Source organism: Malus domestica, chromosome 01 (genome assembly GCF_042453785.1).
Source record: "Malus domestica chromosome 01, GDT2T_hap1".
Classification (NCBI taxonomy): domain Eukaryota; kingdom Viridiplantae; phylum Streptophyta; class Magnoliopsida; order Rosales; family Rosaceae; genus Malus; species Malus domestica.
The window spans coordinates 21,176,781-21,294,062 of record NC_091661.1 but is presented as its reverse complement, the minus strand read 5'-3'; the positions used below and the strand labels follow the sequence as shown (position 1 = coordinate 21,294,062).

The window sequence follows — 117,282 nt, the reverse complement described above, 5'->3', positions numbered from 1 at the left end:
TTGGAGGATTTCAAGGTGATATGTATAAATACCAAAGAGCTTGGCAAATCTCCCCTCAACCCTAGAAACTTTGAGAGATTTTGAGCGTGTTGCTCTTTCCTCCAGAGACCGTCTTCTCCTCTCCAGAAACATTGGGCTCCAAGGTAAAAAATTTCTCACCTTGTACATGTTATCTTTTTTTCTCTCCTTCAAGCTTCATGATTTTTCTTGTTTTGATAGTGTTGTTCTAGGGTTAGGGTTTTTTTGGTTACTTTGGAGTTAAGGTTTTTCTTGTTAGGGTTAGGGTTTTTCTGACCATCAAACTTTTTGAAATTCATGTATTTTGTGAAGATACAAGTATTGATTTTACTGTTTTGATCGAAAAGTAATTGAGTTTCTGGTTTGATTACTTTGGAATACAAGTATAGACGTTACTTTTGGGTTAGGGGTTTGATTTTATTGTTTGGAATTCAAGTTTGTATAGGTTGTCTCCCTTCTGCATCCCATGCCAAAACAATTTTCTACTTGTGCAGCATACTTTTTGCAGTCAGAATCTTGATTTACTAGAAGGGTCTTGCAATCACTAATCTTTTTCTTTTCAAGTGCAACACTTTTGCAACCTCATTTTTTTTCTTTTTATATTAAATAATAAAAAATTATTTCATGCCTCAAAGTATTTATTTTTTTTAGCCGAAACATGGTAGGGTGAAGTTGTTTCCTTGATTTTTCAACCTTTGTATCTAGTCCATTCCTGATCAGCTTGTACTTGGGCTCGTTCTTCTTGGCATTCTTTACGGTATCATAAACATGGACCAAAATATCGCCGATAATATTGTTTTTGTGAGAGGGTGATATTTTCACGAGTATCCACTTAATTATCGTCAATAGATCGCGATATTATCAATAATATCGATAATATCGCGATATTATCGGAGGAATTTGTCGTTGTCGTCTGGAACCTTACTCCCCCATTAACGACGACCTCTTCGATCGCCTCCTGGACTCCCTCATCCTCCTCGTCTTCAACAAGATCGGTGACTTGAAGACCCTCAGCCGTCGCTGCGTCGTTCTCTGTGGCGGTGAACGACTCCCGACGATGTGGTAGTCATCAGATCCCATTCATTCGACGGCGGGACCTACTCGAACCATTTTTGTTTGCCGTGAAACGACCTGTGGTGGTCGGAACACCTCTAGACACCCACGCCTCGCCGGAGATAGGTGTGCCGAATCCCAAGCCGATTTCGTCCCAAAAACCTTGGAAAAACACGAGATAGAACTTAAAAATTCACATCTAAGCTTCAATCTAGAACAGAAAGAGGTAAACCCGAAGCTTACCTAACCGGAGAAGATTAAGAAGCTTGCCGGAGAGTTCCTGTGTTAGCCGAGTTGCAGAGACGAGAAGGAGAGGGAGAAAGACGAGGTTTGATGACGATGATGATGATGGTAATGATGTTTGCACGATGGTGCTGCCGTGTGTGTGTCTCGGCGACAGAGAGGGAAGAGATAGAGGGTTTCGAGAGAGAGAGATAGAGTGCAGAGAAAGAAGAAGAAGAAAGAGAAAGGAAAGAGGGTCACGGGGTAGGGGACGGAAAGAGAAAAGAGTGAGGAGTGATATGGTGCTACCACGTGGTAGTTTGGGAATGTTTAGGAATCTAGATAAAGGGTCCAGATTTAATCAAAATTGGGGGGGGGGGAAATGAAATCTCAATAAAACTTTATGGGACTTACGAAATTATACATATAATTGGGGGTTGGGGTGTTACACGCCGCACCCACTACCTGCAACCTAGAAAAAAATAAATAAACAAATAAATAAAACCCTAATAGTTGAGGTAGTTTTGTGTAATTTACCCTAATATTTATTATCTAGGATAAATTTCTATATTTAAAAAAACACCAAGGGATTTGAACCCCTCCCATTTTACTCCTTCAACACCTTGACCACCATATCACTTATGTTTTTGTGAAAATATGCTAAAATATTTATATATATGGTTTTGTTTTGAATTCTTTTTGCAAGAAACAAATCTACACATAGAGATGATGAAGATAGTGAAATTTTTGAACCTCATAGGAACTCTATGTGGTACTAAGTCACTCATGTATCTTACCATGCAATGTATAAAGTGTAAAATATTGTACTAATTCATTATATATAAATGATTATGGTGTGTTTAAACTTCTTTAATTAATTACTACATATATTTTACACTCACAATGTTTGCCAGCTCGCTATATAATCAACTTAAATTAGTTAAATCCATCATGCAATGCATTTCCTTCCATTTTTTGTGATAAACTAATAGATAATTGACTAAATAAATATCATGCAAAGTTTCAATAAAAATTTCCGAGTTTTTCTTACAATTTCCGTGGTTTTTATTCATTTTTTATCGATATCGATAATATCCCGATATTTCCATCGAAATTTCCGTGTTTTTGGACTACCGATATTTCCGATATCATCGATATTTTATACCTTGATCATAAATCAAATCGAAACCAATGGACTTCCCCCTCCAAAATGGGTGCGGAACTTGAATACGAAGATGGAATTTGGGTCCCTCACCTCTGAAAACATTGTTTATACAATTAATTTGTCACTCCAAAAGTTGTTGAGTTTCTGCTTTCTCTACTCTTTTAAAATGTTTCTTGCTCACTTATATGACTAATTAATCTTTTATTATCTTATAGGGAGTTCTTAGTAGGGAATGCCGTTTTGATGAATTTCCAATTGAACTAGAAGATAAATCTGAAGATGAAAAAAATGATGATGAACTAGGTAATCAAACTCAAGAGCTACAACGACAGATTGCTAATGCATGGAGAGCTGACATAGCTACAAATATGTGGATAGATGTTGTGAGTGATAGCAATCAAAGATGAGAAATAGAATTAATTGTTTTTATGGATTGGAGTATGCAATTTGTGTTTGAAAAACTTTGATAGCTAGTTTATTTTGTAAGCCTTTAACTTTCAAGATTTTGGATGCCAATGTTTAATTTCACTTTGATAGCTACTTAACATTGCATGTGAACTTGGTATTGTGATTTGTATTAGTAGGATGAAACTGATTTTGGCTTCTAAAGGGAAGGAAATTGTTGATCAAATTCTCTGAAATTCTCTAACCCCATATAAAAAATTCTCTCACAATTCATGTGAATTCTCTGGAAGTTATAATTTAATTCACTCAAAATCTCTGGGAATTCATTTTTTTTCTTCTCAAACTCTCTTAAATTCCGTAGATTTAAATTCCCTGAAACTCTCTCAAAATCTGTTAAGTTTTGGTGTTAAAGGAGCTATTTAATAATAGCCACATGTTTTGTTCAAAGAAAAAAAAATAGCCACATGTCATGGGGTGGTATTTTTCTGGTACCAATGTTTAGGTACAGAAGATTTGAACTACAACAAACCTTGATATATGATGATAAAACACCACATTTTTTCTTTTTAAAATTTTATTATTATTATTAGAGAAGAGAAAGAGTTCGAAACTATTACAATAATTTAGAAGATGAGTAGTTTCGAATTGAAGATGCATAGGTAGAAATGCAACATCTTTTAACTCTTTTTTCAAATAAAAAGTTAAGAAAATAAACTTGTGATGAAGAAATAAAAAGTTGAGAAAATAAACTTGTAAATATCTTCAGGCTAGTTGTCACGTAGTATAATATGTTTAACGAAAATAGCAAAATTGTAAAGTTTAATTGAAATTCAATCATCTTCAACAGAAGTCCAACTAAATCAGATCTCCCTCTCCAATTAGAAGTCAAATAAAAAGAAATACCTAGTCCACGATTTCCTAAAGTGCTGAGAAAAACAAGGAAACTGATCTTATTCTTATTTAATTTCAAACGTGTCTCTCCAATTTTTTTCATCTTTTTCCTTGGCCTTTTGTGTTTACACCTGATCAAAAGTGCCGTAGATATCGTATTTTACGTTCTTTCCGCAGGCGTTTATGATAACTATGCTATTAACTTAACGATTATATAATTAATTAGTAGCTAATTAGCCTTTATTTACGTGAACACAAGGAGGAGGACAGTTTACTGCAGGCTTTGCATACGAAGGAGTTAAAGTCCATGCAATATGGCATGGCCTAGTGTTGATCGTCGTCCATGGCTGATCATTGTTCCTGCAACTCTTTTCATATTCTTTGCGCTAGCTGTTTCTGCTGAGGATATTTTTCTTGACTGGCACGTCACTCTTGACACAAGTATCAAACCGGCATCCGTCGACCAACCGGTATGAACAAAATCATAGATTACTAAAAACATTTTTTTTTTATGTGTTTGATTTGTTTGATTTATTTTATCTTCTTTGTTTTCCTGAGATATTCTACACTTGGTAAATTCAGGTTATCGCCATCAACGGGCAGTTTCCGGGGCCGCTAATCAATGGCACAACCAATGATATGTTTCATGTCAACGTGTTTAATGAAATGGATGAACCGCTTCTCATAACTTGGTAGGGCCAAATATCTTTGTTTATATCGTATTTATTGATCAATACTCTCGTCAAGTTTTCTTTGAGAGTGCTTTATTTTATGGGATTCACTTTTTTAAAGATCAGGCTAGAGATTTGAGAGGCCTAGAGCCTAAAGATTAAGGGTTGTAATGGTGCAGGAATGGCATACAACAAAGACTAAACTCTTGGCAAGATGGAGTATCAGGCACAAACTGTCCTATTCTTCCTGGCAACAACTGGACTTATATGTTCCAGTTCAAAGATCAAATTGGCACTTTTTCCTACTTCCCTTCCCTCAGCTTCCAGAAAGCCGGAGGAGCTTTTGGTGCGATTCGTGTCAATAATCGTCCAGTTATCCAAGTACCATTTCGGAAACCAGAAGCAGAATTTGATCTTCTCATTGGTGACTGGTACGAAAGAAGCTACAAGGTACGTAATTGACAACCGATCAACATGTTATTGATCGACAAATGTGAACTGTGACCAAAATATGTACATTTGTTATGTAACAGGAAGTTAGGTCCTTGATGAGCACCAAGTCCATGGCATACAACAGCACTCCTGATAAAATTTTAATGAATGGAAAAGGTGCATATTTGGTACCTCCTACAGAAATCCATGAGTCCTTAAATGTTACAAAAGGTACATACAAAGATGCATATACATTTATCAAGTTTTTCCACAATGTGGTTAACCGCATTTGGACATGTCGTATATTATTCACTGTTCACTTACATTTGTCGATTTTGTGGTTGATATGGCATGACTGATCTATATAAAAATATGATTAAATATGCTATTGTATATATGCAGGGAAGACTTACAGAATTAGGATATCGAATGTTGGGACTGCATGGAGCTTCAATTTTAGGATTCAAAATCACAGAATGGTTTTGGTTGAAACAGAAGGATCCTATACAAATCAAATTACATTGGACTCTCTTGATGTTCATGTTGGGCAGTCCTACTCTGTGCTTGTCACAGCTGACCAAACTGTTTCGGACTATTACATGGTGGCAAGTCCTAAAATGTTCAATGCCACAGATGTGAACAAATTTGGCATTGGTGTACTGCACTATGATAACTCTACCACACCTGCCAGTGGGTCTCTTCCAACTGGTCCTGATCCGTTTGATCGAGAATTCTCCATCAATCAAGCTAAGTCCATCAGGTAATCCTCGAGACTTCTCCATTTATTACCAATTAATTTTGGGTTAGATGTTCTGAACCGGTCGTCTTGTCTTGTGATAAATGCATTATATCACCATTTTATGATTGAAATTTTTTGCCTTGTGAAGGTGGAACTTGACCACAGGGGCTGCAAGGCCTAATCCACAAGGATCCTTCAATGTTCATAACGTTACACTGTCACAAACATTCATCCTTCATGCATCCATAGCAGAGATTTTTGGTTTAGCTCAGTTTACAGTCAATAATGTGTCTTACTTGGCCCCAGACACACCACTAAAGTTGGCTGATCAGTTTCTCAATGGGTCGGGAATTTACGATCTTGATAAATTTTCTACCAATTCTTCGAATGTTGAATCCGTACGTGGAGTTTTTGTTGCCACGGGGACACATAAAGGGTGGATAGAACTTGTTTTCCAGAATGATTTGGAGGATATGGATGCTTGGCATTTGGACGGATTTGGATTCTTTGTTGTTGGGTAAGTACAAGTCTAACATACTTAGGGCAACGTTTCTTGCCATGCAAGTACTTGTGCGAGTGATTAAACCCAACAACATAATATATCACTCTCACATTTCATACTAATATTGTATCTTGAAATTTATTTCTCAGCTTTGGAACTGGAAAATGGAAGCCTGAGTCGCGCTCTAGTTACAACCTCTATGATCCGGTCGTGCGATCTACTGTGCAAGTGTACCCGGGCGGATGGAGTGCAGTTTATGCATACCTTGATAACCCAGGAATGTGGAATTTGAGGTCACAACGCTTGAAAAATTGGTATTTGGGGGAAGAGCTTTATGTGAGAGTGTATGATGCCGATCCAAACCCTGCCAAGGAAAGGCCTCCTCCATCTAACCTCCTCCTATGTGGTCAGTCGTAGTGTTGTTAATTGAACCCCATCACCTTAATTAATTTCTCGGTCTTATTATTAAGTTGATAATCCTCTTCTTAAATGATATGCTAGATTTATTTACTTTATTTTATTTTCATTTTTGCAGGAGCGTTTGCTCCTTTTGCCCCAGGTGCTCCACTTGCTCCTTCTCCGCCTGCAGGTCCGCCACCGAAGCCATCTAAGGCACCATCTTTGCAAACAGCAGCAGGGTAATTAACCACTACTGATTATTATTGTTTTAGTTTGAAAAATTTTAATCCAATAATTTGAAGCTATCCTATCTTTCTTTCTTGTTTGCATGTTTGTAGGTTTCACATTGCTTTGATCTGCATTGTTGCAACACTCCTTCAAATTTCACGAGGATTATCAATTTTTTGGTAGGGGTAGCAAAATGGCCTTAAAAGTTAAGAAACTAAATTGTTTTTATTAGAATATTCGTTGGACAAAATCCTACATTATTGTATTATATTTTTTGGTTATTCGATTTACTATAATTGGCTTAAATTTAATCTGTAGTCTTGAGCAAAGAAAAGTTTCACACGTTCTGGTCTACCTTAACATGTTGTAGTAGAATTATATGGCTGAATTACGTACTTCATATTATTCATAAGATTAAGAATATATACACAATTCTTGTTTCACAAGGAAACATAAAGGGACACAAAATATATCCTTCCTAATAAAGGACTCCTAAAATATTTACATAAACTTTACATCCTTAATTAAGACTCACGTTAACACTTCCACTCAAGTTGGTGAAAAGATATTATACATGCCCAACTTGATGAGTGAGTCATCAAACTTCCTACTAAGAACATCTGCCAATTGCTCTTCAGAGTTCACAAATGGTATTGACACAATCTTTTTCTCAAGTTCCTCCTTAATAAAATGCCTATCAACCTCCACATGCTTCGTCCTATCATGTTGCATTGGATTGTCTGCTATATCCCTTGCAGACTTATTATAACAATATAGTTTCATAGTCTCATTCGATTTGAACCCAAGTCCCCAAAGAAGCTTTACTAACCACAGAATCTCACATATCCCTTGTGCCTTACCTCAATACTCAGCCTCAGCAGACGACCGCGATACCACTTTCTGTTTCTTACTACAACAAGTGACTAAATTTCCTCCAACAAAAGTGAAATAGCGAGATGTAGAACGCTTGTCGGTTACATCACTTGCCCAATCCGCATCGGTAAATCCTTCAATTCTTAGATGTCCATGTCTTCCATACAAAATCCCTTTACTGGGCGCACACTTCAAATATGCTAAAATATGCATGACAGCTGTCATGTGATCTATACTTGGTAAGTGCATAAACTGACTCTCAACACTTACCACATAAGCAATATCAGGACGAGTATGAGCCAAATAAATCAGTCTCCCTACAAGTCTTTGATATCACCCATTATCAACCGGTTTCTGATCCGGATACACGCCCAAATGATGTTTTTCCACAATAGGAGTATCCACAGGCTTACACCCTAACATACTTGTTTCCTTTAACAAATCCAAAACATATTTACGCTGATATAAGAAATACCTTTAGTTGAACGAGCAACTTCAACCCCAAGGAAATACTTTAAATCACCCAAGTTCTTCATCTCAAATTCTACCACAAGCTTCTCTTGCAATTTCACAATTTCGTCGGAGTCATCGCCAGTGATAATCATGTCATCTACATAGATAATTAGAGTAGTTACTTTATTCAGTCTCCACTTCACAAATAACGTGTGATCGGAATGGCTATGATGATATCCATTCCTTTGCATGACTTGAGTAAGCCTATCAAACCATGCACATGGTGACTGTTTGAGCCCATACAATGATTTCCGCAATCTACATACTTCTATTTTTCCACCAGCATCATACCTAGGAGGAAAATCCATGTATACTTCTTCCTCTAGATTTCTATGAAGGAAAACATTTTTCACATCGAACTGTTTTAGTGGCCAGTCCATATTTGTAGCTAAAGAAACAAGAACACGTACCGTATTCATTTTGGCTACGGGAGAAAACTTTTCTTGCTAATCCATGCCATACGTCTGAGTATATCCTTTCGCCACCAATCTTGCTTTGTATTTATTAATCGATCCATCAGCTTTGTATTTAATTGTGCACACCCAACGACATCCAACAGGCTTTTTTCTATTGGGCAACTTCATTACCTCCTAGGTCTTATTTTTCTGTAATGTTAACATCTCCTCATCCATCGCTTTCACCCACTTTGGATCTTTCAAGGCTTTCTCCACTCGGGTAGGGATTTCAATGGACTCCATATTATTAACCAAGGCTTGACATTCAAGTGCAAGATTCATGCATGATATGTAGTTAGCTATTGAATACTTCACTTTCCCTTTTAGAGAAAACTTGTTCGGAGGCACATCTCGATTTTGTCTTGGTGGCAACTTATACGTACTTACAATATTATTTGGATTAGTTGCATAATCATCTACAATACTTACCTCAAGTATATTAAGAGAAGATGTATTAGATGACATTGTGGAGTTAGAGAGAGGGTAATACATTGCTAAGCTCAGTATTAGATTTAGTTGCAGCAAACTATTCAGGACTACTCTTGGTATGAATTTGTTGAACCAAACCACCACTGTTGGCAGTTTCTTGCTATTGCTGGGCATCACTGCTTTCGGCAGCTGCTTGACGAAACTCCCTTATTCTATTCTCAGCAGAAACCTGCTGGAACTCCTCCATATTGCTCTTAGCAGCAGCTCCATTTACTTTCACTGGATCCATGGCTCCCCTATATTCAACCAACAAAGATCACCTATAGTATAACTCTCCCCCTGGTGATTTAAAGTCAAGTGGAATGGGGCATAAAAACATTTGGATTTTGAAAATGTAATATCCGTAGTCACATACATATGGCAGGTGTTAGGATGATAACCCTTATATCCTTTCTGATGAGTGGAAAAACCAACAAATACACACCTAAGTGCACACGGATCAAGTTTACTTCGATGAATCTTTTGAATATGAACATACGTTACACACCCAAACACTTGAGGAGTGAGAGTATTCGTCGAGCCTACCGGAGCATGTTGGGTGAGTACTTGAAGAGGTGTTTGAAAACCAACAACTCGGGATGACATATGGTTGATTACATAAATGGCATAAATGACTGCTTCAGGCAAAAAACGCTTAGGAACGGAAGCACCAATGAGCAAGGCACGAGCATTTTCAAGAATATGGCGATTTTTCCTCTCCGCCACCCTATTTTGTTGTGGAGTGTGAGGACAAGTTGTTTCATGAATAGTTCCTTGATTACGAAGAAATTCGGACACCTCAAAATTAATACATTCACCTCCATTATCAGAGTGAAGAACTTTAATAACAAAGGAATATTGGGTCTAAATCATCTGAGAAAAAGACCGAACCACCATACTAACATCACTTTTATTTTTCAACACATACAATCAAGTCATACAAGTGCAATCATTAACGAATGTAACAAACCATTTAATTCCAGAAGAAATATAACAGGGTTAGTCCCCAAACATCAGAATGCATGAGATCAAACGGAAACAATCTTTTATTCATACTTAGAGGAAATGAAGCACGATGGCTTTTAGCAAGAATACATACTTCACACTATAACTCTGATTCATTTATTTCATGAAATAAACTAGGCAACATACGCTTTAAATAACCAAAAGACACATTGCCCAACCGACAATGCATTAACCAAACTTTTTGCAAATTACTAGCATGAGATGCTCGAACAACATTAGCTCTTATAAGAACGATGTCATCCACATAATACAACCATTCTCTCTTAGTGCCACGCCCAATTATCACCTTGATTTAAATATCTTGAAGTAGACAAAAGGACAAATAAATTAGTACAACACAATGCAACTGCTTAGTAACTTGTGGTATAGATAATAGATGATGAGATAAGGACGAAACGAGTAAACAATGATGCAACAAAAGAGATGACACACCCCAATCCCAATGTTCGTCGGATATTAGGATGGTCACGTGCTGGCCAACATCCAAGGGTGACGAAAGCCATTTATTGAAAATATGAGAACTAAAATATGAATAAGATAAAAGAAATTTAAATATAATTAATAAGCAAATGAGGAATATGTTCAAAGCTGACAACTAACTAGAACACTAAAAGAAATAATATAAAATTGAATGAATAAAAGAATGGGTCATACACCGAGAGGACTTGAAGATGCCGATACGGAAGTGCCTTGACACCGAGATCGTACACCTCAAATCTAAATCCTGAGGGGGCACAGAATAAACATGAGTGGATTAAGTTGATATATATATATATATATATATATATATATATATATATATAATACTGAAACAGTTATCAACATACTAACCCCCAAAGTTTTATGAAAACTCATAGCATAATATGTAGTAGGTTTTTCGAAAACCCTAGCATGCCATAAAACATCTCATAAAACACATATCATATAGTGTGCTAAATAGTGGTATCCAATAATAATATCTCCCGGCCCGCAGCCAACACCATGTCTCTCGACCTGAAGCCAGAGATTATTTTCTCCCAGCCCAATGCCAGCTTCATGTCCCTCAGTCCAAAGCCAGGGATTATTTCTCCAGGCCCGCATCCAACACCTAATCTTCACCCCTGGCAGAATAGTGACCACTAGATACGTACAAAACATTGAGCATAATCTTTCCAAATATAGGTACATATATCTAAAAAACATCTTCATATTATAAGGTCATCCATCATCTATATTATAAAGAAGTGTGTAAAAACATGTTATAAATAGTATATCGTCGTCCATCAGATATCCTACAAAGAACATGGGCTTGATAGAAAATATGATATTCCAAAATATTCTAAGTAAGCATAATATCTCATAAAATGTAATCATTAAATCATGTTTTTCATGTATGCATTTCTACCATTAAAACATGCATTTTAGAAAAAAGTCTACTCATAGATACTTCGCTGTTGAAAACTAGCGAAGGCGGAATCGCCACAATATATGCACCTAAGCACATAAAGGGTCCAATTAATAAAACTATATTACAACAATTGAATTTGGGGAAATGGACGTAAAAAATAGATCCATGACATCAAAATTAGCCTAGGAGGGGTCCCAGATGAAAACCTGAAAAAGTAAACAAAAGTCACCGTTGATTGTTGACCGTTGACCAAGTCAAAGTCAACAGGTCAACCGGGTCAGGTCAAACTAGGTTTAGGCTTGGTTCGGTTTGGACATAGGACCTGGGCTTAGGTCCATGAGTCGAATGGTTTAAGGTTTAGTGTCAATAGGCCGAAGGCCCTGGTTCTCACAGCCCAAAAGCCTGGGTCCAAGGGTTTAAAAGGCTGAAAGCCCTAGGTTGCATAAAAGGGCTTGGGCTTGAAAGCCCGACCCAAGTCTTTGGGGTTTTGACTAACTAAAAATCAAAAAGGTTCGGGCTGTGGGTTTTGCGGGCCAAGCGCCCGAGGTTGGTCACGGCCCGAAAGGCCTAAAATCAAAGGGGTTTGGGTTTTAGGGGGTAACAGGCCTAAGGCTCGAGTTTCATATGGCCTGAAGGTCTAATAAGGCAAGGGTTTGGGTTTAAATGGCTAACGGGCCTAAAGCCCAAGTCCTAAATGGCCCAAATGGCCTGAGTTGTTTGTTCTCGCTAGTGAAGGAGGCCGGAGCCACCCGTGCTCCAGTCAACGGCCAACTACCACCCTAGGGTACGATCTATGTACGAAAAAGAAGTGCAAGGTGAGTGAAAGTGTTTTCTCACATTCGATTCACCGTGGAAGGGTCGGAGATCGTCGGAATCTTGTTCGAAACCCACGAAGGAAGAAGAAGGTCCAAGCGAATGTGATGATGGCGTCTGGGTTATATGGGTGTAAAGATGGTGTCCGTGGGTGTGTGAGTCGATCAGAAAAGGAAGAGTGCAAGATAGAGGGGGTACGGAGCTGAGAGAGAGAGAGATAGCTGAAAGTGAGAGAAAGAAAAGGGTTGACTCATGGTGAAGGGAAGAGAGGGTGAGTTTAGGGTGGTGCCACGTGGCAAACAGAGAAAGAAAGAGAATCTAAAAGGGAGGGTCCGGATTAGCTAAGGATAATGGGACCAAATTGTACATTTCAAAAAATGTTATGGATAAAGTGAAATTACAATTTAAAAGTGGGGGTGGGGTTTCACAAGAGAAGGTGTGAAACACATTGTTCCCGCTCTAACAACTGGAACAATTGTTAAACCCCACCCCTAAAAGATAGTGTAATTCCACAAATTTTAAACAAAAATAATGAAATTACCTTTTTGTCCCTAACCTTACCCAATCCGGATCCCTTATTTTTGGATTCCCTCTCCAGTTCTCCTCATCTCTTTGCTTGCCACGTGGCAAACACCCACCTTATCTCTCATTCTTTCTCTTTCCCCCAAGCACTCACTCTCAGCTCTTTCTCTCTCTCATCTCTCTCAGACAAACTCTCCATCTCTCTCTGATCTACACTCGCGCACCCAGTCACATACCTACACCCATCAGCAACCTTACTATCACCACAAACCCATCCTCATGGACCCTCTCGCTAGGGTTGGGTTCGGTTGGCAAACTGTGCCAAATTCCTTGTGCCACTTGCCAGCCACATATACATAATTACCGAAAATAAGTTACCGCTAGCCAACCATCTTCTTGCGGTTGCCAAAAATCAGTTCAGCTAAAATTATTGGCTGGTTCAGTTGGTAAATGGCACAACTGATGGTTTTCACTTTTTCCTCGTTATCTTACAGTTCCAAGGGCTCAATTTGATTTTCAAATTAGGGTGCTTGTTCGGTTGCATTATGTGGTTCATTTTGGGTTAATCCATGTTGTGCATTAACCGTTGATTGGCTAGACTCCATCATCCTAAACATAAGCAACACATATACATTATACATTCAAAATCATATATATGTACGTGTATATATAGTATCAGTAATCATCATGCTATCAATTTTGTTAACAATATTTTCTATATTTGTTATTGCATGAATCATATACATATACACATATTTTTTAAACCCTAAAACTAAGGAGTTATTTATTTTCTAAACCCTAAAACTAAGGAGTCAAGCATGTTAAAAATACCTAAAATATCTAAATAGAAAAAAAAAATTTATATATATATTGGTAGGTATGGCATACGGTCGACATACAAAATCAATTACCAAAGCCATGCCATTAATTGTTGGTTCGGTAAAATGCCAACCAATTATGAAAAAATGCCAAAACCATACCATATCATTATGAGCCGACATGTATGGTTCAGTTGGTAAATCGGTTTATGGCAAAATTTCCCACCCCTACCTCTCGCACTCTTCCTCGTCGCTGTGAAGCACAGTGAAACATAGAGAACCTTCGGCGAACACCCAATACTTTCGAGCAAGAATATGCCACCTCCGACCACAATTCGACGTGTTCAAGGTATGAAATCCCTTTCCATCGTCCTTATCTTAAATTTCGTACCTAGATCGTAGTCTAGGGTGGAGTTTCGGGCGACCGGAGCTCGGGAGGCTCCGACCTCCTTCCCCGACGAAAAACCAACCCAGGCCCTTCAGGCCGGGTATATTTAGGCCCTCAGGCTGTTGCATCCGAGCCCAAACCCTTTCGTAACCCAAAACCAAAACCCTTGTTAGTAAGCCCTTGGGCTGTATAGAGCTTGGGCCTTAGGCCCTTTAACCCTAAACCCAAATCCATTTAGTTTTATTTATTTTAATTTATTTTCTTTTTAAAACCCAAAGGTACTTGGGCCGGGCTTTCAAGCCTAGGCCCTTTGACCCAAAACCCTTGGATCCTAGGCCCTTGGGCCTTAGAACCCAGCCTAGTAGCGAAGCCTAGGCCCAACGAACCCAAGCCCAAGAACCTAGGCCCAAACCCTAAGCTTAGTCGCGTGTGAGCATGGGCGTGGCTGGCATGTGAGTGTCTGTCGGTGCCAGCGCATGGAGCACATGCACCACCATCCACGACGACACCGGTGAATCTTTAACGACCCATGGCAACGAGTGACAGCTGGAGCCGCCACCTTATGGCAGTGCATAAGCGCACGTGGGGTGGTGCGTGACTATACCCGAGGTCCCTTTTTATGTTTTTCGACATCCCAAATTCGTTTATGACGTCCGTTTTCTGAAATTCAATCGTTTGAGTATAGTTTTGTTAATTGTACTCTTTATGTGCTTAGGTGCAATTATTAGCGGCGATTCCCTCATTCCTATTTTGTACGACTCTACGATGATGGAGTATCTGTGAGTGGACTCCTTCTAAAATGCATTTTTTAATAGTAGAAATGCATACATGAAAAGCATGATTTAATGATTACATTTTGTGAAATGTTTTATAAGTAAATTGGAGTTACACTTATTGATCATCATGCTATACTGAGAATATTTTGGAATACCATATTTTATCGAACTAATGTTCTTTCTAGTATATATGATGGATGACTATATACTATTTATGAACATGTTTTCTTCACACTTCTTTATAGTATATATGATGGATGACTATATGCTATGAAGATGATTTTGAGATATATGTACTTATGTTTGGAAATAGTATACTCAATGGTTTTGTGCGTATCTAGTGGTCACTGCTATGCCTACGGGCGATTATACTTATATTGGCCTACGGGTCGGGTGATGTAAGGGCATACATGTCGATTAAAGATTTATATATTGGCCTACGGGCCAGGAGATGTAGGGGCCTACGGGTCGATTATGATAACACTAGTTAGCACACTATATACGACATATGATTTATGAAAGGTTTTATGGCATGCTAGGGTTTTCAGAAAAACCTATTATATATTATGCTATTGAATTTTCATAAAACTTTTGGGGGTTAGTATGTTGATAACTATTTCAATAATATATATATATATATATATATATATATATATATCAACTTGGTCCACTCATGTTTGTTTTGCGCCCCCTTGAACATAGGAATGGGAATTACGACCCGCGCTATGAGGCTTTCCCCTACCAGTGATATTGTGCCATCATCTCTGCTTTGACATCATTGTAATAACACATTCCATTGTATTTTGAATTAGATGTATGCTCTGAACATGTCATGCATGATCACTATCTTCATGCAGAAATGAATAGTCACATTCTATTATCTTGCTACAATTCATAAACATCATACCGTACCCTAGTAGTTCTTTTCCAACGATGTGGGTTGAATATTAGTATTTTATTTTATGCAGTTTGAATGAAATTTATACGCATTATTTACATGTTCCCAACATATGCATTCATTAAATGGCTTGCGTCACCCTCAGGGCGTGTCAGCAATAGTACCATTGGTAGTAGCTATGCACTTTATATGAGATGTCATATATTGAAACAAAGTCTTATCATAAGTCATATGATCTATTGCACCAGAGTCGAGAATCCAACCTGTATGATGATCAGTATCGGAGGCTAAGAGAACACGTCCTGCAATACTTGTATTAGTTGATGATTCACCAGTACGAGTCAACAGAGACTGACTCAGATCATTAAAGGGTAGCTTGGCTTCCTTAGTATTGCTCGGTGTGGCAGCAACCAAGGATGCACATCATCTGCTTGTTCTAATATTTGCACGCTTATTTGCTCGCAAGCGTTTCTTCAACTCCGAAAACATTCGAGTACTCCATGCTTCGCAAAACATGTATCCTCAGTGTGGCTGGTTTAACCATTCAAACCATCTTTGTTTTCTCTAGTAAAAGGACGAAATTCATAGATGAATTTGAAGACCCATTAGAACGAAAACCCTTAGATGGTCGAGAAACCATAGCCATCGCAGGTACCCATCCTTGGCTGATTGTGTTACTCCCACCCATCATGGTGGCATGGCGTTGTGCCTCATGCCTAACCATAGAGAACACTTCTTCAACGGATCGTAAAGGTTAAGTTCGTAGAACATCACTATGAACCTTATCAAAGATATCATCTAGACTTGCTAAAAAAGCATGAACTCGATCCAGTTGGATCTTTTCTCGAAGTGTCTTCAAATCATGAGCACACTTCACCTTAATTGGCATGCGTTGATCTAACTCTTGCCACACGAACTTGAGATCAGTGTAGCAAACACCAACATGATGTTCTTCCTTACGAAGTCGAAATGACTTAACCTTCAGTTCATAAATTTGGGAGATGTCAAGGCCATCGTATTATGTTCGAGCAACCTCTTCCCATACTTCTTTGGTTGCGCGAAGGTGAACGAAAAATCCTATGATAATAGGATCCATAGATTTAATCAACCACCTTTTCATAATTGCATTCCCCGTCTCCCAAATCTCATACTCAGTATTGCCTTCATTTTGCTCTTTGATACTTCCTGTCACGAACCCTTTCTTACCGTGTCCAGCGATATGCATCTCCAACATTTTGGACTAAAAGGGATAGTTCGATCCATTGATTTTGACAGCACTCGACACAACAAAAGCATCATTTTGAATTACCACAAAGTTAAGGACAGACTGACTGGTTGAACCAGCAATTCCACCCCAAGTTTTTGTTCTGAGCCTCATTCCTTATCGTTCACCATTGTTGTATTGTAGCAAACTCACAGCAACACACGCACGACAACACAACAAGAACAACGAGCACAGTTCTTGCAGACACAGCAGCGGCATGATGAAAAAGTTTACAGTTAGGGTTACGGCAAACCAGGCTCGGATGTCAAATAGAACTATATGGCTGAATTACTTACTTCATATTATTCACAAGATTAAGAATATATATACACAATCCTTGTTTCACAAGGAAACATAAAAGGACACAAAATATATCCTTCCTACTAAAGGACTCCTAAAATATTTACATAAACTTAACATCCTTAATTAAGACTCACGTTAACAGTTGTGACAACCCAAGTGAATTTCGGAGGGGCAAAGAGGGATTTGCGAACACTTTCAAGGGCATATTACTGTAAATAAGCTTTTTTTTGCTATTAGTATTGAGATTGGTTTCTTCCTCACCTTGTCGATGAAGAGAAAGAACATTTTTTTAGTCAATTGAGCTAAATATTGATTGCTTGAACTTCTCTAGATATATAACTGTGTTTACACAACAAACAAAAAAAGAAAGAGAGCATTTTTGCTCACCATCATAATTATGACTATACTCACTATACATTTAATTATTGTTTGTATTGGCTTAAAAAAATTGGACATGCATCAAGTTTTCATGCGGCGCCCTCCTGACATTCAAATAAGAAAGAAGGGATCCATTCGGCCCAAGTCAGCATGTTGGATCAAATTTTCTGACATAGATACATGGGGGAAGAATAATTGAGTCCATATAATTATAATACATGAATTAGTAAAACTACATGATCATATTCGCGTGGACCGAATATAAACGTATTCAAACTTCTCAAAAGTCTAAAGCCCCATTGGCTCAAATTTCTCTACTTTGATAACTATGTTCAGACAGAAAAAAAAAGGATTAAGGAAAGGACTTCGACTTTGGCAAGAATACATAAAACACGCGTACATTAAACTCATTTGACAAAACGATGTCTAAAATTTCTACAAAAGTCATGACTTACCAAATTATCTTTCTTAGAATATTCAGCACAACAAACATTGTCTTAAGGTTGACGTACTGCAGATTGTGCATGCATGCATGCATAGAGTAGAGAGTTTAAAACCTCGTTAATTTGGTGTCTAGGATTATATTTAATAAAAAGAAAATTAGGTTCACATCCTTTTTTTTGTTACTCTATTGATTAAAATCCTATTCATTTTCAATTTTTGATTAAGATCCTTGGGTATTAATAACATCATTAATTATTTGAATAATAAAATATTTTTATTTTAAATATATTCATTTAGTGTTAAAAATGTTACAATTAGTATATTTATATTTATGGCTAAATTTTTTATCATATATTTTTATTTTTAATTTGTACTTATTTTTAATTTGCAAATATTTTTTAATTTGTACCAATTTTCTTTTCATTTTTAATTTGTACCCATATATTAGTTTCTTTTTGTGCCCAATTTTTTAAAATTTTATTTGTATTTGTACCCATGTGTATACCGTCATGTGACATTGTATATTTAATCAACGATAGAAAAATTACATATGGTATATTTATGTTTTATGCCTAAACTTTGTATCATATATCATATATGTATATTTTTAGTTCGTACCCACTTTTAATTTGCAACATTTTTTAAAAAATTTGTAGTATTTTCTTTTTAGTTTTATTTTGTACCCATGTATTAATTTCTTTTAGCACCTATATTTTTTTAAAATTCATTTGTACTCATAATGTTTTAATCTTTTATCTGTACCCTAAAAATTCATTTGTAGCATTTTCTTTTTAGTTTTATAATGTACCCATTCTTCTTTATTAATGTACCACTTTGTTATATGTGAAATGTACCTATTTTTTGTAAAATGTACCAATTTTTTTAACACTATGGATACATTCTTTTGCCATTTATTATTTCTTATTTTTACATAGTTTTTATCCATTTATTAAATCAAAATGTTTTGAATTTTTTTATTATAATCGTTTATAATAGTATTATAATGAGGAATTTTAAATTTATAAGATTATAAATCTCATAAAATATCAAACAATTAATGTCAAAGTTATAAAAATAAAAATAGTAATAGTAATATAATGAGGTGTACAAAGTCAATGGACTTCAATCAAACTTTGAATATTATTAAGGTTTTAATAAAAGAATGTTAAGGATTAGGGACCAAATCCAAAGTATCCCTTTAATAAACAACACACACACACACATATATATGTAAGCTATATTGAAAGTAGAACTGAATGACTCAGTCCATCAACGGACCAAATTAATTAATTCTAGCAGTCTTGGCCTAAAGACAATGACGAGCAAAAAGACCGTATCACACCAATAAAAGTCTAAATATTGACTCCGTTTAACAAAATTTCCAAGTCCCATAACGTGTAATAGGCACAAAGTTTTTTTATATGCTGCAATGCTCATCTACAAATAGAGGCAAAGGGAGCTCATAATAACACAACAAACCCTTCATTCATCTCTTTATCTAGCTAACAAAATGCCAGCAATGGCCTCGAAAACCGCCTCGGTTTGCGTAGTCTTTTGCTTCTTGATCTTTGTGTTGCTGTCTCAGAGAACTCTTGCAAAACCTACTGATCCCCATGGTCATCAGCATGATTCCTTCAAGTTCATCCAACACTTGGAGGGATGCCACAAGGGTCAAAACGTCAGTGGGTTGCAAGAGCTCAAAAAATACTTCACCAAATTCGGCTACTTGAATTATGATCACTCAAAACACGCCAACGACGATGAGTTTGATGACCTTCTAGAGTCCGCCATCAAGTCATACCAAAAAAGCTTCCACTTAAATGTAACCGGAAGTCTAGACACTACCACGGTGAAACGAATGATGGTGCCAAGATGTGGTGTGCCAGATGTTGTCAATGGCACGCGAAAGGGAACCAAAAAGCACAACCGCAAGCTCAAGTCCATCCATGGAGTTTCTCATTATGAGTTCTTCTTCCCTGGTCCGCTAAGATGGCCACCTACGAAAACCCATTTGAGATATCGCTTTGCTTCGAGTGCAAGCCAAGTCCCCGGCACAGAGAATGTGAGGTCTATATGTGCACAAGCATTTCAGAGATGGGCACAAGTGACCAGTTTCACATTTGAGGAAGTGCCTGCTACTTCATCAGCTGACATTACCATTGGCTTTCACCGGGGCGCCCATGGAGATACGGCCCCATTTGACGGCTTCAAAGGGGTTTTAGCACACGCGAATCCGCCTACAGGTGGTAATTTCCATTTTGATGCAGATGAGAAGTGGAGTGCCAATCCAGGACCCGATGAGCTAGACTTGGAATCCGTCGCTGTGCACGAAATCGGTCATCTTCTAGGACTTGATCACGATCTTGACCTCCCCGATGCGATCATGTATCCCGAATTTTCTTATGGGATTGTAAAACGTGATTTGACTAGGGATGACATTGATGGAATACGTGCTTTGTATGGTTTACAGTAGCAAACTTATCATTGATAAAAAGAGCAAGGAATAAGTTGACTGCATTCAAGTCCCTTTAATCAAAGAAAATAATGTAGGCTAGGATTGATACAACAAGTACGGTTTTTTTATTATTTTAAAGATGATGTATTATTTTTCTTTCGTGTTCGTGTTTTCGTTTTTTGGTTGTAGATGATATAATAAAAGTCCTTATGAGACTTATGCTATTTCTTCAGTTCTTTCCGCACCGTCTGGTTTCATATCCTCTTTATTGTACTTCTTTTTGCACCTAATAAGTTTTTACTTTGACAAGTGCATTTAGCTGATGCGCTCGAAGTCTAATTAGTTTGATCTCCCCTCCCCCAATATCGATTACATGAAAGGAAAAAGCATGGCTAGCATAGATGTTTGGAGGGATCATGAGGCGTTCTCTATGAGGGGCTAGGTTTGTGTATTCGCTTTGTGAATGGTAGGCAACTGCAGTTGTCCAATGAGCAAGCCCAGGTTGTTAGTGTTCTTGATTTATCTGAGTTATGCGATATGGAGATAGAGAGAGGATTGAAGGATGCAAAAGGAATGAATGTTCTTCTCTCTTGCAAAAATTGCAGAGAGCAATATATTTCTCTTAATGGAAAAATGAGCACAACACACATGCATTTCATGACTGTTAGCCTTAGTTGGATCCATACACATCACATTTGATCTCAGCCACACATCTAGCTAATTTATAGGATCACTACACATGGCTATTTTAGCCTTGCATATTGGAACCTCACACTTGTCATTCTAAAAGACTAAGTGCATACACAATTAACATTCAAGGCTTCTTATTTACTAATCAGCTCTTTACTTACAATTCTACACTCCCCTTTAAGTTTTGAGTTTTGAGCTGATTTCACTCCAAGTTTATCCCTGAGATAGTAGAATCGATCCTTAGCCAATGACTTTGTGAAGATATCTGTCAGTTGCTCATTTGTAGGGCAGTATACCAGATCGATGATTCCTTCTTGTAGAGCATCCTTGATGAAGTGATATCTTCGATCGATATGCTTAGTTTTCTTGTCAAACACAGGGTTCTTTGTGATGGCAATTGCAGCAGTATTGTCACACTGAAGTGGAGTAGCCTCAATTTGAAATTCACCAAAATCTTCCAAAACAAACCTGAGCCAAATGGCTTGTGTAGTTGCCTTTGATGCACTAATATACTATGCTTCTGCAGTTGAAAGTGCAACACAATTCTGTTTAACTGGGGCCCAAGAAAAAACTCCACTACCAAAGGAGAAAGCATACCTTGAGGTACTTATACTATCATCAATTGAACCACTCCAGTCACTATCATAGTAACCAATTAGAATTGCATTTCTTCCTTTCACATACTCCAAACCATAGTTAAGTGTTCCTTTGATATACCTGAGAACTCATTTAGCAGTTCCATAATGTTTGTTGGTGGGGCAGTGTATGAACCTTGTAAGTAAACTAGCTGCATACATCACATCGGGCCTTGTGGCTGTGAGATACAATAGACTTCCCATGATCTTCCTATATTGTTCTTCATTTGCTGGACCACTGCCATCATCTTTGCTAAGCTTCTCAGTTGTAACCAAAGGTGTAGCAACAGATTTACACTCACTCAAGCCAAATTTGTTCAACAAAGATGCATCATACTTTCTTTAATGACTAAAAATACTTGAATGAGCTTGAATGACTCTCATTCCCAGAAAGTGATGCAAGAGTCCCAAATCTGTCGTTTCGTACTTTGTCATCATGTCTCTCTTGAACTCCTCTAGCATTGATTGACTATTCCATGTGTACACAATATCGTCTACATATATAGACACAATCAGGATTTCTTCTTCTTCTCTAGTTTTGGTATAAAGAGTGGCCTCACTTTGGCTCTTTTCAAATCCACATTGAGCAAAGTAAGTGTCTATTTCACTATACCAGGCCCTTGGTGCCTGTTTCAAACCATACAAAGCTTTATGAAGCTTGTACACTTTGTCTTCACTCCCCTTGACCACAAAACCATATAGCTGATCTACATAAACCTCCTCTTCTAATACTCTGTTTAGGAAAGAAAACTTAACATCGAGTTTCTACAATTTCCAACTCTTCTGTGTTGCCACTGCAACTAGTGTTCGAATTGTATCCAATATAGCCACATGTGCAAAGGTCTTATTATAATCAACACCTGGTTTCTGAGCATAGCCCTTGGTTACCAGCCTTACTTTATTCTTCTGCACTGATCCATCAAGATTAAGCTTGGTCTTGAACACCCACTTAACCCCCAATTATAGGTTTATCAATTGGTATGTCCACTAGCTCCCATGTTGCATTCTTTTCAATCATTGACAATTCATTATTCATAGCCTTCATCCATGATTCATCTTTCGATGCCTCATTAAACTTTTCAAGTTCTATAATGCAGAGATTGCATTGAGCTAGAACATCATCTAGGTTCCTCAACCTCAATGGAGTATGATCAAATGCTTGAGATTTTCTCATGCTGCTACTTACATCACTTGTTGATTCATGACGAGATGACAAACTTAGTGACTGAGCATAGTCATGACTTCCAAGAGTTGTCTCTAGTGATGTAGCTTTAGGCAGCTCAGATAACTTATCATGATTGATCACAGTTGCATAATTCTCAAAGACCTGCGTCCAATCCCAAGTTGCATTTTCATCAAACACAATATCCCTCGAGAGTATAAGCTTCTTAGTGATAGGATCATACACCCTATACCCATTTTCACAGGTTGCATAACCTACAAATATGCCCTTGATACTCTTTGCATCTAGTTTCTATCTCAATTCACTTGATATGTGCACATAACACAAGCAACCAAAGATTTTAAGATGTGCAATCCCTGGTTTTCTTCCACTGAATGCTTCAAATGGAGTTATATCTTCGAGAGCTCTTGTAGGACACCTATTCAGTATGTAGACAGTTGTGTGTACAGATTATGCCCACAAATAGTAAGGTAATCCTTTATCATGAAGCATGGCTTTTGCCATTTCAACTACAATTCTGTTCTTTCTCTCTACCACTCCATTTCATTGTAGAGTATAGGCCATAGAGAGTTGTCTTTGAATACCTTCACCTTCACACAACTTGTTAAACTCACAGGATGTGAATTTACACCATCTGTCACTTCTTAGGCATTTTACTCTAAAACCACTATGTAGCTCTACCATAGATTTGAATTTTTTAAAACAATTCAATGCATCTAACTTGTATCTAAGAAAGTAAACCCACATCATTCTTGTGCAGTCTTCTACAAGAAGCATAAAATACTTGTTACCAGCAATGGACTCATTTTGCATAGGCCCACATAAGTCCACATGAACTAACTACAGGGGATTGCTTGCTCTCCATGCCTGATTCTTTAGAAACCACTCTTTATGCTGCTTTCCAAGTTGACAACCTTCACAGACTTCATCAACTTCTTCTAAGTATAGAAGTCCATGCACCATTTCCTTCTCTTTGAATTGTTTTAACCCCCTTAGATGCAAATGGCCTAGCCTTTTGTGCCTGGTCCAAGTAGAGTGAGACATACTTGCTTTCAGAGCTATATGATCATTAGCTAATAGTGCTAAATGATAGCATTTATTCCTCTTCATTTCTACTTTAATTACTAGGCATTCCAGTGAAGGACCATAAAAATGCTACACATTTTACCTCCAAACAACAAGTAATACCCATGCTCATCCATCTATCCCACACTTAGCAAGTTCTCCTTCAACCCAGGTAGATACATTACTTCTTTGATGTACTTTATACCTTTGCTAGTATCAATTACTATAGTGCCCATTTTAGCTACATTCATAAGCTCACCAGTTGACATTTGTACTTTGCCTATCACATTTGTCCTTATACCAACCAATAGCTTCTCATTTCCAGTCATGCGGTTGCTACAACCACTGTCAATATACCATTCACTATTGACAACTGATCCAGAGATAGTGCTATTGGCATAAAATAAGTTCCCTGTCACCTCTACTTGATTAGCACTGTTTTCCTTTTGCACTGGTTTGCCTACAAGGCATTATCTAGCCCAGTGTCCAAACTTTTCAAAGTTGTAGCATTTAGGCTTCCCCTTATATCTACACTTACCAAAGTGAAATTTAGAGCATACTCTACACTGTGGTTTTGTAACTGCCTAACCCATTGACTGTGATGAATATGCATTTTGTGCAAGACTACCAAGAAATTTCTGTTGAAACTTGGGTTTTGAATCCCATTTCTTTCCCTTAGAATTTCAATTCTTCTGGAACTGAGATGGACCAGATTGAGCTCCACTTCTATTTTGCCCTTTTGGACTCACTGAGATTGCAATTACCTCCTGCAATTCTAAAGTCTCCAAACATTTTGTATTTTCTATAACTAAATAGATAGATCATATGATTTAGGGTAAAGTACAAAAAACTACCTCAACTATTGGTGTCATGACACTTTCATACCTCATCTTTTAAAATTGACAATGTCATACCTCATCTTACGAATTTGTGCCAATGTCATACATCCATCAATTTTTCTGTTAATTTCTCTGTTAAGTGCTGACGTGGCTACATACGGGGGCCATTCACTAATCCATCTGGATTAAAAAATAATTAAATATATTTTTAATAATTAAATATTATAAAATTAAAAATATGGGGGATCCACCCCTATATTTCTCTGTCAGTTTTCCTCTCTCTTTCTTGCCTTTCTCTTTTCTCTCTTTCTTCTCTCTCTGGGCAAGTATGGGGGATCCACCCCTGACCCACCCCCCGACCCACACCCTAACCCACCCGAAGTCTACTTCCTCCCTACTTCTCTCTCTCGACGTGCCCAGAACCCCTCAAAGCCACCTGAATTTTTTCATCCGCCCTCATTTCTCGGATCTACCTGCAAACTTCGACCTGCTTCCCTCTCCCTCTCACACCCCTCTCATCACTGCCATTTGTTGCAGCAGCTCCTACAACACTTGCTGCTGCACCCAAACCCACCACCTCTACCCGGCACCGCCACCAACCACAGACCCACTTCTCCAAGCTCTCGCTATAGAACTCTACCTCAGCGCCTCGCTCGACCAGGTCTCGACCCCATTCGTCGACCACCCGCCTGTTTCAAACTCGCTCATGGCCGCCCGAGAATCACCACCTCTACCATCAGCTCTCGCAGCAGTCCTCGATCTCCACCATTAAAGTAGAGTTCCAGCACCAGATTCTATCGATTCTCGATGACCCGGTCGTTAGTCGAGTCTTCGCCGAACCTGGTTTTCGAAGCTCCAAAATAAATCTTGCAATTTTGTCCCCTTTTCCTCAGAGAAAGAGAGATGTGAGATAGAGGGTGGTGGAGGAAGGTTGGGGGGACAGGCGAGGAAGGTTGGGGTTTTCTGTTTGAAAATGGGGAATTAGGGTTAGGGTTTGGGTTCGAAATAGACGAGAAGAGGTAGGGGAAGAGGTAGGGGAAGGGAAGAGGTGGGGGATAGGGGTGGGTCAGGGAAGGTTGGGGGGACAGGGAAGGGTTTGGTGGTTGTCGAAGAGAAGAATAATTTGGTGCGGGTGGAGGAAAGGGTGTGGGGATAAGGGTGCGCAGAGAGGGAAAAGAGAGAGAGGCGAGAGAGAAAGAGGAGAGAGATGGGTCCCATAATTTTATATAAAAAATAATTTTATTTTAATTTTATAATATATAATTATTAAAAATATATTTAATTATTTTTTAATCCAGCTGGATTAGTGAGTGGCCCCCGTATGTAGCCACGTCAGCACTTAACAGAGAAATTAACAGAAAATTGACGGAGGTATGACATTGGCACAAATTCGTAAGATGAGGTATGACATTGTCAATTTTAAAAGATGAGGTATGAAAGTGTCATGACACCAATAGTTGAGGTAGTTTTTTGTACTTTACCCTATGATTTAATTAGACTAATCAGAACCTTTTGCACAAGTCTCTCATTAGACAGAGATTCACCAAATGTTTTCATCTGATTAATCAATTCATTCAACCTTGTAAGATAACTAGATAGAGATTCATCATCTCGCATCCTAGCATATTCAAATTCTCGTCTAAGATTTTGAAGTTTTACCGATCTAACTTGATCACCACCATGGTATTCTCCACACAACATATGCCATGCTATCTTAGCTAAATCAGCGTTGGAAATCTGAGGGAAGATCTGGTCAAAGACTACATTTTGTATGATTCCTAGAGCCTTTGCATCCTTCATGAACACATCGGTCATTTCTTCATCAACTTCATCTTCCGATGACCCTTTAACTTTCTTCTTCTTCTTCGAATCAGGGGTTGTAATCCCCTTTTCTACCAGATTCCATAACCCAAGAGATTTGAATATCATTACCATCTTAATCCTCCAGAACTCATAGTTCTCACTAGAGAAAATTGGAGTTCTCACCTCCGAACTTCCAGATCCAGACATCTTGGTCCAAATGTTGATTTCTCTTCTCAGATGATAACGAGACTCCGACAACCTTCACCGAGCTTCGAGTGAGCTTTGATTTAGCTCGGTGACTTCACAGGTTTACTCCCAGACTTAGATGATCGAACTTGGCTTTGAGGCCATGTTAGTGATCTTGATTTATCTGATTATGCGATATGAAGATAGACAGAGGATTGAAAGATGCAAAAGGAATGAATGTTCTTCTTCTCTCTTGCAGAAATTGCAGAGAGGAATATACTTCTCTTAATGGAAAAATGAGCACAACACACGTGCATTTTATGACTGTTAGCCTTAGATGGATCCACACACATCACATTTGATCTCAGCCACACATCTAGCTAATTTCTAGGATCACTACACATGGCTATTTTAGCCCTACATATTGGAACCTCACACTAGTCATTCTAAAAGACTAAGTGCATACACAATTAACAGTTAAGGTTTCTTATTTACTAATCAGCTCATTACGTACAATTCTACACAGGTGTGTAGGGTTTAGGGTTTTGTTGTATGAAGACCAAGCCCTGCTTGTCTAATCCTTCGCTACCCTCGCAGCTGTCGTAAGGGGGGAAAAAGTCCTTACAGTTGTGTACATATGCATATAAGTTTTTGTATTAATTTCATCAAGCTTGGTACAAACCTTAGAGGGGAGCAACCCACAAGTGATATTAGCCAGGGGGAGACTTGAGCTCATATAGACCTCGGGTACATGGGTGAATAATATTACCATTTGGCTACAAAGCCATTGCAACACTGGATATTTCTTCTTATTGCATATATCAGATGGAAAATTACCACAATCTTGGTTTGAAGCAAACAAGTTTGGCAAGAACTTCATGATTTAATTTCCTCCGGAAATTCCTCGATAAACTTTATGACTACTTTGCAAGCGTTTATAGCTGCAAGAGGCCCAAAGGTGTCAACTGAGTTATGTCCTGTTTGCCCTCCTGCTATATCCCACAGCCCGATGATGACAATCACCGGAAAGCCATTCGACAAGCCTGTCTGCCAAAACCTCACAGTACGTTAACCATTTTGTAGATAAATTCAAGCTTAATTATTTTTCAGAATTTTAAATGAATCGTGCAGATGTATGAAATGCTTACCACAGCTGAACTTTACATGTCCACAGATGAAACCCGAAAAGTTTGAAAAAGGAAGTCCCTGTAAGCGGCATTGTCCACAAAAATGTTGGATGTTGAGCCTCTAAGGCCAACAACTAGCTTCGGCTTCTGTGGCAAACACACTTGAATTTACGCCTTGGTTCAGATTGATCCCCTATAGTAGTAGCATGACAGAAGCTAAAATTAGTTTTGGGAAATTGATTTCCGCACAAATCCTTTCTCCCTCTGCACTATCCTCGATTCTCATTTGATTTATCTAGTCCAAAGCAAATAAATAAACACAGCTGCAAAAATCACATCCCTTAGTTTTCAGGAAAAAAAAATACGGATTTCAACTTATAGCTGCTACGCTACAAAGGTTTTGGTATCAATCCCTTTCATTTCTAGTTCTCCAAGATTATTGCAGCACAAAAATGAGGTGATGTGGATGACTGACCTTCAGGTTGGCTGCAACATGAAGCCACTGGCGAGTAGTATTTGCCCAAAAAATTGGTCGAGCGGTGTTGGCCTTTCCGGACTCGGAGAATAATTCATAACTAAATCCAATGTGTCCCAACAGGTTCCTTCTGGTGTTGTGCTAGGATAGCACCAAACCTTATGGAACCAACTCTTGATAACCCACAAGAAATATATCAAGAAATGCAAGAACAAAGTATTAAAGACACCAAGATTTTAACGAGGTTCCTCAACAGTCAGTGTAACTGGAGTACGTCCTCGGAGCAGTAGGAGCTCACCGAATAATCCACTATCAACCAAATGGGAGTTTACAAAGTGTTGGCAATCTCACAACCCAAATAACCCAATACACCCAATAGCTCTCACACACCACAGAAACAAATAGAGAAAGAAATATAATGAATAATTTCTTCTCTATACATGTAACTCAAAGCTATTACAACAATAACTATGATGGATGATTGCTAACCAAAAAGAAGAGCACCTTCTTCTTCTTTTCTGCTCTCAGTTTTCTGCTCTTTGCAGCTCTCTTTGCTCTCTCAAAGATGGACTACTAAAACAGAAAATGGTGCACTCTCCTTCCTCTCTCTTTCTCACTTCCGTATGCTAACATTCATCCATCCTAAAACAACTAATAAACAAAACCAAAGTAAAGACATAATGATTACTTTACAAACATCATCATGACTTTCCTTTTTTTTCTTTTCAACAAACATAATCATGATGCCTTTCACTTTTTTTTCTTTTGGTTTGTTTATTAGGAAAGGTGATGGCCACTTGGCCACAATTCAACAATCTCCACCTTGGCCAAGTTCCGAAAACGCCATGGTAAGTCAACCAACACAATTGACCCAAAAAATCACTCCCAAACACTAGCAAGAGAACAATTCATGCCAAGCCAAATGCTTCAAAAAAAAAAACTCCTACTGCTCAACGCCTTCTTTATATAGGCATAATGTGAGCCAAGTTCAAACAATGAACAAACTTGGCTACACCAACAACCTTAGTCAACATATCAGCGGGGTTGTCTTTAGTTGGAATCTTCTGGAGAATGATTTCCCCTTCACCAACAATTTCACGAACAAAGTGATAACGCACATCTATGTGTTTGGTCCTCGCATGATGAACCTGATACTTAGCCAAATAAATGGCACTCTGACTATCACAATGTACCTCCACCTACTTCTGATCAACCCCCAAATCTCTAATCAGCCCATGTATCCAAATGGCCTCCTTTATAGCTTCAGCAACTGCCATATATTCAGCCTCTGTAGTAGACAAGGCAACAGACGACTGCAAAATGGACCTCTAACAAACTGGCCCTTTAGCCATAGTAAACACATAGCCTGTAGTAGATTTCCTTCCATCCAGATCACCTGCATAATCTGAATCAACATAACCAACTGCAAAATGACCAATACCAGAGTCATCTCTCTCAAAACATAAACCAACATCTCGAGTACCATGGAGATGCCTCAATATCCACTTAGCTGTTTGCCAATGCTCTTTACCTGGATTATGCATATATCGACTCACCATGCCAACTGCATGAGCAATATCCAGTCTAGAGCATACCATTGCATACATCAAACTACCAACCAAATTTGCATATGGTATATTTTTCATTTGCAGATTCTCTTTATCAGTTTTAGGACATTATAGAGAACTCAATTTAAAATGAGAAGCCAAAGGGGTACTAACCGGTTTGGTTGAATCATGAACTCCAAACTTCCGAATCAACTTCTCAAGGTATTGTCTTTGATTCAAACTGACGAAACCCTTTGCTCTATCTCTAGTGATCTCCATGCCAAGGATCTTCTTCACTTCACCAAGATCCTTCATCTCAAACTCATTCTTCATTTGCTTCTTCAATTTCTCAATCTCTTCGACATTCTTTGAGGCAATCAACATATCATCAACATATATCAATAAATAAATGAAAGACCCATCTTGCAACTTCTTGAAGTACACACAATGATCATATTGACTTCTAGAATAATTTTGGCCTCTCATAAATTTATCAAACCTCAAATACCATTGCCTTGGAGATTGCTTCAAGCCATAAAGTGATTTCTTCAATTTGCAAAACAAATTTTCCTTCCCTTTCACTATATACCCATCCGGTTGACACATATAGATCTCTTCATTCAAATCACCATGTAGGAAAGCCGTCTTCACATCGAGTTGCACAAGCTCAAGATCATATTGTGCAACAAGAGCTAACATAATACGAATTGAGGAGTGCTTCACAACCGGAGAAAAGATTTCATTGTAGTCAATGCCCTCCTTTTGTGCATACCCTTTAGCAACTAATCTTGCTTTGAATCTCACATTGCTTTTCTCATCAGCATCTTCCTTCTTGGCATACACCCATTTGCAACCGATAGCTTTCTTGCCCTTAGGCAATTTAGCTAACTCCCAAGTCTTGTTCTTCAAGAGAGAATTCATTTCATCACCCATGGCATTGCACCACCTCTTCTTCTCCTCACTCTCAATAGCTTCCTCAAAATTGGATGGAATCTCTTCAGTGATAATAGGAAGAGCAAAAGCAACATAGTCACTATACCGAGCTGGCTTGGTAATTTGTCTATTTCCTCTGTTCTTGGCACTAGACTCTTGAGGTGAAACTTCCTCTTCAACTTGAATAGAATCTTCAAGTTCAACTTCTTCAACATCTTCATGGTCTCCAACTTCTTCACTTGTAGTGGCATCGACATCAGCGGAAATAGGATTTGAAGTACTAGAGGCAACTTTCTCAAGCTCCACCTATTGGACATCTTTCACATTCTTCTAAGAGACTTTGTACATACTTTCTTCATCAAATGTCACATCTCTACTAATTACCAGTTTCTTCATCTCTGGACACCACAACCTGTAACCTTTGACACCACTACTAAAACCAAGAAAGATAGCCTTTTTGGCTATAGGATCAAGTTTATTTTCAGTCACATGAAAATAAGCAGGTGAACCAAAAATACAGATATAGTCATAATCAAAAGAAGGTTTTCCAGTCCATACCTCCATTGGTGTCTTACCCTGAATAACAGCTTAGGGTAACCGGTTGATGATGTGACATGCATAAGTAATTGCCTCTGCCCAAAACGACTTGCTCAAACCCGACTGAGACAACATACATCTAACCTTCTCAAGCAAGGTTCGATTCAATCTTTCTGCAACTCCATTTTGTTGTGGAGTTCCCCGAACACTGAAATGTCTCACAATTCCTTCTTCTTTGCAAACTTTAAAGAAAGGATCAGATGTGTATTCACCACCATTATCCGATCTCAAAATCTTAATCTTTCTCCTAGTCTGGTTCTCAACCATTTTCTTCCAACCCAAGAAAATGCTTAACACCTCACTCTTGTGCTTCATAGTGTAGACCCAAGACCTTCTTGAATAATCATCAACAAAGGTCACGAACCAATGTCTACCACTCAAAGAGGAAGTCTTTGTAGGACCCCAAACATCCGAATGCACATAATCAAGAATGCCCTTTGTCTGATGTACAGCAGTACCAAACTTCACTCTAGTTTGCTTCCCCAAGACACAATGCTCGCAGAAATCAAGCTTACAAGGCGTGGCACCTTTTAGAAGACCTTTTTTCACAAGCCCTTGTAGAGCTTTCTCACCGGCATGGCCTAATCTCATATGCCACAGTCTAGTAGTATCTGAATCAGATGTGCCCATATTTTCTGAGACTACAGATGCTTCACCTGTCACAGTGCTTCCTTGCAATAAATACAAATGGCCACATCTAGGAGCTTTCATCACAACAAATGCATCATAAGTAACTTTCAATGTCTGTCCATCTGAATGAAACCTGAAACCCTTAGATTCCAAAGTACCCAAAGAAATAAGATTTTTCTTCAAATTCGGTACATACCGAACACCTGTCAACTCTTTAACCATGCCATCATGCAACTTCAAACGAACTGTACCAATCCCTTTTGTTGTGCAAGGATTGTCATCTCCCATGAACACAACGCCACCATCAAACTCTTTCAAGCTTGAAAACCAATCCTTGTGAGGAGTCATATGATGAGTACAACCCGTATCCAACACCCACTTAGTAGCACAATCAAATGATGAGGAAGTGGTTAAAGCAAAATCAGAAAAATTTGTTTCAACCTCAGCAACATTAGCTTCAGAACTTTCTTTGCCTTTGGTCTTCAATTTAGGACAATCTTTCTTCCAATGGCCCTTATTACGACAAAAAGCACATTCATCCCTTTCCAAAGGTTTTCTACCTTTAGAGTTTCCTCTAGGTCGAGACTGTGATTTTTTCCTACTAGAATATGACTTCCTCTCTGATGATCTACCTCTAACAAATAAAGCTTCAGAGGTACTATCATGATTTTTATCTCTATACCTCATTTCATAATTCATCAAGGCATTTGATACATCTTCAAATTTCACAGTTTCTTTACCATGCATAATAGTGGTAACAAAATGCTCATAAGAGTTCGGCAAGGAATTCAACAATATTAAGGCCTTATCTTCATCCTTAATATCCTCATCTAAATTTAACAAGTCGGCAATCAACTTATTAAAAACATCAAGGTGTCTAATCATTTTTGTACCTTCTTTGTATTGAAAGCGGTAGAGCTTTTTCTTCAAGTGTAGCCGGTTCTCTGCACTCTTCGTCATATACTTGTCTTCCAATTTTTGCCATAACACACTTGCTACCGTCTCCCGCATCACAAAATACTTCTGAGTTTTTGCAAGGCACAACCGAATTGAAGAGCAAGCCCACAAATTTAATTTCTCCCATTCCGGCTTCGACATAGCTTCTGGCTTCTCTCCCAAAGCGGTAAGTAGATCTTGTTGAGCCAACACATCTTTGACCTCACATTGCCACATCCCGAAGTTGTTTGTGCCATCAAACTTTTCCACTTCGAACTTTGCATTTTGCACCGTAGTTCTTGCAAACCCGGAGCTGCTTCCAAAAGGATTTTCATCTTGCCCGTCTGACATCTTTGGCAATTAGACAGTACCCAAGAGCAACCAGTGCTCTGATACCAATTGTTGTGCTAGGATAGCACCAAACCTTATGGAACCAACTCTTGATAACCCACAGGAAATATATCAAGAAATGCAAGAACAAAATATTAAAGACACCAAGATTTTAACGAGGTTCCTCAACAGTCAGTGTAACTGGAGTACGTCCTCGGAGCAGTAGGAGCTCATCTAATAATCCATTATCAACCAAATGGGAGTTTACAAAGTGTTGGCAATCTCACAACCCAAATAACCCAATACACCCAATAGCTGTCACACATCACAGAAACAAATAGAGAAAGAAATATAATGAATAATTTTTTTCTCTATACATGTAGCTCAAAGCTGTTACAACAATAACTATGATGGATGATTGCTAACCAAAAAGAAGAGCACCTTCTTCTTCTTTTCTGCTCTCAGTTTTCTGCTCTTTGCAGCTCTCTTTGCTCTCTCAAAGATAGACTACTAAAACAGAAAATGGTGCACTCTCCTTCCTCTCTCTTTCTCACTTCCGTATGCTAACATTCATCCATCCTAAAACAACTAATAAACAAAACCAAAGTAAAGACATAATGATTACTTTACAAACATCATCATGACTTTCCTTTTTTTCTTTTCAACAAACATAATCATGATGCCTTTCACTTTTTTTTATTGGGAACTTTAACGAAAAGCACCCGGTACTGTTCACTTTAACGAAAAACCACATTTTTACACTAAAAAGTCAATCCAGGTACTATTCATTTTACCCTTTATTTTGTCCTTATCATTAAAACTCAAAGTTTTCAAGCCATTTTCATTAGTTTTCTTTTTTTTTCTTTTGGTTTGTTTATTAGGAAAGGTGATGGCCACTTGGCCACAATTCAACATCTGGTACATTGTATCCTTTGAAGTCCAAGCCAGCGACGTCATTGTAATTCACAGTTCCACTTGGGTTCTGTCCGTAATTAAAACCAATATTGCAATTTTTAGGACATAGAAAGATGAAAAAAGATTAAGAATGTACTAAACTTACCAGCCAATCCCAAATGCCAGTGTGAGCAAACTGTTGAGGAATGGTAACATCACCAATTGACATGGAATTATTGGCGTTTCCGGCGATGCCAAAATGGACAATTCCTACAATGTCAAACAGATCCACCATTTGCTGTGTTGCTGCAGCAGCATTCACCTGATTCAGAAGCGTTTCGAGTTTCTATGTGTGCTAAGATTCCGACAGCTGTGTGATAGTAACTAACTTTTCGTGCATTAAGTAGTTTCACTCTGAGAAGCTCTTCGATGTGGTTATGTATTCTGAAAACTATAGTTCCAATTCCTAAACAGAGTCGGCCATGAGATTTTGAGGGCTATGTGCGAAACTTAAACTAAGCCCTAACATGATTTAACACGATAATACATGAGAAATTTTTTTGCGTGAATCAGTGCCATAAATTAAGCAGCCAGCGTTTACCTGACAGATTGAACATTACTAACTTTTTGGTGCATTAGCAGACAGTAAGCATGGCTCACCATTACAATGTTTCAACTGTGATAAGACCAATATACGGTCCTTTGCGGTTAACTTCTTTGATCAGATTCAAAGATTTCCTGTTTAATGGTAAAGAAAACGAAGAAACAGCTAGCAGGGAGAACAAAACCAGCATAGTGAAGCATTCCGACACCTGTTTTGCAGTAATGGTCGCGGCGTTGAAAAGAAATTGTTGAAAAAATATGAACTTGCTGATCAGAATTACTAGCCATTGAAGCCACTCGTATAAGCTTACATTCCATTGACCACAAAAGTCTGTGTGCCACTGTGCATAACTTCCTGATCCTAGGTGGAATGCCACTGTGCATATTTGACATCAAAAGTTTCTTCAACCGAAGTGTTATTTGCTAACTCGATTTGAAGACTTGGTGATTTGGAGTCAAATTTGATAGTAATGTTAAATTTATTTTTAATTCATTTTAATGGTGGACCTCTTATTCCACTAACATTTCAACTAATAAAAATTTGGTTTTAACATTTTTTTTAATAACTACAACCATTTAAAGCTTTATTTAAATAATAAAATAACATTTGACAATTCGATAAATTTGACATGAAACTTCAGATTGTCATCTTCAGATTGTCACATCAGCCATCAATTGTAATTTGACTCTTATAATTTGACATTTCCTATGAAGATGATCTAAAAAAGCATAGAGAATGATATATTCACAGTAGTGAGTATTATATCATTGTCTAAGTGTATAAAAATCAGGATTAGTTGAACATTAGGCATTTGGGATATTAATATATGGTTACGAAGATAATGACATCGATAATCATCTACGTAACATTTTGACCACTTCAACATTTACTGATAGAACAATAATTCGACGAGGGATGAATAATGGCACCGATAATCATCTGTAGCGGGTCACCTATGAACAGGGTTCTGTGGCCATGGATTTCCGCTGCGTACACTTATTTTCGTCGCCAATGATGCGGCGCAGGCACTTCTAAGGGTTAGTTGCAACAGCATCCATCTCAAGAGTTGGGAACAAAATGCAACAATTTCACATCTCACTTTGTTTATTTAGAGAAACATCATATCTTTCAATGTAAAGATATTTAAAAATTTCGTTCACTGGATTGTAACTTTAGATACAATAAACAAGTAATGATCCCAGCCCCTTTACAGACCCTACAACTTAGGAGCTCGCAAGTACAAAATTATGCCACACAAAGCATGAAACGGGCGAAAAACCATCGACACATGTTTAGTTCTGGGCATCGAGAGGGGTGGAAGCTTTGCACCTTGAAAAAGATGAATCCGCAGACACCAACCTCGTTCATTAGATAATAATTGCCCGGGGCACATCTTGATCTTGGTTCCTCCACACTATGATATCCAAAAAAAAAATATGTATGAAGACCACGCACGGATTTCACCTATTTTGAAGCCCCTCAATTGCCTTCTTCCATTGCCAAGCTCTTTGTTTTGCATCCTCAAATTGCAATACCTTTTTCGGCTGGAAAAATTACATGGTATCAGAAAAGGAAATGCAACTACGTAAAACTTGAGAAGCAATTTCATCAACTCAAGGCTATAACAGCATCGCATTTCATGGCACTCCATAGTTCAATGTCATATTATCGTAAATACACTGTAAAGCATTTTCTCAGTAATAGAGCCATGATGCAAAATCTTAGGGGAAAACTCACTGAAAATGATGTAACAGAGAGAACAGGAAGTAAGGGCATACCGTACAAATCTTGAACTGTGATGGACTAGTGACTTGGATGCTGAAGTCATTAGAGTTGTCCGACCAGATTATATTTCCCTTCACTATTAGCTTTGCAGGATCCACATAAATCAATTTTGGCTTGTTGGTGAGGATAAGCTGCACCTTCTTGCTTGTCAGTTTTTGAATTTTCTTCACCATTGAGATCATAAGAACTGACTCTCCAGGCTCCAGGAATTGTTGCCTATTAGCATGGTAAAACATAGATTAAAACATCGACTTGGATTTCATATAAGAAAGAAGCAAAGATAATTGCTAAAGTAATTAGAAATAAAACGTTTAACCTTCAAATCAAGTGTCAGTTAAGCATATTTAGATCCGAGATTCTTTCCAAGAAACAGGAATAACATTACACTAAAACACACAAGTTCACAAAAAACTTCGTAAGCAAAATAATCTAGGTCTTACAAGTAAAACAAGTGATGATAAACACAAAGCACGGGTGTAGAGATTACCATTTGGAATCAAAGGAATCAATTGAAGCAAGCCTAGTTACATGACCAGATCCTTCAGAAGAAGATGTGGCACCACTGTTACCCTCATTTTGTTTTGCTGCACCATCTCCAATGTGCAAGGGGTTCCATGAGTTATCGCGGCTATCACCCTTATCTGACTGAACACCAAAAGCATATAAACACAATGTTTTAATAAACAATCTAAAAATGTCCATGCAAGAATGGAATAATATAAGCAAGAGTTGAATTTCTCCATAAAAATATTTCCAAAACAAAATTGAAATCCATACCCCTGTCTCCAAAGCCAGTTTTGGAGGAGTTTGTGTTCGCAAATTTTTCCAGTCAACTCCCTTAAAGAATGGATGCATCTTCAGTGCAGCATAACCATCCGGCCTGGCACCTGGTCTTCTGCTAGGATCTAAATCCTGAAACAGTTACATTCCCAAGAACATAAGTGGTGTATAACTCCATATAATTTTTAAGAAAAAGAATCCCATAAATTTTTTTGAGAATATGGATGTTGTCTTCCCAGTTCACCAAAAAAAACATTTTTTGTTCCATAGTGGGTGGAGGGCTATTTACTTGGTCTAACTGGCTGTCACCCTAAGGGAAGGCTAGATATCACTAGCACAATTACTAATAGAAGCTAATTGCAATAAGTATAAGTTGATAGCTTACCAATAACCGGTTGATAAGGTCTTTAGCTTCCTCTGAAAAATTATTTGGAAACCTAAGATCTCTTGCTATAATTCTTTGAAAAATAAGCCACTCACTTGCATCTTTGAAAGGAGAAGTTCCTGAAAGCATTTGGTACAAGGTGCAGCCAAGTGCCCAGAGGTCATTTCTGTTTTGATATTTTCAAAAAAAGCAAAAAAATATATGTTATCCTACATAGTTCATATATTTTTAAGAACAGACAAACTACTAGTCAGAAGCAGTCAAAAACATAAAAGCCCTAGTCACTCAACACAAGTGCCTTACCCGAAAGTTGCAGGCGAAGAATTCAGGACTTCGGGAGGGACATAAGCAGCTGTCCCCACAAATGTGCAGGCCTTATCATCTACACAGTCATCCAGAAAAGAATTTTATCATATTAATCAAATTTCAAACTTGGAACCATGGAGCCTTCTCATGACTAAAATTATAAGATACCTGATGCTGCATTCGGAAGAACTGTAATTCGGCTATCCTGCATGGGCTTTACACTCCCAAAATCAGCAATCTTGATGTTACCCTCTGATGTAAGAAGCAAGTTCTCTGGCTGCCATTTGAAAATCTATTAGCATTTTCAAATGATTAAGTTGCACATAAGTACAGCCTTGAGAGAATACCTTTATATCTCTGTGAATCAATCCCATACTATGTATGTATTCAAGTGCGTCTACAACTTCTGCTGCATAGAAGCGAGCTTCATCCTCAGAGAGACGACCTTTCTGTGCACAATTCAAGAACAAAATATAATATTTACATAATCCTTGATGTGCAATTAAGCATGAAAATCACATCATCAAGGGGATTCTCTCATTGAAAAGGTAAAGGCAGAGGTAATTTCAGAATAACATGGAAAACACATGTTTTTAAGCTTAAAGCTTACCCTAGTTATTTGATCAAAAAGTTCTCCACCTTCACAGGATTCAAGTGCCATGTCTTCAAACAAAATTAGAGAGGCCAGTGTCACATATATTCCGGAATGGGAATACAACAACCAATAAATAACAAAAAATACAAAGACACTGAACCAGAAAGAATACGTGAATCTGAAACAAGTACAGAAGATATGGAGATTTCTAAAAGGTTACAACCAGAATACCTACACAATGAAAAGGAATCTTGAAAGGTAAAGAATAGCCGCACAATTCCTGGATGATCCAGCTGATCAAGAACAATACGTTCCAACTTCACATAAGCTGTTTTATTTTCTTTGGTGATGAATTTTTTGTCCATGATCTTTAATGCATAGACAGTTCCAGTGTCCTTCTTCTTAGCTCTCACAACCTGAAATTTATTGGTGATAAGAGACAAATAAGAACACAGCAAACTTTAAGCATCACAAACAGGTCAGCAACCATATGTATATTTTATTCTTTCATCGATTAAAAGTTTTGAAACATGTTCGTTATGACAGCAATCACATAGCCAGCAACATCTTTATAAGAACACCAGCAACATCCTTTCTCTCTTGAAGAATAGCGCAACTTTCAAATATAAAAGAATATCAGGAAGTGAAATAACTTTAATTCCTGTTGAAACTGAAGCCTATAGAGAACCCAAAAATCTGATATTTTCACGACTCTCCTTGTAACCTCAAAACTTCTTCTACCAGCGAGATAACATATTAGCAAACTCAAAATCCGATGTCCTTAATCCCAAGATTTCCAACTAAAAATCCTATGTCCTTAATCCCAACTAAAAATCCTAGGTCCTTGAATTTACTCTAAGCTCACACCAATCAAATGCAGGTTTGAAACTCTGAAAGTCCCGAGTAAAACAAAATGCACATAAGCATCCCAACTTATAAAACTGATCAACCCATGTAACAGTTATTTTTCTCCTTCCATTACATTGTAAAATTTTAGCAATTTTTCGACTAGTTTATGCAAAGTTGCGAAAATATAGCAAAAGCAGGACTTCCTTCAAACCACAGGGTATGTTCTTTTGCAACAATTGATATTTTCCACAACCTATAAGCAATTATTATAAATTTGCAATAAATTTATAGCATTTACAAATGAATTGCATCATTCAATCTACAAGAAAAATCCAGATGACAAAACACCAATTTAACAAAATCAAAACAACAAATAAAACAATAAATTAAAAAAAAAGATTAAAAATGAGACCTTGGAGTAGGAACCAACGCCATAGATCTTGCCCAATTCAAAGTCTTGAATGGTGAAATGCTCCTGGGGAGCCCTGAAAGCGAAGCTCTTGGATCTCGGAACATTGCTGTTGGCGGCATTAGAAGAATTCCCCTGAATCTTCAACTTAGTATCAAAATCTTTCTCCATTGCCAACATATCTCTTCTCTCCCAATACCCCTCTACATGTTAAGCACTCTCTCTCTCTCTCTCTCTCTCTCTCTCTAGAAACCCAATTTCTCTCTCTACAGGAAAAGCCTTGTGAGGAGAGCAAAGACCATCACTTGGATAGGAAGAGAGTTCCTTTGTCCCCCTTTCTCTGATATTCTCCTCTGTACAAAAGAAAAGGTGAGGGGGGGTTGGACTGGACTGGATGGGATTGGATTCCTGATTGTTTGAAATGTGGGTATGTGTGTATTCAGAGGAGGGTGAGCAGCTTTAGCTTTGGTTCCAATTTCAAAACCCTAGAAAGTAGAGAGATTGAATTATTATGGAATTGGGTAATGGGGAGGGGAGAGAGAGAGAGAGAGAGAGTGGAGTAATATTAGTTATTGGATGGAGGAGAGGAGAGGGAGGTATAGGGATGGAAGAAGAGAGGAGAGAGAGGGCACATATGCCACATGGGATTCAATGATGGATGGATGGATGGATGGATGGCTTCCCAACCCCTAAAGCCCTAAAAATGGAAAATTGGAGGGAGTGGCAATGAAATTTGCTCATGCATTTGCCATTGCTGCCTTTTTGTGGATATGGAGAAGAGAGCATTGCAATGTCTATTGGGCTTCTCTCTAACGGATCGAAATCTTGAGCAATGTTTTCTAGTGAAACTTATCTAACACAAAACTGTTTATATTATTAATCTGTGAATCTGAACCGCACATTAAAAAAAAAGCTACCCAATAATGAGTCTAGATTTCTATATCTATAATACCTTATGTTGTCGGATTGTGTGATAAGAGAACATTTCCAAAAGATAATCAATTTCAGCTCTTTTGGATGAGCAAAGTGATGACATAGAAATGGAAGTGCAAATGGTGAAAACAAGTGCAATGGCATAAATGGTATTTAGATTCAGTGGAAGGTTCAATTGGTCCTGTTAGGTAGCCAAATACACAAAAGATAATAACATAACAGAAAATTTGCAAAACTTTCCGGTCGCTGGCAACAACGGAACACGGTTGTGTCATTCAACATGAGTTTGCTTTTCGTAAAACTTCCTATATCGTTTTCTTCCATTTCAATTCGAAACTAGCCATTGCCTGGACCATGTCCATTTTGTTGATTTTCGTTCTCAACACCGTCTCTATCTCCATAATAAGCCCATGGTAGAAATGACTCCAATAATACTTCAAGTGCATTTCGATCTGCAACATCGCGTGGAGCACGGCCAAACTCCACCGGATTGCCAGCATTTGCAACATTACCGGGAGCATGGCCGCCCTCCGTTGGATCACCCAAAAATTGTTGCAAAACTTCTGGCGGGGCAGTTGGCACTGACAAAGAGAAATCTGAAACTAACAAGTGGGCGTACCTATAGCAAACAAGCAAGCAGTCGGTCATTCTACCAAATTCAGGCTTAACATAAGCAGATATAACTTTTTAAGTTTACGCAACAGTGATAAACAAAATACTAGGAAAAAAGTAGCTGAAATGCAAAACTGTTACCGCACACTTACTCGTTTTTCTCAGATGAGAATGTTTCTTTTCTCACGCATGACCAATCGTCCTTATCGCTACTATTATGTCTCAGTGTCTCTATCACAAGCTGTGCAGCATCCCTCAGCAAATCATGCAGATCTGGGAGCCTCCATAGAAGAAAATTCCGCTCAACATATATGTTTATTAGGTGATCCAAGGATGGGATTCCTACTTGATCTGCTTGAAAATATGGATTTTTTAGTATCTGCGCCCACACCTTGTCCTTCAAAGGTACCTTTTCCACTAATTTTTTCAAGACTGACGGGTGAAGTATCAATGCCTGTTTCATAAGATCAGCTGAAGTAGACTTGGCATTTTCCAGTGCACCTTTCGAAGATTCTTCTTTCTCAAGATAGAAATGGCAAATGGCAAGGGAATATGAAAAATTTGGAAACAACCATAAGGAGTTATCACTTTTATATTCTTCAGAGAACCGTTCTAGCCATGCATACTCCTCTGCCCTCAACGAAAAATAGTCAATGCAGAACATGGCCCCCATTGGATCATCAAAATCTAGTGAAAGTAACAACTTGCAGACTTCTAAAGCAGATCGATGGCAACCACGCCTATCCATATTTCTCATGTGAGTAAAAAGTACCGTGAACAGAGGCTTGTTTGTTTCATGGCTGTATTTTAGTTGGCAATTGCCCTGCAAGGGTGTGAACATTGGATTCCATGCACATTCCAAAGCATATAAGCACTTCGAGATAAGTTCTGCTGATATTTGATGTTCACCCGAAAACTTATAGTACTCTGCCATGGTTATAAGCGAATCCAAATGATAAGGATTGTATAACAAAATACTTGCAATTCCATTGATATCATGTATTGCTTTGGCAGCTTCAAATGCCCTCTGAGCTTGAAGGTAGGATGAGGAATGTACGTATCTGCACGTAAGATCAAAATCCAGATTATGATGCATGATAAAACCAAGCCAGAAGCAAGCGGGATCACATATCATAAATCCTAGTCTGACACTCTAAGCTATGAGCATAAATAATGTAAAAATAGGAGAAATTAAAATTTGAAAAAGAAAAGCAAACAAGAATAGTGAAGATTTGACTCAAAAAGACAGTTACCATTGCTTAAAGAGCAGGATACCAGCTATGAAAAAAGCCGGATGATTGATGACGAATTTATGACCATTTGGTACCCATGGCATTTTAGTAAAGAGTGTACTTCTATATAATTTCATGCGGTCGTCAACCAGTTTGTCATGTACAAGGTGCTACAATTGAGTGTTACCAAACTTAAGTGAACCAGTTTCAAACTTTCAGTCACATAAGAAATTTATATTTGAACAATTTTGGCTTACAGAACAAAATCCCCATGAATCCAATTTGCAAACACAATTCAACCACATTACAACATTCATACTTGCATGGACTGCGGTTGTCTATGACACCCGTTAATTATAGGTCTGCCGAAGTATGAGTCATTACATATTTGAGAACTACTTTCTTGACAACGGTTAACAATTCTCTACATTGAACTCAAGCCCATCAGTAGCACCAGCTTTCTTATAATCCAGAAAAAATTGATAGCACTAGCAGTTTTTGTACTCATTTCAAAATACAACAAGAAGCAAAGAGAATGATCTTACCGAAAGTGGTGATATCCATCAATCACTTCAAGAAATTCCATGGACAAAGAACCATCCCAGCGATGCCAATGCTCTGATGCAGTGACAAGTATAGTTTTTCTAGGAATATGAGCAGCACGTCTTCCACCACGCACCAGTCTAGAACTGCCACCACTCCGCTCATGTTTCTCAAAGGACTTTACCACCTTAGAGCCAAAGATTCTCCGCAGCTCATTGTCAGCATTTAAATACTTGGGATCCACTTGCAGCACAGAGGGTGCACACGGCTTAGCCAAATTCTCACAACCTTTTCCGCTGGCTGCTTTTTCCGGGGCATCCAAAGAAATTGATTCAAGAATCCCATCCAAGGGCTTTTCGACATTGGAAGCAGCCGAAGAAGAGGAAGAAGCCTCTTTGCTTTTCTTCTTTTTCTTCTTCTTTGATTTTTGATCGTTGGTTGAAGCTACACCAGCCTTCGTTTTCAGCTGAGGCAAAACAACCACGGGTTCATCAACAGTTTCTGATTCATCCTCCTGCAACCACCCAAGAACCCCACAAAAAAATTAGAAAAAACACCCTGACAACTTTAAGTTCTATACAAAAACTCTTCAAGAGCTCAATCGGAGAAAAAGACAGCCCCATATCTATGCACTTGTCATGCTCAAACTGATTCTTACTCTCCCATTTCCAATTCATTTCGGTTTTTTTCTAAAGTTTCGAGTTTGAAGTGCTTTTCTCTAAAGTGTAACGTTATCGAGGGCTTACCCTACAAAAAACATCCAAAGTAAAACCCTTTTACAGAATCCAACACCAACCCATCACAGCTCGTTGATCACTCAGCACATTGAACGCAAAAATCAATAAAATTTCACCATTTTAAACTATAATTCGTTTCATTTTCTTAAATCCACTGAAAAAAAAGCGAAAAATTAAATTTAAAAAGTGAACCTGATCGTCGTCGTCGCCGTCGCCGCCGCCGCCGGTGAGGAGGTCGAAGGGATTGATTTTAGCTTTTCCATTGAGCTGCTGGATTTCTTCTTCACCTTCTGATTCGGATTCTATTAGGTGTCGGTCTTCTTCTTCTTGTTCCTTCAAAACTTTCTTCAGCATTCGACCCGACATCACCGCAGTAATCCGAAGCTCGATTCCCTCAAATTCTCAATCTTTTCTATTCAAATCAGCTTCAGCGATTCACCAACCAACAAATAAAACCCAAATTGCCAAAAAACTAGAGCTCGAGTCCGAATTCGATAACTGGATTCTGGACATCCCAATAGGAAACAGGATGACTAAACGACATCACTTCGGTGCTCCTTTGCTCAATTTGCCACGATAGCAATAGTATTATCATTTATATTTGGGCAAAAGACTGTTTACTACTCTCAAGTTTCATGGTTTTCAACATTTAGTACATCAATTTTTTTTCATCCCAGAGTCATACCTAAAGTGTAAATTTTGGGACAGTATCATACATCCGTTAGTCAAACGGTTAACTTTGCTATTAAATGATGATGTGGCACCCACGTGGACAATGACTGAGTGCCACGTGTCATTAAAAAAATTAAAAATAATTAAACTATTAAAATAATTAATAAAATGAAAGTAAAAATTAAAAAAATTAAAAAAATAAAACCCCAGATCCCCATTGTCTTCCCCACCCCGACCCCTCATCCCTTCTCCCTCTACACATCCATCCTTCCCCTCCCCCTTCTCCCCAGATTCCCTTTCATTTTTTCTCTCGTTCCCTCTGCATAGGCCTAGTCCCGTCCACTCCCTCTGCACATCCAAGAACTCAGTCGTCCACTCCGTCGAGGTCCAGGAACCCGACAAGTCCCTTGTCCTCGGATGGAAGCACGGCGACCCTCTCTTCCACAGAAATCTCGCCTAGCTGTAGAGATTCAAGAACAACAACCAACCAACCAAATCTCAATCAAACAACCAATCAGTCAATCAATCAATCCAAATCCAAAAATTCAAATTGTAGAGAGAGAAAAAGATAGGGGGCATACAGAGATGGCTCTGGGGGTAGCGTAGGGAGGGCGGAGCTCCGGTGAAGAAATCAGAGAGAGAGGACGGGAAGGAGGGAGGGTGGTTGGTGTGGGTTGTAGAGGAGAGAAGAGAGGGAGGGAGAGTGGGTGGTTGCAGAGGAGAAAAGAGAGGGTGGGGGTTGCAGCAAGTGCCAGAGGGAGGAGTGGATGGAGAAAGGGTGGCTCGGGTAAGCAAGGGGTGGGTGATGGGGGTGCTTGAATGGAGAAGATGAAGGGGTGGATGGGATGAAGGGGCGGAGGGGACGGGGGAAGGATGGATGTGCAGATGGAGAAGGGAAGGGGTCGAGGTGGGGAAGACAAAGGGATCTAGGGAATTTTTTTTTTTTTTAACTTTTAATTAATTAAATATTTTAATAGTTTATTATATTTTTAAATTTTTGAATGACACGTGGCACCCAGTCATTGTCCACGTGGGTGCCACATCATCATTTAACAGCAAAGTTAACAGTTTGACTAACGGATGTATGAGACTGTCCCAAAATTTACACTTTAGGTATGACTCTGGGATGAAAAAAAATTGATGTACTAAATGTTGAAAACCATAAAACTTGAGGGTAGTAAACAGTCTTTTGCCCTTTATATTTATAAAAGGTGATGCTATTCTCACACCCAAGGTATAAAATATCAATGATATCGGAAATATCAGTAGTCTAAAAACACGGAAATTTCGATGGAAATATCGGAATATTATCGATATCGATAAAAATTGAATAAAAACCACCAAAATTGTACGAAAAACTTGGGAAATTTTTATTGAAATTTTGCAGAATATTTATTTAGTCAATTATCTATTAGTTTATCACAAAAAATTGGAAGGAAATGCATTGCATGATGGATTTAACTGATTTAAGTTGATTATATAGCGAGCTAGCAAACATTGTGAGTGTAGAAAATATGTAGTAATAAGAAAAGAAGTTTAAACACACCATAATCATTATATATAATGAATTAGTACAATATTTTACACTTTATACATTGCATGGTAAGATACATGAGTGACTTAGTACCATATAGAGTTCCTATCAAGGTCTAAAATATCGATGATATCGGAAATATTAGTAGTCAAAAAACACGGAAATTTCGATTGAGATATTGGGATAATATCGATATTTTAGACCTTGCTCACACCTATATCTTATATTCTCATCTACCTTTTAATAAAAAATTTAATTTCAAATTTGTCCATTTACAAAAAGACTGATAAGGGCATTAATGATCTTGTTTTGCTTCAATGAAAGTAAAAAAATAGAAATGGACTTAGAAGATGATTTTTTCATTGAACATGTAGAAGACAATGGGGTGGGTCTATTAGCTCTCTTTGTAAATTACATTTCACTTGCTCAGATTTAAGTATAACTATAACCTCATACATCTTTAAAATATTTCAATCTCATAGACAAACTTCTATTTGTTGCAATTTCATACATCTGTTAAGTGATGACGTGACAAATGTACGACCCACATATTTGATGACGTGGCGTATAAAAAATAATTGGTTATCCAAAAACAATTTAAACAAAAAATTAAGTGTTTTTTTAACAAACGATATTAGAATACAACGCTCTAAGTGTTTTTTGAACAGACGATATTATTTATACTATGAAATGGAAGTGGGCTTAAGCCTCACAATAGGCTAACCATAATAATGTGGTTCAAATTTGTTTTTGAAGAAATATATAACTAGACCGTAGTACTAATTGCTTGCAAATGTAATTTTAATATAAAAAAAAGTTAAATTTAGTCCAATTTTGATAGTGCATTTAGTAAAAACTCAAAAATTGTGTATCTTCAAATTAAACTCTTTGATCAACTTGCTACATAAGCAAACTTTGAGTGCATGTTTCATTCCTGTTTTACCCCCAATGAGAAGTAGGCACACTCATTAATTATTGAGTAATGTTATTCATACTATGTTTTTATATCACATTTCTATATCACCTTAGGTGATACTTGATGTGAACAACCACGTCATTTGAAAAAATTGCAAAACTTGAGGAAAGGAAGGAGAAAGACTTCTCGTATACCACAATCATCATTTAATTAATTAGTTTTTTCTTAATTATTAGTTTATTCAATAATGAACTAAATTAAAAAATCTGATTAATTCAAATGATGTGGTTGTCCACATCAAATGCCACCTAAGGTGGTATGAAAATATAGTACAAAACATGGTATGTATAGCATTATTCTTAATTATTAACTTATTATATGTATTTAATGTTCTGTCTAAAACGTTTTATGAGTAATATTAGGTAGATTAATTTTTTGAACCACATTTACAAATCATATAATATGTTACAAATTAAAATAAACACATTAATCAACATTTAAGTCATATGATTTACAAAATATAAGTTAAAAATAATTTTCCGCGCATTACCCCTTTTTTTTTAGTGTAGTTCACACACATGTTGGCGTGTCAGCTGTTACCACATATTGTTAAAGATGTGTGTTATCCATACATTTTTTTTTTAAACGTCTATTATTACTTTTTGTCTTTTGATCTTTTTCATTTCATCCGATTCGACTGTCGAAAATTAGAAAAATGTGTGAAAAGTGAAAAGGCATATTGTACACGTGGACAAACAAGAGTTTACTTCAAACCAACATGATCCTCTCCTGATCCTTTTGGTGAAGATCTTAAGAATTCGTAAATCATATCCGTTCATCGTATGTAATAGCCCTTATCCCAAAATAGCATAACTCTCACTGGGCCCAGCCCCTTTGTGTTAACTTAAGGCCCGGGATTCTTTTTAAATTTGTTTAGGCCTAAACCCGGCCTAAGGTTAGGTTGAATTAACCACTTGTGAACCTGTCTTCTTTCTTTCTTATTAGTCTGAAAACTGAATCTCTTCTCTCTCAGCTCACACTCTCTCTTTGACTCCGAGAAGAAGACACCCCAATTCCTCTTGATTCCGAAATTCTCAAAAACTTGAAGTTTGGACCTTTAGGACCTAGAGGAGATACCTACAGAGTTGAATGTTACATCTGGGCAGCTCTGCTTAGTCTGCCATTAGCACCGAGGGCTTCAAGCTCTAAATTCCAGTCTCAGGTGAGGTTTTTCCTTTCTCTTTCGAATTGCTGGGACTGCGTGTTGGTTGTAGTCGATTTGTGACGAATACTTACCTTGAATTCCTAGTTCTAAAACCTACATGTATACTGTTTCATATTTCCAGAATTCCGACGACAATTTCCGTCGAATTTCGTACACATTTCGGCCAGTCTCGACCACGGTCGAGTCTCAAAGGGGTATATTCTTGTTCTTTTCTTCTTGGGTTTCAGTTTTAGTTTAAACAGCTTTGATTTGGTTGAGTTTTAAGTTAAATCAGAATCGGGGAGGAATTCTGGCAAATATTTCGGTGTTCTCCCTCGAGGGGCCCGATTACCCATGACTTAATTCGGGTCGACTCGACCTATATGTAATTCGGCCCAAGTCTCTCTAACCCAACCCATTTAGCCCAATTTATTTTATTAAAACTTAAGCCCAATAATCCTTTAAGACCCAATCCCATTTTCTAACCCTAACCCAAACCCAATACTCACGAACCCAAAACCCCAGACCCAACAAGCTAGATCAGAGCCCAGACCCGACCCAGACTCAGGCCTGAACCCAGATCCACGGCCTGCTCGTGGGGGCTGGCGCGTGGAGCACACACGACTCCGGCGGAGGCGACGGCGTCAACGATTTTTCTGGCCAACTTTCCAACGACTCAACTCAGCGTGTGGCGGTGCATGCGGCGGCGTGTGGGGACTTATGGAATATTTTGAATATATTAGATTTACTTTACGTTGATGCATAAAATCAATGAGGACTTTGGGACAACAGAAAGTGTTAAGTTTGTGATCTTCGCTAGATGGCTCCGGTCACTAGTGTGGATAAGTGTGTAAATGGATAGGGACAAGGAAGCAAACACAAGATGTACGTGGTTCACCCAGATTGGCTACGTCCACGGAGTAGGGGAGTTCTCATTAATTGCGAAGGGTTTACACAAGTACATAGGTTCAAGCTCTCAAATAGTGAGTACTAGTGAATGATTTAGTACAAATGACATTATGAAATATTGTGAGAGAATGATATCTATTTATAGAAGAGAGTTTCTAGTTTCATTCTGACATTGACACGTGTCGTGTTGTGATTGACTTCTGATGTTAACACGTGTCGCACTATGATTGGCTTCTGATGTCGACACGTGTCGCGCTATGATTGGCCTCCTGGTTTGAGAGAAACTCTTATGGGTCATTGACGGTATAACGTTGATCGATGCTCAGTAGTTTCAAGATTGGTCAAGTATGGTACAAACACTTTATATTAAAGGTTATAAATTATGAGTTTATACATACGAGTTTCAGTAAATTTATGGTGTTTTAGTTCTATGAATTATTGTATGAGGTTTAAGCGTTTGACGTTTGAGTTTTTGACTTGAGCTTTGAGAGTTGAGTTGTGTTTTGGGTTTATATATCTAATGGGTTAACATACAACACATCCACACACCACGGGTATTAGATGTCTATGGCCATAGGACACGGTGATAAGGATGAATGATATATATGTTATACCTCCAGCTTCACTGCCGAAAGCAGTGTCGGACAGCTTCACTAGTCACGGCTAGTGTCGGTGTGAGATGTTATAAAGTTTCTTCTCTATCGTAACCCTGAGTCGTACAACTTCACCTTCGGGTGATGGGACCTACCATGTTTCTTCATTGGTGTAACCTAATGTCGTACAGCTTCACCTTCGGGTGATGGACAAGTATTGCCTGCAGGCGAATATGATACCCCTAGAGAGTATGGTTTTATTGAGAGTTATGGTTTTGTCTTCGGGCGGTGCTAGTACAGTTTTGATGCCTAAGGTTTTACGGAGATTTTTCATGGCATATTAGAGTTTTCAAAAACTTATTGCGTAGTAGTATATATATGTTTTCAAACCAGGGGGTTAGTACGTTCATAAAGGAAATGATTTTCATATTATTAGTATTATAAATTATGGTTCACTCACATTTTCTGTTTTGCGCTCCCTTCAGGACCTAGTGACGAGGATTACGACCCGAGTATCGAGGCTTTTCCCTATCAATAATTATGCGGTCTTCCAGTTGTGTATGGCTTTCTTATGTTATTGTAATTAGATTTCATATTCATACTCGTATGTTCGTGTACTTATGTGCTCTGGACATATTGTGCACTTTGCTTCTTAAATTTGTAACCGTTGAACTTCCGTTGCCTTGATGTTCTAGTCATAATTATATTATCATTGTCTTCTAGTATTTGTTTATTCTTACATAGTTGTAGGTATTTTATGACTTTCGTCATTCTTAAGTGTTGGCCAACACGTGCCATTTAGGTATCAATAGGATATTTGGATTGGAGCGTATCAAAGTACATCGTGCGGTCAGTTTTTATCAAGTACTGTTTGTATTTAATTTAAAAAAAAAATATTTAAAATAATTTTTGACCGTACGATATACAATGAATGGATGTGATTCATGAATTTTTGGATCTCACAAACAGGATCCGGATTCTACTTCAAACTCTGTTGCCATAACAAAACTAAGTGTGAGGTTACAAATAGCAAAGCTGTACTGATGACGCTGCAGCTTGTATGATTGTATCTAATCAGTGGGGGAATATACTTACAGGGATTCTAATTCTGTCAATTTTTTTGTAATTATTGCTTAATTAATTACACAGCTAGACAGACTGAGATATTTAACAAAGAGTCAAGTAACACAGTGGAACGATTATAGAGGCATAGAGATTGAAAGGGAGTATAATTCTCCTCTCTCTCTCTCAGTCTCTCTCTTTTTATTTCTTTTTTATTTAAACGATTACGATTAATCCATGTGAATATTAACTTGTGTGGCAGACTGAGACTGACTTTTTGTTTGGTTGCCGACAAAAAGTTAAAAACTGAGTTTTCGCTTGGTGCAACTGGTGAGTTTATAATGGAGTTCAGAGTCTCTGGTTTGGGAGATGAGTGGTACAGTGACAGTGAGGATGAAGAGGGACATGGAGGTGCTAAGGAGTCCATTTTTAGTGGCGGCGGTGGTGGCGCTGCTTCCTATATGGGGTATGGCCGCCGCAGAACAACAGCACCACCACCAAGGTAAAGGTGGGGAGAAGAAGCTGCGGTTTGGGACAGATGGGCAGTTTAAGATTCTGCAAGTGGCGGATATGCACTATGCCGATGGCAAGACCACGCCCTGTTTGGATGTGCTGCCGTCCCAGTTTCCAACTTGCTCTGACCTCAACACCACCGCCTTTGTCCTCCGCATGATCGAGGCGGAGAAGCCGAATCTCATCGTCTTCACCGGTATTTGTTTCCCCCTCTCATCGTTGTTGTTGATGCCTATACATTGTTCTTGGGATAGGATTAATCTTCTGTCCACTATTTAGCTGATGATCATTGGTTTAGGTTTAGCATAGTACATCGTTTTAGCTGATGAGCATTGTATTTTGTTTAGCAAAGTTTTGATTTAGGCATGATACTCGGCTTTCTGATTGGTTCTCCAATCTGAACTTTGTGTAACAGGAGATAACATATTCGGGTTTGATGCCACGAATGGTGCTAAATCTTTGAACGAGGCATACGCCCCAGCAATCGCGTCCAACATCCCGTGGGCAGCTGTGCTGGGGAACCATGATCAGGAATCCGACCTCTCGAGGGAAGGGGTAATGAAACACATAGTTGGGTTGAAGAACACTCTGGCTCAAGTTAATCCTTTAGACAAAGATGTTATTGATGGTTTTGGGAACTATAACCTGGAGGTCGCCGGAGTTGAGGGCTCTGGTTTTGAAAACAAATCGGTTCTCAATCTTTACTTCCTTGACAGCGGAGATTACTCCACGGTTCCCTCCATCGGTGGTTATGGTTGGATCAAACCCTCCCAACAATATTGGTTTGAACAAACTTCTGCAAAGCTTCAGGTACTAACCTCGTTATTTTGCTCACCGTTTTTTTTATGGATCACATATACCTAAACTAGTCATTTCCATCAACCCTTGCACAAGATCGATATGTGATGATTAAGATCCATATTGAGCATGTAACTTATTTCTACTTAGTTCTGATGACACCATTTTTTCCCCTGCAGAAAGCATACATAAGCAAGCCACTGCCCCAGAAAGCACCTGCGCCAGGGCTCGCATACTTTCACATACCATTGCCGGAATTTGCTAGTTTTGACTCATCAAACTTTACCGGAGTGAGGCAAGAAGACATCAGCTCTGCTTCTGTGAACTCGGGCTTCTTCACAACCATGGTTGCAGCTGGAGATGTCAAGGCAGTGTTCACAGGTCACGATCACCTCAATGACTTCTGCGGGGAGCTAACTGGCATAAACCTTTGTTATGCTGGGGGATTTGGATACCATGCTTATGGGAAGGCTGGATGGGATCGGAGAGCAAGGGTTGTGGTAGCAAACTTAGAGAAAACGCAAAAGGGAGGATGGGGAGCGGTCAAGTCAATCAAAACATGGAAGCGCCTTGATGACGAGCACCTCACTGCTATTGATGGTCAGGCTCTTTGGAGCAAGAGCTCTGTAGGTACGTATTCCTTAAAGGAGCCCGAAAACTTTACTGCTATTGATGGTCAGGCTCTTTCTAGACATTGATAAGTGGTCTTCTAGGAACGTATTAAGTGGTCTTTGTTCCGTTTACGCATAAAATAACAATTTAACTAGCTTGTGATTGACTAAATAATCATTTGCATCCATGTAGGCTTTTTACTTGATTTCATTCCATGGATAATTCTTATATGCTCATCAATGTGGAGATGTTTTATTGTTCAAAACTTCTGCCTGTTCACTAAAAGTTGTAGTTTTCTGAACAACTTGTTAAGTTGTTCGATCCCATGCTTATGTGATACTGGATCTAGAGTTGTGTTTTTATCTGTCCAGCTTGTTAGAATTAATATAACAGCTTTGCCACAATAATACGACAGTAAAATTCTTTCTTCCGCCTCTCAACTTTCTTCATTGTGTTGGTCGCAAGTCATCGTTGCTTGCTGCTAAAGGAATGCCTTATACACTGAGACTCTAGTTTCCTCATACACTTCTAGACCATCTTAGCCAAACACCTTCTCCCCATTTCTCACTCAAAATCCGAAAAGAGAAGCTGGAAACATCTGATCTTGATCTATGATAATGATGATTTGTGTTAAATATTGTATCCGCTGCTTCAACTGTCATGATGGTTTAATATTATATCAAAGGTCAAAATTCATTTGTATTTCTCACATACCATCGCCTGCTTCATCTCATTTTCTTGTTTCATCTATATTGAGCAGGTATTCGTAGAAAACCTGTTGGCGGTAATTGAGTAACGAGCACAAGCCAGAAAGTATGTAGGGAGAGTTCATAGGCAAGAAACTAGGCATAAGAAAGTTGTTGAAATCCCGGCGAGGAAATTGTCATTTGTTTCTTTGTAATTTAAAAGACAATAAATAAAATCTATCAAAAAAGGGAGTAATGTAAAGTTTGTATGCTATGTAAGTGCATTCTGAAATATGGTAAGCAGGACCCAGACAAATGATGTAACATGGTTGATTGTCATTATACTATAGACTGGTTATCTACAATTGGTGACGATGGCGTGTGTTGATCTACGATTGGTGACGATGGCGTGTGTTGATCGCGCAAGCCATCGTCGCTGCAGCAAATTCTCAACGCGGGACATCTTCTGAAATCGTCAAACCATTTGTAGACCAACTATGAGCACTTGTTTGATGTCGGTGAGCAGTAGATCTTCCGGCAAAGAAGGCCGGTTGCTAGGGTTCGGAAAAACTAATAGTTTCAGTTTTCAACATTAGAGCAACTGATGACATGGTTGGCCTATGGTTGGCATCTTGTTGAACACATAATAATCCGATATGGATGTATCTCGAAAATTCGTCTGTGCTGCATGAATCTTTCTACAACGGATCCATCAGCTCCAACACTTTCCCTTCATTCCACAACTGCCAAGCCTGCATGCGGTCGAGGATGTAAAAGTAACACGTCTAATTAAGTTGATAGATAGGTAATTAATCATGCTTACATGTACTGAAAGAGTAGCTGCAGTATCTGTGAGATGAAAGCCTAAAAAGTTCCTTCCCCCGGTTACGATCTCAAGCAAGAGTATGCCGAAGCTAAAAACATCTGATTTTATGGAGTAAAACCTGCCCATAGCATATTTGGGAGTCATGTAACCACTAATTACGTCCAAAATAGTTGCAATCAGAGATAGTTATCAAAGTCAATATATAGGTATATAAATAAGTTGTTTGAGATTAAGCATAGAGGTATAATTAAGTTAAAGAAACTTACTATGTACCGACAATTCCTCTCGTGTTTCCTTCAGTTTGATCGTCAACTCCAAACATTCTCTCCATCCCAAAGTCTGATATTTTTGGTTTCATATTAACATCTAATAAGATATTGCTCGGTTTCAAATCGCGATGTATAACTCTAAGCCTTGAATCTTCATGAAGATATAGAATTCCTCGAGCTATTCCTCCAATTATCATGCAATGTCTTGACCAATTCAATTGTTCTCGTTTTTTCGATTCTATACTCACATTAATCGACAAACAAAGAGTAGTAATCAGTAATATATGTAAGAAATAACAGACAGTTAACAAACAAACCACACACATATATATAGATCAATTCAAGTGATATATGCATTATTGTATTTATATACCATTTAGAAAATAATCAAAACTTTTGTTAGGCACATATTCATAGACAAGTATGGTTTCTTCTCCTTCCAAGCAAAATCCCAGAAGCTTCACTAGATTTCTGTGCTGAAGCTTGGCTATCAATAGAACTTCATTCTTAAGCTCTTGTACACCTTGCACCGAGCTTTTCTACAACCTCTTTACTGCTATTTCTTGTCCATTAACACCAAGAGTTCGCTGAAAAATATATATACATGTCACGTATATGTAGGAATTATGCTACGCCCACCTATGTGTGTGTGTGTGTGTGTGTCTATATATATATATATATGTGTATATAAAGTTCCATACCTTGAAAACTTCACCAAATCCGCCTTGATCAAACTTATTACTATCAGAAAACTTGTTTGTGCAGTTTCAATAGTTTCCAAGTCAAGTTGCAAGGACTCAACAGCTGCTATATCATTTCTAGCTATTAAGAAATTAAATTAAGCAGTGATTATAATGAGTTCATCAGAAGATTACACGTAATTGACATCGGAAAACATAAAAGAACAAGTGATCGACTGAATTTAATTGTTTGCTTCTTCTTTTTACCATTCTTTTCTTCTCCCTGGACTTTATGCTTGTTTTGTGGTGATCTCCTCTTGCCTGGGAAGTAGCAGCCAATAGCTACAAGCACCGCACAGACAGTAACAGAAGCAATAATACTGGCGACGATTACTGACAATAGTTTTCTTCTTCCTATACATGAACACGTTTTTTAATATAATCGTTTGAAAACGTTTTCCAAGGATCCGTTTAGATTTGATGCCAAGGGTTGACTTGAGATAAGATTTCTCATAGCCGTTTTGTGTGACGGCAACATGACATGCACTAATATAAATGTGTATATTTATATCATCAACTCTATTACCTTGAGGAGGAGGACGAAGATGAAGATGATGAACCGGTGGTTTCCCGTAAAAGGGGACAGTTTCGTACCTGACATTACAACTGGGACACAGAAATAGTCCTCAATTGATTCCTTTATTGGTTGAAACTACTTGTGCTACGGCTACCCTAAGACAGGAATTGCAATCTGCAGTGGAGAGGTCCTGCGTGCACTGCGCAAGGCTGCACAGCGTAATATATTCGACCCTGCAACATGCGCTTCCTTGGTTGCAAACTTGGAAGGAGCCTTGGAAATCTCGGTGACTAAATCATTCAAAATACTCTTCATTACGTGATTAAATCCGGTTGGTTCATCTGATAGTGTTGCATTAACTTTCGGTACTGGCTGGATGGAAAGCATCGTTTCGATGAAATCAGGCAAGTATTGCACAATGGAAAAGAATGACTCATCTGAGTACCTTAACATACAGTTCTTGCCGTACCACCATACAACCCGTTTACTTGTGGGGCAGCTCCGGACTACCATTAGGATTGCGGCGTTCACGCATTGCGCACAAACGTCTACCTCAACGTCACCACGACAGAGGAAGCAGCCGTGTGCCATTTCAGTTGGTTTCTTACCAAAGGTGGCGTCGTAGAAGCCTGTTTCGTTGGTGGCATTGGAGTTGAGAGCGGAGAGGAGGTTGTTTAGATTGGTGGACGGGAATTTGGAACTGTCAGTCAATGGTGGGAGTAGTGGCGTCGCAGCTTCTGACTGTGTGTATACCAGGATCACCGCCACTGGTCAAACTGACCAAGCTAAGCATGCATACGGAGATCACAAACATTCGACGGATGAAGATCATCGGCATATTTATATCGTAATCCGAAAAATGAAAAAGCGCATTGCTGTCAAGTTTTTGACGATGGTGCTCCATCGAAATCCTTAGGAATGATTGAATACCATAGACGTCTTATTACTGTATAGATGTAGATTATAATCTGTACAAATATATAAATGTATATCATCGAAATCCTTAGGAAAGGCAGGGGTGCGATGGTCATTTTTGAGAGACTTTCATTTCCTTTCTTTCTGAGCTGCAGTGGGACTCGGGGAGACCATGCCCCGTAAGCAGAGAGAGAAGGGAAACAGAGGTCGCTGGTACTGACGACATGTAAATCGGAGCCGGCGAGAACGGCGGCGGAGAAGCTCAGCTCGACCCAGAGTTGGGTTTCTGCAACATGCTCTTCTTCTTCCTCTTCATCTTCTGGTGCTTCTTTCCCTCCAACTTTGCAATTTTGTTTTTAAATGTTATCTGTTTGGTTGGTTTGTTGGGATCTTTTCATATTATTTTGATATGGCTTGTTGATTTTGCTTTTCTTGCATTTTAGTGTGATTAATATTGTGAATCAATGAGTAGTTTCCATTGGGACTATAAGTACAAAGAGTAATTTAATTCTCCGTACCCATATTCTGATTAGTTGCTTCTAGTTTGTCATCGAAAATGTTAGGTGTTTTGTGTTCGACATATGAAGTGACAAATGTGTGTTGGTACTGAAAAAGAAGATGAATTTAAAAGAATAGAATCTTTAGGACCAACTGATGAAAAGGATCAGAGAAAAGGTTGTCGAATACAATCTTGGTCATGCATCTGTGATGTTGTAAGAGCTCTAATACTATCGCTGTAACATGGAGAAAGGAACAGTCCACAGATATCGAAGTTGTCCTAGAAGTGCTGTTATAGCACTGGAGGGCTTTCGTGCATTTTTGTTTTGTCTGAGTGTACATTGTTATTATTGTTATTGTTGTTTTTGGTGTTGTGGGTGGAACCGTGGAAGCGAGGGAGTGGTGGCTTACAGTGTGATTCTGTCCGTCGTATTTCTTTATGATTGTTTGATTTTGGTTTCTCGTTTAAAATCTCGATGTCTAAGGTGCAAAACGAGGAGGGAATCATCACCGAGCTCTACATCCTGGGAAAATGGTACGAATCTAATCCGCAATTTTTTTGTATGATTGTTTTTGGGAATAATTTGTGGTTTTTTTGTGGATACAGTTCGGAGACGAACAAGTGATCACCAAGAAGATATGATAAAGGATGGAGGGAATGAAGTATTGTTTAATGATCAAATCACGAAGCGGAGAACAACATGGAGTGGTTTTGATTCTCATGCCCTGCCACATGCTCAAACACATCAGAGTAATTGAGAGCTAATTGTACAATATTTATGATTTAGGGCTTGCATTCATTAGAATGGACACACATTCTAAATTAGGAATATCATAACATTGTCTTGCTAAAATTCCAAATGGAAAGCAGTCCATACCTTCATTAGATGGGAAACTGAAAGTATATGAATTATGATGTGCAGAACTTAAAAAATTATGGGGAATTCCATTTGGTTATCTGCCAAACTATCTTGTAGCTTGCTTTCTAAACATGGGTACCTTATCAGCTGCTGCCTTCTCTCTTTGAAAGTTATTTAAATTTCATTTAATTTGTCATGCTAAATATCATATCAGCTCAGCCTACCAAAAAAAAAAAAAAAAAAAAAAAAAAGAAGAAGAAGAAGCTGAGTAGGTTGTAACATCTCCCTCAACGAGAAAGAACCAAACATAATTGATTCTTATCGAACAATGCAATTTTATAAGATTTCATGAGTGTTGAAGTTTGTCCTCAATGTCCTCGTATTGTCAAAACTATTATGCATGTTACGAATGGTCTGATAGTATTCATATGGGGTTTAGGGTTCAATGTTCACATTCTTGCTTCGTGTGTTTTTAATCTTTTCTAACCAACTACTATGTTCTGATTCATTATCCTGTTAGTTAACTCTCTATACACTTTTGTGTAGCCATGGGTAATGAAAAGGGAAACAGTTATTCGTGCCAAGTTGTTTTCTAAAATTAATTATGAGCTTTATGTGCAATGTGGAGAATGTGTGGGTTATTATTTCTTTCTGCTCCTAACTTTCTTGGGAACTTTCAGGTATGAGGGAAGACTGGGTTGCGAAAAATGCAAAACAACCAGCTCCTAAACCGGAAGATTTGAGCGTTAGTTCCAACAATTTGGTAAAGGATGGAGCGAGAAGAAGCAATACTTTTTTACGGTGGCGGAAGCTGCTCCTCAAATTTCCGTAGTTTATAATAATTAACCAAATAAAAGTTCTTTCTTTTGATTATTGTCCAATATATTTTGGCCAGTTGACAATCCTAAAAGATTTACTTACGCGCACATCAAATTTGTGTATTATACATGTACCTAAGAGGTAATGCGAGATATCTCTTTATAGTTGTCTCATATTCTATAAAAAGATTTCAAGTACTCTCTCTCTGCATGAAAACTATGTATCCATTTCATCATGCATTTTTTAGTGAAGCTACAATGTTTTTGTAATTTTTTTGACAGCGGAGGACTGAGGCTAAACTACCTCCAATTTGTTCAAGAGGCTTCAGCTCATGCCGCTATTTGCTTCACAGACCTCTACGGTTAGCTTCCATGCAAAATGTTCTGTGTTTGGTTGCTGCATGTTTGTAATTTTGCTTGCTACTTGATTATAAAAATGCAAAACAAAATCTGTCCTTGATTACAAATTTGTATTCTAAGTTTAGACGTTTTTCCAGTGTAGGGCATATCTTGCACATGCATGTAAATGGTACAAATTGTTTCTGGTTTTGGACAATAAGCTTTTGAGTTTTACAATACTTGCAAGAGGACTATGACTCAAGTGAACAAATTTAGTGTTTGGGGGATAGAGTTGGTTGTCTTTAATACATAATATAACAAAGGCCTAGAAATTTTCCTTCAAGGAATATGCATATGTTTTTTTTGCATCTTGGCCTGCAATTTATGTGAAGGGCATTAATGTGTGTTATCTGCATTGATGTATTTGAGGGTGTGATTTTGTTCTTACCGCCTTTTTAGTGCATCTTTCTGTGCAAATTATTTTTGCATGTTGCGACTAATACATTCAATCTGCGTAGCAAAGCGCGAGCACATTTTCTAGTAAGAACTATTGTGAGGTAAATCGTAAATATAGGGAGGTGATTTACTATAATTTTAACCATTAGATTGAATAAATCAAATGAAAACAACATACATGATTAAACAAACAGTGGGGCAGAGAAATAGAGGTAAATCGTAGAGCTAAGATGGATCCTGACACCTATCATAATCCTCAGTTTTCTTTGCCCTCTGTCATGGCAGAATTTGCATACCAGTGGGGCATGGATTTGTCGGGAAATAGTCTTTATTTAGATAGATTGACGTGTTATATTGTCACGTACATTGTCATCCTAGACCAGTGATAATGTGCGCTCTTTCTTTGATATGTGGGTCCAAAGTACATTGTCAACCTAGACCAGTTATAATGTGCATAATGTGCACTCTTTCTTTGATATGTGGGTCCAAATTCATAGTATAGAAATGTATTCATTTTCTCTGCATTGACTCGACCTATGATACTATTGGTTGAAGGATTATTAGTTTTTATCATGTTGTGCCACTGTCTATGCTGAGCCGAGATTTCAAATTACAACGCTAGAATACAAACCATAGTTGAACATAATAAAATAAACAAGAAATAAAGACACCGTTAATTTTACGAGTTTCGGCAAAATTCTGCCTATGTCCCCAAAAGAGATATTGCTCTTTATTCTGAGAATAATAATAAATGCAAGATACACTTGAGTTAAATAAACATAAATCAAAACCGAAACCCTTCTACACCATCTCACAGTATTTCACAAGAGCTCACCCAACCCCAAGATGCCACTCTTTTTTCTCTTATTTTCTCTCCTCTGTGTTTTCCCCTTCGGATGCTTACCAAATGCACAAATATTGCATCTAGTTAACACCTGCAACCCATTAAACTGACACCAACAACCAAGACCAATTGGTCTTTAGTTCGCATGCCAAATTCAAACTCTTTGCTGTACGTAGTCTATAGCGTGCAATCCTTGAACGAAGACTTCCACGCCACAACCGAAAACAAACACATGGTCTTCAATTGTTGTTGTCAACACATGACCCACAATTAATCACAACAATTAAGTCTATACAAATGAATTTGTTTTGGCATAGAAACTTTCTATCAGCTTTCACCATCCTGTTCGGGATAAAATCTACGAAATGCACACTATTAGTTTCAACTGCGGAAGTAATAAACTAAGAGGCAAAGGAACATAAAAAAGACCTTATGGGAGTCAAACCGATCCTGATGCTCTGATATTTCATAGATAAAAAAGACCTTGCGGGAGTCAAGACCGAATGGGTTTGCTCTAGAACATACAAGTTTTCCTTTAAAAAAAGAAATCGATAAGATACAAATTACGAAATCTTGACATGCGAATCTGATACTCGTTCTAGATTCTGGTAATATATACCACATGAAGTACAAGCTTGAATTCACCCTACGCCAAATGCATCTAAGTATAACGCAACAGTACAAAATAGTAAATGGACTGAAGTCTGTCAGACAAGTTATCAACTATACTGTTTTTATTGATCAAGCAAATCGGAGAACTTCAACTTCCACATAAGGAAACAAGATTATTACGTACATGCCAATACTTAACAATATGCTTATTCTAATCCAACATTTTATCTGCTCGAAGTTTGTTTCTGATCTGACACATCTCAGCCATAGCATCAACGATGTCCGACCTTTCCCCAGGTATGTCTGCGGAGCATGCAACACCAACTCCTAAGATTGAAATCAAGCTCTCTTCAAATGTCATGCGAATTGTTGTGCTAGCCTCAGTTAGATGCTGATTTGCACTCATCTCCCCTTCCACTTTTTCTTGAATAAGAACCGGATCCACAATATCTAACACCTGCTCAGGCAGTGCTGCCTTGACAAAGTTGTGAAGATTTGAAGATCCTTGAAACATGTCGCCGGTTGGCCTTTTTCCCGTAAACATTTCCAGTAGGAGGATGCCGTAACTATACACATCACCTTGCGGCCACACTTCATGCCCCATACCATACTCTACATTTGTGCAAATGTTTTTATTTTAATACGTAAAAAAAAAAATCTAAATTATAGATGAATACTGAAAAAAAAATGAAAAGAAAGTATGTTTTACCTGGAGGAGTATAACCAATTGTTCCTTTGACTCCGATGGAGCTTGACTGATTACCAAAACCATCTTCAAGAGTTCTTGGAAGGAATCTCACCAACCCAAAGTCACCTACATGTCCAATCATATCATTGTCGAGAAGAACATTGCTGGGTTTGAGGTCACAATGAACTATTGGCACGTGACACAGATGATGGAGATAATCCAATGCCACTGCAACATCTATAGCAATGTTCAACCTCTGCGAAAAAGTTAAGCTCCTTGGCCTCTGATCCGTATCAATACTTGTCTGAGTTGGATGCAACCATTCTTCTAAGCTCCCATTTACCATGAACTCGTAAATTAAGGCCTTGAAATCAGAACCACGATAGTCGAATCCGGAGCATGCAGAAAGTACCTTCACAAGGTTACGGTGTCTAATATTTTTCAGAGCCTCACACTCAGCAATGAAACTTTTGGAAGCTCCATGTCGATCGTGGTTGAGTACCTTGATAGCAATTGTTGTTTCACCTTGATCAAGTAATCCTTTATAAACTGACCCAAAACCTCCCATACCAATCAAATTGGCAGAAGAGAATCCATCAGTAGCTTTAACAAGACTTTGGTAAGAAACCTTAGGAAAATTTTCAGAATCGCTCGAAGGATCCTCCTTTTTTTTACTCCGAAAGCAACAAAAGTACAAAACGGCAAATGAAAAAAAGGCTCCAGAAAGCCCACAAAGGAGAGAGATTACTAGTTTCAAGGTTAGGCTCAACACCCTTTTGCTGGAATGTCGAAATTCGCATTTTGGCAATTGAAACTCTGGTATGCCCCCACAGAGCTTTGTATTCCCTTGGACTGATGTGGCAGTTGCATTCCGAAAAACTCCTGCGATAGGTACTGCTCCCTCTAAATTGTTATAAGACAGATTCAAGGATTGCAGAAATGTAAAATTCTCCAAGAATTTTGGAATTGTCCCTGACAAATTGTTGCGAGCGAGAGATAAGGTTTCAATACCTCTTAGTGAGCTCAAATCTGTTGGAATTGTCCCTTGGAAGAAGTTTTCTTGCAAGTGAAGATACTGTATGCTTTTACAACTTCCAAGACTTGGAGGAATTTCACCAGACAACAGATTTCCAGAAACATCAAAATGCTCTAGATTTATCAATTGTCCGACTTCCATGGGAAGAAAGCCTGTCAAATGATTTTGAGATAAATCCAAATGAACATATGAAGAAGACGAACGAATTAATTCTGATGATATGATACCAGTGAAATTGTTACCACCAAGAGTTAAGTTCATCAAATAGGGACACTCAGCTAAAGTTGAAGGGATGGTGCCCTGGAGGTTGTTATCATGTAGATGCAGATGAGTTAATCGACTTAAATTTCCAAAAGATGATGGAACATTCCCAGAGAGCGAGTTTTTTTTCCATATATACTACATATAATTTGGAAAGCCTTCCTATTTCAGGAGGGATGAGACCTGATAACCGGTTGCCAGACAGCGCTATGCTTTCCAGGTTATGCAGATTTTCCATCCCTTTCGGGATACTGCCAAATATACTATTATAGTCTACGTAGAAAGATACAAGTGAAGAAGACAGGTTGGCTAAGCACTGAGGCAGCGTACCCCAAAAGTTGTTTCCACCCATTTCCAAGTATTGTAAACCGGTGGCATTAGTCAGATCGCAAAGAAAGCTCAAATCATCACCAGTTCCTTCACTTCCAAGATGGTTAATAGCAAGAGTAAACCGCCCAAGATTGTGTAAGTTTTTCAAAGAGGGGACTTCTCCGTGCAGTTGGTTTTTGTGTATTGCTAGTTCAAACAGATTTGAGGCATTAGATATTGAAACAGGTATAATCCCACTAAACTGGTTATTACTGATGGCAAAAGTTTGGAGACTTGGACAGGAATTGCCCAAGTTTGAAGGAAAAGTGCCTTGGAGGTTGTAATTAAGTCCCACAGCAAAGGTTTCAAGAGAAGAGACATTGAAAATTGAGGGAGGGATCGTACCAGACAAGTTATTTCCATCCAATCCAAGAAAATAAAAATTGGTCAATCGACCAAAGATATCTGGAATACTGCCACTTAAACTATTAAAAGCTGCACCAAACACTTCAAGAGATGATGTGTTGCTAAAAGAGTAAGGGATACTTCCTGTATGGTGGTTGTATGCAATATCGAATATAATTAGCTTTAACAAGGTGCCAAGCTCCTTAGGGATACTACCTTCTAACAAATTGCCGCCAATAATTATGTAGTTGAGTTCAGAGCAACCTGATAAATTAGCAGGAATTTCCCCACTCAGTGAATTATTTTGCAATCCCAAACGTTGCAACCTGCGCAGACGGCCAATTTCTGAAGGGATTTCATGGCTAAAGCTGTTGTTTGAGAGACTAAACACTCTGAGGAAACTCAAATTTCCAACATGTGGCGATATGGAGCCTCCAAGCTTCAAGGACCTCAGCGTCAACGTTGTGACCCTCTTGTGGCGGTGACTGCAGGTAATGCCGTGCCATTGGCAAAAGTGGAGGGTTTCGTTCCATGAAGTCATGACTCCAAAGGGGTCTGTGGTTATCCAAGCCTTGAATTCGAGCAAGGCCAGTTTATCCGTCTTGTTTGATCCGGCGAGGGCCAAACTAAGAAATGAGTTCAGAACAAATGCATGCATGCAGAAATATGAGAAGAAGAGAAGGGGTGAAATGAACTTGTAAATCCCCATGGTATCAGTTTTCTGTGGAACTTTAGTTTGGGTAAGCTGCGTTTGTCTAGCAGCTTGAGCAGAACCCAATTTATAGGAATTCTTGTGAGGTAAAATATAGGGAGGTGATTCACCCTTTATATAGAGCTAAGATGGATCCGAACATCTTTCATAATCCTAACAGTTTTCTTCCCCCTCTCTCTCACGGCAGAATCTTGTATATCAGTGGGGCATAGATTTGTAGGGAAATCATCTTTATTTAGATGGTCTGACACGTTATATTGTCAAGTACGTTGTCAAACTAGACCCTTGATGGTGTGCACTTTTTATTTGATATGTTGTCCAAATTGATAGTATTCCAACGAAATAGTACTTGTTTGTTCATACTATACAAACTAGCCTCCATGCACTCGCTCATGCGCATGCGGAAGGCTCTTTTATACTTACAGCGTTCTATGCGCGACTTATACAATTTAGATGTATATCTACATAGATTTGAAAAGTGAATTAAACATCATAATGAATGTAGCCTTATCGTATATTTGATGGAAGCAAAATATCTTCGTACACAACATGGTTAGTGCAAAACTCAATTTCACAGGAAACTGTTTTCGCACCAGTTCACATGGGAGTCCAGTGCTTTCTGTGGTCTTTAAAGAGATTCTCGGTAAAAACACTGTAGTTCCAGCAAATTGGCCAAATAAGATTTCAGCATCAATTAGACTATTATAAGCTCCATGGTAAGCTAGTCTGGTACCTGTTATTTTGTATTGGGATAAGGGTTATACTAAACAATGTTTTCACCAAAATTTAATGATAAAAAGACCAGAATAGAAGTTTAACATGAGTGTCTACCTCTAAAATGATAATCCTACCATTCCCCTGCATACTTGATGTCTTTTAAGTCCACCTGCTAGATGCTAAAAAAAAAAAAAAAAAAAAAAAAACACAAAACTGGTAACACAATTTGAACAAAAAGAAAGTTCTCAAACATGGAAAAATTCAATTTCATGTGACAAACCTACGTTCTAATTTCAGGGCTTGACAATGCAAAACCTATGTTCAAACATGGAATATTGGAATTTGCATTTCATTCAAATAAGTAAACTGATAAAGCAAAAGGTAACATAATCTATGTCGAATTAATTATCCATCCAAAAAAACAAAATCTATATCAATTTAATTATCCATCCAAAAAGACATTTGAACGAAGAATATTTTTAAGGATCCAAACAACCATTAAACAAAACAATTAAAAGTAAAAACAACAAAGCATTCGTTGAAGATATATATATATATATATATATATATATATATATATATATATATATATATTATATAACGTATTTGGTTCTTTATACCTAAAAGAAAAACATTGGCTTTCTTGTATGCACCGAAGTATGCATAAGTGTCGGAAATTTACAATCTATAGACTCAATCTCAGACTCAAAAGACATTTAAAGGAAAAGTAATAAGAAAAATAAGTAGTGGTTTTACCTATACTCCAATTTCCAATCACAATTCAAAATTCAAGAGGCCTATAAATCAAACATATAGGAAAAGATTAGTAGAAGAAAAAGAAAAAAAACTGAAGTCAAAATAGCATCTAACAAATCATTTAGAACCATGACAAAAAACAATTTTTGCATATAAGTAATTTAACGGAATACCATCAGGTCATGCATATATACAACGTACCCAATTAGATAAGTAGCACATCAAAACTCTGCATAAAACTTTGCATAAAATTAAAGGAATAGAAAAACAAAAATTTGACACATACCATTTTTTTGGTCTCAACCAACCTCATTCGAGAATCTTCATTAAACCCTAAACATCAATAGAAATCGAGGATCAGAAAGAATTAGACAAAATCACATATTTCAAATCAAAGATCAAAGCCGCCCAAATACCAAACTATCCATTAAAATGACTGAAAACTTAAAAATTAGATGTGTTAAGAAAAAACCTTATCGTAGGTTGAGCACCGCCTTCAAGGAATAAGAATCGAGACTCTAATCTCCTTTCATTCATCGAGATCTTCTTCACCATTGATACTCGACATTGGTTCTACTCAATTGTAGACTTCAGCAAAGGACTGAAGTAGCTGGATATTCACTCCATCCAAAGATAAAATAAAACATCAACATCACACTCCGAAATTTGAAGTTGAATTAAATCTCTAGATTGATCGACAATTGTAGCTAAATTTTTTACAAAACCCAATTTTGAATACAAAATTCAAAAATTCGAAACAATCCACAAAAAGGAGTATTATACCATTGATCAATCTAAATAGAACTACGTTAGCAAAGCAGACAATTGTATTCCCTCTAGGAATATTCTTGTTTTGTTACTTTACAAAGCTAATTTGTTTCAAAAGATTGAAAAAGCAAGTGGCTTTCATTTTTGAAATCCCACAACATGAGTAGATTAAAGAGACAGTTTCTTCAATTGTATTGAATACCACTAAACCACATCATGACATCATCTAGCTGGCAAGAAAAAGGCATTTATTTATACAATCAGAAACAATAGAATTATAAATGTAAGTTATGTGATCTAATGGTTGAAAACTATGTAAATCACCTAGATATCATCAAGAAATAAAAAGTATATGAAAACTGAGAACTTACTTGAGCAGATAATGTTTTTAAGAGCAGTAAAAGTTTTGTTGGATTGAGTTGGTTGCGAAGAGGTATTTCCTTGCTGGACAAAGCTATTTCCTTGCATGTTAAAATTATTAGGCTAACTTAGATTTACAATGTTTGAGAATTGCATTTATACATAAATAATTACACATATATAAAAATAAAAAGAATAAAGGAAGATAGAAAACGGGGAACTGCATGTATAGTATGCTTTTAGTGTCAAATATGACAGTAATGTTGTTAGAAGGCGAGCCAATTTCTTATTACTTTGTAATACCTGGTGAGCAGGAACTTGCAGGTGAGCTTGAGGTTAAGGTAGTTTTGAAATAAAGAAGGCTAAGAATGATAACGACACCTGAATATCTGCAAGGAAACTGAAATCCCATTACTTTCATCGCAAGGGTTTTTAGGGTGAATCTTATAGAAATGATGTTTTGAATTTCATTTTGTGAACCCGACTAAAGGAAAATTGTAATAAAGTATGCTCTTGAAAATTCTTTCTATTTCAAAATAACATCTATATAGAGAAACAAAAAACCAAAATGAAATAACAATTAGGCAAGAACTAAAAGAATGAAAACAAAAATGTCCAACCATAAGAGAAATAACAAAGGTGGATAACATAAGAGTGTTCTTTCTTTAGCTATATTGTGAAGAAGCATTAAAAATTACTAAAAGAACGAAGGAGCACAATAAAATATAACATATAAAGTATTTAACACTATTAAACATGAAATACCACAATTTAGGGAACTAATAAGGCTTAGAAAAATTGATCCATATGCTTTGTATATATTTTGGTCATTATAAATCCACTGTAAAACAAAATTGTATACTAAGCTAATTATAATTGTTGTAGTACACAGAGTTTGGTGTAGAGCAGTTTGATATATGACTAAAATTCACATAAAATTCGATATCCATGTAAAGAGTTAACGTTTGCAGAAGCAGAGCCTCAAAAATAACTAACCTCATCGACAACCCTTCCATTTGAAAGATCAAAGGCTGCATCATTCAGGTTCAGACATGCCAAAAACACAATTTCAAAAACTCTGCCATCTCAAAAGTCACATTATCTATCAAATTCAACACCTGGGTAATCCACACAGATTGAATAAACCCTATTCACATCGAGATGGAGATCTTTCAGAAGCAACAGAGAGTAGTCCTGTGGAAGATCAAAGCTGTTCTGTACAGGAAATAAAAAAAAATTGAAAAAAAATCAAAACTGCATCATTCAGCTTCACACACGCCAAAACACAATTTCAAAAACCCTACTCACATCGAGAACATTCTAAAATGCATATATTTTCCTACACATACATTAGTTTCTAGGTGATTCGCGCACCACCATATCTTTGATTGCGTGCCTGAAAAGAAAAACAAAAACCCAATTCATAAAATTGGAAAACTAAAGAGTTCATAGCTCTTGGGAAGAGCAAAGCTGTTCAAAACCCACAAACCTAATAGTTATTCTACACATACACAAAATCTGTTTAGTAATAAAAGCATTAAGAAACTAATGTAATTTTCAGCTTCTAACTCATTCATTTGATCAACATATTGATGGAACTAATGTAATTTTCAGTTTCTAACTAATTCATTTGATCAATATCATCCGAGTCAGAAAAGATAGAACACAAAAATGATTAGGATATATAAATAGACGAAGGACTGTCACAGCAAAACCAATTAGTTGGTGAAAAGTGACCAAGGAATAAGGACATAAAATGCCTAATAAAAAAAAACAAAGAAACCGATTACTGTAAACAATTAAAATTGAGAAGAAAAGAGTAATACAACATATCACAAATGGGAAAGGACTTACCTTTACTTCGTCAATTATGGCCAAACAAAAACCCTAAACTTTTCCTTGTCTCTCAACTGTGGACTGAAAGTTTGAATGCATAAAAATCAAAACCCAAATTGAAATTCTAACCAACCCAATAATTTTTACTTAAAATACAATTATTTTGGGAAAGCAATTGACTGAATGGGCTAGAATGTAAACTAAAGTAGCGTAAGTAAATAAAAATGACAATTAGCCAAATTTATATGCACCCAAATGAGGGGGAAAGAAGAAAGAGAAAAACTTTAAGATACAGGGGCAATGGGGTTTGCAGATGATGAGCATTAATCAATGGAAAATGGCGATTGATAAGTAAATTAGCAAATGAGAATACATGCACATTGAATGTAACAAAATTTCAATTACATGAAATCAATTGTTGGAATTAAGAATATCTGGACATTGAATGTAATGAAATTGCAATTAACAGGAACACACCTGCATAGCCTTTGCTTGCATCTTGACATGTAGCTGCAAAATTCGAACACCAATGTTTCCTTTTCCTGAAAGCAAAAAAGACTGAAATCAGACAGCATCCGAGCACACAGACAAAACCCCCCAAAAATTACAAAAATAAAAGCAGTTGGGGAAATGCTAATAGATTCATTTTCCAACCCTTATATCTATTTCCCCACAAAACCAAAAACAAAAGGTTAGTTTTCTCCTCTCCGAAGCAAAAGGAAAGAAAGAAAGGAAGAGCAAAATAAAAGAAAAGGGGCAGTCTAAACCTGGTTGCCAAGCATGATAAGTACAACTACTGCTAAAACCATTTGTCAGATCATAAATTTGATAATGCTCAATTGTTGCATTCTACCACACTTCCTGAAATGACCACAGAATGCGACAACTCAGCATTATCAAAATTAACAAATCAGTAGGCAATAAGCATACAATCTATGTGCCAAATACATAAGAACAACAACAATTCAGCCAAAGAAGCAGACATCATATAGCATTTGAAATCTTTAAAGAGCTTGGAACTACTTCTAACCTTTTTCTTTTCTTTTTTTCTTTTTTTTTTGGGGTTCAATTCTAACATAACTCCGTCTGTGTAAGTTTATCTTACATTGCCGGTCCCAAGCCCGGGTAAAGGAGGAGGGGGAGGACGTCAGGTAGTCGATAGTCGGCACTCCACAGTTATGTCGAATCCTTATGAAAATGAATCCAGAACGAAATCGCGCTAAAGCTAGGGCGTCACCCGTAAGTGGCGCGCTGTGTGGCCCGAGCACAATGATAAGTGAGCAAGGGTCGCTGTATCTCCATCGGCACCCGGATGTAGTGTTAAATGAGCAAGGGGGCCATAGAAACTTCTTTTCGAACGACTCCACTCAAAGTTGTTTGGGAGCATATGCTCCTATCAACTTTACACAGGACACACAAAAGAAGTACTTTGATTCTATTGGACGAGGGAGGGTGAAGAAGCTAGGACAGAAGGGTAGAGTTCAAGAAAGCAGAATGCGTTTAGGAACGTGGAATATAGGAACCTTAACGGGAAAATCTATGGAACTAGTGGAAGTTATGGTGAGGAGAATGATAAATATTATGTGCCTACAAGAAACTAAGTGGGTTGGTCTTAAGGCAAAGGATCTAGAAAACTCAGGGTTTAAACTTTGGTATTCGGGCACAAATAGAACGAGAAACGGTGTTGGCATCATCGTGGACAAGACCTTGACACAAGATGTTGTAGATGTCAAGAGGGTAGGAGATAGAATCATGGCAATCAAGATTGTAATAGGACAAGAACTCATCAATGTGTGTACGCACCTCAAGTAGGGTTGGATACGAGTTCGAAGGAGAAATTTTGGGAAGACCTTGGAGACTTGGTGCAAGGAATTGCCTAGACGGAGAAGTTATTTATAGGAGGAGATTTAAATGGACACGTGGGCAGGGAGACAGGCAACTATGGAGGTTTTCATGGTGGCCATGGTTTTGGGGAGAGAAACAAGGATGGGGAAGCTATCTTGGATTTTGCAATGGCATATGATCGCTTCTTAGCCAACACTTTCTTTAAGAAGAGAGAAGAACATGTGATCACCTACAAGAGTGGGTCGTCAAAAACACAAATAGATTTTCTTCTAATGAGGAAAGGGGATCGTATAACTTGTAAGGATTGCAAAGTTATACCGGGAGAGAGCTTGGCTAATCAACATCGCTTGTTGGTGATGGATGTACATATCAAACGAGTGAGAAAAAAGAACAAGACTTGGAAGTGCCCAAGGACTAGATGGTGGAATCTAAAAGGAGAAAAACAAGTCATTTTCAAAGAGAAAGTAATCACCCAGTGTGGGTGGGATAGAGAGGGGGAAGCTAGCCAAATGTGGGATTCCATGGCTAGTTGTATCCGAAAAGTAGCAAAAGAGGTATTAGGAGAGTCCAAGGGCTTTGCTCCACACCAAAAGGAATCTTGGTGGTGGAATGAGGAGGTACAAACAAAGGTGAAGGCTAAGAAGGAATGTTGTAAAGCCTTATACAAGGACAGGACCCTAAAAATGGTGAAAGGTATAGAAGAGCGAAGCAAGAGGCGAAAAAAGCTGTGAGAGAAGCTAAGTTAGCGGCTTATGACGATATGTATAAGCGACTAGATACCAAAGAAGGAGAGTTGGATATCTATAAACTAGCTAGAGCAAGGGAAAAGAAGACAAGGGACCTAAACCAAGTGAGGTGAATCAAGGATGAGGATGGAAAGGTTCTTGCTACAGAGAACGCGGTCAAAGACAGATGGAGAGGTTATTTTCATAATCTTTTCAATGAAGGACATGAAAGGAGTACTTCTTTAGGGGAGTTGAGTAACTCAGAAGAGTGTAGAAACTACTCATTTTATCGTCGAATCAGGAAGGAAGAAGTGGTTGTAGCTTTGAAGAAGATGAAGCATAGAAAAGCAGTGGGCCCAGACGATATACCGATCGAAGTGTGGAAAGTCTTGGGAGAGACAGGTATAACATGGCTCACTGACCTTTTCAATAGGATTTTGAAAATAAAGAAGATGCCAAATGAGTGGCGAAGGAGCACTTTGGTGCCTATCTACAAGAATAAGGGCGACGTACAAAATTGCATGAACTATAGGGGTATTAAGCTAATGAGTCATACAATGAAGCTCTGGGAGAGAGTCATTGAGCATAGATTAAGGCAAGAGACACGGGTTTCGGACAACCAATTCGGGTGCATGCCAGGGCGCTCAACCATGGAGGCAATCTATCTCTTACGAAGATTGATGGAAAGATATAGAGCTGGGAAAAAGGATTTACACATGGTCTTTATAGATTTGGAAAAAGCGTATGATAAGGTCCCAAAAGACATTCTTTGGAGGATTTTAGAGAAGAAAGGAGTACGAGTAGCATATATCCAAGCTATAAAGGATATGTATGAATGAGCAAAGACTGTTGTAAGAACTTATGAAGGACAAACCGACAGCTTCCCCATAACTGTAGGATTACATCAAGGCTCATCCTTAAGTCCTTACCTTTTTGCGTTGGTAATGGATGAGTTAACAGGACATATTCAAGATGATATTCCTTGGTGTATGCTTTTCGCAGACGATATAGTGTTGATAGATGAAACTCAGGAAGGGGTAAATGCGAAGCTTAACCTTTGGAAAGAAGTGTTGGAATCTAAAGGTCTTCGCCTAAGCCGATCAAAGACAGAATATATGGAGTGCAAGTTCAGTGCAAATGGAAAATGAGTTCGGGGTGAGGATCGGAGATCAGGAAATACCAAAGAGCGATCATTTTCGCTACTTAGGATTTATCTTGCAAAAAAACGGAGAATTAGATGGAGATCTCAACCATAGAATACAAGCTGGATGGATGAAGTGGAAGAGTGCATCCGGCGTGTTGTGTGACCGTCGTATGCCACTGAAGCTCAAGGGAAAATTTTATAGGACGACAATAAGGCCAGCGATGCTGTATGGCACATAATGTTGGGTGGTGAAGCATCAACACGTACTCAAAATGGGTGTAGCGGAGATGAGGATGCTTCGTTGGATGTGTGGGCACACGAGAAAGGATAAGATTAGGAATGAGGATATCCGAGGTAAAGTAGGAGTAGCCGAAATTGTAGGAAAGTTGAGAGAAAATCGGTTACGGTGGTTTGGACATGTGCAAAGAAGGCCTACTGACGCTCCGGTTAGAAGATGCGACTATGGGACAGAGGTTCAGGGCTGAAGGGGTAGAGGAAGACCTAGGAAACCTTTGGAAAGGACTCTAAGAAAAGACTTAGAGTATTTGGATCTAACGAATGACATGACACAGGACCGAGCACAATGGCGTTCTAAGATTTATATAGCCGACCCCACTCAGTGAAGAAAGCTTTGGTGTATTTAACACAATACGTTGGAAATGAAGCAAAGCTTATTTATTGATATCTCCGATAAGTTACAAATATGTACATATACATGAGTCAAAATAAACAAACAAGAGGGAGCCTTCACAAAGGTTGCTTAGGAGAAGTCTTAGCAGTCAGTAGAGCCACAGAAAGAGAAGGCATCGGAGGGGGATCATTCGGAGCCTCAGTACTGGATAGAACCCTAGAAGGAAAAGGCATCGGAGGTTGATCATTTGGAGCTTCATTATGCTGTACAGCCCTAGAAGACGAAGGCAATAAATGCCTTTGGAACAAACCCACAAACCGCTGATGATCAAGTAAAACCTGACCATCAGATTCTTTCATCTGGTCAAGCTTCCTCTTCATGTTTGTAGCATAGTTATGTGCGAGCCGGTGCAACTGTTTATTCTCATGCTTGAGCCCTATAATCTCCTGTTTGAGACTCATCACTTCAGCCTCCAATGATTCAACTTGGCGGGTTCGAGCAAATAGGCGTTAGGCCATATTAGACACAGAACTTGCACACTGAATACTCAGAGCCAGAGAATCCTTAACAGGCAATTCATCAGACCGTTTAGAAAGTAGTCTGTTATCTTTGGGAGTGAGAAGGTTCCTGGCCACCACCGCAGCGGTCATATCATTCTTCATCACGGAATCCCCAACGGTAAGAGGACCAGTAGGGGATAAGAAGGATGGACGCCATATGTTGTCTGGAGAAGGCATGGCTGCCTCTTCAACAAGGTTCAAGTCAAAATGACGGTCGGAGGGGCCAGACATTTTCAAAGGTGTTGAAGAGAGAAGAGGTCGGACAAATAAAGATCTTAGAAGTGCAAGAAGGGAGCTTCTACTGGTGAAGATTCAAGTGTGCTTTGAAACTTAATGCCAGCCTCTATAAAAATCTGCACTCGACGGAGCTTCAGAAATCAAAGAGGCGTCTGTTCAGAAATCGAAGAGGCGTTTGCTTTCTCAAAAGCTGGGCTGCTCAGAGACCACGAGGGCCGATCTCAGAAATCGAAGAGGCGTTTGCTTTCTCAAAAGCTGAGCTGCTCAAAGACCACGAAGATCGATCTCAGAAATCGAAGAGGCTTGCTTTCTCAAAAGCTGGGCTGCTCAGAGACCACGAGGGCCGATCTCAGAAATCGAAGAGGCACTTTTCAGCCTTGTCAGCACCTGTCACATGCACACTCAGCTTTGCTGAAATTACAGGCATTCTGTTGAAGATTTCTGGTGAAGTAGAAAGCACGTGAATCTTACTGTTCAATCATCCACTTTTCACACGCACCATCAGCTCAGGGGTACCACAGATAACTTTGCCAAAGATCTCTGACAAAGTTTAGACACGTGAAGCTTGCAGCTCCCACTACATCGCTATGGCCAAGAAGGGTAAAAGAATAGCAAAGAAACAGCACTAACAAAGTTTAGACACATAAATTTTGAAGGTCTAGCTATCATATTATTACCCACAAGGGTAAAGGAACAGCACCACTGCTGGATAATTGGAAAGTCCCTGTGTGTCAACCTCTGTGCTCTGTGGCAAGGTAGACTAGCAAACATGCCCTACCTTTACTCACTTTCGAGAAAACACTCCTAACAAAATTGCTTGCTCCAAAATCGAAGAGGCACCGTTCTCCGAATCTCGAGAGTCAGACTCCCAACATGATTAATTTCTCAAAAATCGAAGAGACACCGCTCTCCGAATCTCGAAAGCCAGACTCCCAGAAGGATTGCTCTCTCAAAAATCAAAGAGGCACCGTTCTCCGAATCTCGAGAGCCAGATCTCCGACAGGATTGCTTGTTCGAAAATCGAAGAGGCACCGCTTTCTCAACTTCGAGGGCCGGATCTTCTTGGATAAAGCTTGTTTGTAATCTTCACACGCAACATCAGCTTTCCAGATACCACAGACCACTTTTTCAAAGTGCTCTGACACACGTGAAGCTGGCAGCTCCCACTACCGTGTTATGACCAAGCAGGGTAAAGGAATAGCATTACTACTTGTTGTTAGGGAGACTCCTATATATGTCAACCTCCATCCTCAACGGAAAGGCAGACCTGCAAAAATGCTCAACCCTTCCTCATATCTGAGAGGGCACTCCCAACGAAGCCTCTCGAAATACTCAGCTTTCTTTCCCCCCCCCCGATAATACCTCTACAAACAAGCTACACCAGAGCAAGAATATCTCATATCATCAGGGTTAAAAGCAAGAGTATCCCATATCATGCTTTTTCCCTGTCTTTTCCTTTGGCCTTGTTCTTACCTGCAAGACAAGGAGAAAGAGAGCAATCAGTCAGCACTTGGAATCAAGCTTCCAGTCAGGAACTGACTGCCTGGAACCCCTTACCTGATTACTTACCTGACATTACTCTCGAGTACTCATCTTCAACATCTTATGCTTCCAGAGAAGATACCACATCTGCTTGAGGAACCGATAGGGAAAGTGAGAAGGATACAAGGAAGCATGTGGAGACAAGCGTAACAGAACGCGTGCCGATACATCCACTACTTTGTCAACAGCAAAAGTATCTCATATCAGCATGGTCGAACGTACTCTAGATTTGATGGACTTGTTTTGACCCTCAAATTCTTCAGTCGGCCTTATACTCTGGAGGAAACCAGAAAACCCTCCCGCCCAGTTCAAGAATAAGCCTGTGGAAAGTTACTTCTTCAAAAGCAAAAGTATCTCGTATCATCTAGTCTCATTTTCTTCTCTTTATCCTTCATGATGCCTGCAAGATAGGGAGAATGAGAACAATCAGCCAGAACTCAAAATCAAACTTTTGATCTGGGACTGATTGCTTGGAGCTCTGATTGCTTACTTTGTTTGTCACCTCTTTCAACAGATCCCCTAGCTCGGCGACTTGGGGGACTCCTACTACATGGTTTGTATCGCGCTTGACCAAACCTGAAGCTACAAGTAAGCTTCAAGTGAAATTGATACATTACCTTGTGCATCTCCACTAGTTAAAAATACCACCCCTGGATGGAGGAAGAGTACTTCCAGAGAAGATGCCACATCTACCTATGAGACAGATAAGGCAAGTGAAGACGATACCACACTTCGGTACTTAGAAGTTTCGTGATTACGAGATCATTCTCCCACAATATTTCCTAATGTCATTTGTACTAAATCATTCATTTGTACTCACTAAAGGAGAGCTTGAACCTATGTACTTGTGTAAACCCTTCACAATTAATGAGAACTCATCTACTCCGTGGACGTAGCCAATCTGGGTGAACCACGTACATCTTATGTTTGCTTTCCTGTCTCTATCATTTTACATACTTATCCACACTAATGACCAGAGAAATAACTTAATACTTTCTGTTGTACCAAAGTCCTCACTGATTTTGTGCATCAACAATCCTTAAGTCCTTACCCTTTTGCGTTGGTAATGGATGAGTTAACAGGACATATTCAAGATGATATTCCTTGGTGTATGATTCTCGCAAATGATATAGTGTTGATAGATGAAACTCAGGAGGGGTAAATGCGAAGCTTAACCTTTGGAGAGAAGTGTTGGAATCTAAAGGTCTTCGCCTAAGCCGATCAAAGACAGAATATATGGAGTGCAAGCTCAGTGCAAATGGAGGCCAAAATGAGTTAGGGGCGAGGATCGGAGATCAGGTAATACCAAAGAGCGACCGTTTTCGCTACCTAGGATCTATCTTACAAAAGAACGGAGAATTAGATGGAGATCTCAACCATAGAATACAAGCTGGATGGATGAAGTGGAACAGTGCATCCGGCGTGTTGTGTGACCGTCGTAGGTCACTGAAGCTCAAGGGAAAATTTTAAAGGACGGCAATAAGGCCGGCGATGATGTATGACACATAATGTTGGGCGGTGAAGCATCAACACGTACACAAAATGGGTTTGGACATGTGCAAAACCGAGCGCAATGGCGTTCTAGGATTCATATAGCCGACCCCACTTAGTGGGAAAAGACTTTGTTGTTGTTGTTGTTGTTGTTCAATTCTAACATCTTTAATTTAGAGCTTTGCTTCATGCACACCTAAACGAACCAATTAGCAAATAAATTAATTGCATATTTCATCATCACCCAGATACACATTATCAAGAAATATAAAAAATTGCGTGTTCTCTTTCTTTAATTTAAGCGTTAAATGAAAATTACATAAAAACCAAAATTTAAACAAAAGGAGTAACTGCAATTTATTCCACCCCCTAAATACCAATTACATAAACTTCATATCCTACAATGTGATCCACCTCTCTAAAATTTCCTTAACCCTAAATTTTTACCAGAAAATTTGAAACACACAAATCTGAATTTCTCAATCAAAGATTAAAAAGAACAAAGAAAAAACAAAGCAAAAATCTAAAAACACATATAAAAAAACAATGGCAGTACCTCTGAAACTCTAGGATTATAGTTCATCTTGATAGCAATCGTCGAAGAGAAATCAGGGTCCAAATTTCTGTCACCCATTTGCAAATCCAAATTTACATTCTTCAACAGCTAGAACACAATAAACCGAAACTGAAATAGAAAAACTCACTAAAAAAATATAAAAAAATCTTATATAAATATAATAAAAAAAAATAAAGCAAAAGAAAAGATCTCAAATCTGGGAGATTCATCTGCAAGACAGAGCACGAAAGGTAAAAGAAAGAAGATGTTGTCAAAAACATTTGGGTGACAGAGCACGAAGCAGAAAGCAAGAGAGGAAAAAATTTGAGAAACAGAAAAGTGATAACGAAAGAGATAGCCCAGTGATCGAAACCAATTTTATGAATTTCAACAAAACGCTCAAACGTCATAGCGGCAGCAGCAGCAGCAGCACTGCCTGAAGTATCGCTATTGGTCAAAGCAGCAGCAGAAGAAGAAGATGAGGAGGAAAAAGATGGATGTTCAAAATCGAAGAGTTCGAAGGGATTTACTGTTGTGCCTTGGCCCGTTATCTCACCAACTTATAAACCAACAGTTGAACAATTTAAAATACAAGAAATAATGACACCAAGAGAATTACGAGGTTCGGCAAAAACCTGCCTACGTCCTCCGAGAGATATTGCTCTTCACTATGAGAATAACTAGTACAAGATACACTTGAGTTAAATCGACATAACCCAACCCCCAATCCCTTGTACCCTCACAGAATTTTACTAAGAGACTCACTCTCCCCAAGAGTTTCTCACTCTCACTCTATATTTTTCTACCACTTGTGTTCTCTTCTGGATGTTCCCACAATTTTCTCACGGCAAGCTCACTTCAATTTTGTGTATGAAAAATGCCTTCACTTATAGACATGCACCATCAATTATGTCAACCACCAAAAACAAAGTTTACGGGGTCATGTTTCCAAAGTCCACAAAACATGCTTCCCCAAAACATGCTTCCACAAAACATGCTTCCACAAAACATGCTTCCAAAGTCCACAAAGTTGAGAGGAAATGGTTGCCAACTCATAATTATATGAGCCAAACACAACAATCTCCACCTTGGCGAATATACTGTGCAAAAATCCTTGCACCCATCACCAATGTCCATTGGCCTTACGTACCAGCATACACACCCTGAATCAACCTCGTTGGTCCTGTTCCTGATTCAGTCACTGCCAATGCATGTCCAGCTGCTGCAAGCTAAAAATCACCATTTAGCTTCAGACAGGATCTCGACACATCCTTGTCTCCTTCAGCAGGTTTTCCTCCTCTTCATTGTCTGCAACCTGGAAACTCGTCAGCGCGCCCGTTTTCAGTAACAACCCATCGAGCCAGACAAAATTCCCACACTTCATCCTACCTCATGATCATCTCATCACCTGTGAATCCCATAGCTCCACCTGTTGCAAAACCCCTGCAACACTTGAGACTAAACATCATCAGGAGAAGTGTTGCTTCGAGTACCTAGAGGGCATACTCGAAGTCTTCCGCCACAAAATTGCTACAACCCGGACCAAGATCATCCTTTCTTTTTCTCAAAGGACAATTTTTCTTTTTATGCCCGAATTCTTTGCAGTTGTAGCATTGTAGACCTTTGCCTCCGGAACCAGATTTGAACCTGTTGTCTCTCTCAGATCCTTCTCCCAATTTTCTTCCACGATTCTAACCTTGAACAGCTAAAGCAGTCTCGTGCCCACCATCAACAATGGTCTTCTTCTTTTGTGTATCATAAGACACCAAAGAAGTTTGCACCTGCTCCAAACTTACTGTATCTTTTCCATGCAGTAAGGTTGTCACAAGATTTTCATACGAATCTGGAAGTGAGGTAAGAAGTAAGAGGGCTTTGTCTTCTTCCTCAACCTTAACATCAACTTTCCGCAATTGATCCAAGTATCCGTTGAACTCATTCATGTGGTCCATGAGATTCCCACCTTCATCCATCTTCAGCTTGTACAGTTTCCGCTTCAAATGCAACTTGTTGGTCAAACTCTTAGCAATATAGAGTTTTTCCAACTTCTCCCAAAGTGCAGGCGCAGAATATTCATCCATAACATTATTGATAATGTTATCAGCTATACAGTGTCGAATCGTGCTAACACAACACGCCTCCAGCTCCTCCCACTGGTCATCTGTCATTTCTTGAGGCTTCCCATCTTTTCCCTTCAAAGCTCTAGCCAAGCCTTGTTGAGTCAAGACATCTTTTACTCTCATCTGCCAAAGAGTAAAACTGCCTTTCCCATTAAACTTCTCAACTGAAAATGACATGTTTGTAGTCATCATGGTGAATAAAAAATCTGAACCGTCAATGAACCAAAGCTTCCAACAAAGCTCTGATACCAATTGTTGTGCCTTGGCCCGTTATCTCACCAACTTATAAACCAACAGTTGAACAATTTAAAATACAAGAAATAATGACACAAAGAGAATTACGAGGTTCGGCAAAAACCTGCCTACGTCCTCCGAGAGATATTGCTCTTCACTATGAGAATAACTAGTACAAGATACACTTGAGTTAAATCGACATAACCCAAACCCCAATCCCTTGTATCCTCACAGAATTTTACTAAGAGACTCACTCTCCCCAAGAGTTTCTCACTCTCACTCTATATTTTTCTACCACTTGTGTTCTCCTCTGGATGTTCCCACAATTTTCTCACGGCAAGCTCACTTCAATTTTGTGTATGAAAAATGCCTTCACTTATAGACATGCACCATCAATTATGTCAACCACCAAAAACAAAGTTTACGGGGTCATGTTTCCAAAGTCCACAAAACATGCTTCCACAAAACATGCTTCCAAAGTCCACAAAGTTGAGAGGAAATGGTTGCCAACTCATAATTATATGAGCCAAACACAACATTTACCTTTGGATTCTTCGGCCTTCAGATGGAGTTTGCTTGTGCATGGGCCTGCAACTTCGTTTGCAGGCGTAATGTTTCCATAGAATTTCTGTCGGGTTTACCTAGAGAGCAAAGCGAGAGAGAGAGCTCTCCAAATTTTGTGAACTCGAGGCCTGAGTTTGATTTTTGACAAAAATGGAGGCCATGGTAAAGAACTCTCGGCTCGCTCCTTGTCTGAGTTCTAACCTACAAGGAAAAGGAACAAAAGTAGGATCGAAGGAGAGAATGAGCCAAGAAACACATCATTTAAGGATTCTTAGCTATAATTCATTTTATTGAGAGACTTCTAGTTATTTAGATAGTTTACGACAAGGCTATAGATAAGAAGCATTGTAGTTTTAATTGGGTTGGGTTAGAAAACTGAGAAGGAAACGAAGAGAGAATCTAAGGCACGCTCTTCTTAATGGAAATAGTGAAAGCAGGATGCATTAACATAAAAGAAGAAAACTAATACACAGTAGTAACATGATCATTCAAATTCTTGCATAAATCACTACCAGAATCAAATAATCTACCTTCTAGCTTAACAAAGCTCAATTATGTTTCAGAGTTTTGGAAGAAAAACAAATATTCCAGTTACGTTACATTCTAACAGTTTAGTAGGTACCGACCTGAAGTTTCACCTCTAGCAATTTTAACATTTAACATGACCGAAGCTGAGCATGACATGATTATAGATCGAAAATGCACCTCAACACACGACTACACTTTTGGCCTTCAAATTTTCATTTAAAATTTATGAGCCGAAAGTCACAGCAGGTTGAACTACAGTTGAATTGAAGTGTATAAATTCTTTTCAAGGTCAGTCATCCTTATTGCGCACCATGGATGCCTTCTGGTACCTCATTTTCTCAATCTCCTTGCCCAGAAAATCTAAAGTCGTGTCAGTAACATGGTTTGGGGTGCAGCCTGCATCGAACATCATTTTCAAAAACTTATATGCATCTTTTGCCGACCTGCTTTGCTATGTACTTCAATAAGTGTATTAAAAGTGACAACATCAGGATTTATTCCACTACTCTTCATCTGCTAAAAGAACTTGTTTACTTCATCAATCCTGCTAGCCTTCCCTAGTGCATTAATCAAGGTGTTGTACATAACCACATCAAGATAACCACCCTGCTTAATTAGCTTATCCAGGACAGAACTCGCCAGATCCGCTCTGCCCATCTTCCCCAAGCGTTTCTCCCATTTCATTGAGTACACCCCATGTCTCATTGAAGTAGCCCTTCTTGACGAATGAACTCATCATGGAATTATAAGTATAACTCACGGGGTTTTCACCAAGGTCGCTGAAAATCTCAAACAATTTGCATGCTATGCTCAGCTTTCCCTTGGCCAAGAATAAGGACAAAAAAGTATTAACCATGTCAATATCAAAAGTGCTTTCCCCTTTCGCTTGAACTCTTAGACCCCTGGACAATGAAAACAGCTGCGAGGAGTGGTCGGCGGACTTAAGTTGATTAGCCAATTCATCCATATGTGGAGATGATGACCATTGATCCGCATCGGTGGACAAATTCTTATCGTCTTCTTTAGCCCTGGCAGCCTCTGAATCTAGGTCTGCATCCATTGTTGATTCAGCAGACTTTATTAAACTCATAATCTCGCTCAAGTCACCTTTACTTGGGAACAATGGTGTATAATCCTTTCTACTTCTCTGCGGATTTTTCAGTGAAGCCTCCATATCAACCTTCCATTTAAGAACACTCGGCACTAGGTTCCCCTCTCTAATGTGCTTCATGAGCTTGTCCGTCCAATCCCACCGACCTTCTTTATACAGCCCAATCACAAGTGAGGATACAGTAATTAAATCAACAGTAAAGCCTCTGCTTTCCATTTCTTCCACCAATTCTAGCGCTTCCTCAAGCAGACCATCCTTACAAAGTTGCAAAACCACAATGCTATATGTTACACCATCAACAAACTGACCCTTCTTCTTTAAGTCACAAAATAGTGTGTACGGAGCCTCCGCCCTTCCATTCCTGAACAAACCATCCATGAGAATAGTATACGTCCACCTTGAGGCTCTCACCCCATTCCGAACCATTTTCTCAAAAAACTGGCAGCCATCATTAACCTTCCTAGCCTTGAATAACCCATCTAGTAGAGAATTATAAACAATGGTATCCGGTATATATCCATTGAGCTGCATTTCACTAAAAATCTTAGTGCCATCGTCTATTCGATAACACTTACAACACCCCTGAATAAGAGAATTCTATAGGTAATTGCGTCCGGCTCATGGCCGGAGCCCTTCAATTCCTCCCATACAGTAAGTGCATCATTCACCTTCCCCACCAAGCAGAGCACATGAATGAGGCTATTACATGTAGACGAATCCAGCCCGACGCAATCCAAGTTAGAGTCTTTCATCTCTCTGAACAGACTCAGACTAGTACCCAAATCACCCCAACACCCAAATACATGAATGCAAATATTATACCCCCAAGTATCCATCTCAAACCCCTCGCTCTCTCTAAGCTTATTAAAAACTTGCTTAAACTCAACCCTCATGTCAGATTTTCCAAGAGCAACCAGCAACTCATTGCAGGCAATCGAATTCGGCACCTGGGTCGAATCCCCTCCCTCCAGAAGCTTAAACAAAATGGCCATGGCCAAACCCACCTGGTTTTTCCTAACCAGAGCAACAAGAACCTAGTTATACATATCGGTGTTCAACCCAGCACCAACATCTTCCATAATATCCAAAATTTCAAGCGCGTAATCGAACTTACCGGACCGGATAAACGCGTCGAGCAGGGCTTTGAAGGTCTGGGAATCGACCACGACGCCGTCCACCTTCATGCAGTGAAGCAATGGAGGGACCTCGTGGAGGAATCCAGAGCGGGAGGCGGTGCGGAGGATGTGGGAGTACGTGCGCTCCGAGTGTTTGATGTGATGAGTGAGAGAGCACCATTTGAAGAAGTCGAGTTTTTTGGAGGGGTGGAGGGACTGGGAGCGGAGGATTTGGAAGAGGAGGGGCTCGGAGAGCGGGAGGGTGTGGGGGTTCGGGAGGTTGCGGGTGCCGGAGGTTGAGAGGGTCTTGGTGACGCCGGCCACCAGGAATATGTCTCCCAGTTGGGAAGCGCCGTGGTGGCGGTGGTCTTTGACCAGGAAAGGCCTTCCATGGCGCATTGCATTTCCAAAAGCATACAGATTAACTGAGAAGAAGATGCAGAAGCTAGATTATCTGTTTGAGAGGCTTTACTTGGAGTTGGGCTTGCACTTGGTTGGACACTCCTTTTCTTGTTGTTAGCCAGGCCCAGATTGTTGTTTGGGCCTCTCCTCCCATATCACCCAATATAATCCAAGAGATGTTTATTTATTTCGTTGTTAATTATTTATTTATTTATTTGTTTGAAAAACGAGGCTAAAAGCAAGAGTCCAAACAAACATACTCAATATTAAATCTAAATCGGGACATCCCAAGTCGATCTTCATGGATGAAATTAACTGAACTAGAAGGAGGAGTATTGTGGAGCAAAAAATAATCACAAGGCGACACGTGGATTTTTAGACAAAAGATGACAAAAATACCCTTGAGGCATAACGGAATTCCTACACGCGAGCAGCGGGTAATTATCCCTCAACCAAGTCAAAAGTGCCCAAAATAGGTAACAATTCAAAACTTATCTCATCAAATCCCTTCTACAAGGTAACTCCCAAAACCTATTTGATTCCATATATTTTTCACCTCATTTTCCTTTTTTTAGCTAATCAATTAGTTAATTATCTTAATCATTTCATAACTCCCCAAATAATTTCTTTCAAAATATGTTAATTAGTCAATTAATAGATTTATTACCTAATTAATCTATTAATGGCTAATTAACCACAATTTACACCCAAAAAATACCTAAATGGCCGGTCCCTATTCTCCTAATAAGGCAGGCCATATCCCTATATATAGCTCACCATTCTCTCCCAAAAATGGCTTCCAACTCTTGCTAAAATTCTCTAGAATTCTCAAACATTTTTTCTCTCTAAATTCTAACTTTGATATCGGAGGTTCTTCGGTCAAAGCCCCCCCATTCATCGTGGGCGCGTGAGACTTCTGGCCTTGACCTAAGGTGTTAATTGTTTTGTACGTGCAATTTTGTCTAAGATCAAGGAGGAATAAATTTGCACCCACAAGTATCAAAATAAAAATGACCTAAATCTAAATCAAGACTATAAGTTGCTAAACTATCTGCCCCAAAGTTCTTTTCTCTGTAGATATGTCGAAGTTTGCATTACCAACGTCTTGAAAGCAATTCTCGACAAGCCAAAACAAGGGGACCAAAAGGATGATTATTCCCAGTAGCTGCAATGTGAAATTCTGTTCTTGGATTTCACTATTATAATCTACGTATTTGTATTATTGAGATTTTATATTATTTTTCGACAAATTATATTAATTTATTTGGGTTTAGATTTTAATTAAATTAGTTACGAAGTTTGAAATTTGGAAAGTAATTATCTAAAATTCATTGACCTTTTGAGGTCACAAGTAACGTATTCAAATAGATCTTGAAACTACGAGCGCATAGGCGAAAGTCGTTTGCGAGTCCGGATTATAACGGTATAGATACAAACATTTGAAGTTGTGTTACTAAACTATAGATTTTAAATTTATTTTAAACTCTCATCTTGTGGGAAAGAGGCCAATCATATTTATGTGAGTTAAGGGAACCAATCAGAAGGGGAAGAATGAGGGGAAGAAGAAAGGGGAGGACACACCCAAGCAACCTTGACTCGATTTCAAACGCTGACCCGGTTCCTTGATCCGGTTGTATCTCTTCCGACGTTCGATTGAGGTGATTTTGGTGTCTATGGAAAGCCCTCGGCGAACCCAACACCTTTGTGGTATTATATTTCTCAATTTCTAACCCAATTTTACAAACGGAAGCCATAAAGTCCACGGTTTTCCTCCGAGTTTTCTCATGTTACGGTGATTCCGACAACGATTATTGTCGATCATCACCACTAATAGACTCCCCTCAACCCTTGGAGCAAGGCCCAAGCATGGGATGAGGCGTCGAAGTTCGTTTTGGCGATGAATCAAGGAACACCCATTTCTAGGTTTTCCGACGAGTTCGAGGGAAATTTGAGCTTTTCCCAGCCAAATTGGACTTGGCCACAGGTATGAAACTTGCTCCACTCACTGAGATCTATTTTCTTGTAAAATTTGGTAATTTTTTAAAATAGTTGGATTTTCCGACAAGTCGGGGCAGGCGACTGCCACCTGCGGCGGCGCGTGGCCAGTGAGCCGACGATGTCTTTCTTAGTCCAATTAGATGCCCTGAATTCATAATTGATATCCATATGAAGTGGTTTGATTGTTTGAACTTAGTTTCATTATGATACATCACTTGATCAAAATTTGAATCGATGATTCGACCGTTGGATCGTCACCAAACTTTAATATGTTATAGAACGTAATATTTGAGGATAGCTGGAACTAACGGATCGGGAATCCGACGTACAGATCTTCCCAAATTAGATTTCTAAGTTTGTAAAATTAATTGTTAACAACCACCTAATTCTAGCAATTGGCGAAGATCCGACCGTCGGATCGTGATGAGATTTTAGTATGTAGTTCTTTGAGCATAATATGGACCTTAGGAAGTTACGGATCTAGATTTTGATATGCGAATCTTTCAAATTAAATTGTTAGGGTGTGGACCCCACCTTTGATTTTTGGTCAACAGGTCTCAAACCATTTGAATTACTAAAATTAGTATTACTACAGACTCAATGAAGCTTTGCTGACCTGTCTCAGTGAGTGACTTTAATATATGTGATATGTTGATTACCCGATTCTTTATATTAATATCCTTTGTGGATATGACATGGTTTTAAAATGTGTTTTCTGTTAAAATGTGATTCTTTTATAATTGGCCATCGATCTATTTTTATTAAATGTGATTTGATTCATGGATTGGTAATATTTGTGGAAAAGTGATTTGAATTGCATATTGAAATGTTTTGTAAATTGAGGGCTAGTAAGGGACTATGACCCTGCTTGGTTAATTCGCATTGGGGGGCCACTAGTTGTCCTACTTGGTTAATCTGCATTGGGGTACCATACTATATATGGATCGAGCTTGGTTAATCCGCGTTGGGTGATCCTTATGGCCATTTATACTTAGGGGTGATCATGTTTGGTTAATCCGCGTTGGGTGATCATTGTCTAACAGTTCTGTAGGTGTGACTCTGCTTGGTTAATTCGTGTTGGGGGGGTCACTACCTACCTTATTATCTTGACCTTACTTGGTTATTCCGCATTGGGGGACCATATTATATATGGATCGTGCTTGGTTAATCCGCGTTGGGCGATCCTTATGGCCATGTATGCTTAGGAGTGATCATGTTTGGTTAATATGCATTGGGTGATCACTTCCTAACAACTGTAGGAGTGACTGCTTGGTTAATACGCATTGGGGGGTCACTGCTTACTTGGTTACTTTCTCAGGGGTGGCTCTGCTTGGTTAATCCGCTTTGGGGGGCCACTTCCTGTTTGGTTATTTATGTAGGCTTCGGCCGAACTGCGTTCTTCTAGCCCTAGTTTTTAATGTACATATGAATGATGGTTTTTGAGAATCTTGTGGTTTGAATTAGAAAAGTCGTTGGATGTCTGGGTGGCTTCTTCAGAGTTTTCACCAACTTGATTATGATTTCATAAAGCATGATTTTATACTTGATGTTTATAGATTGTGATCGATGGTCTGTTTTTATTGAATATCACATACTTGTATTATTGTCACTCACCTAAACTTCGCAGCTTATTCGAGTGTCTGATTTGCCTAGTGTGCCATCTCCTTGATGTAGGCATGATTGTACATATGACAGGTCTGGGTAGATTACAAGAAGCAGCTTGGTGTTTTAGTTCCGTTGAGTGGTCCGGAATCCTTACTCTTGCTCATATCCATAAGGTTAGTCTAGAACCCTAGATTCGAGTGGATGGGAATTACCCCTAATAGACCTTGTGAATATAAATTAGAATTACCATGTTTATTACTCATAATCCAAGTAGGGAATTGTATAGATTCCTTAGTTAAATTCGTGAAATGATAAGTTATTGCATTGATTGATTAACGTAAATAAATGTTAAGATCATGCATTTTTTATTCATGAATTGATTAATTGATTGGATTGCGGAATGACTTTGGATATGGATGTTATTATTATGATTATTCTAGTTGATCAATGTGGCTTGAGAAGAATATTGTGCTTCGTCATTGGTTCTTGAACATATTGCATGGTATGCATTGTGATATATTGTTGAGACATAGCGATTTATGTGATAAATGTTCAAGTATAGTGAAATGGTGAACTACGAATGACGATCCCTATTGAGGGTACGTAGGCAATCTAACGAGGAGGTTAGATGCAACCATAAAGTATACGAAAAATCACTACTCAATTTGAGGCTTGAGCATGCTTAGTACATATTCTAGAGGCGAGGTATGTTAGATATACGGATACTTGGTGATGTCACGTGTCAATCCTGGACGTATGTTAGAATCGGGGTGTGACATGGAACACAAAATGAACTGTAATTGTAGAGTCTGATTCCACCAGTACTTTAGGAATCCAAAATTTCCATGCCAATTGTAAGCCCAGGTAAAGACCTCATAGTTCAGCAGTGAGAACCTCACATGTGCCCAAATTGGCACAAAACCTAGAAATCCATTTACAATCAAAATCTCTTAAAACACCACATGCTCCAATAGAATTATTATTTCCCTTCTTGCAACCGTCAACATTAAGCTTAACCCAACCCGAAAGAGGAACATCCCAATGGAGAAAAGATTCAATTCTAGGCGGTTTATCAATCTTGTGAGTATTAACCTTTAACCTGCTCCAATAGAATTATTATTTTGTTGTTAGAATGATATTCATTCTTTGTAAGTAAAGCTAATTCCAACGGTGAGGAACGGTGCGAAGATGAGTTAGGACCACATGTCAAGGGTTTTTATCCATATCTTAATAACAAAACAATTCAATGGAGCTAAACTACACTAGTGAAATGCTTCAATGGTACGTAAAGGGGTGATTGTGTGCTGAGTTGTAAACTCATACGTCTTAGTAGGTTTGGATCCTCCTACATGCATAAACATCTAAATTTAATTAGTACATACGTGTAGTTAGTTGATGATTGCAAATTGCACGATATGGAGTTTACTTCAATGGCATGTATATGGAATGGATATGTTACATATGGGTACCAAAACTATTATGGTTAGATATTAGATTGATTAGGTAGCACTAGTTATCCTTGTCTCTTCCCTATTTCCGACTTTCTTGATTCATAACTTTCTCTATTCTAAACAAGTAAACTTTCATTCTTACTTTTAAACCTTATTGGGTGGTTGCGTTAACTTTGTACTCGATAAGAGTTCGGATCATTAGAGTTAACTATGAAAAACACAAAAACGATATATCTTTATTTGGTGTAACTACTTGAGCTGGATGAGAGGAAACGTTCACGTCCGGTTTTGAAAGGGGTAGATCCTATAGGATCCTATCCAATTTTTTCTTTTGCTAGGCCCTTATACTTTCACATAGTGGCTAGTTTGAGTCTGCATATGATCATAATTTGATGTAACGAAAGGCCTCTGCCTGCACTGCTTTTCTATACTGTCACACACATATCAGATGGATTCTGGATACTACTAACCACATATATATATATGTATGTATGTATGTATGTATGTATGTATGTATGTATGTATGTATGTATGTATATTACCATTTTAGGCGTGCGTTTGGCACATCAGCAGCATTGTTTTATGATTTAAATAACAAAATAAATGGCCTGTCCATCCACCTAGCCAGCAATAACCATTAGCTTTCTTCGACCAAAAAAAGAAACCATTAGCTTTATATATATATGTTTATATCTTTTTTTCTAACATGTGACATATTGTTTTTTTTTTTTTTTTTTTGTTGTAAAAATGTGACATATTGTTCTTCAAATCAATGCAATAGTAATATTGCATTCTTTACATGAAGTATTGGATACTACTTTGAAGAAATGGTAGCTAGTGTATTCATATCAGCCACCAATGCTTTTCGGAAAGATGCTCATTGATGCAGTATTGTTTCGTCCACATTAATCTCCCATAAATTATTCAAAAGAAAAGAAAAAGGTGTACTGGCAAGAACCAAGAGAACGGTCAATGCTTTTGCTTTTTATACGTAAAAAGCTATATTTTCTTTAACGTTACATCAGAAAATCGTATAAACGTGAAGAAAATCTTTTCGTGGATAATTTTATTAATATGGACTTGTCTTCTTCAATTTTAACATGACATAATTCTCGTCTACCGGCGGCTCGTATTACTTTGTTTTTGTTTGTATCAGTCTTGTTTTTGTTTCAAGAAATGTAAGGTTTATGTCTCCATTCTTTTTCGTGCATTCTTTTTTATTATCTTTGTTTTATGAAGAGTAAAATTTATGTCATCGTAAATAGGTGTAACTTGTTTTTTCGTTATCATAAAAAAAATTTTGTACCGTCGAGGATCCCAAAAAGAAAAATTATAATATAATCATAATAAAACATCAATCTGTTTGATTCTTATGGACTACTAAAAGGCTTTCAAATCAAGTGAATTTTTTCGTAAATGATCTTGAGATGATGAAAAAGATAATGAACGGTTCTGATTATAATATTTATATTACAAAATAATGTCACAAAGTTAAAAAGTGTTCAAGAACAATACTCTTATTTATAAAAGAAATATAAATAAAATGAAATGTGGAATTGATATTTATCTGAGGTCATAGATAGTGATAAACTAATAGGAGAAGAAGCTTGTTAATTGATTCTTTGCTTAACTTTTACGACAAAGTTGTGGGAAAAAAAAATTGCCATCAACCTGAGGAAATGATGCCAAGAATATTAACCATTCATAGCCACCCCATGTATGTGGGAAGGAAGCTGGTTGGTTTACCTATAAATGTATATAAGCACAGAACGAGTCTAATAACTTACTGCATTATGCTTTGAAACAAAATACTTCTATATAATTACGATGAATTGCTGGGGAAAATGGAAGTCTATTTTTGTCATGCTGGTCATTAACCTTGCATTTGCTATAGTAAATATTCTGCTTAAGAAGACTATTGATGGTGGATTAGGCGGTTTGATTATTGTTACTTATCGACAGTCGATTTCTGCTGTTTTCTTGACACCAATTGCTTTCTTTTGGGAGAGGTAAAACCTTATAGACTTACGATTTGTTTCTATATGTATCATATTAATTTGCTAGTCGTCTCAACTCTGTGAAAAATATGATTAGTAAATATGGTATTAGCAACTATTACTAAGCATATAGATTTTTTTTTTTTTTTGCAGGAAAAGTAGAACAGAGCTTACATCTCAAATCTTATGCCACCTTTTCATCAGTGCTCTAATTGGGTTAGTAGTGGTACTTTAAGGTTTCTTTGATTTATTTTTTTATGTTATTTCATTTGATGTTATCTTTTATGTGATTTTTTTTGGCAAATACTTGTGTCTTTCAGGATAACTTTCACGCATTACTTATTTCTTCTTGGACTTCAGTACACCTCTGCGACATATTCCTGTGCATTCATCAACATGGTGCCCGTCAACACTTTCCTCTTGGCTCTACCATTTGGGTAAAGTACAAAGAATAAGTTATTAGTCTGATTAGTTATCTGAAATGGGTATTGGAATAATTCGGACTTTGAATCTCCTCTATGTTTAAAAATATACATGCAAACCGAAAGGCATGTGAGTTTCACATTACAATTCGTAAACCGATACCTGAAACACTTTAAACTAGATTTATTAGGGACTGTGCATAGTGATCCCATACTCATTCATTTTCTCTCATGTTTTGCATTCCTCCATTCACAACTTCTCGTATTCTAAGTTGGTAAACATGTTGTTATGGGAATTAACTTGGTTTTTGGACTTGAGTTTCCAGACTAGAGAAAGTGAACATAAAGAAAAAGGGTGGGATCGCTAAAGTCCTCGGTGCCCTAATATGTATTGGTGGAGCTGTGTCATTGATCTTGTACAAAGGAATGCCATTAACCAACCAACATTCAGAATCTACAGTTCAAATGCAAAACCATGCCAATACAACGACTTTTTCATCAGCCAAGAAGAGTGATAGGTGGGCTGTGGGTTCAGTATTTTTGGCATCAGGCTGCCTCTTGTGGTCTTCATGGTTCCTCATCCAAGCAAAGATCGGCAAGAGCTACCCTTTTCAGTACGCTAGCACCGCGATTTTGTCCTTCTTCAGCGTCATTCAATCCGCCATCTTGTGCTTCATTACGCAGAGGCACATCGCCATGTCAATGTGGATTCTCAAGGGAAAGTTGGAGATCTTAAGTGTCGCATATACTGTAAGTATTTTCTTCTGCATCTACTATAATCTTCACCGTTCAAATCTTTCTTAGCCAGTGTGAGCTTGAGCTTTTTAGGGTTTAATGGTTTTCTAACATGCATGGTTTCTCCTTCTAGCTAACAGCTACTGTTTTAACAGCTAGTACATGTGTTGGATTATTTCGATTTCATCAAGTAATCCATTCAAATGCTATGATCTAGAATTCTTCAAGAACTAATTAGGGTTTCATGTGTATTGACGTTGCAGGGAATAGTAGGATCAGGGTTGTGCTACGTAGGGATGTCATGGTGTGTGAAACAAAAGGGTGCACTCTTCACAGCAGCATTTACCCCCGCCACCCAGATGTTCGTGGCTATGTTGGAATTCTCTTTCTTGCACGGACAAATTTACCTCGGAAGGTAATTATTCATTCAATTATATTTGACATATAATTAATATTGATTATCTTCATATTAACCCATTGCTAATTAAATTTTGGCATTTAATTTACCAGCGTGGTGGGATCTGTCACTGTCATAACTGGCATGTACATTTTACTGTGGGGTAAAAACAAGGATCAAAAGGAAATGATGATCAAACAGACACAAGCAGCTGATCAAGATCAAGAAAGTGGTCCAATGCCACTAGGCATGCCCCTTGATGTAAATAAAGGACAATACTTGGTTACTGGCTAGGCAGTACCCATTTTTCACTGACTACAATGTAGCTCCGTAGAGTTAAAACACGTGTCCCACTTTCTTTATTAAAACTAACAACCAAACACCCTCGTGTTTAAGGAAGACATGCATCCAAACAACCGATTTATTCCTTTCATCCCCAACATCTCCGCAGGTCTGTGTGTCATGGTTGCCATTGCTCTCATCATCACCATTCCGTTTCAAACATAAGCACAAACACAAACAATAATCCAGCAATAATTTACCCATTTGAAAACCCTTTTTTTTTTTTTCAAATTAGCTACGGGGTTGAGAGGATTACATTGCTAATAACTAATCCTACAATTAAGATATTAGTTCAACCACAAATAATCCTATAATTAGGTGATTATGTGTACTCATTATTCTAAAACTGTTAGCCACCATATCGATTAATCCCTAGACGTTTGAAAATTAAGAAAGGGTGCCTAGACCTGTTTAGACGCCCTCCTAGACCGTCTTAGCACCCGCCTAGCCCGGCTAGACCCGTCAAGGCACCTGCCTAGATCACGATTCTCACTTAGATAGAAAATAGATAACTTCCATTTTGCATTTTTTTCTTCAATAAATTGTAAGAGACTTGTTGAATATTTAGATGAATATACATTATATGCTTATTCCCCATGTTTTTATTATATTCCAACACTTTATAATCTATGTGTCCTTCTATTTAGTATTTATGTATCCCAATGAAATTATATATATATATATATATATTATGTGTATGTAGACGCTTATTTATATATGATATATAATAAATTTACTTAAATACGCCTATTTCACCTAAGCTCCGCTAAGCCCCAGCCCGATGTTCGACTAGCGTCCTTTAGAACCTTGTGTGTACTTACTACAATTTATAGGAATGTGGATCCTCTCCGATCCTTCAATTGTGTCTGTTTATCGTACATCGTGCGACCGGTTTTCATCAGATACTTTTTATATTTAATTTTAAATAAAAAATTTACAATGATTTCTGACGGTATGACATATAATAAACTAACACGATTGGAGAATCTCTAAGATCCTCACAAAGAGAATCCAGAGAAGATCCTCATTCAATTTATAGCATAAGGAGTAAATTTGGTACAAAATAAAAATAAGCTAACGTGGAGTCTCGGTCATTGGATCCGTTACAACGATATCACAAAATTGGACTAAACTTAATAATGGCTTTACAAAAGTGGACTTATATCCAATTATGCCTACATTAAACAGTCATGTGTTTTATCCCAATTTTTGTCGAGGGTAAATACGACTTTTTGCCTTACTAAAACTCACTGCTTGAAACCTAATTCTCCCTCTTCTTGTCTTATATTCTATCGATCCTTGTATAACTACTTATCTAATTGCTATAAAATTTCATTGTTACCCTTTTAAGTAGTTCATATGTTATTCACATAACAAATATGGACAAAAAAATAGATGAAATTTTAAAAATTTGGACCTTGAGAAGATAATTAGCTATTTATAAAAATTTGGAGGTATAAATTGGGTAAAATAAAAGTGCAAAGTAAAAATTGATAGCCACTTATAAGTTCAATGCTAGTGTGATTAAATTTTTAAATCAATTCTTTTTAAACTAGATAACGTTGTGGTTAATGATTATTATTAGTTTTGATTAACGTACTTATTTCTATTAATAACATATCATTTGGTTTGTAAATTTTATTTATTTCGCATTACCCAAAACAAAACAAAAGTAAAATAAAAAGGGAAACTAGCAAAAAATCCAAAAAAACTTTATTTTTAATGAAAAACCCTTTTTAAAGATATAATAAATAATACCAGAAAAATATATAAATGTAATTTTTCATTAAAAATGAACAGGACTAGAAATGTTTTGTTAAAACTCCCAAAATAAAATTGCAAATTACTGGTTTAAAAGGTGAAAAGTTTAAAACACGAGCGAAATACGGTGCGGGGAGGAGCAGGCAATAACTAGATAAACCCTGGTGGCTTTTACTGTGGCCGAGCAAAAATCCTAACGCGAGATTGAAGAAGGTGATCTGAGCTATCAGCTACCTGCGGTATCTCGATTGAGCAATTGCGAGAATGGGAGGCAATAATAACAGGAGGAAGCGAAGCGAAAGCGACGGAGGAGGAGAAGAACCACCGCCGGAGAGGAAGATGGAGATTCTGCCGTCGATGATAAAGAACAAGGAGAAGAGGTCGGCGGTCCACGCCAAGCTCAAGCAGCAGAAGAAGCTCGAGAAGCGCAAGAAGGCCAAGGCCCGTGACGCTGCTGAGAAGCGTGCTCTCGAGCTCGGCGAGGAGGTAATTATGCCAATTGTGAATTTATGAACTGATAAATTGGTATTTTAATTGTTAATTGATGTTTAATTTTGGTATGATTAGCTAATTAGTGTTGTTAATTGCGCTCTGTAGCCCCCGGCAAAGAAGATCCCGAAGACGATTAAGAACACCAGGGAAGTCGATGAGACTGTTTGTAAGCCCGACGACGAAGAGGTTCGTTTTTGCACCTTTTGATTGTGCTTGACTGGCTTACAATGTTGCAAATGTGAAAAGATTTGTTTTTTATGCGTGGAAAATTGAATGATGGTTTGGTTAATTTCGGCTTTGTGTTGTGTGTTGGATTGCAGCTGTTTGCTGGAAATGATGCCGATGAATTCAGTTCGATTTTAAAGTGCGAATTGAATCCAAAGATATTACTTGCCGTTTCAATTCTTCTGTATGTACATTCCATCTCCCCTGATTTTTTACAGCATTCCGTATTTGATGTGGTAAGGGAATTTCTTTGTTTAGGTTATATTTGGTTTACGGTTTTTTGTCTTTCGGGTCTGCAGAGGGGGCCTGAGTTTATAAAGGAACTACCTTCCGTGATCCCAAATGCAACCTACTATAAAAGAGGAACATATGACTTGAAAAAGGTGCTTTCTTTCGGAATTCCCTCCCTCCCCCTCCTCTTTTCAATATGCGGATCGTTAAATTCGAACAATTTATATATGTATGTTTTCTGGCTTTGGTTGCAGATCGTAGAGTATGCAAATAAGAAAGACTTCACTTCTCTAATTGTTGTGCACACCAATCGCAGGGAACCAGGTTGGTTCTGTCTCGTTTTGAAGGGTTCTATAGTATTGTTGTGTTACTAGTGCTCCCTCAAGCTTTGTTTCTGATGACAAAAACTTTTAGATTGTTACAAGGTTGGTCACATTCTGTTTTTCATATCTCAACACTAACCTTTGATGCTAGCCTCTTTGCTTTACACATGCTACACGGAAGAGTTTTCAGCTTCTTCAAATTAAAAAAAAAAGAGGATACATATAAACTCAGAAACTTATATACACTACAACAATAAATCCTACAGTTTATAGTCTCACTGTTAGATTGTGATTTATAGTCTCTGCGTGTGTGCGCACATGTGTACACATGTATATTTATTTTGTTTTCCTTATTGTTTATTTGATATACCTGCAGAATCATGGAAATCCAACCAGTCATGAGCCCGAGCTTGTATTAAAGAACCTTACAACACGCCTTGGTCATCGTATTGGAAGGTTGTGTTCTTTATCTCTGGCACTGACAGAGAAATCTGAAACTAACAAGTGGGCGTACCTATAGCAAACAAGCAAGCAGTCAGTCATTCCACCAAATTCAGGCTTAACATAAGCAGATATAACTTTGTAAGTTTACGCAACAGTGATAAACAAAATACTAGGAAAGAAGTAGCCGAAATGCAAAACTGTTACCGCACACTTACTCGTTTTTCTCGGATGAGAATGCTTCTTTTCTCATGCATGCCCAATCGTCCTTATTGCTACCATTATGTCTTAGTGTCTCTGTCACAAGCTGTGCAGCATCCCTCAGCAAATCATGCGGATCTGGGAGCCTCCATAGAAGAAAATTCCTCTCAACATATATGTTTGTTAGGTGATCCAAGGATGGGATTCCTACTTGATCTGCTTGAAAATACGGATTTTTGAGTATCCGCGCCCACACCTTGTCCTTCAAAGGTACCTTTTCCACTAATCTTTTTAAGACTGACGGGTGAAGCATCAATGCCTATTTCATAAGATCAGCTGAAGTAGACTTGGCATTTTCCGGTGCACCTTTTGAAGATTCTTCCTTCTCAAGATAGAAATGGCAAATGGCGAGGGAATATGAAAAATTTGGAAACAACCATAAGGAGTTATCACTTTTATATTCTTCAGAGAACCGTTCTAGCCATGCATGCTCCTCTGCCCTCAACGAAAAATAGTCAACGTAGAACATGGCTCCCATTGGATCATCTGAATCTAGTGAAAGTAACAACTTGCAAACTTGTAAAGCAGATCGATGGCAACCACGCCTATCCATATTTCTCATGCGAGTAAAAAGTAGCGTGAACAGAGAGGCTTGTTTGTTTCATGGCTGTATTTTAGTTGGCAATTGCCCTGCAAGGGTGTGAACATTGGATTCCATGCACATTCCAAAGCATATAAGCACTTCGAGATAAGTTGTGCTGATATTTGATGTTCACCCGAAAACTTAATAGTACTCTGCCATGGTTATAAGCGAATCCAAATGATAAGGATTGTATAACAAAATACTTGCAATGCCATTGATATCATGTAGGATGAGGAATGTACGTATCTGCACGTACGATCAAAATCCAGATGATGATGCATGAATCAAAATGACACCAAAAGGACGCGAGATCACATATCATAAATCCTAGTCTGACAAACTCTAAGCTGTGAGCATAAATAATGTTCACACCCTTAAGTGATACAGTTCAGTAAAGAGTACTGCATAATTTCACATGATCGTCAACCAGTTTGTCCTGTACAAGGTGCTACACTTGGGTGTTACCAAACTCAAGTGATACAGTTTCAAACTTTCAGTCTCGTAAGAGATTTATATTTAAAAAAGGGACACTTTGGATGCGGTCCCTAGCCATCAATATTCTTTGATTGAAACCTTATTAGTTTTTAGTTTTTGATTAAGGTCCCTGACATTAATATAATAATGTAAGTTACTATATTTTTTTAAATTAAAAATTAAAAATTGAAATTTGTAATTGTTTATATTAATGAGATTTTAAATAAAACCCATAATTTATGGGATTAAAAATAATAAAATATAAATTATACTCTCTATTATATTGTGTGTGTGTATATATATACATATATGTATGGGTACATTAACCAAAATTAATAAAAAAAGTTATTGTACCAATACATGGATACATTCTCAAATCAACGAAAAAGAATATATCCATATAAGTTTAAACATGGATTAAAAAATTAGAATGGATTTTATATTTAAAAAGGGTACATTTTACATATAACAAATTGATATATTTGAGAATGGGTATATTTAAGATTAAAAAAAATTGAAAAATTATATGAATGGGTACATTTAAGATTAAAAATTGAGAATCTTTTTATATATATATAAAAACTCATAGGTACAAACTTAATTTAATTAATTTTTTATTATTTTGGAAATGTTTGAATTGAAAATTAATTAGAAGTTTAATAGAGGTGTGAGTATTAAATCTTAAATTAATTACTAATTTTTATATTTAAAAATTATTTAATAAACATGTAAATTCATTATCACATTAATGCTAGGGACTTGAATCAAAATTTGATAACTAATAAAGTTTTAGTTAATAAACATTAAGAACTAGGTACCGAATACTAATTTTTCCTTTAAAAAATCCAAAGGAAAACCTTTTACAGTATCCAACACCAACCCATCACAGCTCGATGATGACTCAGCACATTGAACGCAAAAATCAACAAAATTTTACCATTTAAATTAGAATTCCTTTCATTTTCTTAAATCCACTAAAAAGAAAAAAATAAGAATTAAATTAAAAAAGTGAACCTGGTGGTCGTCGTCATCGCCGCCGTCGTTGAGGAGGTCAAAGGGATTGATTTTAGCTTTTCCATTGAGCTGCTGGCTTTCTGCTTCTCCTTCTGATTCGGATTCTATTACGTGTCGGTCTTCTTCTTCTTGTTCCTTCAAAACTTTCTTTAGCATTTGACCCGACATCGCCGCAGTAATCGGAAGCTCGATTCTCTCAAAATTCTCAATCTTTTCTATTCAAATCAGCTTCAGTAATTCACCAACCAACAAATAAAACCCAAATTGCCAAAAAACTCGAGCTCAAGTCCGAATTCGATTGCTGGATTCTAGATATCCCAATAGGAAACAGGATGACTAAACGACATCACTTCGGTGCTACTTTGCTCAATTTGCCACGATAACAATAGTATTATCATTTATATTTGTGTAAATTGCATTTTACTTCTTCGAATTTGAGTGCAATTGTAACCTCATACAACATTTTAAAACATTTCAATCGCATATACAAACTTTTATTTTGTTACAATTTCATATATTCATTAGTTAAACTGTTAAGTGATTACGTGACAAATACATGACCCACAAATTTGATCACGTGGCATAAAAAAAAAATTTGGTTATCAAAAAACAATTTAAACAAAAAAATTAAGTGTTGTTTGAACAAACGATATGATCTATAATAAAGGTTTGGGAGTGGGCTAATAATGTTGTTCAAATTCTCCTTTGGCAATAATCGAATATAAGACTCTCACTTACAAGTGAAAAGAATACTACAAACCATAGTACTGAGTGCTGCAGATGTAATTTTAGTATAGAAAAGTTGAATTTAGTCCAATTTTGATAGTGTATTTAGTAAAAACTCAAAAATTGTATATCTTCAAACTTAACTCTTTGATTAACTTGCTACATAAGCAAGCTTTGAGTGAATGTTTCATTCATGTTTTACCCCCAATGAGTAGTGGGTACACCTCATGCTCATTAATTATTAACTTATTATATGTATTCAATGTTATCTCTAAAATGTTTGGACTAGGATCATCTACCCTCCTATTTCTATCCCCTTTCATCATCTCCTCTCACATTCTTTATTTTGTATTTATCTTTCTATAAAAAATTAATACAAGATATTAGTGTGGCTTAACCGTGACCGTTCAAATAGGAGGAGAGGGAAGGGGAGGCAAAAAAAGAAAGGAGATAATCCTACTCTAAAACGTTTTATGAGTAATATTTTTTTTTTCTTTAAAAAGGGAGACAATTAGTGGCAAACCATGGTTATTCATCCCTTCCCTTGAGACTCAGATACCATCCAGATGTTTTCTAGACAGAGCCAGCGAACAACATCATCGTGGCCGTTGATTCAAAACAGATGCAAATCGTGCGACCTCTAATATTTTCAATTTATGTCCCGAGGAAAGAAGGCGCTAGCACTGCCTCTTCCTTCTTTTTCCTTTCCTGCTCTCTCACCCAACTCAGTACCTGTCAACCCTTGCAAGCTTGCCCTCACGACCAAGTAATCCTCAGCAGAGGTTTGGGGGACGAAGGGAAAGGCACAGCGCAGAACTCGTTACCTTCGCCCTCGCTACCAGCAGGCCCGTCTCCCTCTTGCTGCCACCGACAATGATGGTGTACGAAGACTGGATTGGTCACCGGCGGAGGGATCGAAGGGGAAAATGAAGCGGGCCGAATGATATGCCTATCGGACCAATTTGTAAAATTCGAATTCTTAAATTTTTCCCAAATCCATTTCCGTTAATTTTCCCCCTATTCTAGCTTGAAACCACTGCAGACGCTAAAGATTTTATTTGTGGTTTTTGGGAAATTGATGGATTAATTCTTGGGTATATGAGAAGTCTTTTGCTCTTTTGGGTTGTTTGATGGGTTAATTCTTTGATTAATCCTTCCTATTTGCCTTTTGGACTGGGAGAAGAAAAAAGAATGTCGAGGAGTTTGGGGACGAAGGGAGAGAAAATGAGAAATGGAGACGCTGAAAAAAAAAATTCAAAATAATCTTGGGCCGTAGGATATGAGCTGAACGGTTCGGATGGATTGATCCCCACTGTATGTTTGTATGTTGAGAATAAATCTCACATTGATGAGTGAAGGGACCTTGCATGGACTTATAAGGGTTGCGTTACTCCTCATATTGCCAATTGGTTTTACGGTGGAATCTCAACTTTCTTCATGGTATCAAAGTAGGTTATCCACGTGTAAAGCCAAACAGCCACATGCGCTTCAAGTCATCCCGTTGTGTTGTTCACGTGTTAGACTTGAAAATTCGCCACACATGAGAGGGCATGTTGAGAATGAATCCCGAGAAAAAAGACCTTGCATGGGCTTATAAGAGGTTGTGCTACTCCTCAATTGGTTTTATGGTAGAACCTCAACTTTCTTCATGGTATCAGAGCAGGTTATCCCAAGTGTGAAGCCAAACGGCCACACGTGCTTCACGTCATCTTGTTGTGTTGTTCATGTGTTAGGCTTGAAAATTCGCCGCACATGAGGGGGCGTGTTGAGAATAAATCCCACATTAATGAGAAAAAAGACCTTGCATGGGCTTATAAGAGGTTGGCCTACTCCCCATATTGCCAATTAGTTTTATGGTGGAACCTTAACTTTCTTTAATATGCAGAGAAGGATTTGGCGAGGATCCTGGTCCTTCCCCCTGGCCACAAGTCTAGCTTCCACACCAATAACGAGCTTCAAACCCAAGACCTCTAATTTTTAGTTTTAAGGAAGTCTCGTAATCCGTCATTTACCACTAGGGTAGACTAATTTTTTAAACCACATTTACAAATCATGTGATATGTCACAAATAAAAAATAAACGCATTAATTAACACTTAAGTTATAATCTAATCATGAACAACCGTGTTATACGATTTACAAAATAAAACCTAAAAAATAGTCGCCCTCGCATTACCCCTTTTTATTTAGTGTGGTTGGCACACATGCTGGCGTGTTAGTTGTTACTGCATATTGTTGAGGTGTGTGCTATTCACACACTTCTTTTTAATTCTTACACACTCTTAGTTAATTTCTGTCATTTGAATCTGATTCGAGGTCAAAAATAAAAAGAATATGTAAGAAGTAAAAAAATGTGTGTGAATAGTATATTCCTCATACAGTTAGGCATATTGTACATGTGGACAAACAAGAGTTTACTTCAAACTCTATTGCGATAAGAAAACTAAGTGTGAGTTTACGAATAACAAAGCTGCACTGATGACACTACATCTTGTATGATTGTATCTAATCCGCTGGGGAATATGCTTACAGTCAGTGACGGATCCAGGATTTTACACTCGGGGGGTCCCAATAATAAAGGTCAAAAAATTTATCGACAAAAACAACATTGAAAATTTAAATATAATACATTTCATTCAAAAATCATATGCAAAACAATATTACAAATTATAAAATCATAATTCAAGCGTCCATTACGAGGTTTCATAAGTTACTATGAAGTACCTAAGTTATTGATTATCTAATATGGACCGCTAAATTTAAAACACCGGTCAAATAAAACTCTCCCCAAACTCCCACTATCTTTCTAACCAAACACACCATTTTTCTCTTTTACTAGTTTCCAAACATCCACTTTCTCTCTCACTAAGAACACAGCTGTCATACCTCCACCAACCACCTCCCTCCCCATTCTCCCTAAGCCATGGTAGCTCCACCCCCAAATTTCATCAACCCATGACAGATTATATCCATCTTACTAACCTTATGTAGGAAATTTCACCTATAAGAAAAATTACTAAGGTGGTTGAAATAATTTGGAGAAATTTGGGCTTATGTAATGCCCCGCCAGACGACAAAGAAAGGTTGGAGGAGAAGTGGGTGGCACCGATGGATGAGACCATGGCAGAAGCAAGGAGGAGAGAGGCTGGAATGATCCCTATTTTCTTTCTTCTCCGTGCGCGGTCATCTTCTCTGAGAAGAAGACATCCACTGCAACCTGCAACCTACAACCTACAACCTGCACAGACCTCATGCTCGAGTACGAGAGGTCCCCGGAAAATTTCGAGCAGTGATTTAGGATCGCCGACGGATCCTGGGACCTCCCAGGTCCTTATGTGGATTCGTCCTTGCTTACAGTGATTCTAAATCTATCACTTTTTTTGTAATTAGTGCTTAATTAATTACACAGACAGATATTTAACAAAGAGTCAAATAACACAGTGAACAGATAATATAGGCATAGAAATTGAAAGGATGTAGGATTTTCTTAAATCATCTCTTATTTAAACGATTACTATTAATATTAAACTCTTGTCAGACTGAGACTGATTTTTTGTTTGGTTGCCGAGAAAAAGTTAAAACTGAGTTTTTGCTTGGTGCAACTGGTGAGTTTATAATGGTGGTTCAGTGCCTCTGGTGTGGAGATGAGAGTGGTGCAGTGACAGTGAGGATGAAGAGGGACATGGAGGTGGTAAGGAGTCCATTTTTAGCGGTGGTGGTGGGGGTGGCGCTGCTTCCGATATAGGTTTGGCCGCCGCAGAACAACAACACCACCAACAAGGTGGAGGTGGGGAGAAGAAGCTGAGGTTTGGGACAGATGGGCAGTTTAAGATTCTGCAAGTGGCGGATGCACTATGCCGATGGCAAGACCACGCCCTGTTTGGATGTGCTGCCGTCCCAGTTTCCAACTTGCTCTGACCTCAACACCATCGCCTTTGTCCTCCGCATGATCGAGGCGGAGAAGCCGAATCTCATTGTCTTCACCGGTATTTGTCCCCCCCCCCCCCAATCATTGTTGGTGATGTTTATAGACAATGACATTGATGCAAAACAGAATGTTTTGTCCACTATTTAGCTGATGATCATTGGTTTTGGTTTAGCTAGGACATCGTTTTAGCTGATGATCATTGGATTTTGTTTAGCAAAGTTTTGATTTAGCCATGATACTCGGCTTTTTTATTGTTTCTCCAATCTGAACTTTGTGTAACAGGAGATAACATATTCGGGTTTGATGCCACGAATGGTGCTAAATCTTTGAACGAGGTATACGCCCCAGCAATCGCGTCTAACATCCCGTGGGCAGCTGTGTTGGGGAACCATGATCAGGAATCCGACCTCTCGAGGGAAGGGGTAATGAAACACATAGTTGGGTTGGAGAACACTTTGGCTCAAGTTAATCTTTTAGACCAAGATGTTATTGATGGTTTTGGGAACTATAACCTAGAGGTCGCCGGAGTTGAGGGCTCTGGTTTTGAAAACAAATCGGTTCTCAATCTTTACTTCCTTGACAGCGGAGATTACTCCACGGTTCCCTCCATCGGTGGTTATGGTTGGATCAAACCCTCCCAACAATATTGGTTTGAACAAACTTCTGCAAAGCTTCAGGTACTAACCTTACTATTTTGCTCATCGTTTTTTTATGGATCACATATACCTAAACTAGTCATTTCCATCAACCCTTGCACAAGATTGATATGTGACGATTAAGATCTACATTGAGTAAGTAAATTATTTCTAATTAGTTCTGATGACACCGTTTTTTTCCCCTTCAGAAAGCGTACATAAGCAAGCCACTGCTCCAGAAAGCACATGCGCCAGGGCTCGCATACTTTCACATACCATTGCCAGAATTTGCTAGTTTTGACTCATCGAACTTTACCGGAGTGAGGCAAGAAGACATTAGCTCTGCTTTTGTGAACTCGGGCTTCTTCACAACCATAGTTGCAGCAAAAGATGTGAAAGCAGTGTTCACAGGTCACGATCACCTCAATGACTTCTGCGGGAGCTAACTGGCATAAACCTTTGTTATTGTTTAAACCCAAATTTACACCATCAGCCCGTGCAATTAAGGCCGTTGAGTGAGCATAGCTCTCAATCGTTGGATGAAAAAGTGGAGATAATTTTTATCATTATTAAAGGATAATATTATGATTTTAATCATCATGTTATCTCTTAGTAATATATTAAATTATTATTTGATCAAATCTCAATTGATTTGGATGATGATGGGATATGAGGGTATGTATAAGGCACGACAGTAGATAGATATGTATGCAGGTATATACCTTTTGATGGTATGCAGGTATATGCCTTTTGAGGGTATGTTGGTTTTGGCCACGTGAATGTGTTTTTTGGGGATTATATTCTATCTTATTATGCGTGCATGGCTGCACCTGCATTAATGTGGTGGACATAAAGTTCTAATTGGACTAGGAGACAATCTGAGGGCACGATTTCTAAAGATAAGGAAGGAAGAAATGGTTTTTTCGAATAATGGTGAAGTAGAGTCAGATGATGATAGCATATAAAAGATAGGCTCCTGCTTATCTTGAAAAGTCTTTGACTGAGGCTCTAGTTGATAAGTTTGAATTGAAGTTAAATTCTACACTAGTGGGGAGTTGCGCCACGCGACATTTGCTTCTATAAATACAATACCGTGAACAACAAATGGACCTCCAACTCAACACACAAACTGCCCTGCACAAACTCTCGTTTTACGCAAAATCTCTCAGACATCTTGAGATTTTTATTTTCCTTTTTCGTCAACACATCTTCAGTTTGGATAAACAGCACTGTGAAGGCAACCGGTGATACCTTCAGTTTGGATAAACAACACTATCGCCGTAGAACCGCCCGATCGCGGAACACCTTCAGTTTGGATAAATAGTACTGCGTCGAGGTCGACTGGTTATCTTTCCAAGTATTGGTCGAGAAAGATTTTCGGATCTTTATTGGCAGAGGTCATCTCATTAGCCTTTTCGACATGGTAAGCAGGACCCATAAAAATGATGTAACAAGGTTCATTGTCATTATCCTATAGACTGGTTATCTACAATTGGTGACAATGGCGTGTGTTGATCATGCAAGCCATCGTCACTGCAGTAAATTCTCAACGTGGGACATCTTCTGAAATTGTCAAACCATTTGCAGACCAACTATGAGCACTTGTTTGATGTTGGTGAGCAGTAGATCTTCCGACAAAGAAGGTTGGTTGCTCGGGTTTGGAAAGACTAATAGTTTCAGTTTTCAACATTAGAGCAACTGATGACATGGTTAGCCTATGATTGGCATCTTGTTCAAGCATCTTGTTCAACACATAATAATCCAATATGGATGTATTTCGAAAATTCATCTGCGTTGCATGAATCTTTCAACGATGGATCCATCAGCTCCAACACTTTCCTTTCATTCCATAACTACCAAGCCTGCATGCGGTTGTTAGGATACTGTCAGATGGCATATTAGGATGATGACATCTGTACAAGGTTGCTAGTAGTTAGTTACTTGTTAACAGATAAATAGGAGATTGTAAAGATGGAAAGGTGGTTAATGAAATTGTATTGTTTGTATTGTTCTTCTGTTACTCTCTCTCTCTGTGCAATTGTGGAAGATGTAGAGTAGGGTTTTAACATTGGTATCAGAGCCAAACGTTCGTTCCTCTCAATCCTTCTCCGTTGTATATCACCGCAAACATTGGTATCAGAGCCAAACGTTCGTTCCTCTCAAGACCAATTCCGGGCCGAAATCAAGACTATCCAGGATTTAATTCTTCTTCAATTGAAGTTGCTTGCGGAAAAACTTGGTGTTGAATCTTCTATAGCTACACCGATGCATCAATTGTTCATCAAAATGGCATATCTTATCTCTCTTGTGAAATCGAATCAAATCGTTCTCAAGCTTCAATCTTTCCACAAGGAAAATGTTCGGGCCCGAGAGAAAGTAGCTGAATTCTGGTCTCAATTCCGTCCAAGATACAAGCCCAAGACTCGTCCTTGTCTACGACCCATATTGAAGAAATTCAAGAAGGTGCGTGACTACGACAAACATCACGACGATGATTCTGCGACGTGTAATTCCAATCCAAATTTCAAGGAAGTTTTGGGGTTTTTCGAAAATCTTTGGCTCGGGAGAACGAAAACATTTTTTATTTGTTCGACAAGGAAGCTAAAGATTATGTGAAAAGTTCTCCAATTCTTGATTCTGATTACAAGACAGGAACCACAAAGGATTTGGTTTCAGGGTTCCCTGTTTTTTATTGTGAATTTATAGGAATGGAGAAAAAAGTTGCTGCTTCGAAATTAATGGCCAAGAAAGGTGAAGACTTTTTGCTTTGTGATGTGGGTCTTTGTTCTTTTCCTGAAATGGGTTCTTTCCCTGAAGTAGTTATAATTTCGGTTGCAAAATCTGGTGAAAATGATGCCCACCATGTGTTTACTGGACTGCAGCAAACGATCGACATTGCTTCTTTGAAGCTTGGCCTCCATAAATTCATTTGTGACAAAGGTGGAGGTTTACCAAAAGACAAGATTCGGAAGGACCACTCAAGAATATCCAAGAATTTTTTGGAAGATATTGAACTCTTAATTGTACCTGCTGACCAAATTCGTATCACTCTCCAAGTGTTTGATGAAAGGTCACACTCAGCAGATTGTGATTTTCAGTTAGGCTATCACATGCCGATTTCTGACACCGGAGGTACACTTCTTAGGTTCTTTACTTCAAATGTTCAAATCAAAGATGCTCATAGTTCTAAATTTTTTGTTTGTAATGGTGAAGTCATGAAAAATGGTACTATTGTGCATTCGAAGCTTGGTTTCCATGAGTTAATTCGTGACAAGGGTGGAACAATTAGTCAGAGGTTCTTCAATTCGAAGTCCAAGAATAAAGATTGTGTTTCTGATTGTTCCAAGGTGGTCAAATGTGAGGTGAGTTTTGATTCTTCCATGATCATTCATAGGGAGTATGCTGGTAATTTGGGATTGTATCATTTAGAAGCTTGTATGGACAAGAACAGAAAAAATGAAAGAACTCTCTCCAAATTTGAAACCGGTTGATGTGTTGTTTGCCATGTTGTTCTCGATTGTGACTACTGCAAGGGCATTCGGGATAAGGGTGGTGGCAAATTAGACTACGGGTTGCAGTTGTTTGAAAAAAAATGAGGATACATGATGTCTTTTCATGGACATCAATCATTACAACTTATGTTTGGACAGGTCAAGAGGACCGTGCAATCAAAGCCCTTATAAGAATGCAAGAAGCCGGTGTGAGTCCTAAGGAATACACTTTTGTAAGTGCCATCTCTAGAGTTGCCAATCTTGCTAGAGTTGAATGGAGTGAACAATTGCATGCCCACGTTTTACACAGGGGTCTTATTTCTTTGTTGTCAGTGGGAAATTCCATTGTAACCATGTATGCCAAATGTGGGCGTTTGGCTTTAGGTTCTAAGGTGTTTCATGAGATAAGCATGAGAGATATTGTTTCATGGAACACTTTAATTACCGGGTATTCTCAAGGAGGTTATAGGGAAGAAGCTTTTCAGTTTTTATTGTGAATGAGAAGGGACGGACCAAAACCAAATGAGTTTGCTCTTGCTAGTGTATTGAGTGTTTGTGGAAGCATGGTAATGCTTGAACAAAGGAAACAACTGCACGCTCATGTTCTGTCTGTCGATTTAGGGTTTACATCTATGGTACAAAGTGCTTTTGTGAATATGCATTCGAAATGTGGAAGTATAAAAGAAGCTGTAAAGATCTTTGATGTGACAGAATTTAGTGATATTTTTTCATGGACGGCGATGATTAATGGATATGCTGAACATGGGTTTTACCGAGAAGCCATTGATTTGTTTGAGAAGATTCCTAGGGTTGGTCTGAAACCAGACTCGGTGACCTTCATCGGTGTTCTTATTGCTTGTTGCCATGATGGACTAGTTGATCTTGGTTTCCTCTACAATTTAATGAGCAATGACTTTGGGATTAATCCTGCAAAAGAACACTATGGCTGCATGGTTGATCTCCTCTATCAAGCTGGACGGTTAGGTGAGGCAGAGGATATGATCAAAAGTATGCCATTTCAACAGGATAATGTTGTTTGTCTACTCTCCTTAGAGCTTGTAGGCTCCATGGTGACATCGACTATGGAAGACGTGATGCAGATAAGATCCTTAAATTGGATCCAAGTTCTGCAGCGACTCACATAACCCTGGCTAACATGTATGCTGCTAAAGGAAAATGATGAGATCAAATGGGGTAATTCAGGAGCCGGGATGGTCCTGGATAAAGGTCAAGGATCGACTTTCTGCAATTGTGGGTGGAGATCGGTCTCATCCACAAGTTGATGATAGATACAATGTGTTGGAATTACTAGCTTCAAAGGCAGAAGATATAATTCAGAAAATTGGTTCTTCACTAATTGACGTTGAAGGTTAGCATTTAATCCATAAAAAAATTTAAAGCTAATCTCTTCAATTGGATGAAACTACGGCAAACTACATGCAAGAGTCCAATTTATATTATGTGGATCTCTTAAGGCATAGTTGCATCTTAAAGAAATCTATGGAACCAAATGAAATTGCATGTTTGGCTGAGGTTCAAGGAAAAGAAGTCACATGAAAATCTGGTTAATAGTACCATTGCTCATCTTTTTTTGGAGGGTGTAATATGGAGTAAATTTTTAGGCAGTGAGCTACTCTACTATTCTAGAGAAGCAATGTTGTTGCTAGTGAAGTGAGTCCAATGGCAGAACCATTTCAGGAGTGATGCTACTTGGGAGATAAACCATGATTTGAAGCTCCAGTTTTCAGAAATTGTTGATCCTTTAATACATTCTTATGATTTTGTTGCTCCTGGTTTTATTGCTGGTCTTCAATTGTACTTAGTTCAAATTGTAAATCTTACTTTGTAAGATTGGTTTTAAGGGAGGGGTATTGTTAGGATACTGTCAGATGGCATATTAGGATGATGACATCTGTACAAGGTTGCTAGTAGTTAGTTACTTGTTAACAGATAAATAGAAGATTGTAAAGATGGAAAGGCGGTTAATGAAATTGTATTGTTTGTATTGTTCTTCTGTTACTCTCTCTTTCTGTGCAATTGTGGAAGATGTAGAGTAGGGTTCTAATAGCCGTCGTGGATGTAAACATCTAATTAAGTTGATAGATAGGTAATTAATCAGGCTTACATGTACTAAAAGAGTAGTTGTAGTATCTGTGAGATGAAAGCCTAAAAAGTTCCTTCTCCCAATTACGATCTCAAGCAAGAGTATGCCGAAGCTAAAAATATTTGATTTTATGGAGTAAAACCCGCCCATAGCATATTCGAGAGCCATATAACCACTAATTGCACGTCCAAAATAGTTGCAATCAAAGATGAGTTATCAAAGTCAATATATATATATATATATATATATATATATATATATATATATATATAAATAAGTTGTTTGAGATTAAGCATAGAGGTATAATTAAGTTAAAAAACTTACTAAGTACCGACAATTATTCTCGTGTTTCCTTTAGTTTGATCATCAACTCCAAACATTATGGCCATCCCAAAGTCTGATATTTTTGGATTCATATTAACATCTAATAGGATATAGCTTGGTTTCAAATAGCGATCTATAACTCTGAGCCTTGAATCTTCATGAAGATATAGAATTCCTCGAGCTATTCCTCCTATTATCATGCAACGTCTCGACCAATCCAATTGTTCTCATTTTGTTGATTCTATACTCACATTAATCAGCAAACAAAGAGTAGTAAGTAGTAATATATGTAAGAAATAACAGACAGTTAACAAACAAACCACATATATATATATATATATATATATATATGTATATAGATCAATTCAAGTGATATATGTATTATTGTATTTATATACCATTTAGAAAATAATCAAGACTTTTGTTAGGCACATATTCATAGACAAGTATGGTTTCTTCTCCTTCCAAGCAAAATCCTAGAAGCTTCACTAGATTTCTGTGCTGAAGCTTGGCTATCAATAGAACTTCATTCTTAAGCTCTTGTACACCTTGCACCTGTTAAGAACCAAGCTTCACATCTTACTCAATGTAATAGCTGTAGCAATGTATTATCTGTAGTAACCAACTTTTACAACAACAACCCTTCATTTTCCTTACAGTTTTCCTTATATAGCCCTCAGCTATCTTAGCTGCTAAACTACCTACTAACCACCAAAGCTAACTAATCCACTTTTCCTGCCCACTATCAATTATACAGCTAACTAATTATGCTGAGTCATCATCCTAGTTAGCATCCTAACAATAACCCCCATTCAAACGAGTCTTGTACAACAAGACTTAAAATGAAAGTGTACAATTGATAAACTGCAATATTACATGTGAACTGCTTCAGGAAATCGAGTCTTCAAATCGCAATAGTGCTCTTAAGTAGCTTCTTCTGCTAAATGATTCTGCCAATGAACTAGGACTTTAGTGATTGTAGTAGTGCCCCATTCTTAATCATTCTTCTGTCCAAAATTACCAATGGTACATCCTGAATAATACCAGCATCAGTAATTATTGGTAGAGGAGATGTAGGTTAAGCTGTTGCACCCAAATGTTTTTTCAGACAAGAAACATGGAACACTGGATGTAATTTTGATGTTGCTGGAAGCTTCAATTTGTAAGCTAGCGGACCAATCTTCGCTAAGATTTCGTAGGGACCATAAAATCGTGGTTGGAGCTTGTGAAATGGCTGAGAGGCCAACGACATCTGTTGATAAGGAACTAAGTGAAGATATACCAAATCACCAACCTGAAATACTCTTTCAGTGCGATGCTTGTTAGCCTGAACTTGCATTCTAACCTGAGCAGCTTCTAAATTTGTTTTTAATAAGGACATCATTTTGTTCCTTTCTATCAAACTTCGGTCAAGCAATTCCAACTTGGTAGTACCAGCTTCATATACAGGAATTGATGAAGGAGGTTGACCATAAACCACTTCATATGGGGACAGTTTTGTAGTAGTATGGTAAGCTGTATTGTAGCTATATTCTGTCCAAGGAAGCCACATAGACCACTTCTTAGATTGAAGGCTGCAAAAACACCTCAAATATGTCTCCACACACTTGTTAACAACTTCTGTTTGACCATCCGTTTGGGGATAGTATCTGGAACTGAGACACAAAGAAGAGCCTTGGAGTGCAAAGAATTCTTTCCAAAAAGCACTTATAAACATAGGGTCTCGATCACTGATTATTGATGTTGGCATACCATGGAGCTTAAAGATATGCTCAACAAAGAGATTTGCAACTGATGCAGCAGTGAAAGGATGTGACAAAGCAATGAAATGTCCAAATTTGGGTAGTCGATCAATGACAACCCATATAACTGTTTTTCCCTTACAGGGTGGTAATGCCACTATGAAATCCATTGAAATGTTAGACCATACCATCAAAGGAATTGGCAAAGGCTGAAGTAAACCGGCTGGAGCCAAGGTCTTATACTTTTGTTGCTGACAAGTCTGACACTCTGCCACCATGGTTCCAATACTTTCTTCATACCAATCCAATAGAAGGACCTGGACAACCTTTTGTATGTCTTTAAGAAACCAGCATGTCCCGCTGAAGGAGTATTATGATTTTCTACAATTACAATCTATCGCCAAGAACTAGTTGGACTTAGTACAACTTTGCCTTTGTACTTTAGGAAACCATTGTCAACCTTATATTTCAAAAGGTTGAGTGCAGAAGAATCTGTGATCTGTTGCACTTCTTTTTTTTTAGTTGAAATCCAAAGATCTTGCTTATTGTTTCTCCTTAAATCATCCATCCAACTGAGATAAGGATAATAAATAGTTGAAAACTCCATATTGGATAATTGGAACTCTGGAACTGTCAAAGCATCATGTGGAATTCGAGATAGAGCATCAGCCACTTGATTATCACACCCTTGCTTGTATTGTATCTCATAGTCAAACCCAAGCAACTTAGAGACCCACTTCTGTTGAAAATGAGTGTTGGCTCGATTTTGTAAGAAGAACTTCAAGCTATGATGATCTGTCTTAATAACGAAGAGCCTCCCTACCAAATAGGATTGCCATTTCTTCACTGCATGAATTATAGCCATCATTTCCCTCTCATAGGCAGATAAGGACTGATTTCTAATACTCAATGCCCTGCTAGTAAAGGCAATGGGTCTGCCATTTTGCTGCAACACAACACTAATCCCACAACCTAAAGCATCAATTTCAATGACAAATGGTTGAGTAAAATTTGGTAATGCTAATACTTGAGGAGAACCCATAGCTTGTTTGAGTGCATTGAATGTTATTGTAGCTGCTTCATTCCACTTGAAGTTGTCCTTTTTTGTTAAGATTGTCAAAGGACCCACAATATTTCCAAAGTTGGGAATCAATTTCCTGTAATAACCTGTGAGCCCCAAAAATCCCCTTAAAGCTTTCACCGATGTAAGGATAGGCCAATTGGCTATAGCTTCCAGTTTCGATTGATCAGTTGCTACTTCTTTCTTGGACACCACGTGACCTAAATATTCCATTTGAGTTTGACCGAATGCACACTTAGATTGTTTAACATATAATGTATGATATTGCAGCAACTCAAATACTAGCCTGAGGTGTTCCAAATGCAGTTTCCAACTCTTACTATAAACCAAAATATCATAAAAAAAGACCAGGATGAATTTTCTAGGGTAAGGCCTGAATATGTCATTCATTAAACATGGAAATGTGGCTGGAGCATTAGTTAAGCCAAAAGGCATAACCAAAAACTCATAGTGACCATCATGAGTTCAAAATGCAGTTTTCTCAACGTCCTGAGGGTGCATTCTAATCTGGTGGGAGCCTGATCTCAAATCTAATTTAGAGAAATACTCAGCACCAAACAGTTCATCTAGCAATTCATCTATTAATGGAATAGGAAATTTATCCTTGATTGTAATCCAATTAAGGCTTCTATAATCCATACACATTCGCCATGTCCCTTCCTCATTTTTAACCAAAATAACTGGAGATGAATAAGGGTTGTTGCTTACTCTAATAAAACCAGAAGCAAGTAATTCTTGCACACATTTCTCAATCTCAGTTTTATAAAGAAGGCCATACCTGTAAGGCCTCATGCTTGGTGGTTTGCTGCCTTCCAAAAAGGGAATCTTGTGGTCATGCAACCTGTGAGGTGGCAGTGATTTAGGAGTCGAGAATACCCCTTCATATTCTTTCAAAAGTATTTGCAGCTCAAGTTTTTGAATCAAGGATAGTGAATCTGATGGCTCTTCAATTATCTCAAGGTGTAGTTGGAACAAAAATGCCCCCACTGAAGTGTCTTGTTGTAGCAATTTCTCCATTTGAAAAGCAATCACATCTTGAATTTGATCCCCAAAGAAATTAGAACTAGAAATGCAGTAAGTGGTATTCCCTTGCTAGAAATTCATGTATAATTTGTCAAAATCCCATAAAACTGGACTAAGAGTCCTCAGCCATTGCATCCCAAGAACTATATCACAGCCCCCCAATGACATGGCATACAAATTAGCAATACAATGATAATCTTGAATCTTTAGTGGTACTGCCCCCAAAGTGCCATGAGTTGAAATTGTTCCACCATCATCTATTTTCACATTAAATGAATGGGTAGTGTCGAATTGTCCCCTAATTCTTTTAACCAAGGACATATCAATGAAATTATGGGAACTCCCTGAATCAATGAGCATAACCACTGAACAGTTTTTTATCATTCTCCCAACTTTCATAGTTTTAATTGACTTAGGGGCAGGGGCACCAAACAATGCACATGCAGTTATTTCAGGTTCCATATTTCTTTCCTCTTCAGTTACTAATTTGACTAGATCCTGAACATCAATAAGAAGTATCTGCTTCTTTTCTCAAGAATGACCCCTATAATATTTTCCTTACAATGAAAGCAAAGACCATTCTTTCTACAAAACTCTACTTCCTCCGGAGTCATTTTACGCACATTATCATTCTTAGGCCTAATTTCTGCAGGTGGTGTGATATTAACAGCATGCAATGGATTTTCATAGGATTACTAGCAAAAGATCGAGAGAAAGGTTTGACCTTTAAATCTGATAACTTGGCATCCAGTTGTTGTGCATATCCAGTGGCTTCCAATACATCTTGGGGCTTAAGAATCTTGACATCATGTCTCAATTCGGCTTTCAAGCCTCCAATGAAATAATACTTTAAGAGGGAAGGAGTAATATCGCAAGTCCTGTTAGCTAATCTTTTGAACTCCATGATATATTCTCTCAAAGAACCTGTTTGGCGAAGCTTAACCAAGCTCTTTGCGGAATCCTCAAATTCTGAAGGCCCAAACTCCTAACATAGAGCTTTGGTGAAATCTTCCCATCTAAGGTAGTTTGCAATGCAGTTCGCCCATTGAAACCATTGTAAAGGCTCTCATTCGAGATGAAAGGACGCCATTTTAACCTTATTGAAATCCTTAATGTTGGAGAAATCAAAATAATGATCAGCCTTGTAAATCCAACCTAACGGATCATCGCCATCACCAAATCTTGGAAAATCCATCTTAAGGAATGGAGCCCGTTGATTCAAGGCAGTTGGAGGGACTACTTGGTGACAATGATTAGGACCCAGATCGGCATTCGTACTCGTTTGTAGAATCGGATCCGTACGAGTTGCGTTCGATGATTCTCCGGTTGATCCACTGCCTCTTGATGACAACGAGTGCAGCTGCTGAAGGATCAAGTCATGGGTAGCTCTTAATTCAGTTCGCAATTCCTTGAACTCATTTCTTGATTCTTTGAACTCATTCTGCAATTCAGCGACCAAATTTTTGAGAGTGGGCACTCGAGACTCCATGATTTTCCTGAAAGGCAATCGAGTCATACACAAGAAATGACTAAGCAGGATCGAAGGCACTAGCTCGATACCAATGTTAAGACCCAAGCTTCACGTCTTACTCAATGTAATAGCAGTAGCAATGTATTATTTGTAGTAACCAACATTTACAACAACAACCTTTCATCTTCCTTATAGTTTTCCTTATATAGCCCTCAGCTATCTTAGCTGCTAAACTACCTACTAACCACCAAGCTAACTAATCCATTTTCCCGCCCACTATCAGTTATACAGCTAACTAATTATGCTGAGTCATCATCCTAGTCAGCATCCTAACAGCACCGAGCTTTTCGACAACCTCTTTACTGCTATTTCTTGTCCATTAACACCAAGCGTTCCCTGAAAAATATATATCCATGTCACGTATATGTAGGAATTATGCTAAGCACACCTATATATATATATATAAAGCTCCATACCTTGAAAACTTCACCAAATCCGCCTTGGCCTAACTTATTACTCTCAGAAAACTTGTTTGTTGTAGTTTCAATAGTTTCCAAGTCAAGTTGCAAGGACTCAACATCTGCTATATCATTTCTAGCCATTAAGAAATTAAATTAAGCAGTGATTATAATGAGTTCATCAGAAGATGACACGCAATTGACATCAGAAAACATAAAAGAACAAGTGATCGACTGAATTTAATTGTTTGCTTCTTTTTACCATTCTTTTCTTCTCCCTGGACTTTATGCTTGTTTCGTAATGATCTCCTCCTGCCTGGGAAGTAGTAGCCAATAGCTACAAGCACCGCGCAGACAGTTACAGAAGCAACAATACTGGAGACGATTACTGACAAAATTGGTTTTCTTCGTCCTATACATGAATTTTTTTTTAAATATAAACTTTTGAAAACCATTTTCCAAGGATCCGTTTAGATTTGATACCAAGGCTTGACTTGAGATTAAAACATTACATCCATATATTCCTGGTCACTAGACCAAGATAAGATTTCTCATAGCCGTTGTGTGACGGCAACATGACATGCACTAATATAAATGTGTATATTTATATCATCAACTCTATTACCTTAAGGAGGAGGAGGACGACGATGACGACGACGAAGGTGATGAACCCATGGTTTCCCGTAAAAGGGGACAGTTTCATACCTGACATTACAACTGGGACACATAAATAGTCCTCCATTGATTCCTCTATTGGTTGAAACTACTTGTGCTACGGCTACCCTAAGACAGGAATTGCAATCTGCAGTGGAGAGGTCATGCGTGCACTGCGCAAGGCTGTACAGCGTAATATTCGACCCTGTAACATGCGCTTCCTTGGTTGCAAACTTGGAAGAAGCCTTGGAAGCCTCGATGACTAAATCATTCAAAATACTCTCCATTACCTGATTAAATCCGGTTGGTTCATCTGGTATTGTTGCATTAACTTGCGGTACTGGCTGGATGTAAACCCGCCCGTCGGTGAAATCAGGCAAGTATTGCACAATAGAAAAGAAAGACTCATCTGAGTACCTTAGCATACAATTCTTGCCGTACCACCACACAACCCGTTTACTTGTGGGGCAGCTCCAGACTGCCATAAGGATTGCCGCATTCACGCATTGTGCGCAAACGTCTACCTCAACGTCACCACGACAGAGAAAGCAGCTGTGTGCCATTTCAGTTAGTTTCTTACCAAAGGTGGCGTTGTAGTAGCCTGTTTCGTTGGTGGCATTGGAGTTGAGGGCGGAGAAGAGGTTGTTTAGATTGGACGGGAATTCGGAACTGTCCCAGTCATAGGTGGGAGTAGTGGCGTTGCAGCTACGGAAAGTGTTAATATCAGGATCACCGCCACTGGTCAAGCTGACCAAGCTAAGCATGCATACGGAGATCACAAATATTCGACGGATGAAGATCATCGGCATATTTATATCGCAATCCGAAAAATGAAAAAGCGCATTGCTGTCAAGTTTTTGACGATCGTTGACATCCTCGATCCGATATTCTCCGACTACCAGGAT

The 117,282-nt window shown here is 38.2% G+C and overlaps 9 protein-coding genes and 3 pseudogenes across 12 annotated transcripts; 7 read left to right on the top strand and 5 right to left on the bottom strand.

Annotated features, from left to right (window-relative positions):
- Nucleotides 1-4,068: 4,068 nt before the first annotated feature.
- Nucleotides 4,069-6,740, top strand: LOC103439498 (monocopper oxidase-like protein SKU5). Its single transcript, XM_070805750.1, has 8 exons — nt 4,069-4,224; nt 4,337-4,446; nt 4,605-4,875; nt 4,959-5,088; nt 5,260-5,617; nt 5,745-6,113; nt 6,248-6,504; nt 6,634-6,740. The coding sequence occupies exons 1-8, from the start codon at nt 4,069-4,071 to the stop codon at nt 6,738-6,740; spliced, it is 1,758 nt and encodes a 585-aa protein (XP_070661851.1).
- Nucleotides 6,741-19,515: 12,775 nt separating this feature from the next.
- On the top strand, nt 19,516-20,738 carry LOC103439499 (metalloendoproteinase 2-MMP-like). Its single transcript, XM_008378059.4, has one exon. It carries the CDS (start codon nt 19,562-19,564, stop codon nt 20,522-20,524), a length of 963 nt encoding a protein of 320 aa, XP_008376281.3. The 5' UTR covers nt 19,516-19,561; the 3' UTR covers nt 20,525-20,738.
- A 15,320-nt stretch (nt 20,739-36,058) lies between these two features.
- On the bottom strand, nt 36,059-40,850 carry LOC114823991 (3-phosphoinositide-dependent protein kinase 1). Its single transcript, XM_029100088.2, has 11 exons — nt 40,093-40,850; nt 39,067-39,247; nt 38,847-38,899; nt 38,584-38,685; nt 38,405-38,513; nt 38,234-38,312; nt 37,931-38,096; nt 37,543-37,677; nt 37,253-37,410; nt 36,759-36,981; nt 36,059-36,524 (listed from the first exon to the last, which is right to left on the bottom strand). Exons 1-11 carry the CDS (start codon nt 40,267-40,269, stop codon nt 36,441-36,443), a joined length of 1,467 nt encoding a protein of 488 aa, XP_028955921.1. The 5' UTR covers nt 40,270-40,850; the 3' UTR covers nt 36,059-36,440.
- Nucleotides 40,851-41,160: 310 nt separating this feature from the next.
- Nucleotides 41,161-44,724, bottom strand: LOC114823989 (uncharacterized). The gene is made up of 4 exons (XM_029100084.2): nt 44,339-44,724; nt 43,412-43,923; nt 41,787-42,695; nt 41,161-41,641 (listed from the first exon to the last, which is right to left on the bottom strand). The coding sequence occupies exons 1-4, from the start codon at nt 44,510-44,512 to the stop codon at nt 41,359-41,361; spliced, it is 1,878 nt and encodes a 625-aa protein (XP_028955917.1). The 5' UTR covers nt 44,513-44,724; the 3' UTR covers nt 41,161-41,358.
- A 3,544-nt stretch (nt 44,725-48,268) lies between these two features.
- LOC114819161 (probable inactive purple acid phosphatase 29) lies at nt 48,269-54,010 on the top strand. 4 transcript variants are annotated; one of them, XM_070824669.1, is made up of 8 exons: nt 48,269-48,490; nt 48,615-48,687; nt 50,460-50,838; nt 50,944-51,200; nt 51,299-51,745; nt 51,965-52,359; nt 52,527-52,977; nt 53,720-54,010. In XM_070824669.1, exons 5-8 carry the CDS (start codon nt 51,406-51,408, stop codon nt 53,749-53,751), a joined length of 1,218 nt encoding a protein of 405 aa, XP_070680770.1. In that variant the 5' UTR covers nt 48,269-48,490; nt 48,615-48,687; nt 50,460-50,838; nt 50,944-51,200; nt 51,299-51,405; the 3' UTR covers nt 53,752-54,010. The 4 variants fall into 4 exon arrangements, with proteins under 4 accessions (XP_070680770.1, XP_070680769.1, XP_070680775.1 ...); XM_070824668.1 differs by lacking the exon at nt 50,944-51,200 and having other exon boundaries at nt 50,460-50,532; XM_070824674.1 differs by lacking the exons at nt 50,460-50,838; nt 50,944-51,200.
- An 84-nt stretch (nt 54,011-54,094) lies between these two features.
- On the bottom strand, nt 54,095-56,901 carry LOC114826162 (cysteine-rich receptor-like protein kinase 25; annotated as a pseudogene).
- Nucleotides 56,902-57,062: 161 nt separating this feature from the next.
- LOC103449977 (uncharacterized) lies at nt 57,063-59,286 on the top strand. Its single transcript, XM_029100080.2, has 4 exons — nt 57,063-57,234; nt 57,896-57,945; nt 58,018-58,161; nt 58,951-59,286. Exons 1-4 carry the CDS (start codon nt 57,206-57,208, stop codon nt 59,100-59,102), a joined length of 375 nt encoding a protein of 124 aa, XP_028955913.1. The 5' UTR covers nt 57,063-57,205; the 3' UTR covers nt 59,103-59,286.
- Nucleotides 59,287-61,441: 2,155 nt separating this feature from the next.
- LOC103413271 (probable LRR receptor-like serine/threonine-protein kinase At3g47570) lies at nt 61,442-64,814 on the bottom strand. The gene is made up of 2 exons (XM_029100071.2): nt 62,049-64,814; nt 61,442-61,951 (listed from the first exon to the last, which is right to left on the bottom strand). The coding sequence occupies exons 1-2, from the start codon at nt 63,322-63,324 to the stop codon at nt 61,551-61,553; spliced, it is 1,677 nt and encodes a 558-aa protein (XP_028955904.1). The 5' UTR covers nt 63,325-64,814; the 3' UTR covers nt 61,442-61,550.
- A 16,742-nt stretch (nt 64,815-81,556) lies between these two features.
- Nucleotides 81,557-84,024, bottom strand: LOC114823986 (pentatricopeptide repeat-containing protein At4g01570-like; annotated as a pseudogene).
- A 6,810-nt stretch (nt 84,025-90,834) lies between these two features.
- LOC114823980 (WAT1-related protein At3g30340-like) lies at nt 90,835-93,539 on the top strand. Its single transcript, XM_070821646.1, has 7 exons — nt 90,835-91,052; nt 91,194-91,256; nt 91,361-91,477; nt 91,789-92,212; nt 92,461-92,612; nt 92,708-93,088; nt 93,385-93,539. Exons 1-6 carry the CDS (start codon nt 90,871-90,873, stop codon nt 92,886-92,888), a joined length of 1,119 nt encoding a protein of 372 aa, XP_070677747.1. The 5' UTR covers nt 90,835-90,870; the 3' UTR covers nt 92,889-93,088; nt 93,385-93,539.
- Nucleotides 93,540-94,834: 1,295 nt separating this feature from the next.
- LOC114823977 (uncharacterized) lies at nt 94,835-96,622 on the top strand (annotated as a pseudogene).
- Nucleotides 96,623-103,199: 6,577 nt separating this feature from the next.
- LOC114826159 (probable inactive purple acid phosphatase 29) lies at nt 103,200-104,629 on the top strand. Its single transcript, XM_070824680.1, has 3 exons — nt 103,200-103,452; nt 103,677-104,071; nt 104,239-104,629. Exons 1-3 carry the CDS (start codon nt 103,284-103,286, stop codon nt 104,473-104,475), a joined length of 801 nt encoding a protein of 266 aa, XP_070680781.1. The 5' UTR covers nt 103,200-103,283; the 3' UTR covers nt 104,476-104,629.
- Nucleotides 104,630-117,282: the final 12,653 nt, after the last annotated feature.

Coding starts and splice junctions, on each gene's coding strand:
- LOC103439498 (XM_070805750.1), top strand. CDS start 4,069: ATGGCATGGCCTAGTGTTGATCGTCGTCCATGGCTGATCATTGTTCCT. Junction 4,447..4,604: donor GAACCGCTTCTCATAACTTG/GTAGGGCCAAAT, acceptor GTAATGGTGCAG/GAATGGCATACAACAAAGAC. Junction 5,618..5,744: donor AATCAAGCTAAGTCCATCAG/GTAATCCTCGAG, acceptor TGCCTTGTGAAG/GTGGAACTTGACCACAGGGG.
- LOC103439499 (XM_008378059.4), top strand. CDS start 19,562: ATGCCAGCAATGGCCTCGAAAACCGCCTCGGTTTGCGTAGTCTTTTGC.
- LOC114823991 (XM_029100088.2), bottom strand. CDS start 40,269: ATGTTGGCAATGGAGAAAGATTTTGATACTAAGTTGAAGATTCAGGGG. Junction 38,313..38,404: donor TCTTCCGAATGCAGCATCAG/GTATCTTATAAT, acceptor ATGACTGTGTAG/ATGATAAGGCCTGCACATTT. Junction 36,982..37,252: donor GATTCCTTTGATTCCAAATG/GTAATCTCTACA, acceptor CCATGCTAATAG/GCAACAATTCCTGGAGCCTG.
- LOC114823989 (XM_029100084.2), bottom strand. CDS start 44,512: ATGTCGGGTCGAATGCTGAAGAAAGTTTTGAAGGAACAAGAAGAAGAA. Junction 43,924..44,338: donor ACGGCGACGACGACGATCAG/GTTCACTTTTTA, acceptor GGGTGGTTGCAG/GAGGATGAATCAGAAACTGT. Junction 41,642..41,786: donor TTCTCATCTGAGAAAAACGA/GTAAGTGTGCGG, acceptor TGTTTGCTATAG/GTACGCCCACTTGTTAGTTT.
- LOC114819161 (XM_070824674.1), top strand. CDS start 51,406: ATGAGTGGTACAGTGACAGTGAGGATGAAGAGGGACATGGAGGTGCTA. Junction 51,746..51,964: donor GAATCTCATCGTCTTCACCG/GTATTTGTTTCC, acceptor TTTGTGTAACAG/GAGATAACATATTCGGGTTT. Junction 52,360..52,526: donor AAACTTCTGCAAAGCTTCAG/GTACTAACCTCG, acceptor TTTCCCCTGCAG/AAAGCATACATAAGCAAGCC.
- LOC103449977 (XM_029100080.2), top strand. CDS start 57,206: ATGCTCTTCTTCTTCCTCTTCATCTTCTG. Junction 57,235..57,895: donor TTCTTCCTCTTCATCTTCTG/GTGCTTCTTTCC, acceptor TCGATGTCTAAG/GTGCAAAACGAGGAGGGAAT. Junction 57,946..58,017: donor CTCTACATCCTGGGAAAATG/GTACGAATCTAA, acceptor TTGTGGATACAG/TTCGGAGACGAACAAGTGAT.
- LOC103413271 (XM_029100071.2), bottom strand. CDS start 63,324: ATGAACTTAACTCTTGGTGGTAACAATTTCACTGGTATCATATCATCA. Junction 61,952..62,048: donor AATTGGTTATACTCCTCCAG/GTAAAACATACT, acceptor GCACAAATGTAG/AGTATGGTATGGGGCATGAA.
- LOC114823980 (XM_070821646.1), top strand. CDS start 90,871: ATGAATTGCTGGGGAAAATGGAAGTCTATTTTTGTCATGCTGGTCATT. Junction 91,053..91,193: donor ATTGCTTTCTTTTGGGAGAG/GTAAAACCTTAT, acceptor TTTTTTTTGCAG/GAAAAGTAGAACAGAGCTTA. Junction 91,478..91,788: donor CTCTTGGCTCTACCATTTGG/GTAAAGTACAAA, acceptor TTGAGTTTCCAG/ACTAGAGAAAGTGAACATAA.
- LOC114826159 (XM_070824680.1), top strand. CDS start 103,284: ATGGGCAGTTTAAGATTCTGCAAGTGGCGGATGCACTATGCCGATGGC. Junction 103,453..103,676: donor GAATCTCATTGTCTTCACCG/GTATTTGTCCCC, acceptor TTTGTGTAACAG/GAGATAACATATTCGGGTTT. Junction 104,072..104,238: donor AAACTTCTGCAAAGCTTCAG/GTACTAACCTTA, acceptor TTTCCCCTTCAG/AAAGCGTACATAAGCAAGCC.